The sequence below is a fragment of the Crassostrea angulata genome, chromosome 8 (genome assembly GCF_025612915.1).
Source record: "Crassostrea angulata isolate pt1a10 chromosome 8, ASM2561291v2, whole genome shotgun sequence".
NCBI classification, from domain to species: Eukaryota; Metazoa; Mollusca; class Bivalvia; order Ostreida; family Ostreidae; genus Magallana; species Magallana angulata.
In genome coordinates this window covers 24,238,816-24,356,093 of record NC_069118.1, presented here as the reverse complement: position 1 = coordinate 24,356,093, position 117,278 = coordinate 24,238,816, and the positions used below count along the sequence as shown (strand labels likewise).

The following is a 117,278-nucleotide window of genomic DNA, read 5'->3' as shown; positions in this document are numbered from 1 at the left end:
ACTCTTTAAATATTGAAAAAGGTCGACACAACAAGGTGCCAAGAAATTTTTACTCAGAATTACGAAAGAAATATATAAAGAGTTTTTATTACAAAAAACCAAGTGTTTTTAAGCTAACAAGTTTTTTCGTTAACAATACAAAAGAACTCAATAATTTGGGAAAGTATTTGTCTAGCGCTTTCAAAATGAGAGCGCAGCATTGTAATAATACTACAGTTCAAGTTACTTATCATACATTTATGTCCATTCATATCTTAAGATATGTACATGAATATATTGTCTTAATAATTATGTCCACTCACTTACTGCACATTGCACATTTGTATATAATTTTATATGTATTATAATTTGTATTCCGATGAGTTGTAATGCTCAAGGATAATACATTGAATTGAATTGAGTCCGTACGCTTGGTGCAAGTTGTATAATTATAGCATTAGATAAATTGCCCTTTTTCGGTGTTTAATAATTAACTAAAGTGACAATAGTTGGAAGCTTTTGCATGATTGTATGATATAATAAAATAGATTTTGATGAAAAAAAAGCAATTATGAAGATGAGGAGATAAGCGTGTAAAATGCCTGTATTAAAACGGATGCTGTACAATAAAATTAACAATAGATCTGATAATTTTTTTTGAAAACCTTTACTCGAATGGCTACATGTATATTAAACACAACATCAATTTGTAATGATTGTCATTAAAGGGATCAATACTTGAAATATGTTGATTTAATTTGGCGTACATGTATGTCTATCAAAACCTCGTGCCATTTTTGTGCAAATGCGTTTTTTTAGAGAATACAACATTTATACATTTACACACACAATGATTCAAATCAAGTTATTATTTTTTTTTACATGTGTAAGAATATTTGTCGGAAGTACTATTTGCCAACTAAAATTTAAGTTTATTCATGGCTTTCGGAAATTAACAACCGTCCGATCTGACTTTGCGTAAAAATATCAACCAATGGAACATTTTAGGAAAATAAAACAAACCCGTCAGTTCGAGGCCAAAATTGCATATAACATTTAAATTCAAATGTTATTAAATGAAGCGACCAAAGCATCATTGAATGTAAATTTGAACTAATAATAAAATTTGTTTATCTAAATCAATTTTTTTTCTTTCTTTCTAGTTTATTCGCATATGAAATTGGAAAACACTGTTCGTGGAATTAAAATGATTTTAACATAACAATATACATTATGTGTTAATTCTGTAAATGCCTTCAGAAAAGCAGTCCCTTCCTCTGAAACAATGCACAGAACGAACAAATACTGAAACTTGCAAACGCACTGAAACAAAAGAAAATGTAAGTAGTTATATTGTAGTAAGAAATTTAATCCAACAAAAGTCAACGATACGAACGTATAATAAAGTATAAATTCATCACGAAACTGAAATTGTTTAACTCCTTTTAACTCCCCATTTGATATAAAATCCCCTGACTTATTTTAAAACAGATCACTGACAGTAACCTTTAGAAATTATAAACAACACCGTTTCCAAACATAGAACTTCATTTATTTACTATTTTTAAATTCATTAATAAAAATAGGTTTTACCTACTTCATTTATTTATTATTTTTAAATTCATTAATAAAAATAGGTTTTAACAATTAAATAACAAACGTGATAGTCTACATGCGATGACTTCAATGTTTAGTTGGCTGAATTATAATAATGTATAACATTTGCTTTTAGGGAAAGACCAATACCATAGCCATAATCACGTTTTAATTTATGATAAAAGAAAATAATCACGAGTACATTTTTTTTCTATCGAAAAGGTATGACAAAATGAACATGACATTTGTGATATCTAGGCAATGAACCATTATCATTAAACCAAACAAAATTGATATATTTTGATGCTACTAATTCCCGAAGAAATCAACTCTACACTTATCTAGCAGGAGGAACGAACATAAAGTTATTACATGTTATTCAAGCAAAGGTTTAGAGATTAAACATGCTTTTTTCATTTGTTAAACGTTTGTAAATGCATTAAATGCGATTTAAGATATCCAAAACAATTAATAGCAACTGCATACTAGTTACATGTATCTCGGTTGCTATTTAATGTATATATAAAATATAAAATAATATAAAGATAGAAAAATGAAATACATTTAATCAAAGTCATAGTAAGTACTTGCTAAATGCTACATCAGGCATACATGTATATGCACGGATTTTTTTTTAACCAGAAATATATGGATTAGATAACAACATGGAAAACACCAATTCAGCTAACAAATCAAGTTGATAAAAAGTCTTCTACTTATTTAGTAGAGCCTATTAAGGTACCTCACTACACCTAGACTTATACTTTTTAAGACACTTCGTCACAAGATGGCGATTTAAACGTTTTGTCAAACTGTTTTTATCGTTCGATTGGGTTGTATAACGTTGTAGCTCAGTGGTTAAAGTATTGGGCTTCTGAACCGCAGATCATGAGTTCGAATCCGCCTGGAGCTTTTGTTCATGTTTACTGAATTTAATTTTTGAAAATGTAATTTTTCATTCAAAATTGGACATTTTTTTGCATATTGGACTAAAATACTTCTCATCCATTATGATATCAATCTTAATTAAGTGATTTTCTGCTGATTTGAGAAAATATTTCAAGGTGTAGTGAGCCACCTTAAGTGATATACATAAGTCTTCAAACTTGGCAACAAGAGCTTAATCGGAAAGTCTCTGTTGATGTCGTATATGCAGGTGTCATTACAGTCTGGGGTCCACACGATGTTAATTAATTTGCGTCATTTTATACATTTTCATTCATCACTTGTTTAATCAAAACCAAAAAAAACACTGAATATAAAAACACCGTGTAAATGCATACAGTATAACTTTGATCATATTTTCATAAATCGGTGGCCGCCGTGTACACTGTGGTGTTAAAAAATCGCTAATAACTTTCTGAAATGAGTAGATATCTTCCAATATTTTTTTAGCCCCGTACCACAAAGCATATTAATCAATCTAATAATGTTAACTTTGCAATAAAAAAGAGTTATATTGCAGGTGTCTTAACAGTATTTCACTGATGGTGCACGTCAAAACATGGCTTAGGCAAAATAATTCCCGAATTCCCCTTTGAATTTGGGGCTTTTCCGCACGCGAAAGAAGCTGATTTTTTATGAGCTGAAAAACAATGTGTAGGAGGTCTAACTATCCCAGTTTTATAATAATGCGAGGTTATTTGAATTTTTGATGCGTGTTGTTTCCGGGGGGGGGGGGATGAAAAGGCCCGGGCTTGATTTTCAAGCACATGTGTAACTTCGAGGTAAACAAAGTCTCACGCCTTGCTCGATGCACGTGTGTATTTTGCTAGAAAATTGTAATGAAGTGTTGTTTAAAAAGATATCTAGAGGATTTTCTCCAGAAGTTCGTTTTAAATTTTCAAACTGTATTTAAAGTTGCGATATTTTGGTAAGAATATATAGTAAAATTTAATACTGTAGTGACACCTACAGCTTTATCCAGGGCCAGGTGCAGAAGAAGAGTTATTCGGAAATTTCATGAAAAATATAAGGATATTCTTGAATCAATGATCAGACCATCAGCACTAAAGAAATCAAACAACTACATCGCAGGCCTCCTTGGTGAAACGAAACATTTTGAAGATGGAACTTTCAATCAATCTCACATACTAACTTACTGTAGAAAGGGTGAACGTGTTTAGTGGTTAGAATTTTCCCAGTGGTCAAACAACCTTGCTTTTAGTGTGATTCAACGTTATTATTTCGTTGCAGTGTACAACAATTGTAGACTTTGAAACATTGATTCAATTTGGTTTCTCTAAGTTGTTTCTATTGTCCTTATTGTATTCTTCAAGGCCGAAGATAATTTTCTTTTCATAAGGTATATATATAGTAATCTATTAAATTTGAATATTTTCCTATATTTCTATATTGATTTCTTCTTCTTAAGGAGATCAATAGGGTTTAAAAACGGCCACGACCTTTCGGAGGAAAGAAATGTAAAACATAAGTCTTTTCCTTTTATAATTGTTGCTAAAAAGATTATAGCCAAGCTAAATAGAAATCTTATCAATATAAACAAATGTGATAAATGTTGTTTAGAGTAACTGAAAGGCGTTTCATTGAAACTGATAGGACGGTCCTATTGTCAATCCTATCTGAAATGCTGCCGATGAACAAATACATCCTTAAATTTGGTTTGAACGCGGGATTTAAATTTGAAAACGCAATTCTATCACCATATAAGGTACAGTGCCAGGTAGATAAGACCAAAGCTTCGTCATTACATTCGTGCATTCTCGATCAAAATGGCGGTATCTCCAATCATCTTAAGTTGTGTATTGGCAACAATTCTTCCGGGTAAGTTAAAACAAATTTCCTAATCAGTGGAATTTTCAAACACCTTTTCATAATATTTTAATTTGTTACATTTTGTTCATATTAAATAGTTGTTGTTTCACATTTCTTTTATTTGTATTACAAGGTGCTGTTTGGAGTAGTTGCTACCATTATTCTTCTTCGTACTACTGTTACTACTACTACAGCTATTACTATGAAATGTGAGTCTATCAGTTTTACTGATCTCATTTGTAAGGAAAGCATGTCGACGATCAAAGTTCTTTTTTAAGTTTCGTTCTTCACAACAAAAATATGAGATAAATCTACAATTTAATTAATTCAAATTTTATTTTACGGACCCTCTTCTCTACCTGTGTACTCATTTTCGAAAAACAAGTCTGACCGATATTCAAATAACTTTAATTTTAAAACAAGTAGGAAGATGTCTGCATGTGTATATCTGAAATGTTTTAAAATCTGCAATGTATATTAAAACAAAAAATGAATAGATGAATAAAATTAAACAACATAGAACAAGCGTTAAAATGCCTAAATGCAAAATGCGAAAAAGAAGAAACGAATAAAATTTCTTGATTTATATTTTTATTTTGCTATGCCAAATTTATAATTACTTTCTGTAATTCTGATTTCTATTACAGTCCCGTTGGAACAATCATTGGTGCAGTTGTTGGAGGCATAGCTGGACTAATTTTCTTGTGCGTCATTATTGTTGTCGTCTGCATTGTCTGTTGCAAGAAGAAATCAACAGGAACCGTAATCCAACCAGCCGGTGTTTCAACAATGTCATCAACAAGTAACTTTCGTTTTCGATTCATTAGTTTCATTTAAATTTATCTTGTTACATTACATTCATTTTGAATTTTTTTCTTCAAGAGTACCTTCGATAAACTTATTTATATCTATATCCAACAATAACACACTATTCCACTACAAATACTCTACAAAAGAAGACTAATTGAATTTTTGATTTAATAAAAAAAACCAAGTATATCCTTGTACAAAAAATTTAACAAAGTTGTGTAAATTATGAGAAACAAAAATCTCTTAAAACTATCTGTACAATTATTTTACCCCTTTCAGTGGCATATAATACACATCCACAACATCCACAAGGCTGGGGAGTGCAGCCAAGTGCGCCACCAAATCCAGGAAAAAGCTATAGTCATCAACAACCGTATCCACCCCCGCCACCTGCATCACAGACAATGCCCCCGCCGACGTATGCAGAAAACGTTGTCTCTGGACAGCCCCCACGATTTGCCAGTTAAACCAACATTTTTTATGGCATAATTTGTCTGTTTTTGATTTATTTTATTGACAATTCTTCGTGAGGTAATTGATTGACGTTTAAAGTTTACACGTGACTATAATTGCTATGATTGTGATTTTTCTTAAAAATGCAGAGTAGTATTCGCAAAATAAACGCTAATAACAGAATCTTCCATAAAAGTGATTAGTTTTAATTATGCTCTAGGTCATTTAAACGTTTATTATTTAATGTCACTTAGGTAACCTATTGCTACTTGTGGTTGTACGTCTTCCTGCGTTAACAATTTTAAATTTTTAGGCCTTAAAAACTACAGGACAATTGTTATCATTTTTGGATTGAAGCATCTCTAGAATGAGAGAAATATAAATTGTTCAATTTATAACCAGAACGTTTGCCATTGGGACCTCATGAGCGGGGCCTTGTATGCAAAAAGGCAATATCTTTTAAAATTCCCTCTACTCCCAAAATGCGGAAGAAAAACTAATTGTAGGTTAAATAACATCCATGAAACCCTCTACTAAATATCTACATTAATTGTTTAGTGGACAGGACGTTAGCACCCTTGGATAGGTTTAATGTGGCCACACTAATAAAAATGTGTTGATTTACAAGATTTTTTTTTCGTACTTTCATAGTTGTTGGAGATAAACTAATTGCCCTTTTATTATGTTTATAATGATATGATCTTAAATTGTGTAAATCTCTACCTATGTGACGGGGGTTGAGTTTTTTTGTAAAAAGGGGGGAGGGTGTGACCTATGGTAAACGTATTTTTTCCTTGGAGTATTTGTTGTTTCTTGTCCGAAACAAATTTAACATCTTGAAAACCACAAGGTCAATTCTTACTCGGAAATACTGAATTAGATATTTTGTTTTTTTTCTTCGGAAATCTACTTTTATTTATTGTGCATTGTAAACTTTTAGAAATTAGCTGCATGCATGTTCTGTGCATTATAAATGAAACTGTTAATATTATAAAAAAAATTGATCACTTAAGGTCAGCAGATCTCTCTTCACCAAACGTTTACAATTGTTGACCCTGTGAGCTGAAGTAATACATAGATAATCCGAGATTCCTCCGATTTTTGACCATCACCCCCTCCTTAAATTTGAATGAATAAATGTTTTTAACATCAAATAATAACAGCAAGGATGACAGTAAAGAGGATTTTCCGATGAAAGATTTAACTTTTAAAGCTTAAAATGTAAACAATGGATTGTTTGCCACGAGATTGAAAAGCTATGGTACTTCGGTGACAATCAATGCCTGTGGGCCACTTGTTTTACATGTAAACACGCATGGTATACATTGCATTGGAATACTGATAATTGAATAAAAATCGTCATTTCGTTGTAATTTTTGAAGTTTTGTTTCTGTTTAAGATGTTAAATATAATATTGATCTTTACATCTAGCCATACGTTGTACTAAACATTTTTTGGAATTAAGCGTATCTAACGGAAAATGCAAAACTTTAGTTATGATTTTTTTTTTCGATATAATTTTTAGTTTGGATGACATACAATTGTAATTTAATCTATCTACTTCTAATAAACAATATTAAAATCTATTATCTATAAAAACTGCTTATTTATCAAAGAAATCTTCTTGATAATATTAGCAGATTTTGGTGCTTGGTTCTTAAAAATTTTCTTTCGGACACCAATGTACATCATTTGAAAAGTTTTTAAATCATGTTGTCTTTGCAAATGATTCATTCTTCTTTTAAAAATATTTTATTCTCATGTTAAGAATGCTTTGTGTCAAGTTTGTTTAAAGTAGACAAAGTTTACAATTTGTCGATTTGAGGATAGGCAAAAAAATAGACGGACGCCAAGCAATCGATGGATATTGAATATAACTCATTGGAAATTATATGATTTATGATTTATATTGATTTATAACTCATTTGATAAAAGTGTAATCCCTCAGAAGATAGCACTAATGTTTAATATATATCTTATGCGTCTTGTAAGTATGGCTAGTATGTATGTATACGACTACAATGTAAATATATTTTAGGAAGTCGGACATATTAAGCATTAACTCTACCCCAGTTTTATACATTGATAGGTGTGTTTGATTTGCTTTGATATAAACATTGGTAATTAAATATGCATATCAATTACTGAGATTGCTTTAAAGATAATTTTGATTTTTTGTATCTAATATAGTTGTTAGAGTGTATTTCAGAAAGAAAATTAATGAATACCTTGTCAAAATATTATTTTAAAAACCACTGTACCTGTATACGGATGATGTGTACTTTTGACCTTTGTGCGAATTATGTTATTTTGAACAAAAATAACCACAGATTTTTAAAGTAGTGCATAATTTCATTAATTAATCCAACCCCCCCCCCCCCCCCCCTAAAAAAAAACAAAAACAAAAAAATAAACAGCAGAGAAACATTTATTTATCACATACGGCATATGCATTATTTCCAACAATTCGAAATATTTATGATTCGGAGTAAATAATTTGGTTTGTATCCGAATTGTAAATTATATTATTAACTGTTGTCGAACAAAAGTATATACTAGTTTTTCTGTCGAGATAAAAGTTTCATGGATAACATTTGGCTATAGAAATATGCTTTAAACTTATTACGAAATGCAATATGAAAGTGTCTTCTCTGATATTCGTGCACTGAAACTCAATGATAACACATTGAATGATTTAAAATTTAGATGTGAATGAATAAATATATTATTGATGTTCCTTTACACATAGCCTTCAGATTACAGAAAATTGTGACCTTTTAATTGGCTTCTCAGTTGTAAAATATTATCTGTTTAGAAAAATAAATCAATTATCAATTAAAGTATATTTGAAGCGGTATAGATTTAGTTCAGCTACATTTGCTTTAAAACAACACGCGTTCGAAGACCACAAAAATTCACTTGAAGGCTTCACACATTTTCTTGGTCTGCGACACGAAGATTGACTGGTGTTTCTTTTTTCCTTCTTTTTAACCCTACTATTTTTTTTTTTACAAACTTTAGGTACCAAATTGAATGTACATGTACACAGGGTAACATAAGGATCATGGAGACTGAAGGAGATTAGATGAAACTATACAGTGTATATAATAATGTTACATTAAAAATTTAAATCTATCAATTGCAACTGAACTATAAATTATATTTTTGATTTGAAATTACTTTCCAATTTGCGCGCATCATAACGAACGTCTTTTGATTAACTTTTACATATTTTGATTTATAATTCTTCTAGTATTGTGAACGTGAGTATCTCACATAGCCACAAATCAGCCGAGCAATTCCCCAAACATCACAACAACGGTGAAAACTACAGTGTGATGTATCTATTGATATTAATTGTATGTGATGCTTGGGAAACGTAAAAAAATATCAAAATACATTTATACGTTTTTCATTTTAACATTACAAACAAAATTCACATTTAACGATAATGAAAATATCATTGAATATTACAAGTATGGAACACTTATGTAATACTACTTACCTCATTTATAAAGAACTCAAATATTATAAAATCTTTCACAATTTTGATTATTTAAATCTTATTGAATATTTCACATAACAATTGTAAGTCTTCAACAAACAATTGCAATTGACTGGCTTCCTAGCATTTTGTAGAATAAATAGAAAATAATATTAACTTTAGATTATCAAATAAATATCAATTGTTATTTTATTCTTGGTGGCATCAAAATTTAAAGATGTCATTCGAAATTATTCACGCGCCTGAGCAGCGACGATAATTAGCCTTGATATACATAATACGATATCATTACACATATTGAACAAGAAAGTTTTACCTGTCGATTAACGTTTAGAAAACATTTCAAAATGTCGGCATTTTAAACAAATTCTTTAGATACTCGTCTACATCTATTACACGTGGCTAATATTGCATCACAAAATAAAAGGCTTTATGTAATATTGTTGATCTGGCTAAGATTGATTGAAAAACATAAAACATGGTTGTGTGTATATACTGCCATTTATTTTTGCTAATAAGAAAAATTAGGCAATAAGGGGAGGTCTTCAAACAGTCATAATATCAATTACCAGACATTGAATGTAAGTTATAAAAGGTGAGCAAATGACCTCCCCCATATTAAACAAAGATGTATACAATATCAACATGTACCAAATATACATACAACAAACATATTGTTGAACAAAAAGAGCATTGTACATATCAACAACAACATACATGTGTAATACAGTGCAAAATAAATCCCCAACTATAAAGGTGATGAAGGGGAAGGAGGGTGGGTTGATTGCTTGTTGACAGCTGACAGTTAAAATGACGTAGTCAAAACATCGCGCGACTAAACGCCGCACTCTGATTGGTTAATGTAGACAATTAAAGAAGATCAGCTAAATACTCAAAAATACTCAAATATTAGAATTACAATTATATCATGACTAGACTATTTTTTTTTGGTACTGGCATAAAAATAACATATCACAATTTACATAAATGCTATTATTTACAATAATGCTGTATTATGTACCAAATATACTTGTGTGCTTTCCACAAGAAATTCCAAATATAGTACTCCTCTTGAATCATAACTTTGATTTTGCGTAGAACATGCATATGCGGCAATTTGTTACGTAGATCTTTTTCTTTCATTTATATAATACAATTTAATTCTGAATTCACGGAACATAATCTTCTATAAGTGGTTGTCAAATCTCTCTGCGCTTTGTGCTATTGTAAAGAACTCGCCGTATGAAAAGTGCTAATCGAAAATATAAATGACCTTGGTCACTTATGAGATTGATTTGGGTATTTTTGCAGATATGAAAATGAAGAACTTTAAAGGGGTCATGGAAGGATAATTATTTTAGAAAGTTAGTTTTCAGTTATTATGAAAAATGTAGTTGCTCTCCTTTCCCCAAGAAGCAAAACCAAACCACAATAAACAGGCGAATGCGAGCTACCATTTGTCCAGAACACAATGAATAAAGTTTCATTATTTTTCGATATATTACGATAATTGTATGACAAACATGTAAACTACAACATTATTGGTAATAAAAAACGAAACATTTATTAGATGGAAAACGTTGTAATAAGTGTAATGAATCGAAGATATTGGTTCCATTACCCATCGTTGTTTATATTCATGCAATGCTAGATTTGTGTTATGCTTTTGTTGAGTCAGGTTATAACTGAAATGGTATGCTTGATTTTGGTACATATTACATGTATAGCTAGTTATTTTAATTATAAATATAAGTAATACTTCGAACTTTATCAATCGCAAACCTTCTTATAGCAACACAACGTGGCATTCTTTATCTTATCATAATTATTTAATTCGGAATATTTTTTTAATTAAAAGATCATACAGTATCAGGTGTCGTATTTGTTATAAAAAAGTATCACAATCTATATATCATTATATATAGGTGTCAGAATTTCATACATTTATAGGACCCCCTCCCCCCCCCCCATCCCCCCCCCCCCCCGTCCTAAGTCTATATCAAAAACGCTATTCTATCCCAATTTAAACTGACATTTATTTGATGACGTCGATTTTTATATAAAAATGATATCATGAATGATTTTCATAAGGAAGACATTATCAAAAATGTTCCTAAAGCCTGCATTTACATAGTGAGGTCTTTTTATGAATAAGTGGTATAGTTTAGAAAGTCAATTTTCTTAGAAACGTTGTTGCAATGAATATGAGATGCATCAAACAAAATACGTAGTACTTGAGATCTACTTGAAAAAAGTCCGTTATGGCAACAAAGAGTAGCTTTTGAAAAAAATAACACGCAAACATGAATTAGCCTTAAATATCGAGGGTAGGTTTGTAGAAATTAAAATCGTGGGTTCTTGATAAATATCCTCTGATTATATACAATGTGGCAATGAACAATATCAAAAGTTCACTTAAAAAGAATGAATATTAAAAAAAGTAATATGCCATAATTTAAGTGTTCAAAAAATGAAAAAAAAAATTCAACACATATGATAAACTCTGAAAACAATAAATGTACTCTTCAAATAATTTGACGATGTTTTAATCAAAGTTGAATAAAAAGTCCTAATATGACATGTCTAAATATGCAGACAGTAAAGAAAGTGAGCGCACAAGATTGTAAGTTTGCAGGAATCCTCGACACGAATCAATTGGGATTTAAATGTCTATAACCTCGAAAGGCTATGTACAGGTTTCAACAAAAATATATTATGTTGAGAGTCGAAGTACATGGCTATTCCGGTTATCAAAAAACTCACAAAGCTTTCAAAAATTGGCAATGAGAGGTAAACCGATAACTAGTTGGAAATGTTAATGCAAACATATTTTAATGAAGTTATATTGTGTATATCCTAAAAAACTACTAATAAGAAAAGAATTTTTTTATAGTGTTCATACAGCAGATCTAGAAATCAATAACAACAAATTAAAATATACCGGTATATTATAATTCAACATCATGTTATAATAACAAACATTTAAAACGAAAAAGTTTAATTAAAAAAAAAAAGACCACCAGTTGGATTTGAACCCAAAACACTGAATGTATGTATTCACTAATCCAGGACGAAACCACTGAGCCATGCGAGACTTGTCAATATATGCTCTATAAAGTACTGTTTGAAACAACACTGTCATATCAATGGACTTTGTTTTTTATCCTTCAAAAAATAATTTGAAAAAGTACATAATTATTCATCTCTGGGTCATCTCTCCATCTTTTTATAAAAAGCGACATTTTTAATGTTGAAATATGTTATCTTTACATGTTTCAAATTTGTGGAGAGAAGACCCAGAGACAACAAAATCATTTAAAAACAGTTGTAAATAAGTAGGATTTTGCATGAATTGCATCGTGTTGCTGTATTTAGACCCATATTTTAATAAAAACCTTTTGCATTTCAAATATTTTTCCACTCATTCCACATCCAACAGAAACCAAATAACGGTTATAATTCGAAAAATATTCAAAATTAATTGATGAAATTTTCCTCTACTTGTGCGCCCAGATTCCTGCCGAATCTACATCTTAAGCGCCCAAATTCTTTGACGTACCCTCAAAAGACTACCCGAAGAACCAAATCAAGGTCATTTTCGATTTACACTTTCCTTACTATGGATCTGTATTTAAACCAAAATGTCAAAGGAAATTGCTTAAAATCGAATCAATACATAACGTTGTGATAATTTATGTTTAAAGTAATGTGTGCTATTGAAACTAACATGACCTCGAGTCAATACTCTTTGCAATGCAACCATTGAACAAATACGTCTTACCGTGTGATTTGAATTGACGATTTAAATTTAAAAACGTATTTTATATGCAATACCAGGTTAATGTACCAGGTGGAAAAGACCATGTTTTTGTTGTTGAACTCTCATATTCTCGATCAAAATGGCGGTGCATCAATTCATGTTAAGTTGTGTATTAGCAACCATTTTTCCTGGTAAGTTAAATCAAACTTCATACTTGTTGAAATATGAACAGTATCAACACTGTTGATTAATATGTCTTGTTTATATCGATTGTGTTAATATCTTTTAATATCTTCTTTGTATTTCTTTCTTTTATTTAGATGCAGTTTGGAGCGGCACGTATTGCTACTATTATTATTACTCATACTACTGTTACTATTATTACTACAACTATGACATGTAAGCCAATCAATTTTCGATATCATTTGTTTCGAATGTCGTTGTCGCTAGTCGTTGATTAAAGAGTATTGTGTATTTTCCTTTTCTCCACTTAAAAAAAACTGTGTGCCAAAAAATTAAAGAAACTGTTTGCCCTATGTTGATGTAACATTCAAAACAGCAATGTGTGTGAATATGTGCAATAATTACTAGCATATTTTAAACAAATACATAAAAACACATTAATTATAAAGCCCAATAAAACTAACATGCAAACATGAGAAAAGATAACAGAAAGATGAATTAAATTCTTCATTTCAAATTTAGAAGAAATCTTAATTTGTTAACTCTAATTTTTCGTACAGACCCATTGGATCTATCATTGGTGCAGTGGTGGGAGGAATCATTAGTCTCATATTTTTGTGCGTCATTATTGTTGCCGTCTGCATGGTCTGTTGTAAGAAGAAGACAACAGGAACCGTAATCCAGCCAGCCGGTTTTTCAACAAGTAACTTTTCCTTCTGATCTATTTCTGTTCCAAATGTACACTCTTAAGTTTTTGATGTTTCTTTATATGTATCATTTACTCTCTTGTCACTGTGAACTTATAGCAATTGTGTCAATTTAAATTCTTTTTCAAAAAGTATACCTTCAAACCTGCATTATACTAATAATAATTTGATACTCAGCGTTAAAACATAATTCATTTGTACATACACTCTCAGACGTGTTTTTTTTTTAAATGTTCGTTTAAAAAAATGAAAGGGAGAATTTTAAACTGTTAAAACTTAGTATTTTATTTCCTTAGTGTCATATGCTACTCAATATACGACTCGTAAAGGTTATAAAGGTTAATAAATATTGTAATTTTGAGCGAATCAATATTTGTTTAAACAGTCTAAGCTGATGTGTGTTTTCCTTTTTCAGCAGCATATAATACACATCCCCAGTATCCTCAAAGTTGGGGAGTACAGCCAACAGCTCCACCTATTCCGGGATATAGCTATAGCCATCAACAACCGTATCCACCCCCGCCACCTGTGTCACAGACGATGCCCCCGCCGACGTATGCCGAGAGCGTGGTTTCCGGACAACCCCTACGATTTTCCAGTTAAATAAACATTATTTAAGAATGTGTCTCTTTTGAATTTATCTTATTCACAATGCTTAGTGAGGGATTTAATTGACATTCGAAGTTTAAACGTACCTATAATTGATTTTTTCTTATAGACACAGAGTAGTATTCGCAAAATCCACGCTAATCTCAAAATCTTTCTTAAAATGTCTTGAAGTGAATTGTTTTGTACGCATTTAAAAAAAAACAAAACACTTTGCACATGTACAAATTGCACAGAAATACTGATTATTTAATGCATGCAAAGTATCATTTTTTAATTGTAATTCTTGAGTTATACTGTATGTGTTACAGTGGTACATGTATATATCTTCCAACGTTATTGTTTACAAGCACTTCGTGTTAAATACATGTAGTTCGTATGCCGTTGTTGATTCGTTCGTGTAACGTGCGGGTTCGTGCATGTATTAGAAAAAATGGTATGATTCTTTGACTGTGCGTGATCATGCGGCTCTTTTGTCTTGTAACTTTTAACGGAATGCTAGGATTTATTCTTAAACAATAACAAGCAATTTTTAAAACAAAGCAACAGTATGAATATATACCATAATATTGACAATTGTTCACTTACATGTACATGCAAGTACGTGTATCGTGTCAGCGCTAACCGTTTCTAAACTATTCTCTCTTTTGTTGGTAAATACATGTAGTAAGTACCTCAACCATTATATACTATGAACGGTAGAATTTTGAAATCAATCTATATAAAGCACCCATCGTATCTTGACATATACTTTTGATCATAAAGGGGTCAAACAAGAGAGACACATTGAATTAAAGCGACCAAGCTTATCTATTCCCCGATTATCATTTAATTAAGGTACCTCACTACACCTACACTTATACTTTTTAAGACACTACGTCACAAGATGGCGATTTAAATGTTTTGTTAAACTGTTTATATCGTTCTATTGGGTTATATATCGTCGTAGCTCAGTGGTTAAAATATTGGAATTCTGAACCGCAGATCATGAGTTCGAATCCGCCTGGACCTTTTGTTCATGTTAGCTGAATTACATTTTTGAAAATGTAGTTTTTCATCCAAATTTGCACATTTTTTGCCTATGAGACTTATATCCTTATTAGCCATTATGATATCTATCATTATCAAGTAATTTTCTGCCGATTTTAGAAAATATTCCTCGGTGTAGTGAGCCACCTTTTAACAATTATTCCCTTCGTTTTCTCTCGGATGAAAACGCGCATTCCTCTCAGTTACATCGTGTGAATACTTATCATTAAAAAAAACATTATTTAGACAATAAGTATTTAGAATAGATATAATTTATCAATTATGTAGGGTATATTATGGAGATATGGGATGTTTAAATCGAATTTATTTGGAACAAGGTACCAAATTAACCTTTATCTCCCACAATAAAATCATACTCAGGGAATTGGATTACATAGCATCAATTTTTATGTAAATAAATTTGTATATATTATGCATTATCTTCATCTCTCAATGTTCTTTAATTATGATAGACATTAATATTTCTTGTGGAGACAAAACAATTAAATTGGTGTGTAAATCATAAAATTGTTTATGACTTAAAAATTAAACAAAAGTGCACGGCTGCTGCACACGCCGCTTTTCAAAAAAAAAAAAACCACAAGCATTGTAATACAAATTAAACCAAAACTTTTTCGTAATTCTAATCACAAAAAATTCTTTTTGATTTTGCGTGTTATATGATGAAGAATCGTTCGTTTGCGTATTTTTATTTATCGATATCGTCTCTGTATCGTGAAAAATCAGTTAGTCAGTGATCGTCCGTGTATCCCGTGTTTCCGTTCAAGTATCGTGGGTGATCGCTTGTGTATCAGGATTGTGCGTGTCGTTTGTCAACACAAACGTTGCTACCACTGTATAAATACATGTATTAAAAAATATTGATTCGTACGCTGTTTTTAAAAATGTCGTAATGAATCTAACGGACAAAACAAAACAAATGTTCAGAATATTATTTTCAATAAACCTCTTCACTATTATACTGCTGAACTCCTCTTTTGCAGGACGAATTGATTTATTTTAGTAACTATAAGGTACCCTTACTTATTCAATTTTACGTCTTTTAGTTATCTACCTATACACACTTTGCCAAACTTAATCAATTTTCCCTACAAAAGAGCAGTATAGCAAAAAACCATGTACAGAATCCGATAATCATACTGTCGACAATCATCTACTTTTGATGAACAATAATATTATTAATCTGCGTTCTCATTAATTTATCATAATAGAAGTCTCTTGAAAATATAAGTATTTCAAGTGCTTAATTCTTTGAATATATTTTTGTAACACCAATGTACCCTTTTCGGAAAGGCTTTAGTTCATTATTTTTTTTTTGAAAATAATCGTATTTTTTGTTTCAAAATATATAGTTTTTATTATACATGTACTACTTCACCTCAAGTTTGTTTAAAATGAACAAAGTATTGAAAATAAAGTCATAAATCATTAAATTAAAAGTGTACAGATGGTCAAGTGGAAAAAAAGAGACAAATAACTAGAGCAGAGCTCGTGGCAAAGCCCCGAGTAGGTCTTCCGTTGTTGCTGCGAGTTGAAAATATATGTTATATGGTGTCAAACGATTATAATGACTATATTTTCTGTTCTGCTTTTGTTATAAAAACGTGTTGTGATTGAAAGCCTGTATATAAAACGTGTTTTGAAAAAAGAAAGGAAGAAAATATTTTAGGAAAACTATTTGTCGAGCAGAGTTTATGTAATCGTTTCAAACATTCTTTAAAAAATGAGATGTTTAATGGCTAGTTAAATTTTCAAAGGGTAGCAAGCATTGTTATAAACAGTATGTACTCGTGATTCATGTCAGGAATTGTATTTCTTTTTTAAACTAAACGTGCCTACAAAACACGTAAACTTTTCACAAAGATAACTTCTATATTAAAATATTTCTAAATTTTTGAAGACTATGTGCAAGTTTTGAATTGCGTGCTGACAAAATTTACAGACCCTAAAACGTACTACTACACCAAAAAGCGTGCGACCTACGTGCGAGAAACGTTTCGTGTAAACCTTTCAGAGTTTCGTGTAAACCGTTTAGCGTTTCGGGCAAAGCGTGCGAGAACCGTGTGAAACGTTCATCAGATTTCATTCGGAACTCCCTGACAAGTTAATTTTTTCAAAATGGCGCCCGTGTTTTACATTACTTTAACAAAATTGAACGAATTTTTAACAAACAAAAGAAAGGTATATGTATTAAAAGACGACTAGTTACAGAGTACATGTATATTTAACGTTTTCATGCGATGTTTCAGTACTGAAACAATATTAAAATTCGCTATACATAAAAAATATTAAATACAGTTAGTGAAACATGATTTCTATTGGAACTAACCTAAATCAACTTTAACTTGCACGATCATGTTTTGATAGGCATGTATTTTTATTATTTATTTACATCGATAACTCTTACTGATAACTCTTACTGAGACCATTCGGCTGTGTACAAGCAGCATAACCTCGGACATCGGGTGAGACCTGCACCTGGCTGAACCTGTCAATCAAACTCTGTGTATTTGTTTTCATTGGATGGTCAGGCGTCTCTCTTTTGTCAAAAGCCAATGGAAAATTAATGACTTCAAGGTAATCGGAATCAGTATTTGATGAAGCACACAATTCAAATGATAGAAAATTTATTAATTATTTGAAGAAAATTAAATGTAAACATAGAAAGGAAATAAAAAAATTAATTATTATGGGAATCTATACGCATGATACTCAATTCAAATAGATTATATTATGATTTTATTATTTTATGTAGTAAAATCACCCTTCCAACTGTTACTCAATTACATAACAATTGATGACCTGGGGCTATAAATGTTCTGTGCTGTGTGCGCTGAAGCGACACAAGATTCTCGGTCGCATGCGGCAATTAAATTAACACAGACTGGCCGAATAAACAGAGGGGTGGGAAAGTGAAACAAAATGTTACACATAAGAAGAAACCACCAAAAATGATTTTCGACAGATCTTGCTATCTTTTCTCCAATTCAAAAAAAAAAAAAAATCCAGCGCGAGCACCTGTCAGCGGGGAGGGTGGAGCTGGGGGGGGGGGGGGGGGGCAGCAATGAGTTCGTTTCCACAATGAAACTACAGAAGTGATTAATATGTGACCGATAGAACCTAATCTAAAGTTGTTTAAACTCATGTGAATATTTTTTTAAAATAATCATCGAATGCCTCAATTCAGGGCATTCCTTTATCGTGCTAGCACCTACCGCAAACATGGAACTTTGATTATAATTTGATTTCATTTTTAAACTATCTTGTACGCTATCGTTTAAATCAATGCTTAATCAACTGTACAAGTAAAATAAATTTATCTTTTCATCTTAAACCAATATAATAGTTGAAAACATAATAAAATATAGTTGTGTCCGTGCAAAATATGAAACATAAACGCGTCATAAGGAACATGTACAAAAACACGAACCGACCGCGGATGACTTATCCACTCGCGCCGGATCTCCTCAGCCATGTGCGAGGGATGATCATCATTTAAAGGTTTAATATTTGAGGGGGGTTGTTGATTTAAAACATTAATTGTACAGTTTTTAAAGTACTTTACCTAAACAAACCAACCATTAGTTGTCTAACGATTTTTCCGATTTGGAGTAATATCGTTCGTTAATATTCATTTACACTCAAATATTTAATTAAATATATATACAAGTAGGACAAACTTTTATAACATAAAATTAAAACAGTTCTTGTATATACGGCTATATTAACTCAAACACGTTCATATGCATGTAAGTGTAAGTCGCGGTGTGCGAATCTTGTGTATTAATAACCGCTTACCGTCAAGTAATGCAGCCGTGGCTGATCTCCTCGGCCGTGGGCGAAGAATAGATTACGTAAAGGTACAACGCACAGAAACGCACAGCTCAGAACGAAGGAAGATTTGAAAAGTTTGCAGTATAATGACCTTACTCTATCAAATAGAAGTTATATATTTTAAACTTAAACCCCACAATTGATCTATGTGTATTATTGCTTTAGAGAATGACATTGCTTTTATTAATTAAATGAACTATTTCTTACTTGACATCCAATCGTTTAATCCACAAAAGATTTTGTGTAATCAAAACTAAAACAATTCTTGAGTTCGCGGCTAAATAAACTCATATATGAGAGACGCAATTCTCGTGTATTAGATAACCGCTGACCGCTAGGTAGTCCAGCCGCGAGCATGGTAACCGTTTTTCTCGGCCGAGGGCAAGGGAGAGCTTACATAATGGTACACACACATGCAGCTCTGATTCAAAGTAGATTTTAAATGCATGGAGTTAATAACTAAAATGTAATGCATAGAGTTTTTTAATTCCATATTTTGTGGTTTACTGGAAAAGAAAAAGAATGTTTTGTTTTCCAATTGCCGTTTTTAATGATTGTGCACTATAAGAACTTAACAACAATGACTTTAACTCCTAAAGGAAAAGCTTATACTCCAACAACAAAAAAATTCTTATGAATTAATGCCTAATGTATAAACCAGCATACTTTCTGCGGCAACTTTATGCCAGTTGTACGCACAAAGACTTTCGTTAACTTGTCAAATGACAACAGGTACATGTCAACATGTAAAGCTTTTTACACTCATACTACACAAATCACTTATAAAATAACATTGTTACGACCTTTATGAGATCCCAACAAACAACTTTTCCAGCGACAGCCATATCAAAATCCTAACCGTTTTTGAGTTATTAAGCAAAAACTTTTAGGGGATATTGGCCCTTAATTTAAGGGGCCAGTCCTTTTTTATTGGTGTTAAATGAAAGCCCTTGATATTCTGCACAACTTTTATTCAACATGTCTTAACAAAATATTTTTCGTTAAAAAGATATAAAGGAAAATATGTCTAAATTTTTGCACTTTTTGGAATCCTGTTTTTTGACCCCCTACCTTTTCCTAAATAAAAAACGTAATCTAAAAACAAAAACTAATGTGCACCACTACAATGTCTCTGCTATTCAAATTCGTTGGATTCCCATTCCCTGCTATCATAGTCTCGGAGCCTTTGTCTGGAAACCAAAGGCCCTAAAAATTTTTAAAAGGGGGAATAACTCGTTACCGGAAAGAGAATTCTAACTTTTATGAATTGAGGAAGATAGCGTTTTGTAAAGTCCATTAGCCCTGAAAATTTGAGCAAAAACCGTTCACAAATGAGCACGATATGAAGCCTCAAAGTTCGCGTCTAGGAAGAAAAAAAAACTAGAGCAAAGCTCGTTGCAAAGCAACGAGTGGGTTTTCCGCTAATGTCGAAAGCAACGCTAGAAGTACGTCTAAGAAGCAGAGTTCTTAATCTAGAAACAAAGAAACCTAAGTACAAAATGATAAAAAAAAAATCGAATGATTCTTGGTACAACTTAACATGATCCGAATGTTTTTAAGTACGACTTTACCAAAAACCCTTAACCATTTCAAGAACGACTTAACAAAAAAAGCAATGTGTTTAAGTACGACTTAACAAATTTGACTTCATATTAGGTACAAGTTTACTTTACCTTGAACTAACATCTTTTTTCTTAACCCAGAATGCAAAATTAAAATTTATGTAAAAAATCAGTTTTGTTTAAAACATAATTCTGAGCAACTTTTCCTCTTCACTGCTTTTCAAAAGGTTGACCTTTCGTACTGTGTGCTCGTTGCGTCATTATTGTCAGAAACTTATCGATGTAAAGTTTACTTTACTGTACTTCTGTGAATATTTTCTATGTAAAATTACTATGAACCAGACAACATTGAAATGGTGAACACTTCAAAGGGCCCCGCTTATGTTATTTCAGAGAATTCTGCTTTGACCTTGACCTATAACTTGAAATTTTTCCAGCTGGCATAGAACTTTTAATTCAATTTCATTCCCCCTAACATACATGCATTTTTGTTCAATCTGACCAAGATTAAGCATATTTGGAAAATAATCTACTATTTAAAACTAATTTTAAAAAGATCTGCTATGACCTTCACATTGACAGACTTGGTTCAAGGTCACTGCACGCCATTAACCAATAAACTCTGTAAAGGTAAAATATTAGCCAAATAGGGGCTAAAAGGAGAGTATATCTATGCTCTTAAAATATGGATTTTTGTGTGATCTGATATGACCTTGACTCTTCATCTACAAATATCATTCGAGGTCATTGCATATATTTTGAACAAAGGCATCATGTGGGTGAAGTATGAGGCTGAATGGAGCAAAGGGAGAGAAGATATACTCCGGACAAGGATTTTTAAAAACATAATTCTGGTATGACCTTCACAGTTTCTTTTCACTGAAAATAGGTTCAAGGTCACTACACACCCTTTCACCCTTTACTCAAAAGCTCTGCTTATGTGAAGTCTGAGCCAAATAGGGGTTAGTAGAAATTATATATGCTCTCAAAAAAGGATTTTTACATTATCCGATATGATCTTCACCCTTTACCTAGAAATTTCATGCAAGTTCACTGCACATCGTGTAACCATAGAGACACTCTGTGAGTATTAGCCAGATTGGACCAAAGGGAAAAAAGATATGCCCCAGACAAGGATTTTATATATATAATTCTGCTATGACCTTAACCTTATACCTAAAAACATGGTTCAAGGTCACTGCACATCCTTCAACCAAAGGAACCCTGTGGATGAGGTATGAGCCAGATTGGGCCAAGGGGAGAGAAGCTATGCTCCTGTCAAGCCATCTCGGATGGACAGACGGACAAATTGATCACTAGAAGGCGCGCGCATAAACATGCCTTTTTATCTAATTTAAAATAGTATCCATGCTATCTGCCCATGGTGAATAGTCATCAAAACCATTCATCAGCAGAATTTGATTTCCCTCCTTTTTAAGGTGGTATGGGACATCTGTCGATATTAATGTGGATAAAAGTACTATATAATTGAAAACTTTTCACCGGTTTAGAATTTTCAAATTTTACAATATTTAACCAAAAAATAGCTTTTAAAAATATTTGAAAAGGTAAAAATTGTAAAAACCCCAGCGGGATTCGAACTCATGACTAACAGGTTCCTAGTAAACCCTCTAACCCACTATGCTAAGTACATGTAGTTAGGTGACCATCTTTGAAAAGAAACTACATGTATACTTATATAATTACACTTTATTTTATTGTTTATTTCGATAAACAATACGTCACAACATGGAAGTGTCCCATATCACCTTTAACTCGGAACACCTCTGACCTAATAAGATCGCCGCATTAAATACAAAGTTTGATTTAACTCTACTTTGTTTATCATCAAGAAATTCTGCATCCCTGACAAATAAAGTTTTCTGTATAATGAAATACCAATTAACTGACTATTCGGACAATAGCAAGTTTATTGTCCCATTCCACAGCAACTATTTCCCTTGGCTTTGCCTCATTAAATAGTTGCTGTCTTGGGGGACAATAAACTTGCTATTGTCCTCATACCCAGTTAATACTAAATAGGCATATAATATCCCGTCCACCTATATTTCATGTTATATAACCTCCCGTTTGTAACCTTCAATTTCACTGTAAAGTCAACATATCTGTCAAAGCCGCAAGTTTCACAATTTATTTCTGCTTCTCATGTACTTAAAATTAGGGGCCTTAATATTGCTTACCAATTCCAACAAGAGACATCCCTCTAACTATTGATAATCATTAAAATTCATTTCATGAATCTACGCAACAATGATAAACCTTAAAGTACAGTCACTCTCAATTTTACAAAAATATTGACGGTACTTTATCCGAAACTGTTCCTTGTATCTTTAACTTAGTACACTAACATTTTAATGAAAAGACGGTTTGTCTTAGAATAAGAAAGCTAATGCAATTCTGAGAAAAAGAATACCACATATTGCCAATTCCATTGAGGTTTAATAAAAATATGGCCATTTAAGTGAACCCACCATTTCCAATTTCCTTTAGTAAACACAGATTTACAGGGTTCTCCATAGTAAAACATCTTTACCTGACCTTTTAGAGGTCAACTTTTGTTCAACCACCTTTAAAAGAAACCTTATTCAATACAACATATGCCTACATGATATAATCATGATAAAAGCTTCACATCACTTAGAAATACCCTTACATGTATACCCCCCACCCCCCAATCTTTTGATTTTCATAAAAAGTCATGGTTTGAAATGTTTTACCTAATTTTATGAAAAGTGTGGCAATTTCCTTGAGTCATTTCTCACACATATTTGAAAACAATCATCAATGATTCTAAAATTTGATCTTTATTTGTTTATTGTATGATTTGTACCATTTTAATTAACAAATAGACAGCTGTCCTGCTTGTTATTTCTTGTTTTCATGAAAAAAGTAAGCTAACAATCATATTTAGTGAATATCTAATCTATTCTGATTTCTAGTCTTCTTCTAACCATGCTAAAACAGTAAGTTACAACCTACAAGTTAGACATCTGCCTTAAATTAGAATTAAATTCAAACACACCCAGGTAGCTGGAGACAGAGTTGATTTCAATGAAAAATGTTCAAATTTGACATGTTTTTCTACTTTTTTATGCATATATACCTTAGAAAGGTAGAAATAGGTTGTTTCTTGTTCATTTCAAAAATAATTATCATAGCAGATGTTATTTCAAAGTCAAATGTACATTTACATATCCTACATGTAATCTTAATGCAAACAATTAAATAGGGGGGGGGGGGGGGGGGTTCAATTATGTAAACACATCTAAATATCTTTATGAAATAAAAAATAAAGGAAACATAATTGTATACTTTTATTGAAAAACAAATTTTCACAGCAATTATGAATTTCTTTAAACAGCCTTAATTTTGTTTTCATAATTTCTTATCAAACACAAACCACAACATGGCATGATGCTTTCTTCAAGTTCCATTATTGTTCATGCATTATCGGATTTAATTTGAATTACCGGTAAATAGTCTGTAGAACACAAGGAATATGCATGTGGATAGAGGTGACAGGTTAATCTCAGGAGCTGACCCACAAGAATCAACAGGTACCGGTAAAAGCCATGTGGTAACAAGAGTCTGTTTTGAGCTGAAATAAATAAAAAAAATAATTAGCTGTGTTTACATACATGTTCTAGTAATAGCTGTGTTTACATTAACATATGCATAGTATTTCTGTAAAAAATACACTGACCATGCAGTGTAATAAGTATGACATATCCCAATACATGACATAACATTTAGGCAGTACAAGATCAAAAATTTGCATATCAAGTCATAATATAATATTAAAAAATTTTCATAGGTATAAACACTTATCAAATTGAGAAAGAGAGATTGAGAGAGAGAGAGAGAGTTTATTACCGTACTTGTAGTGCAACAGTCAATATTTCAATTCGTAAATTACAAACGAATATTACCCACCGAACAGCGTCAAAGTACATGTACTGGTATTAGCTTCTGGTATACCATTTTTTATCAATTCTACTGTGTTTTTTTTTTTGCAAATAAATTTAGCGAGGGTTTTTGTTTATTTTCTTATAAATTACATGTTTTAAAAACAATACTACGTGTAATACGCATAAAACATGTAAGAGTAAACTTAATGAAGAATTTTTAATTATTTTTCAAAGAATGTGGTACATTACATTTATGTCAATCTTTATAAAACTAGCGTATATTTCGTGCGCCATAAATTGCAAGTTTTTTGTAAATATCATTTACTTGCACGATAGGTATATATAGTCTAACCAAAATTTTCTTCATAAAGCTACAGCTGTATGTACCACATATATGTTTTGTCACAAGTAAACATTTTAAAAAAAAATACCAAAATTCCAACAGTTTAAATAAACTCAACTCATTCTCTGATAAGTTCATTGTGTTTTGTGCGTGCATATCTTATTTGTCTGCTGCAACAGCAGCCAATCAGCGGTAAGCTGAATCCACAAAAAGAAAGTTTGTGTTTTAGGAGCGGGTAAATTGTTTATGCGACACTGTCAAGAAAACCACACCAAATAATAACAAGAAACATAAATATTCACTTAAATGTATTCTGTTGTAAAGTAAAGGTTTTTAACACTTATTGCATCTTGCAAAACATGTGATGACCTTAATCATCTGTCATATATATCTGATATACATGTATATGTAAAAGATGGGAGAAATAACGACGGAACAAAGTGGGATTCGAACCTGGCCCTCTGAATCTCTAGTCAAGTGCTAGATACCAACTGAGCTACATGTATCTGGCACCGGTATTCAAACCAGTCTGACCGTCACATTCCTCCCCCTTAAATGATCTTCAACCTCGAAGATCATCCCTGGCAGGATCGAGTTAACCTGTTAGTTCCAGGGGTTGGTCAAAACACCAATATTGTAACAGGATGGGAGAAATAATGAAGGACCAAACCGGGATTTGAACCTGGGGCCCCTGAATCTCTAGTCAGGTGCTCTACCAACTGAGCTATCTGGCACTGGTATTCAAACCGGTCTGATCGTCACATATATAAAGAATTATTTTAAACAATGTTGTTCAATAAAAAATAACACTCGCAACCTTCAGTTTTTGTCTGTAATTAATCAATATTGGCGTGCGATCAGTTCTCGCCGAGTACCATTTCTCACCAGTGCATTGTTACGTCATTTTATCAACACATAAAATTATACACGAAAATATGATGTAACAGTGCACCAGCGAGAAATGGTCCTCGGCGAGAACTGCTCGCACGCCAGTACTGCCAGTAGTCAGATTAAAAAAAGAGAATAAAAAATTACATTTAAAACATTAACAAGGACAATTTAAGTACACATCATAACTGCTAAACAAGAAAAATTATGTGAACTGGTAGAATGGTAGGCATAGTTCTAACTTGTAACCTACATGTACAAGTACATGTACCGGGTACCCGTTGGTCTGCTAAACCTCTTTAATGATACAATGATCGGCATCATAAAGATATTAAAGTCATGTTTTAACTCTGAAGTCTGCAGTATACAATTTTATTTACTTGAAGTTATGTCTACAGGGTATTCATGACTACATTTGGAGTCTTCTGCACAAGAATATATGATATGTTTCTAATTAGACCCTGCTTTGAATTTTGAGTTGAAAATTCACAATCTGTTATTTTTTTAAATAGATAAATTCAGTTACCCTTTCCAGTCCCCCATGAACCTCGAGCGAGTCTAAACATCCATGAAACATGTAAAAATTACACGTTAGTAAACAAACACCCACACCATAACAAAAACATCTAACAGTGTGCACGTACTTACATGTACATCTATACTATATACTAAATTTTAACCAGTTAACAAGAAACTTTAAAAGGAGTAAAAGCCTCACCTTCTTCGGTAACATCCACATAAATTACACACTTTAATGTCCATCTTTTCTCCTTTATTACTCGTAGCTTATCAACGGCTGATCGTCGACAGAAGTGTGGCTGTCAGAATTTCCTCGTAAACGATTCACACGAGAACATATCCCTCCTTATACAAATATGTAGTATTGTTCCCTGTGCATGTTCATATGTTTCACAGTAACTTGAAAATGCATGTGTACACCGAAAGAATACACAACTTCTCTTCTGCATTACGGCTCTCTCTTTTCTACAATGCCGTTCGTTACTGTTTACATTCGGCGCGCGCGCGGGGGTTACAAACAGGGGCGCCCCGACAAATAGTTGCACATAGAACGTTTAAATAATGTGTGTTCATTGAATTCATAAATGATATAGATGAAAAAAATGAAATTGAATCACAACAATATATCTAAGACGCAACACAACGTAATGCAGTAAATTCCTGGGCCTTAAGGTAGCTCCATACTCGTAAAATTCTCTGAGGAAAGTTGAAAAACCGAACTGATTTCGACTTAATAGACTTAAATGTCATCAATTGTTAGAAAAAATATGCATGTCATCGCACTTTTTGAGATGCCAGATAAACATAAACTAAGGCATATTTTAGCATTAGAAAAATGTATTTTGTTGTTGTTAAAAGTAAAATCTTGTAGGCAGAAATTTGTTTTTCTTGTTTAATTATAATGTCAACTTTATCAGAAAACTAAAATTACAAAAATATTTTAAAATTAATCGTTGGAATAAGAAAAACTATAGCATTTAGACATACAACTGAGAGAAAAGTCAGAAAAAGAGTTATTTCCCCTTTGCATAGATAAAATATATAAACATTTGGAAATTTAGTATAAAATTAAGTGCGAAAATATCTTGAACCTACCAATAATTAGGGTTTTCCGTTTTTCAACGGAAAACCCTTCTGTTATTCTACTGTTTCTTATTAGGGTCTTCCGTTTCCAACGGAAGACCCTCTTGTTTTTCTTCGGTTTCTTTTTATTAGGGTCTTCCGTTTTCAACGGAAGACCCTCTTGTTATTCTATTGTTTTTTTTTAGGGTCTTCCGTTTTCAACGGAAGACCCTCTTGTTATTCTATTGTTTTTAAGGTCTTCCGTTTCCAACGGAAGACCTTATTGTTATTGCTTTGTTTCTTTTTCCCTTTTATTTTTTTTTTTTCTTACGCATTTTTGTACAAGCGATTTCTTGAAAACGACTTGACCGATTTCCGTGAAAATTTCAGATCTTGTAGATATTGATAAAAACCTTATATATAATTTTTTATTTTGATGACGTCATTTCCGTTCGGGAGATATTGACGTTTTAGTGATTTTTAGAGGGTCATTTTGTCTGGCTATCTCCTCCTAAACGAAAAAAGATATTGAATTAAAATTTTCAGGGATTGTACACAAAAGATTGTAGATGTGTTTAAAGGCATTTATGGTTGTCTGGCTTCAAAGGCGTCGAAGCTCGCCTGGACCCGAAAATCGAGTTTGAAAAAACGACGTAATTTTTAATGGTTTTCGTTCTTTATCTCCTTTCCTGAAAATATTTTAACATTATATATAGAGCAAATAAAATTTATATTTACAAGAGCTTTCGTTTGATAACAAGAAAAAGGGGCTGGTCCCTCAAATTAGGGGCCAAAAGGGCTCTAAAGTCTTTCTTCCATAGCACTTTGCTGAGAAATATTTTGTAATATGTTTAAGAAACAAAAATGTTCATCTTTTACTTATAAAACTATACATTATAAAAATTTTATAATGCATTACGTAATTTGGGGTTTTAAGGGGCCAAAAGTCCAAAACTTTGATCGAATATATCTCAAAAAGGACAAATATTTTGAAAAGCAATATAGAATAAAAGATGCTTAGAATGATGTTTTAAACAATATTCAATCATAAAAATCTCGTTATCTGACCCCAATAAGGAGATTAGGGATCAGCCCCTAAAATGTCCTATCCCAGATAGCTCTAAAATGGCAAAGATTTTCTAAACACTTGTTGAACAAAATATGTTTAATATCAAAGGAACTTTCGTATGATACCAAGAAAAAGGGGCTGGCCCTTCAATTTAGGGACCAAAAGGGCTCTTAAGTCTTTCTCTATAGCACTTTACTGAGAAATATTTTGTAATATGTTTAAGAAGCAAAAATGTTCATCTTTCACTAATAAAACTATACATTATAAAAATTTTATTATGCGTTACGTAATTAAGGGTTTTAAGGGGCCAAAAGTCAAAAACTTTGATCGAATATATCTCAAAAAGTACAAATATTTTGAAAAGCAATATAGAATAAAAGATGCTTAGAATGATGTTTTAAACAATATTCAATCATAAAAATCTCGTTATCTGGCCCCAATAAGGAGATTAGGGGTCGGCCCCTAAAACGTCATATCCCTGATAGCTCAAAAATGGCAAAAAATTTCTAAACACCTGTTGAACTAAATATGTGTAATATCAAAAGACCTATCTTTTTTATTTTTAGGGGCCAAAAGGGCTCTTAAGTCTTTCTTCCATAGCACTTTACTGAAAAATATTTCGTTATATGTTTAGGAAGCAATAATGTTCATCTCACATTTATTTAACAATATATTATAATTATTTTAACATGTGTTCCGTATTAAGGGGTTTTAATGGGTTTTAAAGAGCCAGAAGTACAAAACTTTGATAACATACCTCAAACAGAACAAATATTTTAAAAAGCATCATTTTGAAAATCAATACAGAATAAAATGCTGAGAATGATGACCCTAACAAAATTCAACCACCATTTTTTTTTGTTGCCCCGATAAGGAGATAAAGGGTCAAATATCAAAGTCAAGGTCTTATTACCTTCAAAAAATCGCACGGAAGACCTCCTCGTTGCTCGCAACGAGATCGTGTCTAGTTTTTAAGGTCTTCCGTTTCCAACGGAAGACCTTATTGTTATTGCTTTGTTTCTTCTTCCCTATTATTATTATTTTTTTTCTTACAAATTTTGTGCACGCCATTTCTCAGCAACGGCTCATTTAATTTTTATGAAACTTTCAGATCTGATAGGTATTGATCTGAACCTTGTTGCAAATTTTTTTCATTGATGACGTCACTTCCATTTTTGAGATATCGTCGATTTTATGATTTTTATAGGGGTATTTTGTCGGTGGAACTCCTTTTTAACTATTGCAGATATAAAGTTAAAATTTTCAGGGATGGTAGACAAAAGACCAAAGTTATGCATGAATATCTCAAATCATTTTTATCTCGTATAGCGCCGACGCTCGCCTGGACCCGAAAATTGAGATTAAAAAAAGTCGTGAATTTTCGTGCTTTTCTTTCTTTATCTCTTTTCTGGAAAATATTTTATTAAGACATGTAATGTAAAAAAGGTTTATATTTACAAGACCTTTCAGCTGATATCAGGAAAAAGGGGCTGGCCCCTCAAATTAGGGACCTAGAAGACTCTAAAGTCTTTTACCCATAGCGCTTCACTGAGGGATATTTTGAAATAGATTATATAAGCAAATATGTTTATCTTACAGTTATGAATCCCAGCAGTATAACGGTTTTCTCATATGTTACGTAATTAGGGGTTTTTAGGGGTCACAAGTCCGAAACTTTGATTACCTATATCTCAAAAAGGAAAAATATTTTGAAATGCAGTATAAAAGAAAAGATGCTCAAAATGATGTACTTAACAACATTCAACCTTAAAATTTTGGCTCAGTGGCCCCAATAAGGAGATAAGGGACCGGCCCCTAAAACATTCTTTCTCAGATATCTCAAGAACGGTAACGAATTTCTAAACACTTGTTGAACAAAATGTGTTTATAATCAAATGACCTTTCATTTGATACCAAGAAAAAGGGACTGGCCCCTAATATTAGGGGCCTAGGGGGCTCTAAATTCTTTTTCCTATTGTCCTTTACCGAGGGATATTTAGGAATAGATTATGGAAGCAGATATGTTTATTTAACAGTTATGTAGCTTAACATTATAATGATTTTCTCATGTGTTCCGTAATTAGGGATTTTTAAGGGGTCAAAAGTCCAAAACTTTGCTCACCTATATCTCAAAAAGGAAAAATATTTTGAAATGCAGTATAAAGAAAATATGCTCGAAATGATGTACTTAACAACATGCAACCTTAAAAGTTTGGTTCAGTGGCCCCAAAATGGAGGTAAGGTCCGGCCCCTAAAATATTTTTTTATAAGATATCTCAAGAATTTCTGAACACTTGTTGAACAAAGCTCTTACACCTGAAACAAAATAGTATCTGGCCCTTCAAATGTAGACCCTTTTTTTCCTGTTTTAAATCATGTTTAGCTGTGAAATAGCAAAATCAAGATCGAACATAAATCTAAAGTTCTAAAATCAGACGGAAGACCTCCTCGTTGCTCGCAACGAGATCGTGTCTAGTTTATTATTATTATTCTTCTTGTTTTTCCTTCTGACTTCTTTTTTGCTTTATATCTCAAAAACTATTAAACCGATTTGCAAGAAATTTTCAGGGATTATGTTAAATGCTTGTCCCTTGAAGCTTTTAAAGTTTCAATCATAAAATCACTTCCGTTTTCTAGTTACGTAATTTTAAAAATTTTCAAAAAATGATTTTGTCCATGACTTTTCTCGTAAACGGTTGTTTATAAAGACTTGAAACTTTCTGTGATTGTAAATCTGCGGATTTACTTATGGCATTTGACCGAAAAAATGTATTTTGTCACTTCCGGTCGAAACCGGAAGTGAAACAAATTTTTCGAAAAAATGAATTTTCTGATCGAATCAAAAATGAAAATGTGTTTTGTAGAGCTTGTTAAGCTGAATCTAACACTGAAAGCCGTTTGAAAATCGGATGATGGATTACAGAGATATCGGGGTTTAAAAATTGATTTTTCCGGAAATTTTGATTCCGCTTTTTTGGTTAAGAAAGTAGTATCAAGTTCTTGGTTAAATTAACTTGTACCTAAAAATTAATTGTTAAGTCGTACTGTAACACATTCGGATTTTTTTGTCAAGTAGTTCTTGAAATCGGAAAGGTTTTTGTTAAGTCTTACTTAAAATCATTCGGATTTTGTTAAGTCGTACCAGGAATAATTCGATTTTTTCATCTTTTTATTTTAGTTTCTCTTGTTATTGGTTTAAGAGCTCTGCTTCTTACAGGACTTCCAGCTTTACTTCCGACATGAACGGAAGACCCACTCGTTGCTTTGCAACGAGCTTTGCTCTAGTTATTATTATTATTCTTCTTGTTTTTCCTTCTGACTTCTTTTTTGCTTTATATCTCAAAAACTATTCAACCGATTTGCAAGAAATTTTCAGGGATAATGTTAAATACTTGTCCCTCGAAGATTTTAAACTTTCAGGCATTAAGTCACTTCCGTTTTCTAGTTACGTCATTTTTAAAAATTTCAAAAAGTGATTTTGTCCAGGACTTTTCTCGTAAACGGTTGTTTATAAAGACTTGAAATTCTCTGTGATTGTAAATCTGCGGATTTACTTATGGCAAATTTACAAAAAAAAATATTTTGTCACTTCCGGTCGAAACCGGAAGTGATTCTTATTTTTCAGAATTTTCATTTTTTTGAGCGAATAATAAAATTATATGCATGTTGTAGAGTTTGCAAAGCCAAATGCAAAACTGAAATTCGTTTTCAAATCGGATGATGCATTTAAGAGATATCGGGGTTTAAAAATTGATCTTTCCGGAAATTTTGATTCCGTGTTTTTGGTTTTAAAAATAGTGCAAATTTCACACCGAAAGTAATTTCTACTGAAAACAATTCGTACTGATAATTAAACTATATATAAAACACAAAATTATATGCATATTGTAGAGTTTGCAAAGCTTAATACAAAACTGAAATTCGTTTTCAAGTCGGATGATGCATTGCAGAGATATCGGGGTTTAAATTTTGATTTTTCCGGAAATTTTGATTCCGTGTTCTTGGTTTAAAAATAGTGTAAAATTCACACTGAAAGGAGGTATTTATAGTCCCGGTTATTGGGATTTAACCGAACTCAAAATATCCCTGTAACCGGGCCAAAGGTTCCCAATACGCATGCGCCAATTAGTACTGCAGTTAATAAAAAAAGAAAACAATATGGAGGATAAGCAAGACGGTGACCCTAAATTCAAATTTGTACGTTTTTCATCATTTTGGATTGTATAGTTTTAAGTTTTAGGATCCATATTATACTCCTACTTCATATATATTATGATATTTTTTATTTAGTTATTATTCTGAAGTGGTATACACTTTTTTGTCAAGTTTATTGAGTTAATAGGAATAGGAAATTCGAGTTAATTTGGAAATCTTGTATCCATAATTGACCCCGTAATTATTTTTCAGTCCTATACTTGTGTCAGAAAGTATGTTTGCAATCATTTTAATCTATATCGTAGGTATGAACATATTTCAACCATATACATAATGATTGATTAATAATTGTTCTGATTGAAGGTCATTGTGATTATGTCGGTCTAATGACCGACATAATCACAATGACCTTCAGTGGAGACATCAAATCAGTCGCAGTGTTTCCTCCCCATAAGCAAGATTAAAAGATTGCTAGAGAACACCTACTTAAGAGAAAACGTACCCAATTCCTATGGTATGTTTTCTCCAAGAAAGAACGTATCCAGTTACCTAGGAAAATCATAATTAATAGTTTTAATAAATATTTTAAGATGCAACAAAATACAATTAGGGTGCAAAACACAGTTTTATATGTAACGTTATAAGGATGTTTTTAGATGAGGGACAAGCAAAACTGACCCGTTTGAAATTAAATTGTAAAAACATGTTACATACATATCTATATATCAACAGAGATTGGCAACTCCGCCATTAGCATGTTTTGTTGTTGAAAAATGGTACGGGACCAACCTTACTTTGTGAACTACATTTTAGTGAACTGAGATAATGATCTTTAACTAAAAGTATACTTGCATGCGACCAGTTCTCGCCGATTACTATTTCTTGCCAGTACATTGTGACGTCATTTTATAAACACATCAAATTATAGACGAAAAATGAGGTCACAATGTACTGGCGAGAAATGGTACTCGGCGAGAACTGGTTGCATGCCAGTATTGTTTTAATGAAAAGTGTGCATAGGTTTTAGACATTTTTGAAAGAAAAAATTGTAAAATCAAATTAAAGTAGTCCGAGTATCGCACTACGTCATAATACAGATTTTACAATATTGGTTCGACTTTTACAAAGCGTTTTAGATACCCAGTATTGATTTTTCTCTACATCGCTGTTGTAAACAATGGCAATAATAAGCAATTAGAACGGTAATATATGTATTCTATGAGAGATAGAAATAGTTAATGTTAAGAAACTTGATTCTGTTAAAGTAAAATGAAAAACGAAGTTGCTGATTAACCAGGATCTCAGGTATGCTTATATCTTGTTTGTTTTGATGCCCCCCCCCCCGCCGAATTTTTATTTTTCTTTTACTAAAATTGGTTTAAATTTAGAGGCAGAAGCTATTACGAATTTAATAAATCGTCAATTAATTAATGTTTAAATGATATCTAACATTGTTGACAGATCTTTTTTCTAAGGTGTCAATCTGAATAAACACCATAAATTTAAGTTTGAGTCCATAAAATAGTAAAAAAAAAATTACCAAACGCGATACTAGCATTGCATTTTTTGTATTCTATTTTGATACAATAACATCAGGTCCATAAAGCGTACTTACTTACAAAAATTTGCGCAAAATTATTGATGAAATATGGCTTAAATAAATTTTTTAAACTCTATTATGAATGTGCAGTTCTAATTTTCCCAAAATTGGTACGGTAATTATATTTAGGAAAAACGGACGTCTGGCAAATTTCATAATTGTCAATAATTTTCGCAAGGGGGTACACCCGTCTGAGAGGTGATAACAAACAAACTAGCTTGTAAACATGCATATTTTCTTTTGTATATGTATTACTAGAATGTATGTTTATCATTTAAAGCTAAGCTTTTAATGATTGAGCCCATTTAGTGCCGAGTATAGGACTACCTTAATATATAGAAAATATATTGGCCAGCTATAAAACATCGGCGAAATCTCGGACGACAGGAAGCCAACTGCCTCCTAAAACTTTTCCTTTAATATTGTTTATATGACATAAACTCATGAAAATAAAATATTTTAAATGTTTTGGTAATAGGTTTTAGTTGTTTTTATTTCGATATAATTGTTTTATATTAGAAAGATATAATGATTTAAACTGGGAACACTTTACAATAGGGACCGGGGGATTTCGCAAGATTTCGATCAGCTGCCAATCTCTGTTATTAATGTCTCTGATATGAATAGAAAGATAAAATTGTGAATTTTGTAAATATTTAAAAATAATGCACATGTTACTTAAAGCTAGAACTTATTTGCCACTCAAAACAATATCTTTATATATTCACCAATCAAGGGCCATCTGGGGGCATATACATTTAAAACAAGAATAGAATTCTGGACGCCTGGCATTTCTATGTCCCCGCTCTGCGTTGCGGCGGGGGACAAAAATAATATCATGATTATAACAAATAATGAATGAAATAATAGCCCAGAATGTACAGGTTCATATTACAGGCAACAATATGCAAAATGATTCATTAATTCAATGAAATATATGTATGAGATTCACGCATTTAACTGTGTGAAATAATGCGTGAATACAACAGCTATACAGAAATAGACAAAAGAATGCCTCTAAATGCAGTACACCCATGCATTTTAGGCTCCCCCTAACAGCAGAATGCAAATACATCAGCAATTTTAATTTTCATGCATATTCAAGAGCAAGTCCTTAGGCATCGTTTTAAAGTTTTTTTATGATACATTTGTCAGCTTTTTAAAGAGCTATTTTCCCCGCTAAAAAAATCATGAAATTCTGCACGCGTAAAATCTGGATGTTTTTGGAGTTACCTCCCTTTATTTTAGAGTCTCACAAAATTAATTTTTTAAATATTTTCTACATACTTTTTTCATGTATTAGAAAGATAAACCCCTATATCATGCAATTGAGAAATTAAAAAAAAATAATTTTCATGTATACCGCATGAAATAGCAAGAAAATCCATACCCATCATGCTTTTTCCAAGAGAAAAACCCCCTGGATTTTAAGTGAACCTGTGTTTAGCTACTTAAGCATTTGTGTCATTTGTTGCTTTTTTAAATACATAATTACGTGCATTATTATTTTGACAATAATTGCATATAAACACATGCACAAAGATCTCCTGAATATCCACAGGGTTTTGAGACAATCTGTGCAAAAAAAAAAAATAATAGTATATATAGTATAATAGTACTATTATACTATATATACGTTTTTTATTTTTTTTATGACACAAAAAAATATATTTCACAAACAGACTACACTAAGACTTAAGAAATTTTAGTTTAAATATTAGTTTGTCTCTTAGGTTAGAAAAGAGGAAGAGAAGATCAAAAGACGACGGAGAGAAAAACTAAAAAGACTGTCAAATAAGGTAACCAAGCAGTCTAAATGCATGATATTTATACACAATTTTTAAATATCTGTAGTACTGGTAGTTCAAATAGTATATGCAAGCTGTAATTAAAATCTCGAATTAAACCCTCGCCCCTAAGGAGAAGTACTACGGTAGTACACTGTTTTACCCTTTGGTGTGTCTCTGTCTGTCCTTAACATATTTTCTTTGCAATTTTCACTTCACAGATAGTTGAAATTTAGGACACTATGTTTTGGCATGCCATATAGAGGGATTCATTTCAAAACAAATTTGATGTCAACTTCCTGTTTATCTGTGCCAAAATTTTGAAGCAGTTTTTAGCTCACCAAGACAAAGTCGGGGGCAGCTTATGCTTAACCACCAGCGTCACCGTTCGGACCTGCATGGTTAAGGTTTTTGTTGTAGGTGCTGTATCTAAGTTATTACTCGTCCTATCTTCACCAAATTTGCATGGATGATGCATCTGGACCTACAAATGAACTTGAAAGACCTGAGCCATGAATTTCAGATGCTGGAGGAGGTTAAGATTTTTGGAGCAGGTTAAAGTTTTTGGTGCAGGTGCCCTTTGATAGCCATTTGTAAGTTATTATGCGTTCTAAGCTCACCAGACTTGCATGGATGGTGTGTCTTATGATGCTGATGCACCTGACATGTTTGAATGCTTAATCTGAGCCAAAGGTTTGGATGCTGGATGAGGTTAAAGTTTTAAAAGCTGGTTAAAGTTTATCGAGCAGGTGCACTCTAATGATTATACCTTAGTTATTACTGGTCCTAACTTCACCAAACTTGCAAGGATGGTGCGTCTGATGATACTGATGTGCTTGAATGCTGAATCTGAGCCATAGGTTACGGATGCTGGAGGAGGTTAAGGTTTAAAGAGCTGGTTAAAGTTTTTGGAGCTGGTGCCCTTCAATGATTATATCTTAATATTACTGGTCCTTACTTTAATTACTGACAGGCTTGAATTTTGAATCTGAGTCAAAGGTTTTAAATGCTAGATGAATTTTGTTTTTTCGAACAGGTCACATCTTCAGATACAGAGCATGATCTCCTTTATCAAGGATTCCAAAAAAAAACTCCTATCTGATACAAAATTGTTTCATAGATTTTTTTTGTCCCCCGTTAGTTAACTATTTTCAGAAGTTGTTTAAATTTATTAGTCAAGTAAATTGAAGTGACCCTATAGGGCATTAATTTAAATGAAATTCAAAATTACTGATATGATTGTAGTGTTTTGGAATTTTAAAATTGTTTGTACCCGGTAATATTAAATTTTCTTTTTTACATATTTATACATAGTGTGGTAATTTTGGTAATGTTTTAAGAGTATTTTTAATTTAACAAGCTCATCAAAGAAAATCATAGTCTTATAGGATCAATTTTCTGATATGGAGTTCCACTGTACTATAGGAGAAAGTTTGGAAAATTTGAAACAGCTAACTGCATCTGTCAAGACTCTTATTCGAAAGATATTCAAAGTTTTATCAACAGAAGAGCATTGCTTGGCTACCTGTATTTCCATTTACTGCAAAGGGAGGGGTTATTCTGACTTTGATTTTAATATTTCTTTGTTAACTAATTTTTTTTTTAACAATTCTACAATTTTTTTTTTATTTGTATGTGTTCCAAACCTTTATTATTCAATTCAATTATTTGTCCCATTTGAAATTAGCCTTGCGGGGGTATTAGTCCCATTAGGACAGTTCTACCGGTAGTTTGTTTTGTCATCATTTAATGTGTTAGTTTTGCTCAACAATTCTTTGTGTTTTTGTTTTTAAAAAGGAATTATTAATGTAAACTAAAACAAATCCACAATTGTAGATCAGAGAATTCATGGAAGAGGAACCTGATGTTCCAGTAGTGTTTTTGCACACACTCAATGGAAAAACAGAGGGACATGGTAATGGTTTGTGATAATTTTGTGGTCAAGGTTTAGTATTTGTGTTTGACACATACATAGCAGTATTACTCCTCTCACAAACAGGAAGAACATCTCTTACTATGTTGTAGGTGTGTTAGTGTTTCTGTGCTAGCCTACATTATATTGGTTTTAAATGGTTGTGGGCAAGATTGATTAAAAACCATAGATCTTGGGATCATTTAACTTTGCACACATCTTTAGCACACAGCTATAGCATTGTAATGAATTAAAACCTAATATGAATATTTTTATAGATATACGGTAAGTGTTTTTGGAATAAGATTTTACCTACAAAAAGCATTTTGCAAATTTCAATTTTATAAGTCAATGTTATGTAAAGATATACATTTAACTTAATTGCCTGGTTCAAAAAGTCATAATTATATAAAATGACATCAATGAAATCATCAGGTTTTGCAAGATACATGTACATGTATGGAAAATCCATGACCATCTGTTGTGAAATCGTGTGTGCAATGTGAAAGCAACAACCCATATGTGCTTCAAACTGACACAGAGTTTTGGAAAATATTACTCCTGCTGCAGATTTGAATGCACAATTACAGTATTAGTGTATACCTCTCAATATGCAGTCACAAAATGTTTTATAAAATATTCATTTAGTTTCTCCATGGTTGCGAGACATCTGTGGAGATTTCTCAACCCAGATGGCATCAGCCAGTATGGCACATCATGCTGACATGTTATTATCAGCTAAAGGTAAAAAAAAAAAATAATTGATTGAAAAGATGGTACAGTTCTTTGTCATGTAAATGAAGTATATGTTGTGTTTTTTGTTAACATTCTGAATGTTGAATCAAAAATTCCAGTTTAAGACCCAAAATGAATGTGATAATTGCTAGGTACTATTTATTTATCATTATGATTTATTAGAATAGAAAAAAATAAGCTTAAAATATAACTTTTACCTGTAAATTGAACTAATTTAAACAAAAACAGCACGAGCCATATTTACAAAACAAAGAACTGTGAGCTCTGTATCTTGCTTATAACTCTACGACTGACACACAAATTTCAGTTAATCATCAGAATTGTATTTCTAAAACATTACAAACAACAAAAACTGAAAAATAACATTGATCAAAGTCATGACCATGCCCTTTTATCACAAATCTAGCATGAAAGTACACGCTAAGGCTGATGTACGTAGCATTGTGTTGAGTGTTGACTACTTTCTAATGAGTGTGTATTTCAATTGTGATTTGCAACAGAGATTCTGATTGGCGCATTTATATAGACTCATCCATTTATCAAGTGCATGTTGAGAACATGATGCTAACACGTGGAAACAAATGCCGGAGAAAGAAAACTTATGATAAATTTGTACTTGCAAGCTATACATGTAAATTACATACAGAGTTACTTTAGAACAAACGGGGCAATGTTTACATTCATGTGTAAATAATGCTCGTGAAAATAAAGAAAAAGTTCTCTAAAAGCAGGGATGGGCGCATATAGATTAAAGTCACAGATTGTTCTTCTCTTATCCAATAACATTATTTATGTACTATATGTGGTGTATAGCATGAGTTGAACAGACTGTCTTTCCTCACAAAAAGCTTGCTGCAAAATGTAGATCCACGGAAAAATTCAGGTTGACACACCTTGAAATTCATTAGACATTTTATAGCATATGTCTTTACTCATATGCTTACAATAAATCTTTGAAACATATCACCTGCTTTGTAAAATGAAGAAGTGTGGTTTGTTTATATGCATGTAAATTGGACACTTGATCTGCACATGAATTTTACAATCCAAGGTCGATTAGCATGTTTGAGAGAAAGTCCATGGCAAGTAAAGCATCAGCATCAGTGGTAAAAAAAATATTGTCTCAGACTGATGAATATAGAGCTACATGTAGTAAAATTAATACTTTTACAGACTGAGTTACAAAATCAGATTAATCACAGTTTAGTCCAAAATTGAGCACATTTCTGTCATAGATTTTGAGTTTTGTGTATGTTAAAAACACACGCACACTTGTAGAATTATGTGTATCATTGATAGGTTGAAGTTTAATAAAATGCATTTAATGTTATACTTATTGTCAGTATCGGTAACAGGTGTGAATTCTTTGGAATAAACTTCAACAAAATAAATACTGCCTCAACTTAAATTTATGAGTTAAAAATGATTGAATTGATCAATGAAGCATTTTGCTGAAAAATGAAATGGGAAACCCATTTAAACATTGTTCTTGACAATTGTTTACACCATATAAAACAAGAAGCGATTATTGTGAAAACTCTTCGTCAAGTATTGCAGTCATTTAGTTTTTGTAGTCTTGATACAGAGTTAATTGACACAGCTGGCAGTTGATTCATAAATTATCAATACCATGCAAGCAGGTAAAAGTGGGCGGGTACTTAAACGGCCACTGAAAATGCTTGTTTCATAAACTGCAACTCACAATTTAGATTGTTAACCTATTACACCCAATAGTGCTGTCACTCAATGCATCAGTCCATCAGTCTCAGCGCATACACCCATGCTAGATTTGCGATGTTTGTTGATCACATTTCATTGATACAACTAGAATACAAAGTTCCTACGGCTGAGGAGGAATGGAAGAATCTTCTTTCATTAAATGCAGTAGAGACCCCGGAAGCCATTCTGAGAAAAATCCTGCCATTGATTCTCAAAGGGATTGTACAAGGTGTATTGCTCAATGGCAATTGTTTGAAGATTTAGAATATATTTCAAGTATCTCTTATTATGATATTAACAACAGTAATTTGTGTCAAAAAGGAAAGAACATTTGGAAAGGTCCAAGACCAGAGGGATGGCCAGCGAGCATTCCTTTTCAGGATCCTAATAGAACAAGTAAGGATGACACAAACAGAGCATTCATATTAAACAAAAGAACAATGGTAGAGAGTTATACATTTGATGACGATTTTAAGCATTAACAATTCACATCTAAAAGAGACAGAACTGCTAAATGTAATAAGCTGCTTATTTCCATCTTGCATGAGTTGACAAAATTATATACCGTAATTATTATATTTATCGTTTCTAGGGAAACGCTGCTAAAGAAATGAAATTGTCGGATGTAATAAACACACACATTTATATATTCATTTTGAAGTTAGTTAATTCAGATTTTCCTATACTTGTTCAAAAATCAAATTTTTTAGAGGGAAAAATTTCACAGGCAATGCAATTACTGTTATTCAATTGAGACACGTTGAAGGTGAGCTGTGTGCATAAGGAAGCATATCAGAGAACTAACCATTAAGATTGTTTTTAGTCAATCATAGAAAGTTGGGAGCAGAGGATTTAAGAAAGATTTTCAACAGCTTCCAGGTGTTTCACTGCATAGTAAGTTATGTTAATTTTCTTTAAGTCGGTATGAGACATCTCAAAATTGTGACGGACTATTTATTATGATAAATGATGAAGTAGAGTGCAATTTTATAAGTGTTTTCTTTCCCAAATTGTCATATAACAGTATAGCTTAATGGGTTAGAGGGTCCACTACAATCTTTAAGTCATGAGTTCAAATTTATGAGTGTGAATCTTGCTGGGAATTTTAAAAAGTAAACCTTTATAAATATTTTTAAAACATTGTTTACTTTTCACCACATTAATATCAACAGATGTCCATCAGTGGTGATAAGTAATAGAGGCAATCACCAATGCGTATGCAACAATACATACCACTATTTTCATTTATGAATCATTGAATAATTATTTCAAATCACACATTTGGAATTTCTTTGTACCAACAAAGGATGTCCCAGAGCAGCCTTCTGCCTGTAACGTCAACGATGGCAGTGCTTTTCTTGAGAAGGTACTTTCATATTTATTACGAGTAATTATTTCCCTTTTTCTACAAATGTGTGTACTTTATTTATGTGTTATCTTTTATTTCATGCTTGCATCCTATTTATGCAGGAAAGCATTTCATCCTACAAGGTAGAGAACCTTATGAACAAGGTAATAAGAAGATAAATAAAGTGCTAGTAGTATCTGGTACATTCACTTTAATAATAAACCACAAGGTTATTAAGTTAAATGATATATCAATTTGGTATTAAAATGTGATTATTTTCTCTGAAGCTTAAAGGGCTTCTCAGAAGATTTGTTCATGTATCAACCAATTTCATATTACAGTAATTTTTGAACTTCAATTTAAGTTGGATATAGCAAGTCATTCTAAATAATAAATTTGCCTATTTTTATAACCCTTCTCTAAAGGAGATGGGGTTATCATGTTTTACCCTTGTGATTCCATTAAATTTCTGTGACATTTTTCTCAGCATTAACTTACTCCTTACATACTGTGAACAAATCGCGTGTCCCTGGTTTTTCGTCATAAGCATGTAGCTTGCATCTAAGAAAATACCTGTTAATGTACATTAATGTTGATATGCAGTCATGTTACAAGAAATTGATGTGTGTTTCTGTAAAATGTATTTGCTAATATTTTATTCAGTGCAAGTTTAATGATGTGCAGCAACTTATGGACAAAATGCCTTCTCCGGAGGTTGTTGCATCAGTTGTTGCAACACACACATCAACTAAGACCCTGCGAGAGGCCTTTATGGCTCATAAAACGTTTCCAGTGGCCTTGGTTCAACCTGGGTATGTTTTTCTAAATCAAAACACTTTCCGAAGGTTTGAAAAATTATTGTCAGTTTATATAAAAATTATTATTTCTTCTCAATTACCGGTATTCAAGTGGTGTGAATCGAGAAGGCTTTGCAAAGCTTTTACAATGTAAAAGTATCAGGGAATGCTTTAACATGTATGCCCCCTGCAGCCAAGCCCATCTAGATCTGCTTATGAGAGTTCAAGGAATTCTTCATATGGGCCACTATGTCCAGCAGGTTTGAATCAGATTGCCAAATACCTTGAATATTCTCAAATTTTGAAAGAATTATTTTAAGGTGTTCACAGTTTGTACTTAATCCTTTTTGATAGTATGAGCGTGTAGTCAGTGGAGGAGTGAAGCCTCAGGTTATCTGTGATCTCCTTGGGATTAGTGGAGGAGATGACATGCTGAAATGTTTTGAAGATGCCATGACTAACTCCAATGGTAATAGAAGTACCGGTAATCAAAATGGCTTTGAAGTTTTTGATATGTTGTACATGTAATTCCATAGTTTCTTTTCTTTCTGGTATGATTATACTTGCTTTTGCTTGGTGAATTTAGATCGGTTCAGATTGCTTCTCCTGGCAGGGGCATTAGAAATCAATATCAAACTACATGAGAATAAGCAGGTTATTTCTTTCCCTCCGTGTCCTTGTGTTCCCTCTGCAAAGCAGACATTGGAGATTGTTAGGAGTGAAGGCTGTTATAACCTATTGGTTCCTGTTTCTTTTCTAGCAGGTGAATTTTTAATTGGTTTTTTATTAACAGAAGTTCTATTTCATTAGCAAATTGTGTTCATGATTTAATACATGTTTGCAATGAAATGGTTCTTTTGTACTTCATGTCACATCAGATATTTGTTTTATCTAAAGGGCGTCATATGTATGTTTCTCTATCCTTTAGTGCATTCTTTTGCATATAAAATGCCATGTTTTGGTTGACTTTTGACAATTTTCTTCCACTTAATGAAGGGTGCAACACTCCAAACCCCACACCTCAAGTTATTGAGAAGCTCAGACTTCCTGGAATGGATAATGTGTGAGAAATAAATATTCTGTTCTTATTTGTTCTCTTTCCACTTATATACTTTTTTTTTTGTTTTTTTTCTTTTTATTCTAATCTGATGAATTGAATGAATTGTTTCCTAGTTCAACTTTTTCTATGTTTTCTTTATGATTTGGATTCCATCTTTTGCTAAATTTGCGGGATATTTGTGTTTATCTTGGCTATACTGTCTTCATTTCTGTAACTTCTTTAATATGAGTACAACTAGTGTGTATGCTGTTAGACCTTAAGTGATGAACATGGATACTATTTAACAAAAGTTGAATTAAATTAATTCACCTTCAACAAAGCGTGGCTCATACTGTTTATGCTCATACCTCCATTTCCTTTAAAAATATGGATTGATTTGCTGATTGGTTTGAAAATCCTTTCTTTTCTGGTTTGTTTTGATGTTCCAGCATTAAAATGTTTTGCTTATACCTGTAGTCATAGAATTGAAATGGGGATAGATCTTTATGAGGTTGACATGGTGTCCCTCCACCCAATGAGATGGTTGACAGATGCCATCATTGATGTTGCGACAAGGTACCAATGCTCTTTTATCTTAAATAAAGAGAAAATGTTCTCATATCCAACTGGAAACCATGTATATATATGTATATTATTGTTTTCCCCCAAAAGTGGAGTTCCTTTGCTTTTAAAAATAGAATTCATTCACTTTGATACAGAAGAATGAAAGAAGACTTGGGCACAGAGAATGTGTTTATTCTGAACACGGCATTTGCCCAAAAGCTTTTGGTGAAAGGCAAGCTGTAAGTATTGATTCATTTTAAAATTATAACATATGATTACCAGTACAAAATAGAACAACACACTCATTTCGGCATTGAATGCTTATTTTTTGATGTCGGTCCTGTAACACACCAATCAGTGCAGACAAACCAAATACTGCCTGTTAGCGTCGTATGATAATTTGTCTGCACAGCTTGGTGTGTTACAGCACTGACGACATCCAAAATAAAGCATTCAATGCTTATATTTATTTTTATACTGATGTATATTTGTAAAGAATATATAAATATTGTTGATATAAAGCCATTATATTAGCTTTCAGTCAGGGTATGAAACATACATGGAACAGCCATATCAACATGTTACTGTTTACAGGGTTATTTTCACCCCATGTTATTTTTGCCCTTCATCACTTGCATATGGTTTTGACAATATGAGTATGTAATTCGTCCAGTCTTGAATTCGCTTGCTGACAACGAGGGTCGAAATGAGTGAAAATAAAACGGGGGTGAATATTTCCCTGTATACAATATTTAGTTCACTTCCTCGACTAAAAATATAGTGCCAGGAACTTTGGAGAGAAAAATTGTTCATTAAGGAGTAAATATTATTTAACATTTATTTTAAAAAGTACATATCAAATTGGTGAAGTAAATTTGAACAATGTTTCATTTAATCTTACAAAAATAAATATACTCAATACAAAAATAGATATACTCAAAACACATGAAGACGTTTATGATGTGCTCACGGCGCATTAATTAGCAAAGTGCATTCATAGAAAATTGAACGTTGCAGATTTCCAATGCAAACATAAGGGGAAATATACACTAAATGTAAATATGAATAAATGACATACAGATAAGAATGCTTACATCAAATAAGTGTCTTCTTCAAACAGGAACAGGAGACCACTAAACATGAGTGGGTGCAATTATGTCGGAGTAGAGGACACTTTGACCAACATTGAGCTGAAGGATGGAACAATCATCCTTGTTCCTATCAGTAACATGTAAGGGAGTGAATCTATTGCATATTGTGTTAACAGTTTTTATTTATGGTAATAAAAAGAGGAGAGAGAATTTTAATCAGAAGTTGATACACAAACAATTTCCTTTTCACACTTGATTGGCAGGTTACATTGGTATCTTGGTGCTTTGTCTGTAATGGCAGGAGATTTTGGTTCGATCTCAATCATATGTTCCATGAGTGGGAGCTATGTTGATGAGGAATCATCATTGAGAGTGTACGTTTAACACTTGTGAACTTTTCATTCCTTTTTTGTGCAATATAGAAAGTGAGTCTGACAAATATATATAAGTATATGTTTAAAAATATATAGGTATGTTTTTAGGTTCTTTGAAAAGGAATTGGAGAAGGCAGGACGGGCTGCAAATACTGTTATTGTTCAGCACACTGAGGTGAACTGGTTATAAAGGTTTTGTTCATTGTTAATCCCAAGAGATAGCTCTTTCTTGCTTATGAAATACATTTAAATTTGAAAGGGGGGGGGTGAGAAAGAAACCCCAATGATTTACTAGCATTTATTCTTTGTTTGCAACAATATGTCGTGGATATTACCATTCAAATTAATGTTTGATATTACACAACGGTGAGGTCATTATTTATTTGTACATATTTCCATGGATATGATGTCTCAAAAAGCTTCATGAAATGGATTTTTAGATTCTCATAAAAAGTTGCTTCAACAAGTGATTTAAAAAATCCCACATGATCTGTGATGGTATGTGTTATCTATTAGCTTGCCAAAGCTTTGGAATAGCATCATTGTATAAAAAAACTCATTCCTACATACTCACCTTTTTATTATTTTCAATGGTAGGTCCCACAACAGAAAAACAGCTACGACTGTGGCGTTTATCTCCTTTCTTTTGTGAGGAACATTCTACAGGTTGGAATATTTTATATTGTATTATATTTGTATTTTCCTAATGTATTACCTACAATATCAATAATTATTTGAATTGTTTTATCTTTAGAACCAGTCACTTTCACATCTGTCGGATACAGTAATCCTCACAAGGAATGAGGTTTCTAACTTGTGTTTCAACTAGAGAATATAATGAATTCACAAAATCCTCTTCATTCTTTGTTGTTGTGTTTTTATTGTACACCAGTACTAAGTGGACCTTTTAAATAGCTGGTTTGTATATATGGTCAAGAGAATTATGTCATGTTCAGAAACTGAGCTGTTGTATATTTTACTTCTCAGCTTATAAACAACCCACTGCAAATCATTTAAGAATAACATCCTAGTAACTGGGGTTTTACAGACTGTTAAATCATAAAACTCAGTAATTTTGCCTTTGTAAATACATCAATGATAACCATCCATTTACTAGAATAGGTTAATGTATCCCTGTAACTAAGCTTGTTCACACAGTTTAATGAAATCCCAGTTACTGGGACTACCTGGTATATCAAAAAAAAAGAAAAAGAAGAAAGTCCCTGTAAATGGAACTTTAGATCAATTAAGTGAAATCCCAGCATACTAGAATATAAACGTTTATATTAGCATATATACGCCCCTGATCCCAGTGACAGGGCCTTTAAAATTGAGAATTAAATGTTTTCCCAGTTACTGGGACCTTACGAGTAAATTAAAATTATAAGATCCCAGTAAAGGAGATCTTACTTAAACAATAAAATGCTCTCTTTGGTGATTGGCAACCAATAACATATAGATAACATAACATTTTTAACAACAGAAAATAATAAACAAGTAAATATAAAGAGTTACTTCAATAAAATGCTATTTTATAAAATACTTAGCCTGCGTTTGCTTCCTATATAACCCGCATCATCAAAACACTTTTTATTGTTTATAACTATATTTTTCTTTTAACAAATTAATAAATTGTAAAAAGTACGTAAAATCCACTAAATTACTGTTAATGAACTTCAGTACGTTATCTAAAGGAAATGGGGCTTGTACTCGGATTGAATTTCCGTAATAATTAGAGGGAATCATACAAAGATTTAAATATAACTTCTTAAATTGAGTTCCAGTAACTGGGCCTTTACAAATAATGAAATCACATTAACTGGTACTTTAAAATAGGTAAATGAATTCCAGTAACTAAGCCTTTTCAAACAAGTTAATGAAATCCCAGTTACTGGGACTATAACAGATAAAGAAAATCCCAGTTATTGGGACTTTACAAACAGGTAAGTAAAACCCCAATTTGCAGGGTCTTTAAAATGGAGAAATATTCCCAATTATTGAGACATAATTATGATATGAAATAATGAAATCACATTAACTGGTACTTTAAAATAGGTAAATGAATTCCAGTAACTAAGCCTTTTCAAACAGGTTAATGAAATCCCAGTTACTGGGACTATAACAGATAAAGAAAATCCCAGTTATTGGGACTTTACAAAGAGGTAAGTAAAACCCCAATTTGCAGGGTCTTTAAAATGGAGAAATATTCCCAATTATTGAGACATTATGATATGAGTAGATTAAGATCCCAGTAAATGGGTTTTTACAACTCATTAAATTTACTTCCAGTAAATGGGCCTTTACAAATAATAAAATCCCGCCAGTAACCGGGCCTCTGCAAATAAAAGGATCACGTCCAATTCATGTGACGTAAGGAAGTGTGACACATTCAATTGGTCGTGTCTTAAGAATTGATGAATTGACAATTTAACCGAACTACTGGGCCATTTCTAGACTTGTAGACGACCTCACAGTAACCGGGTGTTATTAATTTATGCAAATCACACTGCGGGAACTGCGCCATTACGCAATAGTACACAAAATTCCATATGTACCTTTACAAATTTAATGACCACAGGTATGAGGGTGGTCTGATAATCTATTTTCACTGATATTGTTAATTAAATATTGTTTGATACCGATTTCCCCGAGCGGCTACTCTTGCGGAGTCAGATGTTACCGGTATTTACATGCAAAGTGCGAGTTGTGATGAAAAGATTTTCATCATTTCTTGCCGTCGAAGTCATTATGCTTGATAATGACAATTATAATGAATTCATTAACAAAATTATTAATGTGTATCAAACAATTTATTTAATCATTTTCTACCTCAATATCAAACTAATATCAAAACAAGAACTGATAACTGAATAAAATACATAAAAGGAAATACTCATAATCACATTAATTTTGTTGTGAATTTTTAATATTTAAGTTGGAATATCAGTGATTTGAATGTCAAGAAATCAATATTACCCGACTGTAACAATTTGAAAGATACGTACTGTATATTCCAATATGTTACAAACAGTCAGATTCAATTAAGTTCCTTGAATGCTACAAACCAATAATTTTCAGTATGGAATCGAAAGTTTAAAAAAAATCGTGTCAGTGTCTGTGCTATTGTAAATAAGAAATTTTAAATTCAAAACTAACAATAATAACTATTCTCGCAAATTATATATGTTCATTTTTTATATTTTTACAAAAAACAATTTTCTTTGTCAAATTTCCTTGTTGATTAACAAAACTTTATTAAAATCCCCACAGGGCTGTCTACAAAGCTTAATAAGTGAAATGTGATGTTTGTGCTGCTCAAGATTATACTAGTAATTAGTGTCTTATTTGTGTGAAATGAATTAGTGTTTGAATAAAAGAATTGCGTTGAGTGGAAGAGCTCGTCGTGGAGATTCCCGAACGTGGTGGTAATCCAGTAACTATAGACAGCAACTGCGTATAAAGAACGAGAGTTTATTGTAAGAGAACTGAGCTTTATATCATTATGACTGTTGATGATTATAAGGGATTTTACAAAAATACACCACTTTGAGTAACTTGATATTTTGTCGCTTAATTCTAGTTACTGTTACCAGAACAAACTCTGCATTATTTTTTTATTATATAAATTAACACTTTTGATTTTTACTTGGATAAAACTAGAGACCATCTCTCTGTCTTTAATAAAAAGACCCATGTGGATGTTTTAAGAGCAGACCCCAACTTTAAAGGTAAACCCCTCCATTGCTTCACATCAGCATCAGAATCAGAAGTTTGGAAGATCATCATGTCTTCTCCACCAAAATCGTGCGAATTAGAATTTTCTTTTGGAATAACAGGTGCTGCCTTGTCATGGATACAGCCACGCCTCAGTGATCGCTTTCAATTGAATTTTGGTGTACCACAGGGTTCGGTCCTTGGACCAAAGCTTTACAGCGTGTTTGCTAAACCAATTTGTGTTATTTGCCGTAAACACAACATAAGTTTCAAGTGTTATGCCGACGAAAATCAATTGTATATGGCAATTACACCTACTAGCAACTGGATATATATACACGTAGCATCTCGTTTGCAGATTTGACTGTCTGATATTTGAATATTAATCAAGAAAAATAAACAGAGATAATTAATTGTCTTTGCTCCAAAACATAAAATCAATACTTCAAAGAACTCAGCATCAAATTAATTCAATTTAATTTAATTTTGTTGAGGGCAACAAAATAAATGTCTCATCAATTGTAAAAAATGTAGGTGTCATTTTTGATTCGGTACTGAACATGAATCACCAGATTTGCTAGTAAAACCCTTGTACATGCCCATTTGTGACCTCTCTTATGGGCTACGGCAATGCCTTACAACACGGTGTATGTACCAGTTCCTTGTAAAGACAAGAACTGATCCAGATCGACAAGCCAAAATAGGTTCCTGCGTTTGGAGAGCTCATTCTCCTTGTTCAGTCGCGTGCGCGGACTATTGGTGGTAACAGTCGGTTCGACGTCGCCAGTTCTACATTGTGGAACAATCTTCCCCAAAATCTTTTATTATAGATTGGAACCACGTTTAGGGTACCCTGTTCGCTCTATCTCAATTTTAGGTTGATATGTCAATTCCAGTACATTTTCTAGTGATTTCAATCAATCGGAGCAAAAAATGCCTCGTATCACTATTCGCATGTCCAGTCTTTTAACTTCTTGATCTAGATACAAAAGGCATTGCGTGGATATTTGAAATGGACGGTAACGTTCCCTAGTTTTTTAAAACAGTTAGAAAAAGTCTGTGATATATTTGTTTCAAAGATTGTGTTGTTTGTTTTTTTTTTTCAAATTTTGTAGCATGTAATTAATACATAAATACAAACCTTTCAAAAAGACGCAAATTCATGACGCGGCGATGTCACGTATATCATGCTATAAACGTCAATAGCTTGTTGAGTGTTCAACAGAATTTAATGAAAATTTACCTTCAAATTAAAATTTTGATAAGGAAAATTTTGATGTATCAATTTATACAATACAGTGCCAGTGTGAAATGCGGTGCATAGTGTGACATTACTTTTGGATCAACCCTTGTATTTAGGTATATTCCTTATGTTCTTAGCTCCTATGTCCATAACTTTTATATGTACAGCGCTGTTCAGTACTCTAATATAAATATAATATATGGTACTTTATAAATTTTGCATAGTCATAACATTAAAAAACTATAATGACTCCTTCTCGTCGTGTTTCTGTATTCTTTATTGACAAAAGGGGCCAATTGTGGCTCAGAGGTACACATGGCTAACAATAAACAAGAGGATGGCGGAGATTCTACATATTATAAATCAGATGGGCCAAATATGAGGTTGCAGATCTATCCTAGTATCTCGAGAAGCTTCCTGAAATGAAACATCTTAAAGCTATGCATCAGCAATACTGCTATATGTACACAATATTAGAACAGGGGCGAACAAGGCGTTGTATATCCCCCACTCGGAGCAATGAGGACGAAAGAATTTCAATTCAAGTTGGAATATAAATTGTTGACTTGTATGCATTGTTTTCATTATAAATTTCACAAGGGAAATCAATCATGTTTCTGTATTCTTTATTGACAAAAGGGGCCAATTGTGGCTCAGAGGTACACATGGCTAACAATAAACAAGAGGATGGCGGAGGATTCTACATATTATAAATCAGATGGGCCAAATATGTAAATAGAATATATATATATATACATACATAAGCCAGAGAACATGTAAGGAATTTATATATTTTCAAATTCTCTCGCAGCTTCGAAGTTAAACCGACTACCGGTTCATCCCAGTTACTGGGATACCACAAATCAAAATTAAACCGATGAAATCCCAGTTACTGGGATGTACAAAAAATAATAATCGGAGATTAAATGTATGCTTGCATGCAGTGGCGTAGCTACCTTTTAATTTACTGTATTCAAATAAAGGTAGGGGGTCTGGGAGCCGCCTTGAGGCCCCCAGCAGGTCCAGGGCAAAGCCCTGGTTGGGGACCAGGGGGCGAAGCCCCCATGAAGCTCCTGGATTTTAAGTTGTTTGAATGACAAAACAGCCTTTAAAATATGACATTTTTTCAGTATTATGATTCCTATGAATATGAACAAAAGTTGCTGAATTCCGAGACAAACATTATTTTCCTGGTACTCTTTGAATCTTTTCTTTAAAATTTCAAGACCCCCGATGCTCTTGGATTTTAGGTTTTAGCTTTTAGATTTACAGGCTTTTGATGATGAGATATTGTCTCAAAATGTATGTTTAAGGGAAATGTTGAATTCTAAAAGAATGTGTAATGATATATAAAACACTTATACCCCAGCGGAAACCAACTGTATATGACTAAAGATACATGTAATAGGCGTTTTGAAACAGGTCTATTATTCAAACCGTAAAATACTTACCTAAATGACACATTTTTGATCAAGTTTATCACAATGTATTGTGACTTTGTCAAAATTTTAATCACCCGACCGCCGAATTTAAATTACATGTAAGTATAGACTGACATAATACAATTACAGACAAACACTCAAAACGTGATGTGTTTTCAGATTTTAATATGAATATTTAAACTTGAAAGGAGTTTAAAGTTGTTCATCTCATTTTAATAAGTTTATTGTAGATCATTCACGATGAGAACTGAATACTAAATATGCAGAATATAATTCAGTGGAGTCTCAATACGATTTGTTTACGTGAAACAATAGGAAACTCAAATCATAAGACCTATGATTTGCAAAATTTTGTGTATTCATTTGCGTTTTTGCGTAAAGGGCGCTACGCCACTGGCATGGGACAGTCTACAGCATCAGTTGCTTTATCAACTAATTTAATGGGAATGAAATATCTTTCAGGGGCTGCAATATTTTGGTGGACATTCGTTTCAAATCGGATAAATAGCAATTATTCCCGTAAACCTTAACTTCACAAAGCTCTGTATTTTATATAGTCCACTTATCTGCAAGGTCAGCTCGGCATTGGTCTGTATCACAAGTTTATTGCTTTTATGTGTTTTTATAAAATAAGAGAGATTTTGAGATTTGAATCCCTAAAATGATTCTTATGGGGTTTTTAATTAAAATTTAAAGGGGAGCAAAAACAATCGTTTTCAATTAGTGGAGGTTGCAGATCTATCCTAGAGTAGTATCTCGAGAAGCTTCCTGAAATGAAACATCTTAAATGTCCCAGAAGTGGTATGCATCAACAATTCTGCTATATGTACACAATATTAGCGGAAATTAAAGAACAGGGGCGAACAAGGCGTTGTATATCCCCCACTCGGAGCAATGAGGACGAAAGAATTTCAATTCAAGTTGGAATATAAATTTTTGACTTGTATGCATTGTTTTCATTATAAATTTCACGAGGGAAATCAATATTGTGATTTCATTTTATTAACACGACAGGCAAAAGTTTCCAAATTAAACTGCACATCGCTTCTTGTCTAAATCTTGAACCATTCACTGTTCTTAATTGCAAAAGTAGGTATGAATGGGTCCTTACTCCATCATAAAAGTACTTTTATTTAAAGAATTAGTTTATATTGATTTTTATTATTGATTTATTAAAATGGAGTCTAGACCCATAATGGGTCAAATTTGTGATTTTCACCAAAAACGTTTTACTTTATTGATAATTGTCAAAGAGTTAAATTTATTCACTGTTACTCAAATGTGTCAACGTAGCTCAATGTGATAAGCGAGGCTCGTAGTCCATCATTCTCCATGGAGAAGGTACGTGTTCGAATCCTAAAGACGGCGTTTTATTTTAATTCATTTGCCTTTAAGTAAAACGTGTTTTGTTTTTATATTGGATTATTATGAAAAAAAATTTCTAATACCATTTATATAATGACAACAATTACGTAATGTTCATAATCTGCACACATAATGTCGGATAAAATAGCGCTAACATTGATATGAGATCATGCTGTAATGCTTAGAAAACATCGAAAAACAACAAAAGTGCATGTATTATTGTATATCATGTATTTGTCAGAGGATGCAGTTCTATATTATACATGTACATGTACTGATGCACAGTTTCAAATATACAGAATTTTCATATGTTAATATGTCATTTCAAAATCCTGGGTACGGGGGATTTGTCATGCAGGCCTTGTACGCTCTTGTCCTTTCATTTGCAGGTGTAGAACTACTCAGGAGGGAAAACCCCAAATGACCATTATTTTATTATTATTGAATCTCTCTCTCTCTCTCTCTCTCTCTCTCTCTCTCTCTCTCTCTCTCTCTCTCTCTCTCTCTCTCTCTCGCTCTCTCTTGTTTTATGATGTAATTTTTGTAAATAAAAAAGGAAGGAGATTGCTACCCCCGTAACCTCCTTACAGGTACATAATGATATTGTATGGCACTGACTAACGAACTGAAATGTATCCGATCGTTATATGAAGATATTTTTATCATTTCTCATCATCACGTAAGAAATGAAGAAAAGGATGAGAGTAACTATAATTTTTTTCCCCCAAATTATGAAATTCCTAATCCGTGGCATGGGCGGGGGGGCTAGTATACCTATGACTCCAATTTCAATATCACCCCCCCCCCCCCCCCGGTTTCGACGCCTATGTTTCAACATCATACAATGCATGTATTTAATTGGAATACCGTTTTATTTTAAAAACCACAAATTTCACATGCACAGATCCAGACATTTTTTCCAAGGGGGGGGGGGGGGGGTCTGAGGGATAATTGTGTTTTCTGGGGGGAAGGGGGGGGGATGCGGTAATTTTACTACGTAATTCACATTCACATGCTATTTCTTACATGACAACACGTGATCAAAAAAGTTCTTCCTCAACTAAAAATAGTTCCCAGTTTATCTTATCTGTTTATTGGTTTTCAACCGGTTTTATGAATATTATGCAATAGTGATTGAAGTAATAATCTTTTAACTTATCAGATAAATATAAACATTACTGTGCTTTTAAAAAAAATAGTGATTATCATATCTGCGCATTGAACTAAAACACATGAGGAGTTGATTTCATTGCGCAGGATTGGCGGGAGCGCCATCTTTTCGAGAAATTACAATGCATCTGTAGTTACCAAATCGTGTGTATTTTTCTCCTAATTGTCAAAGAATTCAATATTCAGAGTACGACATGTATATTATGACATCAATTGTTATATTTCCTTTACTAAGCATGTGAATTTCCCGCCTTTGTTGACATTGAATGACATTGACTTTGGCATTTTCAAATAATAGATTGAGGGGATGATCCATCGCTAAAATGACAGATATCCTACGGACCCGGTTTAACTGAACACGGTAAGATTGATATTTCTGATATATAACATATAAGGCAACATTTAGCCATATCTCTGTTAACGTGTAACGTTTGTAATTATTTTTTACAGGTAAATATCCTAAGTCAGCTGCACAGCTTTCAGACCACATTTTTACGGAGTAAGTGTCCATTTTTAATAATGAATAAGAACATGTTAAAAAATAGGAAGAATTTAATTGCACATGCAAACAATGGCAAACACCAAACAACACAGATGCTTAATCTGTTAATTGTCTCATGATGTCTATATTAAACAGTGTATAATACTAGTGTCAGGTCCAGCACAACCTCCTGATTTATATACATGTAGCTTGAAGAAGGTATATAGCGTAATTAAGCTATTCAGAATAGCGCAATAAATCAAATTATATGCAGTTTTTCACATTGTTTTGAATCTCAATGTTTTCCTTCTTTTACATTACATATCCGCTGCCTAGTTTCAAAATAAAGTTTTAAATGAAGCGTATACAACAGTGATAAAATCCTGCATGGCAAAAAAAAAATTGAAGGCATATCTGTGCAGATTTTATACATTATTTCTTTCTTTTGTACGTGGCATAAAATAGCATACATCAGATGCACAATAGTGAATTTATGCTTTAATATCAGCTTTAAGTTGCTTTCTTAAGTTCAAAACCCACAAGTAAAATTTACAATGCAAGTGAAAATTTTTGTTTGTCATGTACGACAGCATTGACTTCAATTTACCAAGTGAGCTGTTGCACTGCTCAGCAGCCTGACTGTTAAGACTGCTGAACTGGGCATACTCATTTAAATTGTAGCCATCATTGCAGCCTCTGTGATTGAACCAGTGCAGCCGGTCGACTAAAAACCATGTTCCTCTAAAAAAGTCAGGATAACGGTTCAAGCAGTAGGTGTGCAGCTTGCAAGAATTGTCATAGATGACAGTGGATGGAGCTGCAAGTGAAATAGTAAAAGGGTTGTTTAAAACAATATTTCAATTTATTAAAATAATGCAAATTAATTTACAAGGAAATCAGATCACATATTTGAAACTCAAATGCATTCATATCTTCAAGAATTAGTTAAAATCAAGTAATAAGATGCTTTAAATGGACATAAGTTCTGGCCCCGGGACCATAAAACTTAGATGACTCATGAGCTCACTTTAAGTTTTGATCTCGGTCTCACTTCTCCACTATGTTCCTTTTGTAAAAGTTAGACTGAGATCAAAAGTGAGCTCATTTAACTTTTATGGCCCTAGAACCTGATCTTGTGTGGTACATACTGATACAACCACAAAATCAAGATAACAAGCAGAAAACAATTTTCTTAACTGTACATGTTATATGTTGATTTATCAGTAATGCAGTTTTTAAAATACATTTTACTACTCAATGTATTGGGTTTTGTGTTTAACTCTTTCACAGGTGTGCTTTGAAATGAAAATATTAATAATTACCTTTCTTAAATCTTGTCAAAAGGAGAGTGAATGGGATGTTTGGCGATTCATTGGAATCCATCAGCTCATACCCATAGCAGATACCTGTTGACAGAAAAAGAACAAAGAGCATGTTCAGTTTTCAAATTAAGAATTATTTTGTTAAAGGTCTAAAACATTTTAAGGCAAATAAGTTTTGTTACAGTAAATGGATTTTTAAAGAGAACATGACATGATATGACATGATTTTTTTTTTTTGTAGAAAATGGAAATATAGATTTAAATACCATGTTCACAAAAGAGGCAAAACACTCCAGGCAGTAGACTAGGGTGGCCTCTTGATTTTTTGTTGCAGTCGTGGCTGCTCTTTCTGCACCCTTTTAAGTCCATCTCATACGTTCCCCTGCATCTTTGGATAGGGAGGGATGGGAAAAAACTGTTGAGTTTCAACTCAGTTTCATCCTCAGATAGAGATGCCATGGTATCTGGAGGGTAGCTCTCGGCAGCTTTCTCCTCTAAAGATATGAGCAACTCGATGAGTTCTGGAGGAGTTCTACTTAAGAGGCAAATCAACTTAAAAACCTGTGTGGAATAATAGGAAAAGGAATTCAATATCCAGTCATAAAGCAAAATTAAAATGGTATGCTTGTTTTTATCTTTAGTATACTAATTATGCAATGAAATACTAATTAAAACATTCTTTAGGTCATCTGAGTGACTCAGGTAACATGATGCAATTGGTTTTCGTCTGTTGTTGTGTGTCATGTGTTAACATCTTCTAAAAAACTACATAGCCAATAACTTGTAGTCTTACAAAATTGAAAATATTCAGACAAGTATGATGACGATAGTAGAAAAAAGAAACCCTGACCAATAGAAATGGATGTCAAATTGCTGTTGACACATTTCGGTAAGACGAATGTTAAACAACAAAAAAGGCAAGTTTGGAGTCGGCAGATCATTTATGCTTAGAAATTAATTTAAAAAACAAAAGTAGAAAATGTATATTGTATGTGCACTCAGGGTACATGTGCAAAGAAAATATTTTTTCCAAGACATTAGCGGAATTCTAGTTTGCTATTATTGACATTGTTTACAAGAAGGATGAACAACAAAATCAACAATTTGATTAAAAAACAAAACAAACAGCTGACTAAGCCAAATTTTGGACTATATTTTATGAGTACCAGGTAATTTAAGTGGAAAAGATCTGAGATTCAAAAGAGACATCAATAAATGAAAGTAATCACCAGCCCCTATTTATTTCAATTACATGATTAAATTGTTGCAGATCTGTAACTCAATCTACTTTTTAAAAAATATATCGATTGAAATATGAGATTCCTTGATGGATCTTTTTATAGGCTATGGTACTTGGGCGACTATTAGGCCTGTCAGCCTCTCGTTTTATTTTTTCAAAAGCTGACATAAAGAATTTACCAATGGCAGTTGCATTTGCAGGTCTTCAAGGAGCTTTGGTGATGTCTTCGGATCCTTTTCCCTCATTTCTATCAAAGTTTGCCTTAGATTTTTTGAAGGATGGAACATCCCACAAATGGGGCTATCCAAGGCAAGACTTTTCAGAAAAGGTACATATGGTGGAGGGCATGTGGAGTTACCAAAGGACTTGACAAGATTTTGAAGTGGTTGACTGTGAAATCCAAGGAGTTCCACCATTTTAGTGAACTCCAGCATGGTCAGTGGAGGCTGTTCCTTAGCATACCTCTGAAGAAGTGATCTTGTGTATGGATCAGCGATCAGCACACGGTCTTTATGACAGCTAGAATTATTAAAAAAAAAATGGTAGTTTAAATGTTTATTATTTTGATTAATGTTGTACATATTTTAGGTCAACTGATCAAGTCGCTTAAGGGACTAATGGCTATCCAATTACAGCTGTCGTTTACATTTTTTCTGGGAATTTTGTCCCTTTTGAACTAAGAATTTTGAACTAATTGTAATACCCCCATTCTGAGGGAGGGCTGTACTCTGTTTTACCCTTGTGTGTTTGTCTGTCTGCACATCCATAACAAAAATTTCTGTCGCATTTTCCCCAGCAATTATTAATGCACTCTTTAATGTTTAGGCATGTGGTGGGATAAATTTTTATACCAACTTCCTGTTAATTGATGAATTTGCTTATTTTTACCCTAGATTTTCAAACAAACATCTGCATTGAACTTTGTAGGTATTTAGGACTCATTGTTTAAAGCTGCTTGGTCCATTTTTATATCAAATTTTATGCACTCTTTTAAACGATGGCTATGCTTAGTATATGTATAATGAAGGACATTGCAGTAGTTTTACCCGTCAATTATGCCAAATTTCAATGAAGAAAAATGCTTATAAAATTTGCTAACAAAACAAACGACATTAAAAGGTACCGCATTATTTGCCTCGTGTTAAATTTCACCCTGATGATGAGATGGGTATGGTTGTATTGCGAATTTGACATCGCTTTAAATAAAAGTCGAAATGATCAGACAAATTGCAAATAAACATGTGTACGTTTTGTTCGCTAATATTTCTGAAGTCTGCTTTCTTTACAATTAATGCATAGCATGAGGGTTGAATAACCCCAATCATTTGAGGGACGAAACCAAGGGGTTTCATTTTCTAAACATTCCCGTGATGCATTTTGGTTTGTTTTTCGTTTGCCCAAAAAGAAATTATTTATTTTTACTTTGAATATTTCTAACTTTGAAAGGAGACTGATACTGCTGGTGTAAATAGGAGAAAGTCCATAACTTTCTAAGATAAATGATTTGTATGGAAAAAATTTTGATACTGTAATAAGGCGATCATAATTTGATTTTTAGTTTTACGGATTTTTTTCCAAGAAAAGTCAAGTCGGAGGACGAAAAAAAAAAAAAAAAAAAAAAAAAAAAGGCATGTCAGCTGCTGGCCCGGGTACTTTGAGGCAACTCTTGCTGTGAGGACTCCAACTGTGCGCATTGCATGCAGACACTAGGTCTGAGGGTCTCTTGTTTTGCATTGTATGAATTGGTTTGTAAGTGTAATTTCAATGCAGGGACCAACCTAGAGCAAAATTTTTGGGAGACTTCAATTCTCTCTAACAGAAAAATAGAGAGAAGTTTGAGAAATCAGGGAGACTTCCATTACTTGACAATGGCATAACACTAATGATGATATACACAGACCTTTAATAATTTAAATTAGTCAGATTAGAAGCAAGTCAATAAAAAAAAAACTTTTAATAATTATGAAATTTTTTTTATTAATTTAATTTATTTGAGGCATTCATACATTAAATAGATGAAATGTGTTGCAATTGTGTTAGCTAAATGACAAATAATAATGACAGTTTATGTATTTCTGTGTATTTTGGGGGTATTAGAACAACCTTTTGACCCAATTACAACTGTTATGTAGAGGGTCTTTTTTTTTTTAAGATAACTGTAAACAGCCCTAGGGTTTTATGATTATTTAAGCATTAATTTAGCAGAGTTATTAATTAATTACAAGTTACCACCTAATTGTAGCATCAACACTAAAAGAAATAAACATCGGTTGCACAGTATGTGGTTGCATCATCCGTATATTACGCCTACCCCTAAAGATAAGACAGTCTCAGTAATTATCCTAATCACAACAGGGGTTAACTGAGGCTGTGAAAATGTCTTTAGAATAAGTAAAGAATCATTTTATTGCCTTTTGGGTTAATTTAGACGATTGTGAACTCATAATACAGGACGACTTCCAACTTCTCTTTTGGAGGAAATTCCGGTGAAGTTAACTATTTCGCCCAATTCGCCCCCTTTCAACACAACGAAACCAATCCAACAATGTTCTGCAACACCTTGACCTTCCTCCATCATTCTGAAAGCGTTTTTACATCCAGATTTAAATATCTCAGTGGTTTATTATTATAAAACACGGGTTTGACTCGAGCAGCTTGAACTGAGCATGAAAATTTTTTTTTTTTTTTAAAAATGCAAATTTTTAGAGTCGGCGGATCCGTAAAACTAGAAATCAAATTATGATCACCTAACAAAAAAATAGGACCAAGCAGCTTTAAATGTTCATATTGCCAAGAAATTCTGATTCCATACATGCATGGTTAATACACTCTTGCATTAGACATGCCATATGTGGGTTCTTTTGTACCAACTTTGAACATCAACTTCCTGTTAAATGATGACTTTGTTGTGTATATTCACATCAGAGCGGGAGTATTACTAATAAGCATCGGCTCACAGATATCTTGTTTGAGGTCTGCCTTTGTTGTAGAAGTTTGTTTGCAAAATGTTATCTTTGACCTACGTGTATGGGACTTGCAGAACTTTTTCAGATGTGGCGTTCTGAAGGTTGCTGCTCCAAAACTTAAGGTCTTTCCTATGAGCAAGTGCTGTTGCATCCATGATGACATTGACTGGAGATGACCCACACTGACCACATTGAAACCCTTTTTCAAAATCGATTGTGGAACACAACAACTCCAGAAATCCATACCAAGCAAACTTAAAATGTGCATATGAAAAGGTCTTTTGGAATCGAAGGTCATTTGATCTCTCGTGGCTGTCTCTCAGGGACAAAAAGTAGGTGTAGAGAGTTGTTCTAAAAAGAAAAATGATAGATGCTATATTGATCAATAATATGGAAAAATTTTATTACTACAAGATCAACATTTATTTTATTATTACAAGGATCAACATTTATTAAAATATCCCCTCTATTGTGCGAGTTTTTATAAAATTTTATCTGGATGCTAAAAACTGCATTTGATAAAGTAGGACATGCCCATATTTTTTACAATAAAAAAGAAAGAAATCAAATTAACTAGTAGGCTAATTGTTCTCGAACAATTAGAGGTCTTTCCACCTTAATATTTTAATGAATTGCTAGATTGCTCAATAAGGTATACAACAATTTATTATACCTATGATACATGTACTATAAAATGGGAAAACCACAAAGTCATAAAATGATAAAATGATTTTTAAAGATTTTTTTTTTTCAATTACTACTATAGTAAGCCATTTCGTGAAGAATTCCATGTTGTATAACGGTATATCGTAAACATTTATTGAATTACTTTTCTGAATTTTTTCCACTATGAACAAAACTGAGCCAAGTGAATATTCTTTACACAATCATATAAACAGTAAACCTAACAATAGGAGAGAGTGTTCTACAGGCTACATTCATTGTGTCATCTTTTTTTGCTTCATTTACGCCTACTATTTATTGTAGGTTAATCACCTATTTCTTGTAAACAAGTCCATGAACTCGAACAGAACTTCATACGCAATGAGAGCATGGCTTGTGTGAAAGACGCAGTGCTCTTGTCCATCATACTTCAAGAGTGCATCACAGGTGTTGTTGCTGCATTTTCTTTCAGCCACTGAAATGAAGTTGAGATTCTTTAGTTTAATCCTTTTAAATATCGCACAGTTTCAAGTATTAACAATATAAAGCTGTTGGATTCTTTGTATTTAAAAATGTCAATGAACAACGTTGTTGTTAGGCCTTAAAAATAGGTTTGTTTCTGCTTTCCTGACGGACCCTAGCTTTTACTGCCAACTCAAAACTTTTTTGAATGGAAAATTATTCATTTCTGTTTTTATCTGATTTGGAAAAATATTTACTAAAAAATCTGATCTCGAAAACACTTGTAGCAGTTACTCTTTTTAAATCAGTGTAGAACTCAAAAATTTTGTTCTAAATTTAATGGCTGCGTGTTTCCATGTGTTGTAGATTTTAATTTTGCTCTCATTGCAGGGGAAGTATCTGATATATTATTTTTGTGTTTTCTTTAGACCAGCTTAATATTCAGGAAAGATATTAAAAGTATTTCTCATTTTATACCATTCAGCAGTGTCAGTATCTGCCATTTATTTGTGTAGCATTGTCAAGGAATGGGGGGGGGGGCGTAATAAATGTGAGATTTTTAGGTCACCCGAGTAAACTCAAGTGACCTATTGCTATCTTATTTCGTCCGTCGTCGTGCGTTAACAATTAACATTTTTAACTTCTTCTTAAAAACTACAAGGCTGATTGTTATTATCTTTGGTGTAAGGCATCTCTATGGTAAGAGGAATCTAAATTGTTAAATTCATGGCTCTACCACACCGGGGCACCACATGTGGGGCCTATTATGAAAAAAAAGCCAAATTTTCAAAAATCTTCTACTCTACTACCACAAATTTGAGAAAAAAACTGGTTGCATAGTTATTATGTTCATGGCCCCTGGGTCAGGGGTTCAAGATATGAGGTGGGGAGGGGGGGGGGGGCAAAATGGCAATATAGTGTTAATGCATATAATGTTTAAAAATTTTCTTCTCTATTAAATCTCACACATCTGTATTAAAAACTGACTTATAATTGTGTTTACCAGGAAGTCCTCTACTGAAATTTTAATTTTCATGTCCCCTCAAGGATGGGTTTTGACTCTAGGGCAGGGCCAAAATGGATGTATAAGTGTTAATGCATAATATGTTAAAAAATTATCTTCTTTACTCCCACACACCTGAATGGAAAACTGAATTCATGATTTTGTAGACCAGATCTTTAAAAAAATTTTGCCAAAATTATAAGTTTCATAGTTCTTTTCGAAAGATTTCATGCAGGGAGGTGGTCGTCATTACAAATTTATAATTTTTTCTACTCCAGAATGAAACTAATTAATTAAATGCACACTCCAGACTCCTCGACAAGTTTGTGTATGGGTTATATGCTACTCAGGTGACTGTTAAGGCCAATTGGCCTCTTGTTTTTCTTTTTTAATGATTAAAGGAAGAGTAGTTGTGTAATTGTTCTGTGTGTAAGAAGATTTTCAGTTTATCATATTCATAATGTTCATATACCTTGAACTACTGTTGTTATTTTTTTATCAACAAGGGGAAGAGACTTTGAATTCAAAAGTTCATTTGACCACATGCTGCCACACTGCCCGCAAACACCGTCTCTTGGTTCAGCAAGAAGACCTTCTGGAATTCTATCAAGAAGAGGTCTGGAATATTGCTGCTTCAGGTCCACATCGAGATCAAAAGGAATGCCTTTACTGGAAAAAACTTTAACCCAAGGACATGATGATATTTTTTTGGAGGCATTCTCTGGCAAGTCAATGTTCAAGGTCTTTGCATTTTCAACTAAAAATGACGTATGTTCACATTGAGGTGATTTGCATGTAATGCATAACATTTTTTCTTTATATGTTACAATCCCACATGATCCGTGGCTTGTGACACAAAGGTAATCGCCATCCCATGACAACTCCTGTATTCTGTTATCGTCATTCTACAATAAAGGGTAAGCAAAAATTAGTAGATGCAAAGCATTCTCAAGGATTTAAATGGTTATAATTATTACAGGTAAATATCGGTATCTTGAACTTGGGGATGGGAAACATCAACAAAACTTCGAGATATCTAGGGGTTTGAGATATTGAAAGTAGCTTTCCAAATTAAATTCCATGTATTCTTATATCAACACATGTTTAAGTACTGGACTGTAATTGCTTTTCTATTACGCATAAACAAATAATGTGTCTGCACTCCATCTCAATTTTCTAGTAAATTAAAAAAACTTCCAATGGAATTTCCTTAACCTTTGCACAAGTATGCCTCATTGTAATAGATTAAAACAAATGCAATGTCATAATAATTGGTCAGTTTTTAATGCAAAAACTTATATAAAATTACACCATATGCCCCGAAAAATACAGTATATACAATGTAATACATAATATATAGCAATATACGTATTAAACGCATCAAAGTATTGATTATTTATCTATTACATGTACAAACAAATTTTCAAAATACTTCGACAAACCAGGGTATTCAAGATTACCCTATTCCAGATATCAGGAGTTTTTCAATACTTTTACATAGAGAAAATGGTTGGGACCATGGGAAGACTTAGTCATAAGCGGGGTATTAGAGATATCCCATGTTCAAGATACCTATATATACCTGTATCTCAAAAATGAAGTTTGATGGATAAAATGGAGTTGCCCTGTTTGTTGTCTGTATGTAGATCCAATTTTGTCTTGCCAATGACTTGAAAACTATTACCGTGGTATATAGTCTGAAATTAAGTACATATATGGAACACTTTCTGAAGATGTGCACCTAATAGTCAAACAAATATCTAGATTATATAAAAATATTATTGATTCTACATTAGATCATCAACACTTCTTACCAGATACTGATACTGATATCTGTGAAAGGAGTAACTGTGTTCTGAAAAAAAAATAAACGAATTTCGGTTAAGAGAAATAAAAATGTCATCTGCATGTCTGTATGTACATCTATAGGATTTTTTTTTTTTATAAAATAGAATAACTATTTGGATATATTTAAAAAAAAAAATACAATAACTAGTAAGTAGTTGAGAAACAAAATGTACCTATATATCCTCAAATATTTTGATCGCTTTATAAGGGGGGGGGGGGGGGGGGGCAGAACGAAAAAATAGGGAATTGGAAGTTAACAGTGTACCCCTGTTTAGTTTTATATCTTGCTTAGGATTTTCTTATTCTTGGTTAAAATAAAATTCCATAAAGGTACAATGTGAAAGATTACGTGTATACAAAAATAAGTGTAAAATTCGAATACTTGACAATATATTTATTTTTAACCGGGTTTTCCAACGGAAAAATCCGGTTATTAAAATGGTGAAAATGGCGGGCGGGTGGATGGGTGGGCGGGCCGCTGCCAAAAGGGTACCCTCATTGTACGGATAACTCCTCATACAGTTTTCAAGATAGGAAGTTGTTCTTTTGCAGATTAATTGTACATATATCAGAGGTGTGCATATTGCTAGGATTTTGATTTCCGATAATTTATCGAAAAAATACCAGCTTTTGAACTTAGTCATTTTTTGGCAAAATGTTGCATATAGGGTACCCTCATTGTACGGATAACTCCTCCTACAGTTCTCAAGATAGGAAGTTGTTCTTTTGCAGATCAATTGTACTTAACCATTTTTTGGCAAAATGTTGCATATACATGTAGGGTACTCCATTTCACTGGATAAGGGTTGACATGGATTATGGATACAGTTTACATAAAAGAAAACCTGGTTTGCTGTCACATTGACAGCTTTTCACTTGTTTGTTATTCTATCAAGTAGCCATACGGCACAATATCTTTTGAACACCCATTGTTGCTCATAGTTGCTCAGGTGAGCGATGTGGCCCATAGGTCTCTTGATTGTATTCGCAATGAAAGTAATTAGTTTTCCTAGCAAACAAAGTAAGTAACCTGTGTTATAGATAAATATCTTGTATTCCTCTTATACCCAGTTATACCTTCTGCTTCCAGGTTTTCACGGGAGTCGTATCTTTCCATCAGGAAAGCAATCGCATCAATGTGAAGGCATCTCGGATACTTCTGCAGGAAAGCTATTATGGCAGAGAGAAGAGAAAGTACAGAAAAAAATTATACGGTAACAAGCTCCCCATAGCTGAAAGCAAAAATAACTCCCCCCCCCCCCACTCCAAAGGAGTATCTGTATACTGTTTTACCCTTGTGTCGTCTGTGTTTCATCAAAGATTTTATGGCAACTAATAATCGCAGAATCTTGAAATTTTAACTCACTTTTTGTCTAGGTATGCCACAAGAACTGAGGTAATGATCAGATTATTAGATTAATAACAGGACCTCTGTCTTTTTAGCATAAATTTAGGAAAATTCTTCGTATAAAACTAATAATATTGAGTTCATTACTTATAATTTAATTTTTTTACTCTTCAATGTAGATGAAAACAGGTCATTTCACCTTTAAAATGATGTAAAATTCAAACGTAACGTCAGGCGTATTGATTCGTTTTTAGCTCACCTGAGCTGAAAGCTCAAGTGAGCTATTCTGATCACATTTTGTCTGTCGTCCGTCTGTGCGTCTGTCCGTAAACTTTTCACATTTTCAACATCTTCTCAAGAACTACTGGGCCAATTTCAACCAAACTTGGCACAAATCATCCTTAGGCAAAGGGGATTCAAAGTTGTGAAAATTAAGGGCCACACTCGTTTTCAAGGGGAGATAATTAAAAATTAATGAAAAATTTCGAGAAATTTTCAAAAATCTTCTTCTCAAGAACCAGAAAGCCAGGAAAGCTGAAACTTGTATGGAAGCATTCTCAGGTAGTGTAGATTCAAAGTTGTGAAATTCATGACCCCCTGGGGTAGGGTGGGGCCACAATGGGGGGTCAAAGTTTTACATAGGAATATATAGAGTAAATCTTTAAAAATCTTCTTCTCAGAAACTAATCAGCCAGGAAAGCTGAAACTTGTGTGGAAGCATTCTCAGGTAGTGTAGATTCAAAGTTGTGAAAATCATGACCCCCGGGGGTAGGGTGGGGCCACAATTGGGAGTCGAAGTTTTACATAGGAATATATAGAGTAAATCTTTAAAAATCTTCTTCTCAGAAACTCATCAGCCAGGAAAGCTGAAACTCGTGTGGAAGCATCCTCAGGTAGTGTAGATTCAAAGTTGTGAAAGTCATGACCCCCGGGGGTAGGGTGGGGCCACAATGGGGGGTCAAAGTTTTACATAGGAATATATTGAGTAAATCTTTAAAAATCTTCTTCTCAGAAACTAATCAGCCAGGAAAGCTGAAACTTGTGTGGAAGCATCCTCAGGTAGTGTGGATTCAAAGTTGTGAAAATCATGACCCCCGGGGGTAGGGTGGGGCCACAATGGGGAGTCGAAGTTTTACATAGGAATAAATAGAGTAAATCTTTAAAAATCTTCTTCTCAGAAACTAATCAGCCAGGAAAGCTGAAACTTGTGTGGAAGCATCCTCAGGTAGTGTGGATTCAAAGTTGTGAAAATCATGACCCCCAGGGGTAGGGTGGGGCCACAATGGTGAGTTGAAGTTTTACATAGGAATAAATAGAGTTAATCTTTAAAAATCTTCTCCTCAGAAACTAATCAGCCAGGAAAGCTGAAACTTGTGTGGAAGTATTCTCAGGTAGTGCAGATTCAAAGTTGTGAAAATCATGACCCCCGGGGGTAGGGTGGGGCCACAATGGGGAGTCGAAGTTTTACATTGGAATATATAGAGTAAATCTTTAAAAATCTTCTTCTCAGAAACTCATCAGCCAGGAAAGCTGAAACTTGTGTGGAAGCATCCCCAGGTAGAGTAGATTCAAAGTTGTGAATATCATGACCCCCAGGGGTAGGGTGGGGCCACAATTGGGGGTCAAAGTTTTACATAGGAATATATATACATAGAGTAAATCTTTAAAATCTTCTTCTCAGAAACTCATCAGCCAGGAAAGCTGAAACTTGTGTGGAAGCATCCTCAGGTAGTGCAGATTCAAAGTTGTGAAAATCATGATCAATGGGGGTAGGGTGGTGGACAATGGAGGGTCGAAGTTTTACAAAGGAATATATATAGTAAATCTTTAAAAATCTTCTTCTCAGAAACTAATCAGCCAGGAAAGCTGACACTTGTGTGGAAGTAACCTCAGGCAGTGTAGATTCAAAGTTGTGAAAATCATGACCCCTGGGGGTAGGGTGAGGCCACATTGGGGGGTGTTAAAGTTTTACATTGGAATATATAGTAAATCTTTAAAAATCTTCTTCTCAGAAACTAATCAGCCAGGAAAGCTGAAACTCGTGTGGAAGCATCCTCAGGTAGTGCAGATTCAAAGTTGTGAAAATCATGACCCCTGGGGGTAGGGTGGGGCCACAATGGGGGGTCGAAGTTTTACATGGGAATATATAGAGTAATTCTTTGAAAATCTTCTCAGAAACTAATCAGCCAGGAAAGCTGAAACTCGTGTGGAAGCATCCTCAGGTAGTGTAGATTCAAAGTTGTGAAAATCATGATCCCTGGGGGTAGGGTGGGGCCACAATGGGGGGGGGGTCGAAGTTTTACATAGGAATAAATAGAGTAAATCTTTAAAAATCTTCTTCTCAGAAACTAATCAGCCAGGAAAGCTGAAACTTGTGTGGAAGTATCCTCAGGTAGTGTGGATTCAAAGTTGTGAAAATCATGACCCCCGGGGGTAGGGTGGGGCCACAATGGGGGGTCGAAGTTTTACATAGGAATATATAGAGTAAATCTTTGAAAATCTTCTTCTCAGAAACTAATCAGCCAGGAAAGCTGACACTCGTGTGGAAGCATCCTCAGGCAGTGTAGATTCAAAGTTGTGAAAATCATGATCCCTGGGGGTAGGGTGGGGCAACAATGGGGGGTCGAAGTTTTACATAGGAATATATAGAGTAAATCTTTAAAAATCTTCTTCTCAGAAACTAATCAGCCAGGAAAGCTGACACTTGTGTGGAAGTATCCTCAGGTAGTGCAGATTCAAAGTTGTGAAAACATGATCCCTGGGGGTAGGGTGAGCCCACATTGGGGGGGGGGGTGTTTAAGTTTTACATAGGAATATATAGAGTAAATCTTTTAAAATCTTCTTCTCAGAAACTAATCAGCCAGATGATTCTTTATAATTGTTAAGACTTTGGCTCCAGGACAATTCTTTGGCCTCACAAGAAGGTTCAGAGTTTGATGTAGCTTAATATCCCATATATAAACAATTGTAAGGGATCTTTTTGAGGACTGCAATACTCAACATATGATATGACTATAAAATCATCATGTTAGAAAAGGGACTAATGATTATAAACATAAGAATATCCAGGTGGAAAAAATCGATTTTATTTATACAGGATCTACATTTATTAATTGTACATTGTCCAGATTGTTTGTATTATGACTCCATTAAGCTGATTTTTATGGCTTACGGCCATCTAGTTGCCGGATAATCTTTACGGCAAAGAGTTCAGTTATCTGAACATGCGCGACAAAAAATAGTTCTATTCGAATGTTGCAAAGTTAACTGTTTGTTGTTCATAATAAATATCTTTAAGCAAGATTACACTTTCCATATGTTATTATAACTTATTTTATTGTAACCAATATTGACTTTACTTAAATAAACTCGAAATCTAACGCGAATGAATATTAACTGCAGTGTTTTCCCTAGGCCGTTTTTGCATAGAGGTATAGGCCCCCGCCATGCATCACACATTGTCGCCATGCTTTCCGCTATGCATACTTACATGTATTGTAAGCAAACAATCTTTTCCCAATTATTTCAGATCCTAACAGTGATAAGTAAATGTAAAGTTGTCGTTATTTCGTTCAATCTTCATAAAAACGTTTGCACCCGCAGAGAGCGTCGCTAACTTCGATCGACATTGATCTCAGCAAGGGGGAAAGTGTTTAACGGTTAAAGAACTGAACTTATGATTGAGGTATATTGAAACTGGGAGTATAAATCGGTAATAAATGCATAAATAGAGGGGCAATTACTACTTGTTTTAATATAATGTGCCTTCCTCGACACCTCCACCATCATCGAATGTTGGGGATTTTCCAAGATCTAAAAATAGCACAATGTTCCCTCAATGGTGTTACCTTGGTTGTGCTATGATTGAAGTGTTTATTTGTCGTAAAAATATTGGAAACTTGAGACCAAATGTACTCAAATAAGAAAACAATATACAGTTAAGCTTGATTGCAAGTCATATACGGAAGCGATGTCACATTACTATAACATAGAGACATCGTATAGTATGCCTCTGAAAATGACTATGTATACATGTCATGTGAAGAGAGACTGACTGCAAATTTTAGTTATAGTGCAGTAATTAATTTTAATTAAATTTGGTGTCAAAACAAGTTTGCTGTAATTGCATAGTTCTGCCTGTCCCCCCCCCCCCCCCCCTCCAAAGAGTTTATCTCTGTACTAAGGGAAAAAAATAAAACAGAAGGTGTTAGAACTGCCTTGTGAATCTATATTTCTTATAAAAGCTTGTGAAGGTCAGCCTCTTAAAAAAGTAGAGAAAAATCTAGAAAAATATGAACAATTATACATTTATGAAATACAAATAAAATGGAATAATACTTGTTGGTGTAGATTTCATCAGAATTCATTAATTATAGTACATAACATGCAGTACATTTCATCATTTGGTTATATTATTTTTACATGCAATGATTTCGCGCTGGCTGTGGCGCTGTTACGTTGCACCGTGCACCAACTCTCGCACAAGTTCATAGTGCGTAGGAATACAAGGTATACTGATATTTGAGAGCATGTTGGTTTTAAGTGTTTTTGTGTCCTATATAAAGTTGAATGAATTTACAGTTAATGTACTTCAGTCGTTGGATAAAAGAAAGAAACAAATTGTCTCAAAGTGGAGTTTGAGTCTGACATCATCATTATTATTTTATGCAGTCTATGATTTTCCTAAAAGCAATGGTGGTTTCAACCAATTGATAAAAGAGGCATCTAGATTTCAATCCTGTCTGTTTCGGTCACTAAGGTTCGACCAATCAACAAATGGGGCATGTTGATATCGGTCCTGTTAGTTTCTATAGATCTATGAATTACTAGTTACTTTCTATAGAGCTATAAATAAACTAAAGTTTCCGTAAGAAATAGAGGGAATCATACTCGATCCATGTAAATATAGTCATATCAAACCCGTAAGCCATTATGGCCCTTCAGGCCTTTGATATCATACCTATTGTTCCTCAGGTGAGCGATGTGGCCCATGGGCCTCTTGTCTAGCTCACCTGAGCTGAAGCTCAAGTGAGCTATTCTGATCACATTTTGTCCGTCGTCCTTCTGTAAACTTTTTACATTTTGAACTTCTTCTCTAAAACCGCTTATCCAATTTCAACCAAATTTGAAATAAAGCATCCTTATGGGAGGGCGAATATAAATTGCAGAAATAAAAGTACGATTTGTATTCAAAGCAGAGAAAACCTTGAAACCGAAGAAAAAGTGGGGTGCATTTTTAAAAATCTTCTTCTCAAGAACTACTGAGTCCAATTCAACGTAGTTTAGCATAAATTATCCTTATGGGAAGGAAAATATAAATTGCAAAAATTAAGGGCCCGCAAGGATTTGCAGGTGCCCTATAGTAATCACTCTGTCCGTCTGTCACTCTTTCGTCCACAAATTTTCTGTTTTTTTTCTAATAACTTTTTTTATGGTTGCCCAATCAAATTCAAATTTGGTATGGTAGTTCAGTAGGCAGAAATACATATTTTGATGCCAAGTTTGGTTCTCTATGTCTTCTGGTTTGGAGCTTGGGTGGTGCATAATAATGAATGGGCAAAGAGAGATAACTGCTGACAATGTTACCATTGTATACTTGGAAGGCTGTGCAATATTTGCCCTTTGGGATTAATTAACCTTCCACAGGAAGAAAATTCTAAGCTTTATCTTTATCTGTCACATTGAGATTAATTATTGCACTGTCTGTGTTTGCAAATGAACTTTGTTTTGAAGTTAAAATTTGAATGATGTGTAGTATTGTGTACATTCTTTGAAATATGGATTTAAAATATAATATTCATACTTTATTTTGGTTAATATACCGTACACAATGATTTATGATAATTTTATTGAATTCTAAAATCAAGATATATATTAAGATATCCTTTTTCACTATTTTATTTTTTAATTATTTATTCTATTGTTTTCTGCTTTAATGCTGTTAATTTTAACAGGTAATCAGATAATAACCCCATTCTGTCATTTCTGAAAAAAAATCTTATTGTTAAAATTTAGAAGGAAAGGATGAGAGAGCAGAACAATTAATCCCCTGGGATTAATTATCTTGCCTGCTGCAGAAAATCCATGAAGCCCTCTACCTAAATTGTGAAATTCATGACTCTGGGTCAGGGGTTCAGGCTCTAGGGTGGGGCCAATATGGCCATATAGTAAAAATGTATTAAATCTTAGAAAATCTTCTTCTCTACTTCCATATATATTTGTTAAAAACTGAATGCATGATTATGATGTCCATGAAGCCCTCTACCTAAATTGTAAAATTCATGGCCCCTTGGTCAGGGGTTCAGGCTCTAGGGTGGGGCCAATATGGCCATATAGTAAAAATGTATTAAATCTTTAAAAAAAAAGTAAAGTAAGTTTGCTTTAAAACTTTTTTGAATATGTTTTATACATGAGCTTAAACGATCAATGTTTACCGCCGATTTTACATCTTTGCACTTTCAGCAGTGGGGGAAATGACGTAATAAGTTAAAAATAGAACATTACCTCTTTGTGATACGTTATTATATCCCTTCTCTGATTTGCCATATAATATCAATACATTTAACATTATAAACAAAAGGAATTCACAAATTTCCGAGAGATTCGTAGCGCAATTGAACGCCTGATTGCACAATTATGTATTGAATAGTCTACGATTTGCTGCATTACCGTATGATAATAAACGAATAATTTTATGAGTTTTGTTTATAATGTATCATGACCCCGACTACTTTAGTCTGACCCCACAAGGGGCATAATTCAAACTACATTTAGCAGAGTATAAAATCAACATGAACACGGATTTTACTATGTTATTATCATGCAGCCGATAACTGGTACAGTAAATCGTAACAACTCGGCAAATTCAGGGCGTGCTAAAAAGCACAAAACAAGATCTTTTTGGTTCTAAATAATGATATAAACTAACAGATTGATAAATAAGGATTTCACTTTTTAAAGTATATCAAGTTTTATCCAAAAATACCAAGAAATAAGGAATTACGAAAAATGTTAAATTTTAATCGATAACTGGTACAGTGCCAGTACATTATTTCGAATTTATCAATTATTTTCAAGAACTAAGTCTTGTCAGTGGCGATGATTTGTGTTTTGGTACAAACACTTTTTCACTTTTGGTTTGTCAGAGTAACTGCATAGAAGAGTTGATTAAAATCAGCTCCCAAAAATCCTAACCCTTGGACCAAAACTGGGGCCTCGGGCAGGGTTCAAAGTTTCACATGGAAATACCAAGGAAAAATGTTGAAAAATCTTTTTCTCATTAGAACCACTGCAAAAGAAATGCCAATATTTTTAAAAAAAAGCTTGTGTATATATAGTGAAAATAGTGTAATCAAAGTACTGACGGGAGTTGATTTTATCGATTTTTATTTATTTTAAAATCAACGATATGTAATTTTGCATGCATGGCAAGTAAATTCCTTTAAGTATTTGAATTACGCACATTCTTTATAATATGAATTGGCCTTTGATATGTAAAATGAAGATTTTAGATTGTAAAAATCGTGACCCTCGGACCAAAACTGTAGCCCCAGACGGGGTCAAAGTCTAACATAGAAAAACATAGGAAAAATGTTTAAAAGTTTCTTTTGAATAACCAATGCACCAGAAATGCCAATATTTACACAAAAGGTTGTATATATAGTTACGATTCTAGATTGTAAAAATTGTGACAACTTCATATCCCAGTGAACTTTTTAAATTGCTGTTTATTTCTTAAATATTTACAATTGCAAAAATGTTTCCTTATATGAACCTATAAAATAGCGAAAACTTTCAATTCTTAATGAACCTTTTCCTGACGTCACAATGATCATAGCACGCGCTTGTCGCTTGGATTATTGTAAACATAAAATTTTGGTAATTTTAACAGTTCTCTACGATTTGTCCCTTTCAAACGTAAATATAAGTACCGTAATAAACAGCAAAGTTAAAAAGTTCACGGGGAAATGAATTTGGTTGGTACTTGATCAAATCTACTGAGAAGCCCTTTGGGCTTCACAGGATTTGATCACGTGACCAACCAACTTCATATCCTGGTGAACTTTTTGAATTGCTGTTTATTTCTTAAATGAATTAACGTTTTTTTGAACATGCAATGATTAAATCAAAACTTACAATCTTGGTAATTTTTACACTTCTGAACAATTTTTGTCTTTTTCAAACGTAAATATAAGTAATAAACGGCAATTTAAAAAGTTCACGGGGATATGAAGTTGGTTAGTACGTGATCAAATCTACTGAGAAGCCCTTTGGGATTTACAGGTTTTGATCACGTGACCAACCAACTTCATATCCAGGTGAACTTTTTAAATTGCCATTTATTTCTTTATTGAGCTCCCGTATTAAGCCAGTGTTGCTCATGTGAGCGATGTGGCCCATTGGGCCTCTTGATTTGGAGTACAATTAATTAATAAGTAAAAAGTTGTTATGTTTTTATCTCCTCGCACAACTCGTTGCAAAGGGGATATAGCATCGCTGCTGTGTATGTCTACTTCAGCTTGTTAAGCCATCAAGATAATAAATTCATCTGATTTACATCGATTTTTAGGCAATTTTCCTTATTACTTGGAATGGAACTAGTCCAGTTTCAAAGAGATGAATACTTGTGTCATATTTCATTGTTAAACTGATCTAAGTTATTGGCATATATGCTTAATGTATGGTAAGAGGAATCTAAGTTAGTAAATTCATGGCTCTACCACCCCCAAGGGCCATAGGCGGGGCCAAATATGCAAAAAATGCCAAATTTCAAAAACCGTCTCAACTCTGTATCCCACATATGTGGGATAAAAAATAAATGCAAAGTTATTATGACCATTAAGTCCTCTAGTTAAATTGTTAAATTCATTTTCCATGGGCTAGGGGTTAGGGCTTTAAAGTTGGCCAATGTGGTAATATGGTAAAAATGTATTAAATCTTAAAAATCTTCTTCTCTTTTTTCATATAGCGTAGAGTCGCAAAACACAATATGTATAACACACACTTTTTTCAGGCAAAATTTGATGTGGGGGGTTGGGTGTTGTTCATGATTCTAAAATTTTACCCCTTTTTTTCAGACCGTGATTCTGGATACCCCAGGAATAGTGACTAACGATATCTATGGCAAGCCAAAGTTTTGATCATTGTTATACAGGTGAGCAATGTAGCCTTTGGGTCTCTTGTTCTGTTACTGACCTAACTACATATATGCTTTAAGCTATTTTTTGAGACTTAAAACACAGTTGAAACATTTTACAAAGATATTTAATTGTATTTGTATAGATAATCAATGTATACTAGTACTGTTTTAAAAGAGAAAGAAAATGATTAATTTGTTCATGTGTTTTATATGTATAATTTTCAGAATTTTTATGCTTATTAAATTTGTTATTCCAGAATGTACCTTCATATGATATATCAACAGAGTCCGAGAGTCCATTGATTAGTGATGCCCTAGTGGTGTTGCACTCGCATGCGAAGCACCAGTGAAATGCACTTTCTATGAAGCAGAGGCTCTTTCTGCGAACAAACAGAAATGTGTTTGCCTGAAAGAAAAAAAAACAAAGTACCTATATATGAAAGGAGCTGTGTGTTTATAATGCTTACTCTGGTGATTTGTCATGTATAAATTCAGTCTGTTTCATTTGATTATGCTTATATTTTGTTCACCTTAAGAGTATATTAAGGCTTGTCATGCTAAATGAAGGTTAAGTATGTGTTAACTGTTTAGGTATAATGTGTACTTTCTGCAGCTTGATACTTTTGTGGCATAAATCTTTAAAGGTAACAAAAATATTATTCTTCTTTACCAATTTTTGCGATTACATTAGACAAATCTGAACATAGAACTATTATCCCAATACACTGTATCAAATGTGGACTCGTTTATGCGTTTCTCAGTACTTCGCTCTGGTATTACAACCAATACAGTGTTTGATTAGGGTGTTTATTTTTCATTATGTAAACAGCCATCTGTTGATTCCAGAATCTTATGTAATTTTAATTTCTGTTGATTTTTCATACCTGAATATACTATCACAGAGAATACATGCTCTACAGCATTCATATTTTGATATACCTCAAGCTGCCTGGCATTCATATCATAGTCTCTCAGTACAAAGTGGTTGAAAAAATCTCCAATAGGAGTAAACCCTTTGTACAGCAACAGAAGTTCCATGTAGCATTGAAGGTCTGTGGAAAAACTCTGTAAAGAAGTTAATAATTCTTTAGAACGTTGAATAAATTCAAGTGATGTGTAACATCTACTTCTTTCAAACTAATGAAAATATTTTTTTTTTCGTTTTTTTTGCTACCTAATTGCTTAGATTTGTTTAAGATTGTGCTTCGTAGAACTAACACCCTTAGTTGAACCCTATTGATATTACAAGACTAAAGGTCAAAGATTCACAGCTAAATTTTTGCCATCAGAAAGATATTTTTTTCATCATTTGTGTAATTTGTTTCCTATTAAACAAAACTGGTAACAATTAAGGTATCTCACTTCGCCTAGACTTGCACTAGTACATCACAAGGCGGTAATTGAAATGTTTTGTTAAATTGTTTGTATTGATCATTTTTGTTGAATATCGTCATAGCTCAGCTGGCTTGTTAACAGCAGATAATGAGTTCAAATCCAGGGATTTTTGTTCACATTTACTGAGATTACATGTTTGAAAATACAAACTTTTATGCAGAATTGCATATTTAACAAGTATCAAGTAGTTTTTGGCTGCATGAGTTTAGAAAACATTTCAAGGTTAAGTAAGCCTCCTTAGTACAATTCTTATTGAAATTTTCATTGTAACCCAGACATGATTTTTAAGGGAACAATATTATATATTTAATTAAACATTGTTATTTACATTATTGTGATATATACCTCAAATACACTTGATCCATATGCTATTTTCTCTCCCTCTTCAATGCTTTCTGAGAAAGTATGGCTAGTGATTTCTGTTGCGTTCTTTTCTGTGCAGTTCCGCTTTGCTAGAATTTTTTTTTTTTTTTAGAAAACATTGACATTTTGATCTCTTTGTGATTATTTTATTTATTAAGTAAATTTCTCTAATAATAATTGATGGTCAAGTTTTAGCTCACTGAGACAAAGTTGGGGTGGGGGTATTGGTGCTATACTGGACATTTTTAAATGTTTTGGAGCATCATATACAACATTCTTTTTTAAAATGAGACAATATTGTATGATTTGATATAATACATGTATTTTACATTTGTAATCATAATGTAATGTAATATATAACATTGAAAAGGAAGTTGTATAATATGAGCCTATCATTTAATATTCATGAATATAATTATTTGTATTGTATTGTGTATGAGCCTATGCTATAGCATATCATTTAATATTGAATATAATAATTGTATTAAACAACACAATATCTTGTTATTTGTATTGTATTATGTATGTATCAAATTTTGAACATTGTATCATACCACACATTACAATATGAAATATAGATCATTAATTATATCATTTAGGCCACCCTTTTGTCCATCTGAGATCACTTGTCTAGAGGATGACCTCTCTCGTTGGCTCAATTCAGCTCATGCTTCACACAGAGTGTGAGGGGTGTGCGGTAAACTTGAGCTAAGTCTGTATGTCTGATATTTAAGGTCATGGCAGAACTTTGAAAATCTCGCTGAAAAATATTTGTGATTCATAATTCTTTTCAATACACTTCGCCAAAAGAAAGTATATTTGGTCTGTCTGCAGTTACCTTGAAAGTTTTTAGGTCAAGGGTCAAGGTCGTTAATTACATTAATTTGAGATGGTTACCATCGCAATGATATTTAGTAAAATGATGCCTTATCCCAGTGAGCTTAGTAATTACACATTTTAAAGTTCTCTTTGAGATACTTACATTGTCTTGGGGTACCCTTGATTCTTCGCTTTAATTTGGGTATAGCAGACAGGTCCAGCTTGCTTTCATTATTGAGAACAATATCTTTGGAAAAACTTTTAGCTGTAATTTGAGATTTAATGTTATGTGTTGAATTTATTCTTGAACATAAATGAGTTTGTTTTGGTCAATAAAATTGTATAAAACGGCTATGACTCTTGTTCATTTAATATGTTTAGATCATCTATGTAGTATCCACATACATGTAACAATAGTTTAAAGTAAAAATGAAGATGTTGATTTAATAAGTGAAGTTCACTGACGCGTTTAATTTTGAATATTATTTTATAATAAAATAATATCTAATAAGAATGTCCATTAATATTTTTCTATGGAAGAAAAATTGGTTAAATATATAACAAGATTTTGATTAAATTGCCAACACCACACTGGTTATTTAGGCCTAGCAATGATTCAAAACCAAACGACGAATATTGGCGATAGGCCTATAGTCTAGTGATGTATTAAATGCACATAGGTAAATAAATTTATGTGTCTTTTAAAGTGTCTCACCCACACTTCTTTGTGTTCCATCATCAGCCATCATTTAATTCAACCAGTTTTCTTTTTAAATTTGGCTCCTTTTGAACTTGAACATTTTCCACAATACATTCAAAAGAGAGATAACTCGAAAACTATAAATGTGGATTGATATACAATTTATTTTACGTTATGTAAGTACATTGTAAAAAAAAAACACAACAAAATAATATTTATTTCTTTAATAAAATACATCAAAACAATTTTTAAAGTCATGTTTTATTTATTTGGAATTATTCACTGCGTAGTGAATTTCCCAGTTACTGGGACATTTTGAGTTCGGTTAAATCCCACTAACCGGGATGGTATATACCTCGAAAGTAACTCCTGCTGAAAACAATTCGTGCAGGTCATAAAACCGGACTCTGTTTTTTAATAGTTAATTAAAGTGTTTATCGATACAATTTCGTTATTTCGATCGATAATTACGTTGTTAGTTTTTATTAGTCTTATTAGTTTTAATCGAAATAATTATCGTACGATTCCCCATTTCAACTCGCCATGTTTTGACTGCGAACAAACAGCTGATAGCGGTGTGTCTACATTTTTAAAAGAAGCATGGCCTGCAAGACGTCGATAGTGGAAATTTCAGCTCTACTAACGTATGACAGATTATAAAGGTATGTTTCAATACAGGATATGTCGTATTGACTTTTTCTTTTCAAAGTATTTGCACTTTTCAATCTAATCCGAGATTCCTCTGACTCTTACCTCCGCTTTTGAAGTACATCACAATATAAAAGCGGGCGTTAGAGTCAGCGGAATCTCGGAATGTTATCTGTCCAGTGTATTTTCACGGTAGCTGCAACACTGTAGCTCTCCGGGAAAAAAATATTGACAGACCGGAGAGCTACAGGGCCACCCATTGAAAAAATTGTACATGTATATTTATTGCGCAGAAAAACGTGCGCTAGTTTTGGACTGATTTACCTTATTTATACGCAAATTCTGTGAAAACATTAGTACCATTAAATTCTTCATGCAATTTACTACTGATATCGACTCTTTATTTGCCTCAGACTTTCTCCGAAACACGCTACCGACCTCGGAAAATCAAGTATGTTGAATTTACATCGAGATCGAGAGTCGCCATTTTTACATGTAAACAAAATGGACCACATGAATTTACGGGACTGGTGATGGTGTTTAAAAGACTATCCGAGGCAAGTGAAGAGAGGATATCAGTAGTAAATTGCATGAAGAATTTAAAATTAAAAGCAGTGGGAGACTTAAGGTACACAAGAATAGAATGTTTTAATTAGAGTGCATGTTTGCATGATGATAACTTTACCCTAAATATTTAAATATAGCAGATCTTTACCATATCGCCTTCACTTAATTTTTAAATTAAAAACTCATGCTTGTGTTTAATTAAATAAATATATTTGACAAAGTAAATATTCAATCTAATTAAAATTAGACCTTTTGTCTCGCTTTCTGTTATATATGGTTATTGCTTGTGTAACAGGCATGTAAAACAGAGTGCGAGATGAAAAGTCTCAAATTTCAAATTATATCAAGCTCAGAATTTAGGTCAATGTTCCATGATATCTATTAAACAGTCTTCTCAAGATATAAGTATTTCACAGAATCATTGTAATTTGAGAGATTATATTATCTTTTATACATATTGATTCATTTTAGGTAAGCTTTACATGCATACTGTAAAACGAGAAAATATGGCGCACTACAAATTTTAGCGCCTTTGGCGCAACTGCCTCTGAGCGCTAAAATTAATAGTGCGCCAACAATTTTCCATATGTATTAAATTTTTTTAACTTGCAAAACAATAACGTGAGTCCATTTTAAAGGCTATATGGAAGTGTTCATTTAAATATCAGATGCTGTCGATTCTTTTTTTTAAACAATTACACAGGTAAACGGTATGGGTTATCGGGTATAAGTGCCTAAACATGGATTAATTAATTCCGTTTTAATTGCTTTTTAATATTTCTCATTACAAATGTAGCACCTTGAAAATTGGGCTTCTCCCCATGCCACTTCAATTTAGCGCCTCGGGGTGAAAATGTGATTAAACGTGGCGATCGTTAACGCTGACAATACATGCTTGATCATGATTTCTTTCATCTCTGATTAGTGGATATAAAGATAACAAGACGATACCAATTTTTTGTGTTTTTTTAAATGTAAAATTACTGTGAAAAAGATTCTCTCATGATGATCGAGACTCATGGTAAATGTAGCATTCGATTTCACTTCTTTTAGTGTTATCCAAGTCGACACGTTAAATTCAAAATCCAATTACTCAAATTTGTTTACCAGCAAAAATTACACATCATTGCCAATAAACGAAGTTTTCATACCTATCTACTGACGATTTACACAAAAGTAAGTGTATTGTTCTCAACGACAGTTTACCTTGCATGCGAGATAGAAATCAAAGTCGTTGTTTTCATGTGCTTGAGTGAACACAGAACTAAAATTTGGGCGTGATCGTTTATCAAACAACAAAATTTTTTGTATTCTTTTTTAAAGAAAAGATGCATGCGCTAAAATATAATTGCGCTAATGTACTGGCACTTGTGTTTGCGCTAAAATACGTATGCGCCAAATTTTCTCGTTTTACAGTATCACATCTACATAGCATGTAAATAATTTTTACTGCATGTGCCTCAGATCTCTCTCTCGATCTCTCTCTCTCTCTCTCTCTCTCTCTCTCTCTCTCTCTCTCTTTTAATCTTGGCAAAGACTGAAACTGTCAGAGGGCAACTTAATTTTGTGACAAAAATATCTCGATCTTGTAAAAGAAATCCAAAGTGCATTGAATTTTAAAATGAGCATGTATTATTAATCCCTCATTTTTATGCGCATTATACATAGTATTGTTTTTAAAACATGTAATTCGTAAGAAAAAAAAACCCTCGCTAAATTTATTCACAATAAACCCCAGTAGAATTGACAAAACATGGTATACACGTACCAGAAGCTTATACTTTGACACTGCATGTTTGGATTGGTAATATTCCTTTGTAGTTTATGAATTGAAATATTGCTGTCGCACTTCAAGTAAAACAAACTCTCTCTCTCACTCCTGCTCTCGCTCTCTCCCAATCTGATATGTCTATACCCAAGAAATTATTTTAATGGTATGATATTATGACTTGATATGCACATTTTTGTTTTTGTACTGGCTAAATGTTAATGTCATATACCGGTATTTGGATATGTCATACTTATAACACTGCATGGTCAGTGTATTTTTTCCAAAAATATTATGTATATGTTAATGTAAACACAGCTATTACAAGTACATATATGTTAACACAGCTAATTTTTTTTTCTTCATTTCAGCTTAAAGCAGACTCTTGTTACCACATGGCTTCTACCTGTTGATTCTTGTGGTTTCAGCTCTTGAGGTTAACCTGTCACCTCTACCCACATACATATTCCCTGTGTTCTACAGACTATCTACCGGTAATTCAAATTAAATCGGATAATGCATGAACAATAATGGAACTTTAAGAAAGCATCATGTCCTATTGTGGTTTGTTCATGTTTGATAAGAAATTATGAAAAACAAAATTAAGGCTGTTTAAAGAAATATAATTGTTGTGAAAATTTGTTTTTCAATAAAAGTATGCAATTATATTTCCTTCATTTTTTATTTTATAAAGATATTTAGATGTGTTTACATAGTTGAAAAATCACCCAACTCTTTCCAGTTTTCTCCATTAAGATTACATGTAGGATATGTAAATGTACATTTGACTTTTGAATAACACCAGCAATGATTATTACTTATGAAATGAGCAAGAAACAATCTATTTTCATCCTTTTAAGGTATATATGCATAAAAAAAGTAGAAAAAAACATGTCAAATTTGAACATTTTTAATGGAATTCTCCTCCGCTTCCAGCTACCCGGGTGTGTTTGAATTTAATTTTATTTAAGGCTAATGTTGAACTTGTTGATCTTACTGTTTTATCATGGTTAAAAAGAGACAAGAAACCAGAATAGATTAGATTTTTAATAAATATGATTGTTAGCTTACTTTTTTTCATGGAAAAAAGAAATCACATGCAGGAATACTTGTCTATTTATTTATTAAAATGCTACAAATCATTCAAGAAACATAAAAAGATCAAATTTTAGTATCATTGATGATTGTTTTCAAACATGTGTGAGAAATGACTCATAGAAATTGCCACAAGTTTCAGAAAATTAGGCAAAATATTTCAAACCATGACTTTTTATGAAAATCAAAAGATAGGGGGTGGGTATACATGTAAGGGCATTTCTAAGTTATGTGAAGCTTTTATCAAGATAATATCATGTAGATGTATGTTGTATTGAATAAGGTTTCTTATTAAAGGTGGTTGAACAACAATTGACCTCTAAAAGATCAGGTAAAGATGTTTTAAAAAGAAATTGGAAATGGTGGGTTCAATTAAATGGCCATATGTTTATTAAACCTCAATGGAATTGTCAATATGTGGTATACTTTTTTCTCAGAATTGCATTAGCTTTCTTATTCTAAGACAAAGACATCTGTTCATAAAATGTACTAAGTTAAAGGTAGCAAGGGACGATTTGGATAAAGTACCCATTAATATTTTTGTAAAATTAAGGTACATCACTACACCTAGAATTATACTTTTTAAGACACTACTTCACAAGATGGCGATTTAAATGTTTTGTTGAACACTTAATATCGTTCGATTGGGTTGTATACCGTCATAGCTTAATGGTTAAAGTATTGGGTTTCTAAACCATTTGAGTTTTAGTCCGCCTGGAGCTTTTGTTACTGTTTATTGAATTAAATTTTTGAAAATGTAATTGTTCATCCAAATTTGCACATTTTTTGCCTTTTTGACTTAAACACTTCTTATCAATTATGATATCTATCATAATCAAGTAATTTTCTGCTGATTTGAGAAAATATATCAAGGTGTTTTGAGCCACCTTAAGAGATGCTGTACTTGAAGGCTTATGAGTGTTGCTAAGATTCATAAAATGAATTTTAATGATCATCATTAGAGGGATCTCCCTTGTTGGAATTGGTATGCAATATGAAAACCCCTAATGTTTAATACGTATATGAGAATTGAATGGTGAAACTTGCGGCTAAGACTGTTGTGTTGACTTTACACTGTGAAATTGCAAGTTACAAATGGGAGGTTATATAACTCGAAATTTATGTGGATGGGACATTATATACCTATTCACTGGGTATGAGGATGATAGCAAGTTTATTGTCCTCCAAGACAGCCACTATTTCATGGGCGAAGCCAAGTGAAATAGTTGCTGTTGAGGGGGACAAAAAACTGTCTGTCATCCTCACACAACACAACAGTCTTAGTCTGTCTTTCTGTCAGTAAATAGATATAGATATATTAATTATTATCCTGAAGAAAACTTAATTTGTTGGCCATGCAGAATTTCTTGATGATAAACAAATTAGAATTATCGGACTTTGAATTTAATGCTGTGATCGGATTATACCAGAGGTGTTCCGAGTTTAAAAAAGGGAAATCGAATGCTGCCGGTGAATACTTTCGTTGACTATTCACCATGGACAGATAGCATAGAAACTATTTCACAGTTAGATGGAATAGCATGTTTATTCATTGTAATTTTACATAGGAAATATTCACAGAAATATAATAAACTTTACATTGCTAAGTTTCTGACATTTGATGGTGCAACAAGCACACAGTTTGGAAGGTCAAAGGTGACATCTTTTGTATCTGACTCCTTTTCGGCTTTATAACTCAAAAAGTTTATAACCGATTGAAATGAAACTTTGAGAGATTATGTGCAACTATTATGCCTCTAATATAAGATCCTAAAGTTTCTTTGAAAACGACCTTTCCGTGTTTACGTTACGTCATTTAAAAAAAAAATTTAAAAAGTCATTTTGTCATTTCATTCCGATTTTACATTTGTCATTTTACTTATGTAATAGGGCCAAGAAATGAAAATCTGTCACTTCCGGTCGAAACCGGAAGTGATTCAAATTTTTTGAAAAATTAAATTTTTTGATCAAATAAAAAAAAATATATGTATTTGGTAGAGCTTAATAATCTGAATCTAACACTGAAATCCGTTTGAAAATCGGACGATGCATTACAGAGTAATTGGGGTTTAAAAATTGATTTTTCCGGAAATTTTGATTCCGCGTCCTTGGTTTAAAAAATAGCGTAATGTTTAAAGTAAAATTAACTCGTACCAAAAATAATTGCTAAGTCGTACTTGAACAGATTCGGATTTTTTTTGTTAAGTCGTTCTTGAAATCGGAAAGGTTTTTGTGAAGTCGTACTTAAAATAATTCGTATTTTGTTAAGTCGTACCAGGAATAATTCGATTTTTTCATCTTTTTATTTTAGTTACATTTGTTATTGGTTTAAGAGCTCTGCTTCTTACAGGAACTCCCAGCTTTACTTCCGACATTAACGGAAGACCCACTCGTTGCTTTGCAACGAGCTTTGCTCTAGTTATTATTTTATTTTTTATTTTTTTTCTGACTCCTTCTCGGCTTTATATCTCAAAAAGTGTTCATCCGATTTCAATGAAATTTTCAGAGCTTTTGTAAAGTTACCGTGCCTCAAAGATTTTAAAGTTTCAGCATTTACGTCACTTCCGTTCAAATTTGGCGGCCATTTTTAAATTTAAAAAAAGTGATTTTGTCCGGAAGAAATCTCCGTTAACTTTAAAGATATCGCTTTGAAATTTTTACTGATGATAGATGTATCAATTCTATAATGTACTGGGGGGTTTTAAATTTTCTTCATCAATTTTGCTCAAAACCGGAAGCAGTCCCAATTTTTGGAAATTTTCATTTTTTTGAACAAAATAAGACAATACCACAGTCTTTTAGAACTTGCCATGGTGAATTCAAATCTGAAATCCGTTTGAAAATCGAACGACGCATTACAGGGATATCGGGGTTTAAAAATTGATTTTTCCGGAAATTTTGATTCCGCGTCCTTGGTTTAATAAATAGTGTAATGTTCAAAGTAAAATTAACTCGTACCAAAAATAATTGTTAAGTCGTACTTGAACACATTCGGATTTTTTTTTAATGAAGTCGTTCTTGAAATCGGAAAGGTTTTGTTAATTCGTACTCAAAATCATTCGGATTTTGTTAAGTCGTACCAGGAATAATTCGATTTTTTCATCTTTTTATTTTAGTTACTCTTGTTATCTGTTTTAGAGCTCTGCTTCTTACAGGAACTTCCAGCTTTACTTCCGACATTAACGGAAGACCCACTCGTTGCTTTGCAACGAGCTTTGCTCTAGTTATTATTTTTTTTTTTTATCCGCAAATTTTGTGTAGGCCATTTCTCGTACATTTGTTGTCTGATTGTTATGAAACTTTCGGGGTATGTAGACAATGTTAATATCTCGGGACGTTTTTTTCAAATTTTTAAAATTCACTTCCGGTTATGAGTTATTGCCCTTTAATTGAAAATTGGGGGGTCTTTTGTCCAGAGTTGATCTCGGGAACTACAAAAGATAGTTGCATGAAATTTAGCAGAATTGTTGGTAACATTTTATAGTTTTGCTGGCATGAAAATTTTGGCAAAATGGTTTTTCGTTTTTAAGCTATTTGCCGGTAAAGTTTAAGGTTTTGGGGGGTCTGAAATTTTGTTGCTTTTTGTATAATAACCTTTAAACTAAAAATATTTTGTTAATACATATAGAACAAAAGTTGTTAAGAATAACGAGAGCTTTCATTTAAAATTAAGAAAAAAAAGGCTGGCCCCTATAATTAGGGGTCAGCAGCTCATACACGTATTTTTCTGATAGCAAAAATCGTTATCATTTTATGAAAAAAAATTAATTCAGTTATTGTTAATATATTAAATAATGTCATTTGGTGTCAAATTAAAAAAGTTCTGTGCCCTATTTTTTTTCAAATTTCATAAAACAAATATGTGTGAATCGTACATGAACGAGTTAATTTGTCTACATAGACACACAAGCGAACAAATGCCGTTTTAAGGCCCAAGCATTTACTGCATTACATTGTGTTGCGTCTTAGATAAATTGTTGTGATTCAATTTCATTTTTTTTTCATCTAGGCTATATCATTTTTGAATTCAACTACTTATTTAACACGTTCTAATCGGCCACGCAGAACAAATGTTTGCAATGTTTGTCGCGGACCCGCGAATGTAAACAGTAACGAACGGCATTGTAGAAAAGAGAGAGCGTAATGCAGAAGATAAGTTGTGCATTTTTCGGTGTACACATGCATTTTCAAGTTACTGTGAAACATATGAACATGCACAGGGAACAATACTACATATTTGTATAAGGAGGGATATATTCTCGTGTGAATCGTTTACGAGGAAATTCTGACAGCCACACTTCTGTCGACCTTGTCGACGGATGTTTATGTTTCCATTGATCAGCCGTTGATAAGCTACGAGTAATAAAGGGGAAAAGATGGACATTAAAGTGTGTGATCTATGTGGATGTTACTGAAGAAGGTGAGGCTTTTTATTCCTTTTAAAGTTTCTTGTCTATAGTGGTTAAAATGTCAGCATGTTAACTGGTTAACATTTAGTCTATAGATGTACATGTAAGTACGTGCACACTGTCACTGATGTATGTTATTTTTCTAGTCCAGACAATATAAATCCTTTTAACAGAATTGAATCCCAAATGTTGTACCTTTCACTTGTTTTTTTCTCCTTTTTTACCAGAATTTTGTGTAAATTAAAATTCAATTTATTGACAAAATCCACATGTGGCGAAAGTCATACATACAGTATACAAATATACATGTAGTTGGTACTGTACATAGATTTTCTTATTATATGTCCATCGCGTATGAATTTACAAATATATCTTGATGATTTAACATCTGCTGGGTTAAGAATTTTATAAGAATTACAGAGTTAAATGTTTTGTTATGGTGTGGGTGTGTAATGTTTACTAACGTGTAATTTTTACATTGTTTACTGGATGTTTAGACTTGCTCGAGGTTCATTGGTGACTAGCTAGCTGGAAAGGATGACCGAATTTATCTATTTAAAAAAAAATCAGATTGTGAATTTTCAACTCAAAATTCAAAGCAGGGTCTAATTAGAAACATATGATCATATTCTTGTGCGGAAGACTCCAAATGTAGACATAAATACCCTGTAGACATACATTTAACATCAAGTAAATAAAATTGTTTACTTCAGACTTCAGAGTTAAAACATGACTGAAAAGTCTTTAATATTTTTATGATGCCGATCAATGTATCATTAGAGAGGTTTAGCAGACCAACGGGTACCCGGTACATGTACTTGTACATGTAGTTTACAAGTTAGAACTATGCGTACCACTCTACCAGTTCACATAATTTATCTTGTTTAGCAGTTTTGATATGTACTTGAATTGTCCTTGTTAATGTTTAAAATGTAATTTTTCATTTATATTCTCTTTTTTTAATCTGACTACTGGCAGTACTGGCATGCCAGCAGTTCTTGTCAAGGACCATTTCTCACTGGTGCAATGTTACATCATATTTTCGTATATAATTTTATGTGTTGATAAAATGACGTAACAATGCACTGATGAAAAATGGTACTCAACGATAACTGATCGCACGCCAATATTGATTAATTACAGACAAAAACTGAAGGTTGCAAGTGTTATTTTTTTATTGAACACCATTGTTTAAAATAACTTTTTATATATGTGACGGTCAGACCGGTTTAAATACCAGTGTTCAGTTGGTAGAGCACCTGACTAGAGATTCAGGGGGCCCAGGTTTAATTCCTGGTTTGGTCCTTCATTATTTCTCCCATCCTGTTACAATATTAAGGCTTGGACGTTTCTGTACTTAGCCGATTCGGTACATATCACTATACATGAGATGCGATACGATACATATCACGATACATTGCAACTAAATGAAAACATGAATAAGGGTTAAAAATTTATTCAATCTGTCGATGTATTACCGCATGTCCAAAGTTATTTTGATATATTTAAAATGAGCGTTGCACAATTTACAAATTACTTAAGTCTCATATACACTACTTTTTCATTAACAAGTAATCCAAAAGTTGTCCACACTCCAGATTTAGCTTCCTAACAGGTTTGACAACTTTACGAGGTTTTCCGCCATCTTTGTACTTTCATATTAGGCGCGCAGACTAAAAATAGCCGATATATGAAGCTCAGATATTTTTGGAAAATAAAAAAAAGACCGCATAGGTATCGTAATGTATTAATGGTAAATGTAACAATCCAAATATCGTCAAAATAAATACCGTGATGCACCGGTGCATCGGTGGATCGTTCCATCCCTATACAATATTGGTGTTGTAACCAACCCCTGGAACTGACAGGTTAACTCCTGCCAGGGGAAGAGCCAGGGGTGATCTTTGAGGGTGAAGATCATTTAAGGGGGGGGGGGGGATGTGACGGTCAGACTGGTTTGAATACCGGTGCCAGATACATGTAGCTCAGTTGGTAGAGCACTTGACTAGAGATTCAGAGGGCAAGGTTCGAATCCCAGTCTGTTCTGTCATTATTTCTCCCATCTTGTACATATATATATCAGATCTATTCAAGTCAGTGTCAGCTACCTTATGCATAAACAATTTTACCCGCTCCTAAACCACAAACTTTCTTATAAGTGGATTCAGCTTACCGTTGATTGGCTGCTGTTGCAGCAGACTTATAATATATGCACGCACAAAACACAATGAACTTATCAGAGAATGAAAAATTCGAGTTACTTTCAACTGTTGGAATTTGGGTATTTTTTAAAAATGTATACTTGTGACAAAACATTTAAGAAATAAACAACGTTATTTAGTGAACATGGCGTTATGAATAGCAATTGCTCTGTTGGCATATTCCATGATGCGCGCTAGCGCATCATGGAAAATATGCCAGCAGAGCAGTTGCTATTCATAACGCCATGTTCACTAAATAATCGTTGTTTATTACTTATATTTGCATTTACCACTCGCAAATACCCTGTATTAGCCTAGACCTTGACATTTAGCTATTACATCAAAAGTAAACATTCAGACTGTAATGTATCTTTTTAATTCACATAGATTTGTTAACAGAATCAATGATATGTTATAACAGTAATTCCTTTAAATTGTTATCAAAAACATGTTTTAATATTACATGTAAATGCGTCAATTTTAATGGAGATGGAGAAAAACAAATGATGTATCGTATAGTGGTATAAATCTATAACGTCATGGAAAAGTATATATAACGTTACACCTTTATGCATGACGTCATAGTATACTGACAGAGCAATTGCGATTATAGAGATATAATTGCAGCTCCTCCGTATGGGCTTACAGTGGGAAAGAACAATGGAAATGCAAATATATGATTATGTGGTACATACAGCTGTAGCTTTATGAAGAAAATTTGGGTTAGACATATATATCTACCATGCAAGTAAATGATATTTACTAAAACTTCCAATTAATGACGCACGAAATATACGCTACTTTTATAAAGATTGACATACATGTAATGTAACACATTCTGTGAAAAATAATCTATTAAAAATTCTTCATTAAGTTTACTCATACATGTTTTATGCTTATTACACAGAGTATTGTTTTTAAAAAATGTAATTTAAAAGAAAAGAAACCAAAACCCTCGCCAAATTTATTTGCAAAATAAAAACCCGCTAGAATTGATAAAACATGGTATACCAGAAGGAAATACATGTACTTTGACGCTGTTCAGATGGGTAATATTCCTTTGTAATTTTCGAATTGAAATGTTTGACTGTTGCACTACAAGAAATAAACTCTAGCTCTCTCTCTCTCTCAAACTCTCTCTCAATCTAATAAGTGTCTATACCTAAGAATTTTTTTAAATATTATATTATGACTTGATATGCAAATTTTTGATCTTGTACTGCCTAAATGTTATGTCATGTATTGGGATATGTAATACTTATTACACTGCATGGTCAGTGTATTTTTACCAGAAATAATATGCATATGTTAATGTAAACACAGCTATTACTAGAACATGTATGTAAACACAGCTAATTATTTATTTTTTATTTCAGCTCAAAACGGACTCTTGTTCCGACATGGCACCACATTGCTTTTACCTGTTGATTCTTGTGGGTCAGCTCTTGAGATTAACCTGTCACCTCTATCCACATGCATATTGCTTGTGTTCTACAGACTTTTTACCGGTAATTCAAATTAAATCGGATAATGCATGAACAATAATGGAACTTTATGAAAGCATCATCCCATGTTGTGGTTTGTGTTTGATAAGAAATTATGAAAAACAAAATTAAGGCTATTTAAAGAAATTCATAATTGTTGTGAAAATTTGTTTTTCAATAAAAGTATGCAATTATGTTTATTTTTTATTCTATAAAGGTATTTAGATGTGTTTACATAATTGAACCCCCCCCACCCCCACCCCATCCAATTGTCTGCATTAAGATTACATGTAGGATATGTAAATGTACATTTGACTTTGAAATAATAACTGCTGTGATAATTACTTTTGAAATGAACATGAAACAACCTATTTCTACCTTTCTAAGGTATATATGCATAAAAAAAGGAGAAAAACATGTCAAATTTTGAACATTTTTCATGTCTCAAGCTACCTGGGTGTTTGAATTTTATTTTAATTTAAGGCAGATGTCTAACTTGTAGGTTGTATCTTACTGTTTTAGCATGGTTAGAAGGAGACTAGAAATCAAAATAGATTAGATATTCACTAAATATGATTGTTAGCTTACTTTTTTTCATAAAAACAAGAAATCACAAGCAGGACAGCTGTCTATTTGTTAATTGAAATGGTGTAAATCATAAAATAAACAAATAATTAGGATCAAATTTTAGAATCATTGATGATTGTTTTCAAATATGTGTGAGAAATGACTCAAGGAAATTGCCATAAGTTTCATAAAATTAGGTAAAACATTTTTAACCATGACTTTATATGAAAATCAAAAGATGGGGGGGGGGGGGGGGGGTATACATGTAAGGATATTTCTAAGTGATGTGAAGCTTTTATCATGATTATATGATGTAGATGCATGTTGTATTGAATAAGGTTTCTTTTCAAAGGTGGTTGAACAACAATTGACCTCTAAAAGGTCAGGTAAAGATGTTTTACTATGGAGAACCCTGTAAATCTATGTTTACTAATGGAAATTGGAAATGGGGGGTTCACTTAAATGGCCATATCTTTATTAAACCTCAATGGAATTTGCAATATGTGGTATTCTTTTTCTCAGAATTGCATTAGCTTTCTTATTCTAAGACAAACCGTCCTTTCATAAAATGTTAGTGTACTAATTGCAGTTAAAGGTACATGTACAAGGAATAGTTTCGGATAAAGAACCGTCAATATTTTTGTAAAATTGATAGTGACTGTACTTGAAGATTTACCAGTGTTGCGTAGATTCATGAAATGAATTTTAATGTTTATCAATAGTTAATGGGATGTCTCTTGTTGGAATTGGTAAGGCCTAAAAAAAAAATAGTGTGTTTAGGGTAACACTGATGAAAAAATTAGGTTAGGTAGGTGGGGATTTTTTTTTATTTTATCTATTTTTTTTGCCTGAATCCTAATATATAAATAGTGCCTGTTTGGGAGGGTAACAGTTGAAATTGACACCCCGAGAAAACCATTGTCAACCGACGCGAAGCGGAGGTTGACAATGGTTTTTGAGGGGTGTCAATTTCAACTGTTATCCTCCCAAACAGGCACTATTTATTTTGTTATACTGAATGTCTTTTTTAAAATTTTTAAGAAAATTTTACTGCTTTTATATAGGAATAACGTGAATTCTACAGCGAACCGTACGCGCATAATTTTCGCGCATGTAATATTTTTTAATGTTACCCGTTGCCAAGTGCGTTGCTAACGCTGAGGGTAATAGTAAATATTATTAACTGCGTCTTAACCAATCAGATTTCAGTATTTAACATGAAAGTATAACAATAATGTTTGTTTGTTTCATATTTAAAAACGTATTTTTTATTGGAAATAAGATGAAATTCACAGTCGGATAAATTCAGGCATCTAAAAATGGTAGGATTGGGCCATTTTTGAAGGTTAGGTCGGGTTACCCGAAACACACAACTTTTTTTTTTTAGGCCTAAGCAATATTAAGGCCGCTAATTTTAAGTACATGAGAAGCAGTAATAAATTGTGAAACTTGCGGCTTTGACTGTTGTGTTGCCTTTACACAGTGAAATTGAAGGTTACAAGCTGGAGGTTATATAACATGAAATGGAGGTGGATGGGATATTATATGCCTATTTAGTATCTACTGGGTATGAGGACAATAGCAAGTTTATTGTCCCCCAAGACAGCAACTATTTCATGAGGCAAAGCCAAGGGAAATAGTTGCTGTGGGGTGGGGCAATAAACTTGCTATTGTCCAGATAGTCAGTTAATTGGTATATTATTGTACCGAAGAAAACTTTATTTGTCAGCGATGCAGAATTTCTTGATGATAAACAAATTAGAGTTATCAAACTTTGTATTTAATGCGGTGATCTGATTAGGTCAGAGGTGTTCCGAGTTTAAAAAGGAGGGAAATCAAATTCTGCTGATGAATGGTTTTGATGACTATTCACCATGGGCAGATAGCATGGATACTATTTCAAATTAGATAGAAAGCAAGTTTGTGTGGGCGCCTTCTAGTGATCAGTTTGTCGGTCTGTTCATCCGAGATCGCTTGACCGGAGCATAGCTTCTCTCCCCTTGGCCCAATCTGACTCATACCTCATCCACAGGGTTCCGTTGGGTTAAGGATGTGCAGTGACCTTGAACCATGTTGTTAGGTATAAGGTTAAGGTCATAGTAGAATTACATATATAAAATCCTTGTCTGGGGCATATCTTCTCTCCCTTTGGTCCAATCTGGCTAATACTCACAGACTGTCTCTATCGTTAATCGATGTGCAGTGACCTTGCATGAAATTTCTAGGTAAAGGGTGAAATATCATATCGGATCATGCAAAAATCCTTTTTTCAGAGCATATATACTTTCTACTAACCCCTATAGGGCTCAGACTTCACATAAGCAGAGCTTTTGAGTAAAGGGTGTGTAGTGACCTTGAACCTATTTTCAAGGTAAACTGTGAAGGTCATAGCAGAATTATATTTAAAAAATCCTTGTCTGGAGTACATCTTCTCTCCCTTTGCTCCAATCAGTCTCATACTTCACCCACATGATGCCTTTGATCAAAGGATATGCAATGACCTCTAATGATATTTGTAGATCAAGTGTCAAGGTCATATCAGATCACACAAAAATCCATATTTTAAGAGCATATATATACTCTCCTTTTAGCCCCTAATTGGCTAATATTTTGCCTAAACAGAGCTTATTTGTTAATGGCGTGCAGTGACCTTGAACCATGTCAATGTGAAGGTCATAGCAGATCTTAATAAAATTAGTTTTAGACAGTAGATTATTTCCCGGATATGCTTAATCTTGGTCAGATTGAACAAAAATGCTTATATGTTAGGGGCAATGAAATTGAATTAGAAGTTCTATGCCAGCTGGAAAAATTTCAAGTTTTAGGTCAAGGTCAAAGCAAAATTCTCTAAAATAACATCAGCGGGGCCCTTTGAAATGTTCACCATTTCAATGTTGTCTGGTTCATAGTAATTTTAAATAAAAATATTCACAGAGGAATAATAAAATTAAGTAAACTATACATCGATAAGTTTCTGACAATTGATGATGCAACAAGCACATAGTACGAAAGGTCAACCCTTTGAAAAGCAGTGTAGAGGAAATGTTGCTCAGAATTATGTTTTAAACAAAATTGATTTTTTACGGAAATTTTAATTTTGCATTCTGGGTTAAGAAATTAGATGTTAGTTCCAGGTAAAGTTAACTTTTACCTAAAATGAAGTCAAATTTGTTAAGTCGTACTTAAACACATTCAGATTTTTTTTTGTTAACTCGGTCTTGAAATGGTTATGTTTTTGTTAATTTGTACTTAAAACCATTCGGATTTTGTTAAGTCATACCAAGAATCATTCGATTTTTAAAATCTTTTTTGTACTTAAGTTACTTTTGTCATTAGATTAAGAACACTGCTTCTTAGAGGTACTTCTAGCATTACTTTCGACATTAGCGGAAAACCCACTCGTTGCTTTGCAACGAGCTTTGCTCTAGTTCTAATTACATCCATGTGATTATATTCACATAAAATAAATAAAACTATCTTGCACAATTTTTAAAGAATTCAAAGTTTTACAAAAAAGTGTGACGTCACAGAACACTGGATCTACTTTAATGTGGCATTTGTTCGCTTGTGTGTCTATGTAGACATATTAACTCGTTCATGTACGATTCTCACATATTTGTTTTATGAAATTTGAAAAAAAATATAGCACAGAACTTGTTTAATTTGATACCAAATGACATTATTTAATATATTAACAATAACTGAATTAATTTTTTTTCATTAAATGATAACGATTTTTGCTATCAGAAAAATACGTGTATGAGCTGCTGACCCCTAATTATAGGGGCCAGCCCTTTTTTCTTAATTTTAAATGAAAGCTCTCGTTATTCTTAACAACTTTTGTTCTATATGTATTAACAAAAAATTTTTAGTTTAAAGGTTATAATACAAAAAGCAACAAAATTTCAGCCCCGAAAAAATCTTAAACTTTGGCGACAAATAGCTCAAAAACTGACAAAGAAATTACCAAAATTTTCATGCCAGCAAAACTATAAAATGTTACCGACAATTTCGCCAAATTTCATGCATCTATCATCTGTAGTTCCCGAGATCAACTCTGGACAAACGACCCCCAAAATTTCAATTAAAGGGCAATAACTCATAACCGGTAGTGAATTTTAAAAATTTGAAAAAAACGTCTAGAGATATTAATATCATCTACATACCCTGAAAGTTTCATAGCAATCAGACAAAAAAAGTTCGAGAAATCTCGTGCACAAAATTTGCGGAAAAAAAAAAAAAATAATAACTAGAGCAAAGCTCGTTGCAAAGCAACGAGTGGGTCTTCCGTTAATGTCGGAAGTAAAGCTGGAAGTTCCTGTAAGAAGCAGAGCTCTTAAACCAATAACAATAGTAACTAAAATAAAAAGATGAAAAAAATCGAATTATTCCTGGTACGACTTAACAAAATCTGAATGATTTTAAGTACGACTTAAAGAAAACCTTCCTGATTTCAAGAACGACTTAACAAAAAAATCCGAATGTGTTACAGTACGACTAAACAATTATTTTGGGTACGAGTTAATTTTACTTTGAACATTACGCTATTTTTTAAACCAAGGACGCGGAATCAAAATTTCCGAAAAAATCAATTTTTAAACCCCGATATCTCTGTAATGCATCGTCCGATTTTAAAACGGGTTTCGGTTTTAAATTAAACTTAATAAAAGCTTCTTTGCTGCTTGATGATTAATATCAAATTATTTGTCAGAAAAGAGTAATTATGAAAAGACTTAGTAGCCCTTCTGGCCCCTAATTCGAGGGGTCAGCCCCTTTTTCTTGATATCAAATAATAGGTCTCGCTAATATAAACATATTTTGTTCTACAAGTGTTCATGAATTGTAAACGGTTCTCGAGATATCTGTACAAATTCGTTTTAGGGGCCGACCCTTTAACCCCTTACCGGGGCCACTAACAACAAAATATTTGGTATCATATTGTTAAGAACCTATTTTTGAAGAACTTTTGTTCTACATTGCTTTTAAAAATATTTCTCCTTTTTCAGATGTTAATGATCATAGTTTTGAGTTCTGGCCCCTTGAAACCCCTAATTACGTAATATATGACTTAGGTATGGTAATGTATAGATGAACAGCTGTATAATGAACATTTTTGCTTCTATAATTAATAACAAAATATTGCTCAGTAAAGAGTTATTGTAAGAAGACATTTGAGCCCTCTTGGCCCCTTATTTGAGGGGTCAGCCCCTTTTTCTTGACATCAAATGAAAGGTCTTGTAAATATAAACATATTTTGTTTAACAAGTGTTCACAAAATGTTTACCGTTCTTGAGATATCTGTACAAATGTGTTTTAGGGGCCGACCCCTTAATTCCTAAATGGGGTCATAAACAAAAACATTTAAGGTAGCATATTGTACAAAACATTATTTTGAACAACTTTTGTTCTACATTGCTTTAAAAAATATTTCTCCTTTTTCAGATATTAATGATCAAAGTTTTGAACTTCTGGCCCCTTGAAACCCCTAATTACGTAATATATGACTTAAGTATGGTACTGTATAGATAAACAGCTGTACAATGAACATTTTCGCTTCTATAATTGATAACAAATTACTGTTCACTAAAAAGTTATTGCAAATAGACTTTAGAGCCTTCTTGGCCCCTAATTTGAGGGGCCAGCCCCTTTTTCTTGATATCAAATAAAAGCCCGTGCAAATTGAAACAGTTTTTGCATTACATGTTTTAACAAAATATTTATACGTCAAAAGATATTACGGAAAATGTGCGAAAATTTTGTGAAAAAATTTGGTGCTAATTTTCGGGTTCAGGCGAGCTTCTAGGCCTTGCGCATTTTTCGCAATTGGAAGCATGGAGGGAAATCTACAGACATTCATCTTCAATCCCTGTAAATTTCAAGCTTTTATCATGATTAGTTTCAGAGGAGATGCGTGGACAAAACGGCCCTTAAAAATTTACAAAATCGTCCATATCTGAAACCGGAAGTGACGTAATCATTTGAAATTTTAATAATCTGTAGCGACATTGATGCTTTATAACTCCTAAAAATTTGGTGTAAATCAGTTGAATAGTTTCTGAGAAATAACGATCCAAAAAAGTCAGAAAAAGAAAAAAAAGTATAATAACTAGAGCAAAGCTCGTTGCAAAGCAACGAGTGGGTCTTCCTTTAATGTCGGAAGTAAAGCTGGAAGTTCCTGTAAGAAGCAGAGCTCTTAAACCAATAACATGAGTAACTAAAATAGAAAATAAAAAAATCGAAATATTCCTGGTACGACTTAACAAAATACGAATGATTTTAAGTACGACTTAACAAAAACTTTTCCGATTTCAAGAACGACTTAACAAAAAAAATCCGAATGTGTTCAAGTACGACTTAACAATTATTTTTGGTACGAGTTAATTTTACTTTGAACACTACGCTATTTTTTAAACCAAGGGAGCGGAATCAAAATTTCCGGAAAAATCAATTTTTTAAACCCCGATATCTCTGTAATGCATCGTCCGATTTTAAAACGGATTTCAGTGTTAGATTCAGCTTAATAAGCTCTACAAAACACATATTCGTTTTTGATTTGATCAGAAAATTCATTTTTTCGAAAAATTTGTTTCACTTCCGGTTTCGACCGGAAGTGACAAAATAATTTTTTCTGTACATTTGCCATAAGTCAATCCGCAGATTTACAATCACAGAAAATTTCAAGTCTTTATAAACAACCGTTTACGAGAAAAGTGCTGGACAAAATCACTTTTTGAAATTTTTTAAAATGACGTAACTAGAAACCGGAAGTGACTTAATGACTAAAAGTTTAAAGGCTTCAAGGGACAAGAAATTAAAATAATCCCTGAAAATTTCTTGCAAATCGGTTGAATAGTTTATGAGATATAAAGCAAAAAAGAAGTCAGAAGGAAAAACAAGAAGAATAATAATAATAAACTAGAGCAAAGCTCGTTGCAAAGCAACGAGTGGGTCTTCCGTTAATGTCGGAAGTAAAGCTGGGAGTTCCTGTAAGAAGCAGAGCTCTTAAACCAATAACAAATGTAACTAAAATAAAAAGATGAAAAAATCGAATTATTCCTGGTACGACTTAACAAAATACGAATTATTTTAAGTACGACTTCACAAAAACCTTTCCGATTTCAAGAACGACTTAACAAAAAAAATCCGAATCTGTTCAAGTACGACTTAGCAATTATTTTTGGTACGAGTTAATTTTACTTTAAACATTACGCTATTTTTTAAACCAAGGACGCGGAATCAAAATTTCCGGAAAAATCAATTTTTAAACCCCAATTACTCTGTAATGCATCGTCCGATTTTCAAACGGATTTCAGTGTTAGATTCAGATTATTAAGCTCTACCAAATACATATATTTTTTTTTATTTGATCAAAAAATTTAATTTTTCGAAAAATTTGAATCACTTCCGGTTTCGACCGGAAGTGACAGATTTTCATTTCTTGGCCCTATTACATAAGTAAAATGACAAATGTAAAATCGGAATGAAATGACAAAATGACTTTTTAAATTTTTTTTTTAAATGACGTAACGTAAACACGGAAAGGTCGTTTTCAAAGAAACTTTAGGATCTTATATTAGAGGCATAATAGTTGCACATAATCTCTCAAAGTTTCATTTCAATCGGTTATAAACTTTTTGAGTTATAAAGCCGAAAAGGAGTCAGATACAAAAGATGTCACCTTTGACCTTCCAAACTGTGTGCTTGTTGCACCATCAAATGTCAGAAACTTAGCAATGTAAAGTTTATTATATTTCTGTGAATATTTCCTATGTAAAATTACAATGAATAAACATGCTATTCCATCTAACTGTGAAATAGTTTCTATGCTATCTGTCCATGGTGAATAGTCAACGAAAGTATTCACCGGCAGCATTCGATTTCCCTTTTTTAAACTCGGAACACCTCTGGTATAATCCGATCACAGCATTAAATTCAAAGTCCGATAATTCTAATTTGTTTATCATCAAGAAATTCTGCATGGCCAACAAATTAAGTTTTCTTCAGGATAATAATTAATATATCTATATCTATTTACTGACAGAAAGACAGACTAAGACTGTTGTGTTGTGTGAGGATGACAGACAGTTTTTTGTCCCCCTCAACAGCAACTATTTCACTTGGCTTCGCCCATGAAATAGTGGCTGTCTTGGAGGACAATAAACTTGCTATCATCCTCATACCCAGTGAATAGGTATATAATGTCCCATCCACATAAATTTCGAGTTATATAACCTCCCATTTGTAACTTGCAATTTCACAGTGTAAAGTCAACACAACAGTCTTAGCCGCAAGTTTCACCATTCAATTCTCATATACGTATTAAACATTAGGGGTTTTCATATTGCATACCAATTCCAACAAGGGAGATCCCTCTAATGATGATCATTAAAATTCATTTTATGAATCTTAGCAACACTCATAAGCCTTCAAGTACAGCATCTCTTAAGGTGGCTCAAAACACCTTGATATATTTTCTCAAATCAGCAGAAAATTACTTGATTATGATAGATATCATAATTGATAAGAAGTGTTTAAGTCAAAAAGGCAAAAAATGTGCAAATTTGGATGAACAATTACATTTTCAAAAATTTAATTCAATAAACAGTAACAAAAGCTCCAGGCGGACTAAAACTCAAATGGTTTAGAAACCCAATACTTTAACCATTAAGCTATGACGGTATACAACCCAATCGAACGATATTAAGTGTTCAACAAAACATTTAAATCGCCATCTTGTGAAGTAGTGTCTTAAAAAGTATAATTCTAGGTGTAGTGATGTACCTTAATTTTACAAAAATATTAATGGGTACTTTATCCAAATCGTCCCTTGCTACCTTTAACTTAGTACATTTTATGAACAGATGTCTTTGTCTTAGAATAAGAAAGCTAATGCAATTCTGAGAAAAAAGTATACCACATATTGACAATTCCATTGAGGTTTAATAAACATATGGCCATTTAATTGAACCCACCATTTCCAATTTCTTTTTAAAACATCTTTACCTGATCTTTTAGAGGTCAATTGTTGTTCAACCACCTTTAATAAGAAACCTTATTCAATACAACATACATCTACATGATATTATCTTGATAAAAGCTTCACATAACTTAGAAATGCCCTTACATGTATACCCACCCCCTATCTTTTGATTTTCATAAAAAGTCATGGTTTGAAATATTTTGCCTAATTTTCTGAAACTTGTGGCAATTTCTATGAGTCATTTCTCACACATGTTTGAAAACAATCATCAATGATACTAAAATTTGATCTTTTTATGTTTCTTGAATGATTTGTAGCATTTTAATAAATAAATAGACAAGTATTCCTGCATGTGATTTCTTTTTTCCATGAAAAAAAGTAAGCTAACAATCATATTTATTAAAAATCTAATCTATTCTGGTTTCTTGTCTCTTTTTAACCATGATAAAACAGTAAGATCAACAAGTTCAACATTAGCCTTAAATAAAATTAAATTCAAACACACCCGGGTAGCTGGAAGCGGAGGAGAATTCCATTAAAAATGTTCAAATTTGACATGTTTTTTTCTACTTTTTTTATGCATATATACCTTAAAAGGATGAAAATAGATTGTTTCTTGCTCATTTCATAAGTAATAATCATTGCTGGTGTTATTCAAAAGTCAAATGTACATTTACATATCCTACATGTAATCTTAATGGAGAAAACTGGAAAGAGTTGGGTGATTTTTCAACTATGTAAACACATCTAAATATCTTTATAAAATAAAAAATGAAGGAAATATAATTGCATACTTTTATTGAAAAACAAATTTTCACAACAATTATATTTCTTTAAACAGCCTTAATTTTGTTTTTCATAATTTCTTATCAAACATGAACAAACCACAATAGGACATGATGCTTTCTTAAAGTTCCATTATTGTTCATGCATTATCCGATTTAATTTGAATTACCGGTAGATAGTCTGTAGAACACAGGGAATATGTATGTGGGTAGAGGTGACAGGTTAACCTCAAGAGCTGAAACCACAAGAATCAACAGGTAGAAGCCATGTGGTAACAAGAGTCTGCTTTAAGCTGAAATGAAGAAAAAAAAATTAGCTGTGTTAACATATATGTACTTGTAATAGCTGTGTTTACATTAACATATACATAATATTTTTGGAAAAAATACACTGACCATGCAGTGTTATAAGTATGACATATCCAAATACCGGTATATGACATTAACATTTAGCCAGTACAAAAACAAAAATGTGCATATCAAGTCATAATATCATACCATTAAAATAATTTCTTGGGTATAGACATATCAGATTGGGAGAGAGCGAGAGCAGGAGTGAGAGAGAGAGTTTGTTTTACTTGAAGTGCGACAGCAATATTTCAATTCATAAACTACAAAGGAATATTACCAATCCAAACATGCAGTGTCAAAGTATAAGCTTCTGGTACGTGTATACCATGTTTTGTCAATTCTACTGGGGTTTATTGTGAATAAATTTAGCGAGGGTTTTTTTTTCTTACGAATTACATGTTTTAAAAACAATACTATGTATAATGCGCATAAAAATGAGGGATTAATAATACATGCTCATTTTAAAATTCAATGCACTTTGGATTTCTTTTACAAGATCGAGATATTTTTGTCACAAAATTAAGTTGCCCTCTGACAGTTTCAGTCTTTGCCAAGATTAAAAGAGAGAGAGAGAGAGAGAGAGAGAGAGAGAGAGAGAGAGAGAGAGAGAGAGAGAGAGAGATCTGAGGCACATGCAGTAAAAATTATTTACATGCTATGTAGATGTGATACTGTAAAACGAGAAAATTTGGCGCATACGTATTTTAGCGCAAACACAAGTGCCAGTACATTAGCGCAATTATATTTTAGCGCATGCATCTTTTCTTTAAAAAAGAATACAAAAAATTTTGTTGTTTGATAAACGATCACGCCCAAATTTTAGTTCTGTGTTCACTCAAGCACATGAAAACAACGACTTTGATTTCTATCTCGCATGCAAGGTAAACTGTCGTTGAGAACAATACACTTACTTTTGTGTAAATCGTCAGTAGATAGGTATGAAAACTTCGTTTATTGGCAATGATGTGTAATTTTTGCTGGTAAACAAATTTGAGTAATTGGATTTTGAATTTAACGTGTCGACTTGGATAACACTAAAAGAAGTGAAATCGAATGCTACATTTACCATGAGTCTCGATCATCATGAGAGAATCTTTTTCACAGTAATTTTACATTTAAAAAAACACAAAAAATTGGTATCGTCTTGTTATCTTTATATCCACTAATCAGAGATGAAAGAAATCATGATCAAGCATGTATTGTCAGCGTTAACGATCGCCACGTTTAATCACATTTTCACCCCGAGGCGCTAAATTGAAGTGGCATGGGGAGAAGCCCAATTTTCAAGGTGCTACATTTGTAATGAGAAATATTAAAAAGCAATTAAAACGGAATTAATTAATCCATGTTTAGGCACTTATACCCGATAACCCATACCGTTTACCTGTGTAATTGTTTAAAAAAAAGAATCGACAGCATCTGATATTTAAATGAACACTTCCATATAGCCTTTAAAATGGACTCACGTTATTGTTTTGCAAGTTAAAAAAATTTAATACATATGGAAAATTGTTGGCGCACTATTAATTTTAGCGCTCAGAGGCAGTTGCGCCAAAGGCGCTAAAATTTGTAGTGCGCCATATTTTCTCGTTTTACAGTATGCATGTAAAGCTTACCTAAAATGAATCAATATGTATAAAAGATAATATAATCTCTCAAATTACAATGATTCTGTGAAATACTTATATCTTGAGAAGACTGTTTAATAGATATCATGGAACATTGACCTAAATTCTGAGCTTGATATAATTTGAAATTTGAGACTTTTCATCTCGCACTCTGTTTTACATGCCTGTTACACAAGCAATAACCATATATAACAGAAAGCGAGACAAAAGGTCTAATTTTAATTAGATTGAATATTTACTTTGTCAAATATATTTATTTAATTAAACACAAGCATGAGTTTTTAATTTAAAAATTAAGTGAAGGCGATATGGTAAAGATCTGCTATATTTAAATATTTAGGGTAAAGTTATCATCATGCAAACATGCACTCTAATTAAAACATTCTATTCTTGTGTACCTTAAGTCTCCCACTGCTTTTAATTTTAAATTCTTCATGCAATTTACTACTGATATCCTCTCTTCACTTGCCTCGGATAGTCTTTTAAACACCATCACCAGTCCCGTAAATTCATGTGGTCCATTTTGTTTACATGTAAAAATGGCGACTCTCGATCTCGATGTAAATTCAACATACTTGATTTTCCGAGGTCGGTAGCGTGTTTCGGAGAAAGTCTGAGGCAAATAAAGAGTCGATATCAGTAGTAAATTGCATGAAGAATTTAATGGTACTAATGTTTTCACAGAATTTGCGTATAAATAAGGTAAATCAGTCCAAAACTAGCGCACGTTTTTCTGCGCAATAAATATACATGTACAATTTTTTCAATGGGTGGCCCTGTAGCTCTCCGGTCTGTCAATATTTTTTTCCCGGAGAGCTACAGTGTTGCAGCTACCGTGAAAATACACTGGACAGATAACATTCCGAGATTCCGCTGACTCTAACGCCCGCTTTTATATTGTGATGTACTTCAAAAGCGGAGGTAAGAGTCAGAGGAATCTCGGATTAGATTGAAAAGTGCAAATACTTTGAAAAGAAAAAGTCAATACGACATATCCTGTATTGAAACATACCTTTATAATCTGTCATACGTTAGTAGAGCTGAAATTTCCACTATCGACGTCTTGCAGGCCATGCTTCTTTTAAAAATGTAGACACACCGCTATCAGCTGTTTGTTCGCAGTCAAAACATGGCGAGTTGAAATGGGGAATCGTACGATAATTATTTCGATTAAAACTAATAAGACTAATAAAAACTAACAACGTAATTATCGATCGAAATAACGAAATTGTATCGATAAACACTTTAATTAACTATTAAAAAACAGAGTCCGGTTTTATGACCTGCACGAATTGTTTTCAGCAGGAGTTACTTTCAGTGTGAATTTTACACTATTTTTAAACCAAGAACACGGAATCAAAATTTCCGGAAAAATCAAAATTTAAACCCCGATATCTCTGCAATGCATCATCCGACTTGAAAACGAATTTCAGTTTTGTATTAAGCTTTGCAAACTCTACAATATGCATATAATTTTGTGTTTTATATATAGTTTAATTATCAGTACGAATTGTTTTCAGTAGAAATTACTTTCGGTGTGAAATTTGCACTATTTTTAAAACCAAAAACACGGAATCAAAATTTCCGGAAAGATCAATTTTTAAACCCCGATATCTCTTAAATGCATCATCCGATTTGAAAACGAATTTCAGTTTTGCATTTGGCTTTGCAAACTCTACAACATGCATATAATTTTATTATTCGCTCAAAAAAATGAAAATTCTGAAAAATAAGAATCACTTCCGGTTTCGACCGGAAGTGACAAAATATTTTTTTTTGTAAATTTGCCATAAGTAAATCCGCAGATTTACAATCACAGAGAATTTCAAGTCTTTATAAACAACCGTTTACGAGAAAAGTCCTGGACAAAATCACTTTTTGAAATTTTTAAAAATGACGTAACTAGAAAACGGAAGTGACTTAATGCCTGAAAGTTTAAAATCTTCGAGGGACAAGTATTTAACATTATCCCTGAAAATTTCTTGCAAATCGGTTGAATAGTTTTTGAGATATAAAGCAAAAAAGAAGTCAGAAGGAAAAACAAGAAGAATAATAATAATAAAAAAAAACAATAGAATAACAAGAGGGTCTTCCGTTGAAAACGGAAGACCCTAAAAAAAACAATAGAATAACAAGAGGGTCTTCCGTTGAAAACGGAAGACCCTAATAAAGAAAAAGAAACCGTAGAATAACAGAAGGGTTTTCCGTTGAAAACGGAAAACCCTAATAAGAAACAGTAGAATAACAGAAGGGTTTTCCGTTGAAAAACGGAAAACCCTAAAAAAAAGAAAAATAAGAATAATCTTAACCAGCACAATAATAGAAAGGTCTTCCGTTGGAAACGGAAGACCTTAATTATATATATAGAGAGAGAGAGATAGAGAAAGAGAGAGAGCGAGCGAGAAAGAGAGAGAAAGAGAGAGATTAAGATTTTGTGATACTAGAAACTTTAAACTAGAAATCGAAACAATCTTTAATGTATGGTGTTTTCATTTTTAGAAAAAAAGAAGCATGAGGAATAACATTTATTTTAATGACGTTGATAACATTTGCATGAAATTTAGGCATGCTATTGAATTGTAAATAAAATATGTTACTCATCTGAGCTATATACCCATGGATGTCTCCTCGTAGTTCATGACTGGTATAGGTGATAAGTATATTATCATTGAAGGCAAGAATATTTCTTTGTTTTAGTGTCAATGATCGACAAAGTCCGACTTTTTTGTGGTAACAAAATATCTGACCTGTCACATTAACATGACGCATTGGATATAGGATCAATATTTGTTTTATCTCTTGGAACCACCCCTATTCAAATGAGTTAAAAATAAAATTCCTCCTTTATCATATATCATTGATTATTTGGATATTTAATTTTAAAATTTAACCTTAGTAAGTTTCAGGTTATCACAAGGAGCCTATTCTAGCCTCCTACTGGGAATTCTAGAGATAACAGATTATTATTTTAAATTCACCTTATTTTTTGTAAAAAGAAACCCGGAAACTAAAAGAAAAGTATAAAAAAAATTATGCTTTGAAAGACTAACAAGTGGCAAAGAGTTTACTTAAATATAAAAATAATATATATAACTTTGTAAATGAAGCATGATCTACGATATCTTAACGATATGAAACGATACAGTTACGATTATTTTATATGAATAATATGGAACACTAGAAAACGTGAAAATATCAAATCATATTTACCATTAGAACATACAAATAACTTTATTTAGAAAGGACTCCAGTATAATACAACTCTAAAAGATTTTATCATAACGACATTTTTATTTCAGAAAATGCCTTTTCTTGATTCTTTTTACATATCATTTGTCAAAAACAAACAATTGACTGTTTTTCTATCATGTTTGCATCGTTTATAGAATAACGTTTTGATATTACTATAGTAACTTCATATTATCGAATAAACTTCGGAATTTGATTCCTGGCCGCATAAAATTATGAAAGTTGCATTAAATTTTAAAAGTAATGTCATATTTTACATTGACCACACCTAAGAATAATCAAAGTACTGAAGTACTGAAAGCCGGGCTCTTTTGGTGTGTCTTTATGCGAACGCGCGTATTGTGTAGTAAAGACTGAAAATATCTCTCTCTCTCTCTCTCTCTCTCTCTCTCTCTCTCTCTCTCTCTCTCTCTCTCTCATGTTTTTAATGTCAGCAAAGCATCAGAGAGCGACCAAATTTTTTAAGCGGCTATAAACAAAAAATAAGTCTGTCTAGTAGAAGTTAAAAAGTTCAACACTTGCTGCCTTCAATTTTGCAACAAGCATTATATATTCAATCCCCGTTTCTTCATCGTGCAGCAAAGTAGTTCATGGAAATTCATGCGCATTGTATGTGTCCAAAATGCATAGTAATGTTTTAAAAACACGTTATTAATAAGAAAACTAAAGAAGAGAGACAATTCATTTGAAATTCAAAAAAAGAAACAAAATGCCAACACTTTTGACAAAACGTGGCTCTTTGTGTAACTATTTGGTATAGCGGAAGCTTTACCTTGACGCTGTTTGGTTTTTTGTTTATTTGTGCTATTTATAGTAACATTGGCGATTGGCCTGCCTATAGCCAGGACTCTGCTTTCAGCAGAGCCCGGCTAAAAATGATGATAAACATGGAGATACATATTAACACTGTAAATCCACTTATTGAGCATGAAAGTTACTCTTGCAAGTGGCCACATTAAACCTTTAGAAACTTCATTCGAAAGTAGTCATTCTTTTTTACGTATTTAATAAAGATTCACGTGTAACAACCATTACACTGCCTTATTGTGCCTCATAAACCAAAAAGATGTATGTAAGTAATAGAAGCGCTTCACTTGAATAGTAACTTCGATATTGCGTAAAACACAGGACCATTTTGATTCTTCCTTGCCCTAGTTTTTGATCTTTCATCCATATAGTAAACCTTCATTCTTCACATATCTCCACAAATCCTCTGATTTCTTTGTGCTTTGTGCTATTATAGAGATTTACGGTGCGTTTTACAACGGAACTTGCAGCTTACGACTAAATAATGGATGCTTATTTATGATCAAAAATTATCAACATTTGATTTAAATTGCTGTAATATAGAATAATCAAAATAAAAAAGGAAATTATTGGTTTTTATATATGATTTTGTTACTCAAAGAATATTCAGTGGTATTGAAAATATCTATGACATTGTGGTATATTCTGTTGTTATACGCCACCCTGCATTGTAATGAGGTTTTCGTCACAATAACCTGGTTTAAAACCAATAATGGCATACACATGTTTACATAAAGCGTTTCTTTTAAAATGACAAGACCTGGAGTCAATCCTATTTGAAGTGCAGATTTAAATCTGAAAACGTAATTTATACACTCTACAGGATAAATGTTACTGGTAAACAAGACCATATTTTTGTTATTGCACCCGTACATTCTCGATCAAAATGGCAGTACATCAATTCATCTTAAGTTGTGTATTGGCAACAATTCTTCCTGGTAAGTTAATTCAATCATCGTACTTGTTGAAATTTAAAAAAATACAAACACCGTTTGGATTATGTTTTCTATAAATTGATTTTAATAAAAAATAATTTCTAAATATTATTTTTCAAGGTGCAGTTTGGAGCAGTTTGTCTTGAACCTATCACAGGTGCTTGTGGACTGGACCGTGCACTACCCCCCCCCCCCCCCTTTTTATATTTTTTTTTCAAATTTTTTTTTATTTCTTTTATTAATTATCATTAACAGCCCCTTATAAATGTCTCCAGCCGAAAAATAAAAGAAATATCACGACTTGGTAGCATTTTATAATCACACTCGTTTCCCCTATATATATAAAGAGAGAAGGTAAGCAACTCCCGTTTGTTTACATTGAGGTACCACCTGGGAAATTCAAACGATTACTATATCAAAAATCGTTCTACCTTTGGTGTCATCTATTTTTCTCACTTCCACACATATTCTTCTATCTGAAAACTTATATAAATTAGCACGCTGAACCGTAATCTTTCCAATTAATAAACATTTGTCACTCGCGACCACGATATTTTGAAACGTTCCAAGTAGAAGCTACGGAAGTTAGCTGCAAAGCGACATCTATGCTAAGAAGGATAATTCTTCCCGTGTTCCGAATGTCATTGACTTAACGGTAACGCACGAGAGGCCCAAAAAAAAAGTTCGGGAAAAGTTTTAGATTAAATGCAAAATTTCAGCATTTGAATATCTGCCGTCTTCTATGCCAGCCCACCTATGAAGTGTCTGGGCTTTCAAATCCTGGTAATGTGTTGCTGCAATGCCTGTAGAGCAAACTATTGATACTTCTTTTTTTTGAGTATACCTAATGTGTTTTGCAATTTTTTTGTTATGTATGTTTTGCCTGTCCAAGCTTGGCCAGTGATGACCAAGTTATGGCCATTAATTACTGCTTGAAAGGTAAACAATTTTATTGATCTACATCCATTTTCTTAAATATTGCGCTAAAACTTTTCCCGAACTTTTTTTTGGGCCTCTCGTGCGTTACCGTTAAGTCAATGACATTCGGAACACGGGAAGAGTTATCGTTCTTAGCATAGATGTCGCTTTGCAGCTAACTTCCGTAGCTTCTACTTGGAACGTTTCAAAATATCGTGGTCGCGAGTGACAAATGTTTATTAATTTGATAGATTACGGTTCAGCGTGCTAATTTATATAAGTTTTGAGATAGAAGGATATGTGTGGAAGTGAGAAAAATAGATGACACCAAAGGTATAGCGATTTTTGATATAGTAATCGTTTGAATTTCCCAGGTGGTACCTCAATGTAAACAAACGGGAGTTGCTTACCTTCTCTCTTTATATATATAGGGGAAACGAGTGTGATTATAAAATGCTACCGAGTCGTGATATTTCTTTTATTTTTCGACTGGAGACATATATAAGGGGTTGTTAACGATAATTAATAAAAGAAATAAAAAATTTTTTTTGAAAAAAAAATAGAAGGGGGGGGGTGGTAGTGCACGGTCCAGTCCACAAGCACCTGTGGAACCTATGCGACAAAAGCAGTTGACTGTTACCATTACATTTACAACAAGAAATGTTTGTGAAACACATATGCCCCCCTCCCTTCGAAACATCAACAAAGAAAATGAACCTAAACTGCAAATATTTGGAATGTTCCTAAGTCCAAGGGCCATAACTCTGTCAAAAATTGCTCGACCGTACCAAATATCAATCTTGACCTAGATATTACCCTGATAAACCTGTATACTAAATTTCATTTCAATATGTTCATCCTCTGCAAAGAAAATGAGCGGAAACTGCAAATAACTGGAATTTTTCTACGTCCAAGGGCCATAACTCTGTCGAAAATTGCTTGACCGTACCCAATATCGAACTTGACCTAGATATTATCCTGATAAATCTGTATACTAAATTTCATTTCAATATGTTCATCCTCTGCAAAGAAACTGAGCGGAAACTGCAAATAACTGGAATTTTTCTACGTCCAAGGGCCATTACTCTGTCGAAAATTGCACTATCCTACCCAATATCAATCTTGATCTAGATATTATCCTGATAAATCTGTATACCAAATTTCATTTCAATATGTTCATCCTCTGCGAAGATTTGAGCGGAAACTGCAAATAACTGGAATTTCTTCTACGTCCAAGGGCCAAAACTTTGTCGAAAATTGCTCGATCGTACATGTACCTAATATCAATCTTGATCTAGATATTATCCTGATAAACCTTTATACCAAATTTCATTTCAATATGTTTATCCTCTGCGAAGAAAATGAGCAGAAACTGCAAATAACCTAGATATTATAGATAACCTTGACCTAGATATTATAGATAACCTTGACCTAGATATTCTCCTGATAAACCTTTATACCAAATTTCATTTCAATATGTTCATCATCTGTGAAGAAAATAAACGGAAACTATGGGTGGACCGAGCGACCGACCGACAGACCGACGGACCGACAGACCGACAGACAGCAGCAAAGCAATATGCCCTCCCTTCTTCGAAGGGGGACATAATAAAGTGTAAGTTGATCAATTCTATTACGATTATCAATATCATTAGTTACAAATGCCTGTCATCGATTACAGAGTTATACTTTTTGTCCCTTTCAAACATGAGAACAAAAACATGCACTTTGAACTGTAACCAACACCCAGTCTGTGCACAAACTGTTTTAAGATACTAGCTTTATGATGTTGAAGTAACATTTAAAAAAAAACCAAATATATATATATATATATATATATTCGTATTCATAAAATGCTTGACCGGAATGTCAAGGGTTTAAATATCTTATACAACATATAAACTTATATTAGATAACAATAACAAACCACTAAACAAATCATATGCAAAAGAAAATCTTAAAGAAAAAACTGCTTCTATTTTTATTTCAGACCCGTTGAAACAATAATTGGTGCTGCAGTTGGGGGCATTGTTGGACTTACTGTTCTGTGCGTAGTCATTGCTGTTGTGTGTTATTTCTGTTGCAAGAAGAGAACAACAGGAACCGTAATCCAACCACACGGTGTTTCAACCATGCCCTCAGAAAGGTAACTTTCGCTTTAATTCTTTTATTTACGTTTACCAAACGTTTACCCTAAATAAATACATTATAATTACGGGTTTTTTCTTATTATTCAACATTGACATATCACTCTTTTTCAGAATTCAGTTTTTTAAAAATGCTCATATTATTTTGCATTTGATAAAATATTGAATTTATCTTCTGGTAATGAAATGTACACATTAATGAATGCATTCATTATGAAAATAAAAACTTTTTATGATGTCCAAGTTATACTGTTTTCCCCTTCTAATGTCATTAATACACACCCTAAGTATTCTTATTGCTGGGGTGTGCAAAACTATGAAAAAAATGTTTTTTTTTGAAAATGTGTAAATCGAGATGTTTATTTCCTTTTCAATGGCATATAATATATAAAGTATTTGAATTTTGTTTTCCTTTTCAGTGGCGTATAAAACATAAGGTTTAGGAATACAGCCATATGATCCACCAAATCCAGGGTATAGTTATGTCCATCAACAATCTCCTGCGTCATAGACGATGCCCCCGCCGACGTATGTCAAAAACGCGGTGTCTGGATAGCCCCCCATGATTTGACGGTTTAATCAACATTCATCAGAGCATTTTGTGTCTCTTATATTAATTTCGATTATATTAATCATTTTAACTGGGAGATTTTATTGACGTTTGAAAACTTCCCGTACATGTAATAATTGATATTATCATGGTTTTGTTGAAGAAACAGAGTACCGTTATGAAATTATCGTTTTATAAATAGTCACTACATTTATTTTACAAATTCTTTTTGGAAGGTATGCTTTTACTAAAAATTTCTAATATATTATCATCTTTGTATTTCCTATAAACATATACTTCCCAGACCTATTACATGCTAATGTATTAGATAGATTAGATTCATGAAACAATATTTTTTTTCTAAAAGATGTAGACACACGACGCATTCATTGTCGGTTCAAGCATATCTGTTACAACATTTACCATAGGATAGTATAGCATTAAAATTTCAAACCATTGAAATTTCATCCCAGAGCATTAGAATCTTATATCGTATTGTACACAGGGTTATTTATTGCTCTGTGCTATGTTCGCCCTTCTTCGATTGAAACAGTTTTGCCCCGTTTTGAATTCGCCTTCACAAAGTTGTTTTATAGATATATTATTTGAGACATAGCATTTGCCCAGTATTGAATTCACTCGCTGACGACAACAGTTGCGAGAATAAAACAGGGGCAAATATTTCCCTGTGTAAAATAGCATTAGATTCTCATTAGAAACTCAGCATTCAATGCTTTTATTTTAAATAATAAATGTTTACATTGCAGATTAATGGTGAACTATGATTTAAAATTATTTTAATTCGAATTGTTTGGAACTCTTCTGTATACTAAGGCGTTTTTGTTCAAATCTCATAGCATACCATATTATTACATAATATACCAGTGGGCCCTTTATTTATAATTTCTCATATTACAGCATACACATTTTGTATCATTATATCATTAAAAGTGCATACCAAAGCATGACGATACATATGACTAAGTATTATACCCAATTGCAAAGACTGTGAAACTTAAAAAAAAAAAGAATTACGTGTAAAAATTCAATCTAATGAAAGTCTATCCTGTTGTAGATGTTTCACCCCCCCCCCCCCCAAAAAAAAAATAAGCATTTTACCCTGCAATGATCGTCCTGAACATTCTTTTAAAACTTCATTTAAAGGTTGTTGTGAATATTTCAGAGTGCATGTCTGGGGCATGATTTATTATGCAATTTTGAAGACACTTTTACACCTTATTTTCACAATTTTAGAAGTTAACTTTTGTTTAAAAAGTGTTTTTTTAAATTGATTGTATATTTACAAATGACGATTCCTATTTGTAAAAGGATGCTTAGCTTGATTGAAAGTCCTGATGTTCTAAGAGAAACTGACAATAGGTGGTCAAAAATCGTAAATTCTAACTTTCGTTTCGATAGGCTGTAGAGAATAATGCTCAGCGTTAGCAGATTATGTAAAATTTTCCTGCAACGATCGTTAACTTTAAAACCGGCAGGAATCATAAAAAGGAGTTCATTTTTATCTTCGCATCTTTCTTTTTTCAAATTAATAAATTGATTGTAAAAAGTAGGTAAAATTAACTGTTACTGTACATCAGTACGTTAGATTAAAAGAAACATCCAAATCGTCTCCAAATTCACATGTTGCGTTTTTGTTTTGACGAACAAAAACAACATTTCTAATTTGTCAATGATTGCATTTAGACATTGATTTTTTAGGAGAACTTTAATTTAAACCTCGATTGATAAGAGACAAACCCTCTTAAATGTGGAGCAATGTCCACTATCTTCAGTGTTATGTTGCTAGGACGGGTCAATATTTAAGTTAGGACGCAAAAAGGTCGGACACACTGAGGTTTATCTATACTTATACATTAGTTATTTTTAAATTGCTAAAAATATGCCACACTCATTGGTAAAACGAGGTCATATGCAAATTGTCGAGCCTGTCAGGCAGATAAAATGAAATTCGATTTCATATGTTTCTATGTAAAAAAAAAAATCAATTATAGATTCAGAATTCACCAAACTGAATTCTGTTTCTTATAATAAATATATCAACTTTTATAAATATGTCTACACAAACAGTTTAAGTCATTGTGTTAAAGAAAAAATATAAGATTTTGGAATCTGTCATGCGCCTTTTCTGGGGCTAGTGATAAAAGATGTGTGCACAACCTTAACAGAAATTTAATTATAGTGACTGTTGTATTGATAACCTAACTGTCGTACTTAAATTTTTCTAACTGACCTAAACCTTCAAGAACTTACAGTTCACGTCGACAGAAAATTATTTTACAAAGGCTTGAAATATGAACTTATATTCGACAGGATATGGAATTTGTTGATTGTTTTCATTTGTATTGGTAGACCATAATTACTCGCCTAGTGTCTACGAGTTTTTTCCCCTGTTTTCCCGATTACGACAAAGAGCACACAGCGGGTGTGACCGGTCAGCAGAGGACGTTCACCCCATGCATAGTACCTGATCCTTCCTCTAATTTAATTAAAGGTCCGTGGTACATGTAACTCCGCTCCTGTTTTGTATTTTTTCCTTTGCACTTTTGATTTTGATCACTGTTTATTATCATCACATTGATGTATTTTAAAGAAATTAAAACTATCACAATACAAAAAATGACATTATTTAGTAATTACACGTAATTGTCTATTTCAAATCGACACCATTAATGAACAAAGTTAACAAAATTTTATCTAATCAGAAACATTGGTTATGGTTCACATCTAAGAGAATATCTACCATCATTTGACGGTCGAGTTTAGAAAAGAAATGTAAAAAATAATGTAGAAAATAATCCTTCCAACAAGAACGATTATTCATATATTAAGACTTTTCATGCCTAAAGAAAAAGTTCAAAACTACGTTTTTGATATTTAACTTTTTTTGGAATACAGGTAATAGTATACTTTTGTGTTAAGCGACAACGTCGCTAGTTTTGTTTTATGAGATTGACCTATCGTTTTATCTCTTCACCTTTCCAGGTAATCATCTATGAATACCTGGAAATACGTGTGTTTGTTCCTCTTCGGTTCCCTTGGATGCATTGACGTTCGAGGTTATTTGCATATAAAAGATATAAGTAACTTAGCAAACTTGTCTTAAAATCGTACCCGTCAAGGAACAATAATCAAAATGAATTCTAAAGTGAACTTTTTTAGATTTTTTATTTTGAGTAAGTATTTTTTTCATTTTTTGTATGTACATGTAATGATTAGCATATTTGTTTAAGGAATGAATTTATTTTCTATCTATGTTACACGATGTAAAATAATTTTTTTAAATTTGTCCCCAGTTATATTGTACCTGTATAGCACAGGTAGAAATTATAGAATTTATTTTCATCCTTTTAATTTGTTTTTTTTTTAACTAAAAGAAAAATAAAATATTTACTTCTTGACGTTAATTTGTACAGTATTATGTGTGCGTCGTATAGATACATGTAAATCATACGAAAATAAATTAATTTATGAAAATGCTTTCAACAGTTATCATATAAGTTCGAATATCTGAACTTCAAGCAATTTGACGTAGTTTTAGAAAGATATCATATTAAGAAAATAATTCAAGAAAATCGTTTGTTTTAATATTTATGTTTTTTTTTTATATCTCAAAGAATACATTATATTTTGCTAAATTGATCCCTTGAATGTAAAAACATATATGTATTAGGAGACACTAATCGAAAGTAAAGTATGCTTATACGTGGTCATTAAGCTTTTTTAGGACTACGGATGCAGAGACTATTTCTGGAAGCATTCCTTAAAGGGACTTAGACACGATTTGAGATCAAAATTTTTATTTTTATCTTTTATGTATAAAATGGTTTACTGATGCATTTTAAATGAGAGACCAAAATATTGAATGTTAAAGTCAAGTTACAAGCGAGATGCAGAGGTAAGAAAACATTGTAATGTAAACAAAGCTCGAGTCGAGTCGTGGTTGTTTACAAAAAATATAATGTAGAGAATTACCATTTCTTAAACAAAATGACTTGTAAAACAATTTAAACTAATCCAATATCTTCCTAAATACAATTTTCAACAAAAGAAGGTTATATGTAATTGAAACTTACACCAATACAACAAATATGTAAACAATGACAATATTCGAGCTTTGTTTACAAGACAAAGAATTATGAACCCTGTATCTTGCTTATAACTTGATATTTGACTTTCAAATTTTGACATAGCATTATAAACTTCTATATTTATTATTATAAACATTGAAAGTGGAAATATAAAATTTGAAAATTTTAAGTCAAATCGAGTCTAATTCTCTTTCAATTAGGAACCGCTATAACCTTGTTTTTAAGTAAGAGTAGCATATACTTTGTCCACAAACTATCAAAGGGTTGTCAAATAACGTTTTAATTGGGATGGTAGAGCTTGCTGTGATGATTAATGAAGAACGATAGAGTAGGGTTTTTCTTTTTACAGACCCCAAATTTTCGACAAACCTCAAATTTCTAATCCTCTGGGGATCGAGGGGGTTGGTGCATACACATTCTCATTTATTTTTTTAAAAATATAAACTTTTATTAATATGTTCGTTTATATAAATGAAGAGGGGTCCAACACTCCCCCCCCGCCCCTTATTTTATTGTTACGGACATACCTAGAAATCTCAGATATTGCATGTGTGTAGAGATATTGTAGGTTTTATTTAACATATGATAGATAAATAAACCAATCTGAAGATAATTAATAATGTTTAATAGTCCATACTCTTTTGAAAAAAAAAAATTGATAAACTGCTCTTGTTTCATATCTTACCTGCATATGTATTTTATACTTTACATCTCAGATGGAAATTGAATGTCTTTGTAACTTTTTACACTTAACAACAATAAATTATTGTTTTATTCAACCCTTGATTATGATTTTAAAAAAAAATCGCATTTGTTTTTTTATGAAAAATAATTGGTATGTAAGCCAAAAGTTGTCACAATATTTTTTGTGTATACATAAATTGAGTTATAAAGGTATTTTATTATCACTTTACACTAATGTTAATCTACTACGTTTTTTGCAAAAGAATTTACAATAAAATCATCAGTTTTTATCTTAAAGTTTGTATTGCGCATTTATAATTTCCCCCCTCAAATTGTTTAATGATTCATAATTGCATATTTCTTTCAAGCCCATATGTATAAATCACTGTGAACAATAATGACACTTTGGTCATCGTATCATATGAACACACTGAGATTATATTAATTATTTGAGAAAAGTTAATTACTGAATTTATTCCTACTAAAAAGTCATATCACTTTTGGAATGACATTAGGTGATATGAGAGAGAGAGAGAGAGAGAGAGAGAGAGAGAGAGAGCTGATGATGGTGTTGTGGAGAGCGAATGTCCTGTACTGATCGTTGTACAGTATGTCCGCCCCATTCAGAGTCTGTTCCAGTAGAAGTCTAAAGGGGTCGTTGTTGTAAACAGAAACCAGGTCCGCCGCCACAAAACACCATTAAGTCTGAGAATATTCTCAACTCTCCAATACTCAGACTCAGCCGCCGCCATAAACAAGTTGAACAAAATAAAAATTCTCAAATTCGGTTTTATTCTCAAGTATTTGAGTCCACAAAAAAAAATAGACTTAAGAATTTTCTAAAGCAAACAAAATGGCTGCCATTGTCAGGCGTCGGCATCGTAGAAGACAAAACACGATTCCAATGAGGCGGCCTCGTGTTTTTCGAGACCTGCATAATC

The 117,278-nt window shown here is 32.8% G+C and overlaps 4 protein-coding genes and 6 long non-coding RNA genes across 11 annotated transcripts in view; 8 read left to right on the top strand and 2 right to left on the bottom strand.

Moving 5' to 3' along the window:
• Positions 1 to 4,216: 4,216 nt before the first annotated feature.
• On the top strand, positions 4,217 to 6,981 carry LOC128159741 (protein shisa-5-like). The gene is made up of 4 exons (XM_052822926.1): positions 4,217 to 4,359; positions 4,484 to 4,559; positions 4,998 to 5,152; positions 5,440 to 6,981. Exons 1-4 carry the CDS (start codon positions 4,308 to 4,310, stop codon positions 5,625 to 5,627), a joined length of 471 nt encoding a protein of 156 aa, XP_052678886.1. The 5' UTR covers positions 4,217 to 4,307; the 3' UTR covers positions 5,628 to 6,981.
• A 5,837-nt stretch (positions 6,982 to 12,818) lies between these two features.
• LOC128159941 (protein shisa-5-like) lies at positions 12,819 to 14,583 on the top strand. Of its 2 annotated transcripts, none has more exons than XM_052823174.1 (4): positions 12,819 to 13,069; positions 13,199 to 13,277; positions 13,622 to 13,764; positions 14,187 to 14,583. In XM_052823174.1, the coding sequence occupies exons 1-4, from the start codon at positions 13,018 to 13,020 to the stop codon at positions 14,369 to 14,371; spliced, it is 459 nt and encodes a 152-aa protein (XP_052679134.1). In that variant the 5' UTR covers positions 12,819 to 13,017; the 3' UTR covers positions 14,372 to 14,583. The 2 variants fall into 2 exon arrangements, with proteins under 2 accessions (XP_052679134.1, XP_052679133.1); XM_052823173.1 differs by having other exon boundaries at positions 12,831 to 13,069; positions 14,184 to 14,583.
• Positions 14,584 to 32,754: 18,171 nt separating this feature from the next.
• On the top strand, positions 32,755 to 38,059 carry LOC128160562 (uncharacterized). Its single transcript, XR_008240302.1, has 3 exons — positions 32,755 to 32,827; positions 36,119 to 36,184; positions 38,009 to 38,059. It is a non-coding gene; the product is annotated as an uncharacterized LOC128160562 (long non-coding RNA).
• A 7,374-nt stretch (positions 38,060 to 45,433) lies between these two features.
• On the top strand, positions 45,434 to 46,627 carry LOC128158211 (uncharacterized). The gene is made up of 5 exons (XM_052820971.1): positions 45,434 to 45,538; positions 45,662 to 45,772; positions 45,881 to 45,947; positions 46,370 to 46,438; positions 46,527 to 46,627. Exons 1-5 carry the CDS (start codon positions 45,447 to 45,449, stop codon positions 46,599 to 46,601), a joined length of 414 nt encoding a protein of 137 aa, XP_052676931.1. The 5' UTR covers positions 45,434 to 45,446; the 3' UTR covers positions 46,602 to 46,627.
• An 8,792-nt stretch (positions 46,628 to 55,419) lies between these two features.
• Positions 55,420 to 58,691, bottom strand: LOC128160826 (uncharacterized). Its single transcript, XM_052824146.1, has 6 exons — positions 58,657 to 58,691; positions 57,929 to 58,268; positions 56,776 to 57,154; positions 56,510 to 56,593; positions 55,795 to 56,004; positions 55,420 to 55,424 (listed from the first exon to the last, which is right to left on the bottom strand). Exons 1-6 carry the CDS (start codon positions 58,689 to 58,691, stop codon positions 55,420 to 55,422), a joined length of 1,053 nt encoding a protein of 350 aa, XP_052680106.1.
• A 1,812-nt stretch (positions 58,692 to 60,503) lies between these two features.
• On the top strand, positions 60,504 to 78,105 carry LOC128159075 (uncharacterized). The gene is made up of 6 exons (XR_008240092.1): positions 60,504 to 61,047; positions 61,703 to 61,863; positions 63,350 to 63,760; positions 65,782 to 65,905; positions 75,117 to 75,193; positions 75,436 to 78,105. It is a non-coding gene; the product is annotated as an uncharacterized LOC128159075 (long non-coding RNA).
• A 718-nt stretch (positions 78,106 to 78,823) lies between these two features.
• Positions 78,824 to 82,106, top strand: LOC128160190 (uncharacterized). Its single transcript, XR_008240251.1, has 2 exons — positions 78,824 to 79,731; positions 81,810 to 82,106. It is a non-coding gene; the product is annotated as an uncharacterized LOC128160190 (long non-coding RNA).
• Positions 82,107 to 86,505: 4,399 nt separating this feature from the next.
• On the top strand, positions 86,506 to 90,821 carry LOC128160038 (uncharacterized). The gene is made up of 2 exons (XR_008240229.1): positions 86,506 to 86,953; positions 90,520 to 90,821. It is a non-coding gene; the product is annotated as an uncharacterized LOC128160038 (long non-coding RNA).
• Positions 90,822 to 100,955: 10,134 nt separating this feature from the next.
• On the bottom strand, positions 100,956 to 104,269 carry LOC128160222 (uncharacterized). The gene is made up of 2 exons (XR_008240257.1): positions 103,337 to 104,269; positions 100,956 to 101,252 (listed from the first exon to the last, which is right to left on the bottom strand). It is a non-coding gene; the product is annotated as an uncharacterized LOC128160222 (long non-coding RNA).
• Positions 104,270 to 114,619: 10,350 nt separating this feature from the next.
• The window catches only part of LOC128160079 (uncharacterized), an 8,141-nt gene continuing 5,482 nt past the window's right edge, over positions 114,620 to 117,278 (top strand). The window contains exon 1 of the long non-coding RNA XR_008240234.1: positions 114,620 to 114,738. This is a non-coding gene — a long non-coding RNA (uncharacterized LOC128160079). The remainder of the gene's footprint in view (positions 114,739 to 117,278) is intronic.

Coding starts and splice junctions, on each gene's coding strand:
- LOC128159741 (XM_052822926.1), top strand. CDS start 4,308: ATGGCGGTATCTCCAATCATCTTAAGTTGTGTATTGGCAACAATTCTT. Junction 4,360..4,483: donor ATTGGCAACAATTCTTCCGG/GTAAGTTAAAAC, acceptor TTGTATTACAAG/GTGCTGTTTGGAGTAGTTGC. Junction 4,560..4,997: donor TACAGCTATTACTATGAAAT/GTGAGTCTATCA, acceptor TTTCTATTACAG/TCCCGTTGGAACAATCATTG.
- LOC128159941 (XM_052823173.1), top strand. CDS start 13,018: ATGGCGGTGCATCAATTCATGTTAAGTTGTGTATTAGCAACCATTTTT. Junction 13,278..13,621: donor TATTACTACAACTATGACAT/GTAAGCCAATCA, acceptor TTTTTCGTACAG/ACCCATTGGATCTATCATTG. Junction 13,765..14,183: donor GCCAGCCGGTTTTTCAACAA/GTAACTTTTCCT, acceptor TTCCTTTTTCAG/CAGCATATAATACACATCCC.
- LOC128158211 (XM_052820971.1), top strand. CDS start 45,447: ATGAGTGGGTGCAATTATGTCGGAGTAGAGGACACTTTGACCAACATT. Junction 45,539..45,661: donor CTTGTTCCTATCAGTAACAT/GTAAGGGAGTGA, acceptor CTTGATTGGCAG/GTTACATTGGTATCTTGGTG. Junction 45,773..45,880: donor GAGGAATCATCATTGAGAGT/GTACGTTTAACA, acceptor GTATGTTTTTAG/GTTCTTTGAAAAGGAATTGG.
- LOC128160826 (XM_052824146.1), bottom strand. CDS start 58,691: ATGAGTCCTAAATACCTACAAAGTTCAATGCAGAT. Junction 58,269..58,656: donor CTACAAAGTTCAATGCAGAT/GTTTGTTTGAAA, acceptor TAATAATTCTAG/CTGTCATAAAGACCGTGTGC. Junction 56,594..56,775: donor TTGCCTCTTTTGTGAACATG/GTATTTAAATCT, acceptor TTCTGTCAACAG/GTATCTGCTATGGGTATGAG.